Source organism: Electrona antarctica (assembly GCF_951216825.1).
Source record: "Electrona antarctica genome assembly, chromosome: 7".
Classification (NCBI taxonomy): Eukaryota; Metazoa; Chordata; class Actinopteri; order Myctophiformes; family Myctophidae; genus Electrona; species Electrona antarctica.
The window spans coordinates 18,317,068-18,450,291 of record NC_136812.1 but is presented as its reverse complement, the minus strand read 5'-3'; the positions used below and the strand labels follow the sequence as shown (position 1 = coordinate 18,450,291).

At 43.4% G+C, this 133,224-nt stretch overlaps 2 protein-coding genes across 3 annotated transcripts in view; one reads left to right on the top strand and one right to left on the bottom strand.

Annotated features, from left to right (window-relative positions):
* hcn2b (hyperpolarization activated cyclic nucleotide-gated potassium channel 2b) overlaps positions 1–33,496 on the top strand; it is a gene marked incomplete at its 3' end in the record, with an annotated part of 51,873 nt that extends 18,377 nt beyond the window's left edge. Inside the window, exons 5-8 of the mRNA XM_079506695.1 lie at positions 22,108–22,254; positions 22,657–22,897; positions 26,262–26,426; positions 32,487–33,496. Of these exons, the coding sequence (XP_079362821.1) occupies positions 22,108–22,254; positions 22,657–22,897; positions 26,262–26,426; positions 32,487–33,496 (1,563 nt within the window). The remainder of the gene's footprint in view (positions 1–22,107; positions 22,255–22,656; positions 22,898–26,261; positions 26,427–32,486) is intronic.
* An 11,150-nt stretch (positions 33,497–44,646) lies between these two features.
* On the bottom strand, positions 44,647–117,871 carry polrmt (polymerase (RNA) mitochondrial (DNA directed)). Of its 2 annotated transcripts, XM_079506694.1 has the most exons (22): positions 117,472–117,869; positions 115,734–115,832; positions 114,824–115,386; positions 113,915–114,172; positions 113,348–113,481; positions 105,350–105,536; positions 100,039–100,188; positions 98,642–98,815; positions 97,603–97,773; positions 96,710–96,949; positions 91,668–92,465; positions 90,913–91,035; positions 88,751–88,873; positions 82,817–82,996; positions 81,360–81,446; positions 78,807–78,920; positions 67,057–67,109; positions 61,824–61,922; positions 60,182–60,254; positions 58,531–58,622; positions 54,581–54,654; positions 44,647–46,714 (listed from the first exon to the last, which is right to left on the bottom strand). In XM_079506694.1, the coding sequence occupies exons 1-22, from the start codon at positions 117,602–117,604 to the stop codon at positions 46,665–46,667; spliced, it is 3,975 nt and encodes a 1,324-aa protein (XP_079362820.1). In that variant the 5' UTR covers positions 117,605–117,869; the 3' UTR covers positions 44,647–46,664. The 2 variants fall into 2 exon arrangements, with proteins under 2 accessions (XP_079362820.1, XP_079362819.1); XM_079506693.1 differs by having other exon boundaries at positions 113,915–115,386; positions 117,472–117,871.
* Positions 117,872–133,224: the final 15,353 nt, after the last annotated feature.

The following is a 133,224-nucleotide window of genomic DNA, read 5'->3' as shown; positions in this document are numbered from 1 at the left end:
TAAGGATGGTGTTATGACTGATCTAAATAATTACGTATTATGTAGAGCAGCATCTGTCTCTGCTGTCAGGAGACATCGTTAAAATTATTGGAACTTTATAGTTCCAATTAGAGAGAGACATACTAGCGTGTCCTATGAGTTTGCTTTATACTTTTCCTATGAGACTACATTTAATATACATGAATTCCATATCAAAATATTAAGTGTAGACCACATCCTTGCCATCTACAGTGATGCTAGTAGTGCTAAAACATTTAATAAAAAATCACACCTATGTGAAGTGAGGGGCGTTCTTCATCGTACATCATCAGGTCGTAAAATAGACACTTTGTGCCTATTTGCTCAGACACTATGACGTCAAATTCTCCATTCATTGTCAATGGGAATTTAATGTCTTGTTTAAGACGAAGTTTGTAGAGTGTAGACGGTAACTAAAAGCAAAAACATGGACCAGATACAGATGAGATGAGACAATTCATCTCCCCCCTGTTTTTGTTCTTAAAGCCTCCTGTGGATTTACTTACTGGCTGCCCTTTATGCCGTTCTGAGTCTTTATCAGAACCCCAGGTGTGATGCAGTGTGGACAGGTGTTGGAAATTAGCACTTGGGCTAGATGACCAATGCATCTGGTCTGTCTAATGTGATTGTGATGTCCATGTCAGATGAACATCAATCAATCAATCAATCAATCAACCAATCAATCAATCAATCAATCAATCAATCTGGCCACAAAGGATAAATTTATCATAAATGTACATTAAACAGTACCATTTGAACTGAAAAGCTCAACACTGTAAAAACGATCTCCACAAATGCTTAATCAACTTCCTCAAGGATGTCCGTGGCAGACAGTGTTCCAAGTAACCACAGACGCACGGACACAGCGCCACGCACCACCACACTTAACAGTATAACCACAGGCGCACGGACACAGCGCCACGCACCACCACACTTAACCACAGACGCACGGACACAGCGCCACGCACCACCACACTTAACAGTATAATCACAGACGCACGGACACAGCGCCACGCACCACCACACTTAACCACAGACGCACGGACACAGCGCCACGCACCACCACACTTAACCACAGACGCACGGACACAGCGCCACGCACCACCACACTTAACAGTATAATCACAGACGCACGGACACAGCGCCACGCACCACCACACTTAACCACAGACGCACGGACACAGCGCCACGCACCACCACACTTAACCACAGACGCACGGACACAGCACCACGCACCACCACACGGACACATCGCCACGCACCACCACACGGACACATCGCCACGCACCACCACACTTAACAGTATCATCTGTGACTGTGACTGATAGCCTCTTTTGATTTGATTTGATTTACTGCCTCAACAAGTCAGCCGAGCCACGTTATGAAGGATTAGTCTGAACTCTGAAGTGGTCATTTTTGTGCAACCAATATCCTAATAAATCTCAATGATGAATTATTGAGAAATTATATGCACGTAGGCTGCACAGAATGCACAAATTGTAATTTAGCTAATTCATCTATTTGTGTAACATATGGTTCGCCAGTGTGCCATTGTGTGGAATATATGGCCGGTTGTCCGGGTGGCCACTCATCCAGGTGACCAGTTGTCTGGGTGGCCACTCATCCAGGTGGCCAGTTGTCCGGGTGGCCACTCATCCAAGTGGCCAGTTGTCCGGGTGGCCACTCATCCAGGTGGCCAGTTGTCCGGGTGGCCACTCATCCAAGTGACCTGCAGTTGTCTGGGTGGCCAGTTGTCCGGGTGGCCACTCATCCAGGTGGCCGGTTGTCCGGGTGGCCACTCATCCAGGTGGCCGGTTGTCCGGGTGGCCACTCATCCAGGTGGCCGGTTGTCCGGGTGGCCACTCATCCAGATGGCCAGTTGTCCGGGTGGCCACTCATCCAGGTGGCCAGTTGTCTGGGTGCCCACTCATCCAGGTGACCAGTTGTCCGGGTGGCCACTCATCCAGGTGGCCAGTTGTCTGGGTGCCCACTCATCCAGGTGGCCAGTTGTCATGGGCTCAAACTGTCTGTAAAAGCAACTAACTCCGCCCCCTCTCCTGTAGCAGGCACACACACAGAGCAGCATGGCTGCAGTGCAGATCCGGAGCGTGTTGTCACGAAACGGATGACGTCATATCACCATCATATAAGGTGCAGAGAATAGAAGGGATCATTAATTTAGTACAGTAGTGTTAGTACATCAATTAGAAGTATAAGAAAGGAGGTATCTAAAGGTAGACCTTAAACTCAAACGTGACCAGCTCCGTTGAGGGATTAAGCCGTAAGGCTTCCCCAAATAGGAGTCTTCATAGACTTCTCTGACGGTTCCCTATACAAGTATAGGAGAATAGGAGTCTTCATAGACTTCTCTGACGGTTCCCTATACAAGTATAGGAGAATAGGAGTCTTCATAGACTTCTCTGACGGTTCCCTATACAAGTATAGGAGAATCTCGGTTATAGAGTGGAAAATAAACGAATCAAAAGAGGCAGCTAGGATTGTTCCCTGTAGTCTGTTAAAAGTATGATACCTGCAACTTAGCACTGACGCTAATGTTATGAAAACAATTAATCTATTTCTAAAATCTATGTAGTGTTTGTGTGATAGTTGAGTCTTTTTTCACTTTCTCCCCACTGTTTTGTGCCCAGTGATGCAGCACCGTCATAAAGCCCTTCCATTACTGACAATAGGGTATTGATGCTTTTGAAGTAAAAGACATGGGGTATACTTCTTCCATCACCAACTGGCAGATCAAAGCACTGAAGTCTACGGACTGGACTGCACAGTGAGGAACACTCCTCCTTTATAAGGACATGATGTCGTTGTAGCCGTGTGTCTCGTTAGCTTCCTTAGATCCTAGATGACGCACGTGGAGAGAGGTGCCTTATGTTATCTGTCACACACACACACACACACACACACACACACACACACACACACACACACACACACACACACACACACACACACACACACACACACACACACACTAATCAAGCTTTGTTGTTTGCAGAAGTATCTGGCTAATGTTGAGATCTACCAGGGTTTTGACTTTCTCAGTGTTTTTGGCTTCCACTCAACATGTATGTTTATCCTGTGATCTATCTCGGGCTTGGCTGTGCATCACTTTAAATGGACAATATTTGTTTATTATTAAAGTATATACATCTAATAATAATTTTCATGACATGCAATCCCTCAACTGGTCACTATACAGTTATGAAAGTAATTGTTTTCATCACTGTTAATCTATGCTTGACGGCCAGAAGTATAATATCATGAGCAGGCTCTTCTCAAAATAGGTCTCAAGTCAGTCTCATGTAAACAAACACCAATAGCCCCAAAAGCTCCCTGTAGCAGGCTACTGTATACTGTATATCAAATCAACAGCCGCTGTATTTTGAACAAGCTGATCGTAATCACTGCAAAGAGAGCATATCGAGAGCATATCGCAGAAGCCACTTTATGGTGCATCTGTTGCTGTAACAGTTGCGTGTAGAGATGCACCCTCTGTGGCATATGACTCACACAGTTATCACTTATCACCCACCCTGGGACTATCCTCAGCTTCACGCTCCACTTCCTCCATGATGTGAAGCAGTGAAATGATGAAGGATGGGCCATGAACTGTGTGTCCAGCCTAGGACAGAGCAGGACAGCTCACCCCACATCCTGCCCTGCTCTGGGGCTCAGTGGCTGTTTATAGCCAGGCACGCTAGCTTAGCTGTGCCTATCACAAAAAGATCCATATACATTCTAAATCGATGCAACACTACAAAAAATTGAAGAACAGTTTGCCATATGGCAAGATATAACTGATTGACTTCCAGTTTTAGATGTTTTCAGTCCCACCAGTGAGAGTGTTCATGGGGATCTAAGGATGGCAGTGTTGGCCCATTCAAACCACTTACTGTATAGGTCAGTAATGGACACCAGCAGTCCTTTAGCCTATAAGCCTTGTTTCATCATTCATTTCATCAGTAGTCTTGTCTCATCATTTCAACCATGGTCTATCTCTTATGCTAAATGCAGCCTGCAATAACTCTAAACTTTAGATAACAGTCTGGAGCTCAGGACTACCTACGCAGATCCACATAAAAAAGATTCTTTACACAAGATAGTCTAAGTGCCAGTGCCAGTGACAGCATGCAGTTATGTTGACACAGCACAGAGTAAACAGTTAGTGTGTCCTTTGTATGGAGAAAGAAATGTAATAATAGCTGCAGGACAGAAAACATCTTCCTGTCTGTATCCAAAGACGCCCGTCGCCAGCGGCAGATGCAGATTGTAACTGTGTACTGTGTGCTAGCCAAATGCGTCCGTTTTTCTTTTGCTTTATCAGAATGCACACAATGCGATGTGAGTCCTTGTGTGTTTAGCAGATTCATGGTGCTGTACGTGGAGTCTGATTGGAAACAAAAACACAGTACGGAACAAAGACAGCCAGATGATAATGATGCTACAACAGATGGAGAAGTACAGTGTTCCTCTCTGCTTTACGCACAAGCAGAAATCATATACTTATGTACAGTATGTGCGCACACGCATGCACTCTAATTGAAAATGATCATGGCCTTTAATTGCCTTGGGGTGATAATTCAATCTGTTTACTGTTATTATTTACTGTTAATTGTGTATCCGATGGTTTGCACTGGAGGAAGCTATTACGTTTCGGTATAGTACCAACTTTGAATATTAACACTTCTGTGAAAAAAGAAACCCAATAAACAAAAGTTTTCTTAAAAATAAATAAATAAACTAGAAAAAGTGCCCTTCCGGGCACAGGTCTCCACCAGGAGGATAGGAGTGTGTGTGATGTTTGGCAAGGATGTTTAGGAGGATGTTTTTTTTTGTTTTTGATGATTTGAGGCATTTTGTTCCAAAAATGTGTTTTGCAAAAATCAACCTGTTGGTGGCGCTATAACAGGCCAATGTGAAAAGGGTGGGATATATTCCTCAGCCTAGTAAGAGAAAGTGTGAAAGATCTCACGTAAATTGCATGCTGCGTTCATGATTTGAGGCTATTGTTCAAAACGGGGCAATCTTGCAAACTGTGAAAGCCAATTATAGCCAATTAGGATGGAATATGAAATATCGGACAGATCCAACTTGAGCACATGACCATAGAGATACTGTGTAACGATTTGTGAGATTTTTGGACAGAATGTGGAGGAGTAATATCAAAAAATGTGTTTTACAAAAGTCGGCCTCCTGGTGGCGCTATAAAAGGCAGATGCGGAAAATGCAGGTCAAAGGTTTGTCCTTGGCCTCTAGGGAGTGTGCATGCAACGTTTCACGCAGATCGGTGCAGTTGTAGGTCAAAAATGTGAAAAGCTGCCTCATGGTGGCGCTATAACTGGCCGTTCTGGAAAATGTGGGGCAGAGGTTCATCGTTGGCATCCAGGGAGTGTGTGTGCAAAGTTTGGCATCGGCCGGGTTAACGGTGCCGGAGATTAGCTGTACACAGACGGACGGAAGGACACACACACGGACGGACGGACACACACACGGACGGAGTGCAAAACATACTCTCTCCCCATGCCTTCGGCCTGGTGGAGACAATAAATAAAAGATCTTGGTAGAAATGAGTTAAATGGTATTATACAACAGGTCTAAAGCAATCTGATTGGTTGAAACAGCCGTCTAGCCATGCTTCAAATGAGCATGATGGAACACCTAATCAAAACAAAGAAATCACCTGTTCTGTTCTCCCAGAGCGCAGCAGACTCGGTGGCTAGGCTAGCTAGTTTCTTGGGACATTTGTGGTAATAGTGGCTATACATCTGTCATAAAAAAAATATGATTGTCTTAGCGATTATCTTAGTTTTAAGGGTAACTGTTGTATAATTGCAATATTACACTCGAGTGGTGTTCTGCGCTTCTTTTCAGAACTCGCCCTTCCTGCAGCATCGCAGGCATGCATTAATGACTTTAAACCACCCCTTCTCCCTTGATCGTTTTCAATCTTTTAAGGATGGCTGGATATGGAACAGCTGCGTGCCTGCGTCGCGCCGTCCTAGCCTACTGGAGGGAACCCCAAAAACAACAAACAGCCAGTACCCCGTTCAGAAATGGATTATATTATTAATTGTTATTTATTTGGTGGACTTACTACTTGGAAGAAGAGGATGAGAAGGAGAACGCAAAACCAAACAACGAGAGATATGTTGCATTGTCAAAAGAAGTCCTCGATAACTGAGAAATGTCTAGGAATGAAGTCAGTACAGCCAAGCCAACTACTTGGGCAATGAAAATAGCCAATCTACAAGTTCACACGGCACACAACAACGCGCAACGTGTTGTAAGATCAGTTATTTTGGCCACACGACACGGTTGTACAATGGAGCATATCTTGAATTCCTCCCACTGCACTGCTCAGAGCTCAGCTGTGTTGATGAGACAGAGCCTGAGGCTCAGAGCGCAGGGGACTATATAATGTCTCAGTCAAATGAACTCTTCTATTTACAGGCAAACAGACGTTGAAACATAACTTTTTATTTTGATAGTGAATTGCCCCACAATATGAATTCATTTTGATGTGTTTTTTTTTTGTTGGTAACTGTTGTATAATCGCAATATTACACTCGAGGGTGTGCTTTAACGTAATTATTTGCACTTCAGTGGTGCTTGCGCAACACAACTCGTTCCTGACCGCATCACTGTCGTGCCAATAATCACAGTAAAGCACGGCCCTCTCGTGTAATATTGCTTAAGTATTCTTCACACCGATCCACCGACCGATCGCTTTGAAAGTAGACTCTTGTAGAGTCGGGGGAAAGAAAACTGTTCCGTCCAGTCCATAGTTATGGGCATATGAGAGGTCTATCTATGGTGTCATGGCCATGGGTCTCATCTCCGAGCCATGGGGCTGGATAGTTGCTGCCCTGGCTGGCTACAACTTAGTATTTAAAAATTATAGTTTTATTGTAAAAACATGAAATTGAAGTTGTAGTTCACCCAAAAATGACTTACTTTCTATCACACAGCCCATGAAGCCTTGTTTGAGACTCCACCGGTCATCAATTTATTAGCCTCGGAAACCCAGACGTTTTTATTTCCAGGGAGAAATTTATTGGCTTAGGCTTAAAAAAAAAGATAGGCCTCTATAAATTCAACGCTTCATGAGGTGCGTAATTGACAGTAAAAAAAGGGCCATGCTGCATTCATTGCATCAAAACACTATGGACAAGCAGCCTGCATTCTACTGATGGCATCTTTTAGATGCATGTTTTCAGCCCCCTAGTGGATCTAAGGATGCCAATGTTGATCTGTTCTAAACACTTAGGTCATGATCTCTAGGGGTCCCTTCGCTAGCAGGGCTTTTAGACTGTGAGTCTTGTTTCATCATTCATTTCATCATGAGTCTTGTTTCATCATTTTGAACCACGGCGCTCTATACTGCTGACTGCAGTGTGCCATTTACCTTTAGATAACAGTCTGGAAGACAGACGGAACTGTCCCTACAGACCCCGGGGAAAAAAATTGTACAAGATGTAGCCTAAAAAACGCCATTGACAGAATGTGCTTATGTTGTCTACTAGTAGCAAGTTCATGTATGTACTGTATGATGGAATCTGATTGGAAATGCAAACAAAGACAGGCAATCATCCCACCCCTGGAGAATCTAATTTCAGGGACTAATATTAGCAAATTATGCTACAACAGATGGAGTAATAATACAGTGTTCCTACTTCCTCGCTGCTTTATGTACAAGCAGAAATTATACACTTATGCATGTGCACACGTGCGCACACTAATTGAAAACGGTAATGGCCCAGCCTTCCTGTATGTCTGCTAACTCAATAAATATTGTGCTGACAGTTGGATAAGTATTGGTTTGAAATGGGTAGACGTGTGAGTGTGCGAGCTTGCGTGGCTGCGTGTGTATTCCTGACATACAGTAGGCTACATTCTAGGACAAATTGTGGACATCAAACCAGTTGACTGCATGGGGATGTATGTCTAACTGGGAACAGAATTAGTTAAGGTTAGGTTTAGTTTTATAGTATGGCTGCTTGTGTACGATAAATGGTGCAATTATATAGTGCTTCTATCCAAAGTGCTTTACATGGATTGTGCATTACATTCACCCATTCACACACACATTCATATGCTGATGGTGGAGGAAACCATGCAAGGCACCAACCTGTACATTGGGAGCAATTAGCGGTTCAGCGTCTTGCTCAAGGAGCCCGGGATTGAACTGGGAACCTCACGGTGTGTGTGTGTGTGTGTGTGTGTGTGTGAGAGACATGCTCCCATGAGCATGCCACAGTTAAAACGAACAAGGCAGCTTCAGTGGCTTAGTGGCTTACTGTCCCATTGTCATCTCCTCTTTCACGCTGAGGTGACAGGTGCCTTCATCACTTTTCCGCCTACAATACCCTTCCCTACCTCCCGTCTCTCCCTCCCATTCTTGATCCGTCGATTGGTCCGTCCGTCCTCGAATGGCGGGTGATAGGTCATCTGCCAGAGGACACCGCACACGGACAGGGACCGTTAGGCATTATGTAACTGCACTCCTGCTTCTCCTCCCCCCATCGCTTCCTCTCCCTCAGGGGTGTTAAAGTCAACACTGGTAAATAGCTCAGGGAGGACAGGGACGTGACCCTGGGGGACGCCAGTGATCAACACTGATCCATCGGAGCTCCTCGGTCCCATCACACGTACGGTGACTTAATGAACCACTCTCTAACCTTAACCTGGACAGCCTCTTAATACACTTAACACAGCGATTCCCTCAGCCTGATTACCCCTGACGCTAACGCTGATAGCATTGGACGACCAAACCTTTTCCAAGGCCAACAGCAAATGTTCTCTTATAGCGAGAAGTACACCGCATACCTCAAAAGAAAGCTTCATTTGTCCACTCCAATTTTTTTCTTTTAATTGATTTTACCAGCTTCCATTCTGGAGATATTTACCTTTATGTAACACCTGCTTTTGTAGTAACGTACTCTTCTTGAACAGAAAGCCGAGCTAGGGGCCGTTTTATGTCACACGTTGACAGGCAGTTATAAAAATGAACACAGAAAATATCCTATACATACTATACATCGAATGAAAGCCATGAATGTCTACTTTTACGAGGAAAAAAGTACACATTGATCCCATCTACCCTTCGTCGGTAATTGACTTTTGTATGAGCTAAAGAATGAGCATAGGGACTGAGTGAACATATCGGGGCTACGTTACTACTGTTTTGTTTATTTTTTATGAAGATGATGATGATGACGTATAGGGTAGGCGCCAGGCGGGCAGATGGAACGATGCAAAGACGTGTTGTCATTATTTATCCATCTATGTAGGTGTCTGTCACTGTGTATCGTTCCAACTCGGCTCGCCGAGGGACGGTGGTGTTGCTGACTTGCTGTGCCCCTCCAGTAACACAACAGCGTGTATTTGCATTGTTCCATCTGACCGCGGCGATGATCATCATCATAAAATAATAACCGTCCCTCGGCGAACTCGGCGATACAATCCATGATAGTTTTCTTGTTTGTTCGAGTATGGAGAAGGAAAGGAGACCCGACTTTAGATCCGTGTCCATCATGGAGCCGGAACATGACATGTTCCGACAGACACTACACGAGACATAAGACGCCTCCCCTCCCCTGAAACAAACAGGAGCCCTCCCTCCCCTGAAACAAGCAGGAGGGAGGGAGGGGGGAGGGAGAAACAGGAGCAGATTGGCAGAGGTGGATACGAGCCGATTATGCAATGTGATTCTGTTGACTGGAGTACGCTCGCATGGGGGCAGCCATTGTGTGATAGAGACTAGTCTACATAATGCGCATTTGCGCCCCTCCCGTCCTGTTTTCAGGAAGGGAGGGGGAGAGGCTTTTTCTTTTCTTTTTTTTTCACATGACCGGAGGGTTGTGGGATTAATCAGGGCTGCTTGAGCTATTGTCCGGGTGTGTACAAAGTTTGAAAGTAATCAATAAAAACATGCGCTAAACGGCCATCTACGTGTCCCGCACCGGACCGTTGGGATTCGAACTACGGAGAAAACCGTTTCCTGCACGCTATGGGTTAATGCCCTCGAGACCTTACCTCTGAAACACTTCCTGAGGTAAAATAATACAAACTTGTGGTAATTTAATTTAAATTTCTCTTTCCATATAAGAGGTACCAAGAGATATATAGCTATAGCCGAGTTGCGAGACAGGCTGTCTGGGAATCAGAAGGTCCCCTAGCTGTTCTACCCCCTGAGCAAGACATCTCTGAACTGGAACCCGGATGCTGTATTAATACTAGTGCACACTGCTCCTAATAGTTATAGAAAAGGGTAAATGCAAGCTGCTTGCCATGCCTTTCAATGTAAAAGTTTGCAGTGCAAATAAGAGCAAGAAATAAGGACAAGAGACAAAAACACATCACGACTGAGAGTCTTTGTGTACTTGCCTGACTTCTAAACCAGGATGAAACGTCTTCCACGTCTTCACAATGAGTCACTATGTAAACAAAGCTAGTGTGATCTGACAGATTTAAAAGGGGAACAGTGCTGCAAATAAACCTTCACAAAACTCATACTCGAGACTAATATGAGAATAGCCATGCAAATAGGGTGGCTTCGTTATATTTGGAAGTTGAATTGAATATTATGTAAGTTTTAGTAGTTCAACCATTTCGTATGAAGTGTTGTGTGAAATAAATTTGCATCACTGTCTGAATCATTCTAGGCTATTTTCAAATACGTTTGTTCATGTGTGTGATTTACTACACATCTTCTTTCTCCCTGAGTCCACTTCAATGGACACACAATGTTCACTGTGTGCATGTTGTGTGTGTGTGTGTGTGTGTGTGTGTGTGTGTGTGTTTGTGTGTGTGTGTGTGTGTGTGTGTGTGTGTGAGAGTGATGTTGGCACGGCATGTGTGTGTGTGGACACAGGTGCTCACTTACAGGCATAATAACACGCACATGCGCACGCACACACACACACACACACACACACACACACACACACACACACACACACACACACACACACACACACACACACACACACACACACACACACACACACACACACACACAGAGAGAGATATACTGTAAATCTTGTCACATCCTGAGCCCTGACACTCAGTGACATGGCCCATTAATAGGAGGGCCAATTCAATTTGCCCCTCTCCCACATTGGCAGCTTAAGCCTTACACTGACAGCCATGCATCATGCGTGTACGGCACCGAGCAGCAACTTATATCCCATAAAAAGCCCCATGGCTGCCTCCACTCTCCCTCGCCTAAGTCCACATGCTGTGAGGAACAGATTGGATTTCAGAAATGTACCAAATCTGTTAGTTTTATAAATTATATAAACACTGTAGGGGGGTCTCACTGCAGCTTCTGTACTCTGTAAAATCGTGCCTTACACTTACAGGTCCATTTGATTACATTTGTACACTCCCAGTGAGTGTTACACGTGGATAAATTGAGAGAACATAAAACAACCACACACTCATACTAGCTTCAGTGCCAAAGTCTAATTTTATTACCTGAGTAAAAACAAAGGAGCCAACGCTGCCTTCCTCAGGGTACTACAAACAAGACTGAGACTAGAAGCATACAGGTGACCTTTCAGTCACATGTTGTTTCTACTCCCTCTCGTCCGCTAATAAAACAAGACTTTGGGGACTGAAGCTATGAGTGTGCGGCTACTTTGATCTTCTCTCGGTTCTCCACCCGCAGCCGACAACCTCAAAAGGTTTGGTTTGCGTTACACCTCTTTGAACAAATGGATGAATGAACACTTCTTTCTCTGTGGCTACGTGCCGCAATCATTTTCACTCTGGGTTTAGAATATACATTTTTGAGGGGCGCTAGCCCCTCCTATGTCCAGCTTTGAGGGTGCGTGTAAACACAAACATTGTCCTAACACAAACATTAAATGCCATTGATAATGAATGGCCAGTTTTGAGTGTTTGTGTAAACACAAACATTGCGTAAACACAAACATTGAAGACGAAGGTGAGGACGCAAATTCGAATTGGCCGGAATGAGATGATGTACAGTATACATATGTAATGTATTACATAGATATTACTGTACACAAGGGCTGTCATGGGGGGATTTGTCATCATGTATGTATTTTGTATGCCATTAAAAAGAGATGGATGAAATGGGGCATGATCCTGATTGTGTGTGTGTGTGTGTGTGTGTGTGTGTGTGTGTGTGTGTGTGTGTGTGTGTGTGTGTGTGTGCGTGCGTGCGTGCGTGGGTGCGTGCGTGCGTGCGTGTGTGTTAATGTAATGTGCTGTCAGACCAGAGCCCTAGCTAGCAGTGATTGAGTATGAGTCTATGCAGTGACAGTGGAGTTGACATTCACTGTGCCCATGGCCCTGTTCACTGTCAAACTGCAATGAGGATCACCACTGCTTTTAACTACTCCTTCTCTATCAGTGGTTCTCGAAGTAGGTTCTGGACGGGACCCCCAGGGGATCCTTGGAAGGGTTCCAGGGGGTCCCCATCTGAATGATTGATAGTTAGGAACAAACCAAATGGACCCATACCAGTCTGTAACTCTGGGTGTGTGCAAATCTGTACACGTCACTCTCAGTCAGTTAATCGGGGTCCGTGGCCTAAGAAACAAAGCGGGAGCGGGGAGCCTGCAGCAACTCACTTTTGAATGCTCCAAATAGTTATTAATTTGCAACAAACAGCTGATGATACTACATAACGTTTCGACCCTTAAGTCTTTTTCAATTCTGTGGCCTAATGCATACCGAACTGGGGGTCAACGTTTGAGAACCACTGCAATGACTACATAATGAGGTGCGGCAACAGAACAGTAACACATAGAATATTGGCCTTAGTGTAAATAGTCTCACGTGTGCAGGTGAGTCAAGGAAAGTGCAACATTTTAGTGATTTCTTCTCCTTGACGTTGCACTCTCTACTGTTAGCATAAACTCTCCCTGCGGCTGGATTAACTTGCTCACACATTCATCTTAAGAGCTCACAGCTGTGTGACTGAGGTGAATATGAGGGCATCTGAGCTCATTGACTTAAGTGACACAGTCACTACAGAGCAAAATGGAAAAGTCAATAAAATTCAGCATCTTCCCAGGGAGAGAAAGAAAGAGAGAGAGACTTCTCAGTTTAATTGAGATTGTTGCAAAGTGAATGTTACGATTACCCCCCTGATTGACTTAATGAGGTGGATCCACCCGTCACCACTACATCACTGTCTTCATTGTTATTGACGGAAGCATTTGTTAGGTTTGGATGTAGGTGGTCCTCTTTCCTAGTTCCCTTGGCCTTTTTCTTTTTGATGGGACGGAGTCATTGAATGTATAAAAACAGGTGGCCGGGACCTCTGTAAATGATCCGTAGCACCATGACTTGCAGTCTCCTGAGATGATAGAGGTGTTGCTATGCCTTCCTCACTAGCTTAGGTGGTGTGTACGTACATCCCATGTGTGAGACTGAGTTTCTGTGAGCGCCAAGGAATTTCAAAGGAATTTCTAAGTTTGACCCTCTCCTCTGCGGCACCGTCCATGTACAGTTGATGGGCGTGTGCTCTTTTCATTTTATTTATAATAATTGTCTTTTTGCGAAATGAAAAGAATAAGGATCTATAAAAAATCTAAAAAGTATTTAAAAAAAAAATAGTACGTGAAAAAACAATATCAATATCAGTCACCAGAACCAAGGACGGGTGTTTTCAATGAATCTATCATGGTTAAAAATGTCTGAAGTGGGTTTGTATGTATAGGTTTGTATAGGAAGGGGGTGGGGCAGCTAAAATCAATATCAAATATCTAAATAGTAAATACTGAATCAAACAACTTAAAAACGGCCTGGGGTGTTCACAAAAGCCTGAGTAGACGATAAAATTACCAAAAGTTTTTTGAAATCCCTTTAAACATGATTGATTGGCGTGCGACTTTACATGATCTACACACAGCACTAGAAATACTAACCGGGATCAAGGCATACACAGTGCTGCCTTGATCCCGCCTCTAGCTGCTGCTGATTGGCCAGGCCGTTTGGTGGCCGGAGCATCAAGTCTGCCTGAGAGTTCCCAGATGGGAGCAGGAGGGGGGGAACCCAGTGTACTCTCTGCTGCCCCATCTGGCGGAGACAGGTTATAGAAATACTGCCACTGCTGCATTTTGATGAAACCAATATGGCCACTGGTTTACTCGGCTCAAAGCCACTCATCATTAAACCAACTAGACCTGTGCCCGTCGGCCACAGGGCCTACTTGGGAACGATGCAAGTTGGGAACCTAGTATGCAATAGAACGCCAAAGTCCTGACGTCACTCGCTCATCCCCTGGTTGACGGAAGTAATTTCTCTATGGAGAATAACATGGGGTCATCTTAAAATCATCTCATATAAGCATTGAACAAAAATAAACGAAGTGTCTCTGCGAAATTGTCGGGGAGGCTCTGTGTCGTTTACGACCGTCAGTCACTCATATTTGATACCGTCTGTTTCTAGCGAAAATGTAACTCAATTCAGCAGCAGTAACATTAGCGTTTTCTCTCAGTCAGTTGATTCTTCATATTCATATGGGTGAAACGGCCCGGGATGACATGTTTATTTTTCAAACACAGTTCTTATATGAGGCGATCTAAAATCCTCCTATGGGGATTACAATGCAAATAAAAAGTACATGAACCCGTGGACTTGCGCCCTCTACCGATATTGACGTCAGACTTCGGTGCTCTATACCTGTTGTCATAGCACCCATTGTAACCATCTGTCTGTCTGCCTGTGTCTGAAGAGTGCAAACTGTGAAAAGTGGACTGGTTAAGTAATCAAAATAATGGCAGGTGTGTGGGGTTGCCATGGCAATCAATTGGCTGAGGCAGAGGCTGGGAATTCTACATTAGGTCCACTGGCAGAGCCTGACCAGAAGCTTTTGTGGCGGTTCTTGACAACCGTGAATCCGACTGACTCAAGGCTGTGCTTCAACACAAACATCAAAGCGGTCCTCCTATACGGAGCAGAACCATGGAGAACTACAGCTGCCACCATCAAGAAAGTGCAGGTCTTCATTAACAGCTGCCTGCGGAAGATCCTCCATATTCGATGGCCAGACACCATAAGTAACAATGAACTCTGGCAGAGAACAAACAGGTTTTTGTATAGGCCTATAGGATATTAGGATAAAATGCTGAAATAACCCCCCAAAACACTGCATGCATGTATGATATTCATGCACCGTGGTATTCAGTGCATGCGGACTGCGGATTAGGGAGAGATATTATAGTTCACACAAGCGTACGGAGGGGGGGGGGGGGGGGGGACTCATTTCTTGCCCATATGTCACCTTGCATTGTGACAACATTTAATTTCCTGGACAGTCCTTCCAATGATGGTGTCACCATGTAAATCTTGTGTGTTGCATGAAGCAGATGACATATAAGGAGATAACAGCACTCTGAATGATTAAAGAATAGACTATATGGAGCAGTCCCACTGTCCCTCATCTCTTTTTCATCTGACTGCTACAGTGCTACGTGGTTGAAGTAATGTGGCAAGCAGGACATTTGTAGTGGAGTTCTCAATTTCAGCCCGAACGCCATGGGAACCAATCGGTTTGGACCCACAATTTACACAACATTATAACAAAAAATCCTTGATTACTTGAGACAGTAGGTCTCCCTAAACATCTATCTAACAGCAGTTGATTCAGAACTCTTGGCTGGCTCTAAAGTGCTCTCTATGCCTAAACAAACATTGTAATATCCTCAAATCCCATAGACTTGGCTGCCTTTGACGTAATCTTCAAAAGCCAAGCATTGGAGGCGCTAGCGCCCCTTAAATAAAGGAATATAACTTTTTTCTTTTCTGAATGCATGGCCAGGGACCACCTACAATACCAGACCTATCACAAGTCAGAATAGGTCATGTCTCCCCCCTTCTCCGCTCCCTCCATTGGCTCCCGGTCGCTGCCCGCACAGAATACAAAACTCTGATGCTGGCATTCAAAGCAACCAAAGGTATGGCTCCGCCATATCTTGCAGGTATGATCGAACCCTACAAACCCTCCCGCGCACTCAGATCAGCCAACGCAGGAAAGCTGGAAGTACCCTCACTAAAAACGCCGGGACAACGCTCCACACGTCCCAAACTCTTCTCCCTTCTGGCTCCAAAACTCTGGAATGCACTTCCCATTACAATCAGAACTGCAACCTCACTCCCAATCTTCCGCCATAGTCTGAAAACCCACCTGTTCAGACTCCATCATGGCCCGTAGCACTTACCTTAGCCCCTTAGATAGCACTTTTGTAGACTTAGATAGCATTTTATACAGACTTATAGCATGTGATGTAGACAACACTAGAATTGCATTGTATGTAGTCATAGCACTTTTAGTAGTAGTTTATATGTATAGTTTCATTATATATAGATTCCACTGTTACGTTCTTAGCTTTCTTGAATACTACTTTTTATGTATGTGATGTATTGCCAACAAAGCGGGAGCGGGGAGCCTGCAGCAACTCACTTTTGAATGCTCCAAATAGTTATTAATTTGCAACAAACAGCTGATGATACTACATAACGTTTCGACCCTTAAGTCTTTTTCAATTCTGTGGCCTAATGCATACCGAACTGGGGGTCAACGTTTGAGAACCACTGCAATGACTACATAATGAGGTGCGGCAACAGAACAGTAACACATAGAATATTGGCCTTAGTGTAAATAGTCTCACGTGTGCAGGTGAGTCAAGGAAAGTGCAACATTTTAGTGATTTCTTCTCCTTGACGTTGCACTCTCTACTGTTAGCATAAACTCTCCCTGCGGCTGGATTAACTTGCTCACACATTCATCTTAAGAGCTCACAGCTGTGTGACTGAGGTGAATATGAGGGCATCTGAGCTCATTGACTTAAGTGACACAGTCACTACAGAGCAAAATGGAAAAGTCAATAAAATTCAGCATCTTCCCAGGGAGAGAAAGAAAGAGAGAGAGACTTCTCAGTTTAATTGAGATTGTTGCAAAGTGAATGTTACGATTACCCCCCTGATTGACTTAATGAGGTGGATCCACCCGTCACCACTACATCACTGTCTTCATTGTTATTGACGGAAGCATTTGTTAGGTTTGGATGTAGGTGGTCCTCTTTCCTAGTTCCCTTGGCCTTTTTCTTTTTGATGGGACGGAGTCATTGAATGTATAAAAACAGGTGGCCGGGACCTCTGTAAATGATCCGTAGCACCATGACTTGCAGTCTCCTGAGATGATAGAGGTGTTGCTATGCCTTCCTCACTAGCTTAGGTGGTGTGTACGTACATCCCATGTGTGAGACTGAGTTTCTGTGAGCGCCAAGGAATTTCAAAGGAATTTCTAAGTTTGACCCTCTCCTCTGCGGCACCGTCCATGTACAGTTGATGGGCGTGTGCTCTTTTCATTTTATTTATAATAATTGTCTTTTTGCGAAATGAAAAGAATAAGGATCTATAAAAAATCTAAAAAGTATTTAAAAAAAAAATAGTACGTGAAAAAACAATATCAATATCAGTCACCAGAACCAAGGACGGGTGTTTTCAATGAATCTATCATGGTTAAAAATGTCTGAAGTGGGTTTGTATGTATAGGTTTGTATAGGAAGGGGGTGGGGCAGCTAAAATCAATATCAAATATCTAAATAGTAAATACTGAATCAAACAACTTAAAAACGGCCTGGGGTGTTCACAAAAGCTGGAAGTACCCTCACTAAAAACGCCGGGACAACGCTCCACACGTCCCAAACTCTTCTCCCTTCTGGCTCCAAAACTCTGGAATGCACTTCCCATTACAATCAGAACTGCAACCTCACTCCCAATCTTCCGCCATAGTCTGAAAACCCACCTGTTCAGACTCCATCATGGCCCGTAGCACTTACCTTAGCCCCTTAGATAGCACTTTTGTAGACTTAGATAGCATTTTATACAGACTTATAGCATGTGATGTAGACAACACTAGAATTGCATTGTATGTAGTCATAGCACTTTTAGTAGTAGTTTATATGTATAGTTTCATTATATATAGATTCCACTGTTACGTTCTTAGCTTTCTTGAATACTACTTTTTATGTATGTGATGTATTGCCATGCTTTTTGTTCTTGCCTTATGTAAATCGCTCTGGATTAAGAGCGTCTGCTAAATGCCTAAATTGTAAATTGTCAGAGAGAGAAGGATGAGGCTGGCAGGCCACTGCGTCAAGCACCCAGAACTGGTGGGGAGAAAACTGACACTGTGGGAGCCTCATTATAGTTATATATAGCCAATCAAAGATCAATGACAAGTCACAATTAAAAAAGAAAGAAAGAAAGAAAGAAAGAAAGAAAGAAAGAAAGAAAGAATAGACCTACATAGAGACATTCTTTGCCACCATGCCAGTCATGAACCAAAACAGCCGTCAGCCACCCTGTTACAACCTTAGAGTATGAATAGAGACGGCACCCGGAGGAAACCCTGAGGCGAAATGGACATAGTGGCCGGATTTGTCATTGCAGCGCTGGTCCGTTGACTATCATTGCGCACGTTGATGTTATTGGGCCCATGACACGTGAACGCTGTTTCATACGTGATAGTCAACGGCAGCGCGTTCATGTTATTGGGGCAAATCCATCCCAGAATGCACTCTGTTCCTACCCGGAAGGAGGAGTGAAATCGCCTCATGCGCTTTTGAGCAACTTAATGCTAGTGGATGGGAGGAGAACTCTGGTGCCGTCTCTATTCATATATACTCTAAGGTTACAACTCACAATGAACCTCAGCAACCTGTTGAAAATTAACATTTGTAATTGATGGCTGTTATAAAGCCCACTGAGGGGACTCCATACAGCAACACATCTGTCTGTTGAAATAAATGAGAGGCGAGTTACACAACTGTTGCAAATCAATCATGGGGGCAACATAAACAAGGCCAATCAAAGATCAATGACAAGTCACAATTAAAAAAGAAAGAAAGAAAGAAAGAAAGAAAGAAAGAAAGAAAGAATTGGCCTACATAGAGACATTCTTTGCCACCATGCCAGTCATGAACCAATACAGCCGTCAGCCACCCTGTTACAACTCACAATGAAAAAAAACTAAAACTATAATAATTTAACTTGAGATGGCGTAAAATTAAAAGAAAATGACCCATAAGGGTCCATTTGGTTTAATTTTATGCTCTCAAGAGTTAAGATTTATAAGGGTACATTTTGTTACCAACTCTCAATCATTTGTTTAACTGGAGACCACCTGGAACCCCTCAAGGCTTGGTTGAGAGACACTGCATGGTTTAGGGCCAAAATACATTTCTGATCTTGTGCTTCATCATGACATATCCAGACCTCTCAGGTCATCTGGGAAAGGTCAGCTTTCTGTTGCCAAAATCACAACTAAATGTGGAGAATCAATATTTTGCTTTTATGCACTACATAATAGTGCAAACTCTCGAATAAACTTGTTTTTATTTTCTTTATTATATTCAATTGTCCTTTATTTTATTGTTTATTTTGCAGTCTTCATTTTGTCTGTCTTGCTGTCTTATGTTGTGTTGAAAGGTATACAATTAACTTATGGTATTTCCTTTCCTTGCCTACTGTATGTTGTATACACACACCCACACAGACCGGTGGATACGATCTTTTGGTATAATCAACCACACTAAATATTTTAGCTTCATCCTGATTTTCAGTTAAAACGATTGGATGGAATCACTTGAACAGTGGTCACACTTAAGGTCCAAAGACTAGCCAATCAAGTCAAGAGATACAACACTGAAAATGTTTTCCATAATCTCTCATCATCTTGACTGTGACAGTAGAGATGGTGGTGTGAGGCTTACGCCATCAGTACTTACGCCATCAGTACTTACGCAGTAAACGCTTTAAATCACATTGTAAATATTATGAATAGACATCCAACACTTGAGCTGCTGTTCAGTGTCAGCATTTCTCAACTGAGTCATGGTGGCTGTTCTGTGTACTTTGCTTGGATGCATTTACTGTACACAACTTATCTGCTACGGTGATCTGAAGATGAACAATTATTTATTCGAACCTTATCAAGGTGCAGAATAATAAGGGCGGAGTTCTTTGTTGTTGTATTGTGTGTGGTTTCATTGAGGGAGTATGGTACTTGAGAGGATTTCCCTTCAACCCTGTCACACTCTGACTTAGTGTGGAGGGTAGTATATTTGCAGAGCAAAAACTTCAAAATACTGGAAAAAGCGGCAGACAGAATCATCGATGCAAACAAGAAGTGGGGTTTATTCACCTTTGTCACATTCCAGGAAAATTCACCAAAAAATGACACAGTAAAACTAATTACAGCAGTGGCCAGATTGGCCCTGCTGCCATGGGTCTCTCCTCAACAGTACTCCCTTCACTGCAGTGCCAGGCAGTGGCGCAGGTCTCCCTTCTTAAATAGGCTAAGCCCCTCCCACTGAATGGAATCCTCAATTAACCAGTTAATTCCCCAAATGTCCAGAGACATTACAATTCATATACACATTTAAAGTGTCACATTATATTAACGAATTATCCACATAATAATATAAACATAATAATTAGAGTACCCAATTTTCCAATTTATATAAACCCACAGTTGGTAGGTCTGTTTATGAGCGAAAGACTACAGAGACACTGAAAGAAGGGTATGTATGTGGCAGTGGTGTAAAGTAACAAAGTACCTTTACTCAAGTACTGCACTAGAGTACATTGTGGTTATGGGTACTTTTACTTCAGTACAAAATGTGAGTCAGTCAGTCAGTCAGTCAGTCAGTCAGTCAGTCAGTCAGTCTGTCTGTCTGTCTGTCTGTCTGTCTGTCTGTCTGTCTGTCTGTCTGTCTGTCTGTCTGTCTGTCAGTCGTCTGTCTGTCTGTCAGTCAGTCAGTCAGTCAGTCAGTCAGTCAGTCAGTCAGTCAGTCAGTCAGTCAGTCAGTCAGTCAGTCAGTCTGTCTGTCTGTCTGTCTGTCTGTCTGTCTGTCTGTCTGTCTGTCTATGAGTGAAAGACTAACAGAGGGTCAGACAGAGTATCTTCCTTCTCCTCTGGATACTGTAGAGAGCATAACGAATCCTCCTGGGCTTTAGGAGAGATGTTGCTTTAACTTTATCACAATTCCCTTCCACTCGTCGGACACAATATAAATAAGTCACAAGAGATGCTCCTGTGACCTATTTATATCATGTCCGGGTGGATGGAGGAGGACAAGTCGTCTCACTCTCTTTAAGGCTCTCCAGAGATCCAGTTAGTCTGCAGATCTACAGGACATCATGGCCCGTAGGCGTAGCACTTACCCTAGCCCCTTAGATAGCATTTTATACAGACTTATAGCATGTTTACCATGGCCTTTATAGCCTACCTATGCACTATGTTCCCATGCACCTATGGAACTGCCTTTTGTTTTTGATATATTGTTCTGTTCTGACATTTTTTACATAATGCTTTTCCTTCCTTTTATTCTTGTATTACTCTCGATGTATGTTCTTATGCTCTGTGATGTGAAGCACTTTGGTTCGACCTCGGTCGTAAATGTGCTATACAAATAAAGTTTGATTTGATTTGATTTGATGTTACGTAGACAGCACTAGAATTGCATTTTATGTAGTCATAGCACTTTATAGTATACAGTATATGTACAGTACAGTATAGTATAGTATGTATAGTTTATATGTCTAGTTTCATTATATAGATATTCCACTGTTACGTTCTTATATAAGTGTATATTCGTACGTCTCTAAATGTTTTGATGAAAATGGTGGGCCCTATTGTAAACAAGTGTAATGCTTTATGGTGTTGTCCACTCAGAGTTAACAGTTTTTGTATTGAGTTGTACTTGAAATCAATCAATCAATCAAACCCTACGCTGTAGGCTGTCCTAAAGTGGGAACCTGTAGAGTGTAGGGCCTACAGATTCCCACCAAGTTTCATGAAACTCATCCATTCTTAATTTTGAACTTGACTGTAACCTTGACCTTTGCTTTTTGAGCCAACATTTAATCATCTATTTATTGCAGAATATGGCAGACTGATTACAATGCCCTGCCAGGATAATAACACACTTCTCTGGTGATGATCAAAGAAAGGGCTCACATTTATTTTTCACATGATTAATAAAAAGTCTTCTCGTTGTGGTCCCACCCCCTTCCATCTCCCAGTATAAACAAGTGGAGCAGTACATGTCCTTCCACAAATTGCCGGCTGACTTCCGACAGAAAATCCATGACTACTATGAGCACCGGTACCAGGGCAAGATGTTTGATGAGGAGAGCATTCTGGAAGAGCTTAATGAGCCTCTGAGAGAGGTAACCATGCAAACAAACACATGCACGCACACGTGTGTGTGCACGCACACACACACACACACACACACACACACACACACACACACACACACACACACACACACACACACACACACACACACACACACACACACACACACACACACACACACACACACACACACACACACACACACAATTCAATTCAATTCAATTCAAAGGGCTTTATTGGCATGAGAAAACATACGTTTACATTGCCAAAGCAGAAAGCACACACACACACACACACTCTTATTTTGACACCCAATATGTATGTAATGTATGTATCTATGGTACCTAGAAACTAGAAAGAATTTAAGATTCTTTTGGGACAAACGAAGGACACGTTTCAACAAATCACATTTTCACCCAATTGTCAATCAGGAAATTGTCAACTTCAACTGCCGTAAGCTGGTGGCGTCCATGCCCATGTTTGCCAACGCTGACCCCAACTTTGTGACGGCCATGCTGACCAAGCTGAGGTTCGAGGTGTTCCAGCCTGCAGATTACATCGTCAGGGAGGGCACCATCGGCAAGAAGATGTTCTTCATCCAGCATGGCGTGGTCACTGTGCTGACCAAAGGGAGTGTGGGAATGAAGCTGATGGATGGCTCTTATTTTGGAGGTAAGATGACACACATTGGTGTGTTGTTTTGTTTTCATGGACTATATTATGCTCACTGCCTGTCTGTATTTTTCTCGCAGTTTTTACGTCTCCAGGCGTAAAAACAGATGATGAATACAGTCAAATGCATCGTTATTTGAGCAATCAAATCGTTTTTCCCCCTAATGCAGACAAGAAAGGTAACTTGTACCTGAGTCATTTATTAACCAGGTACTTTTTTTTGTACTTCTGCTTGCGTAAGTTTTCTCAAATGGTAATTTTTACTTTCACTTGAGTACCTTTTTATGGTAGTAATTGTACTTTTACCTATAGTGGAAGAAAACAAACTCCGACTCCCAGAAGTGGGAGAGTTTTTTTTTCTTCTTTTTTTTCTCCATGGAAATGGAATGGTGGCAACAACAGCTAGAATAAAAGCCACCCTGAGTGCAATCTGGGAAGCCATCAGCAATTGTTTTTGTCTGTCTTGAGAGATTACCTTGAGTGAGACTTGGTTGTGTGGTCTCTCGCCTTTCAACCTCTCCTGTCCCACCTTTCCAAGCTGTTCTCCATCTGGGGACTATATTGCACTGCTGTTGCTGCTATTCACACATAAACACACATGACACATGCGTGCAGGTGCAGGTACACAGATATAGTACACAAACATGCATGCATGTGCGCCTGTGCGGGCAGTCACGCTTGCACGCGCACAATTTCACAATTTCAATTTCTGTATTTTACATTGTGAAAATGGTGCAAATGTATTTTCAAATGACATGATATGAAATTACCAATTGGAGTACTACAAACAGGATGCATGCCTTTAAAATAATATTTAAAAAGATTTCCATTTCGTCACTGACCCTTGTACTGCAGTTTCATAAACAGTAAGGTTTGGGTTAGAGTTAATATACATTAGGGATATGTTAGGGTGTGTGTGTGTGTGTGTCAGTATGTGCGTGCGTGCGTGCGTGCGTGCGTGCGTGCGTGCGTGCGTGCGTGCGTGCGTGCGTGCGTGCGTGCTATAGTCACAGTGGCTCAGTAACTTCAACATCCTGTGTCTCTGTACAGTCTAGTCACTAGACTGTACAGAGACTAATTTACATATTCATCGAGTACACACCTCTAGTCTCGATGAAGATGTAAATTAGATGTAAATGATGTAAATGACGCGCTGCTCTGTCTTGACGTGTGTGAGGATGAATGTCCGGTGTAGACTGGTCATCTTGCTGCAGTGGCTGTTCTTTTACTTCAGTGGTTCTCAGACATTTTCATGTCAAGGAACACCAACATTTATATGTACTGTATTTGGCCGCGGATCCCCATGTGAAAATAATTTGTGCCAGGGACCCCCAAAAGAAGATATGTGTCGATAAAAGGAATGATTCAAATTTGTCTGAATGTTTTGCAAAACAGATGATCTGCAAGCTGGTCTATTTTCGAATAGCTGATAAAATGGGGTTAAAGTCGTTAAACTGTAATTTTGCAGGGGACACCCGTAGCACACACATCATCATCATCATTTTTCGACCGCGGTCGAGATCATGGATTTCACAATGCCACGCCAGACTTCCCGGTCCTTCATTGCCATCCCCAGTTCCTGCTTACACACACTCAAGCACACACTCAAGGACCCCTGTGGGTCCCCAGACCCCTCTTTAGCTCCACTAGGTCTAGAATTCCACCTCCCTGTACTGTAACGTCTGCTTCCTAATCCTGTCTGCTCTGCTCGCTTCTGGACACGCCTGAGCTCTATGGAGATTGGAACAGACCCCCCCCCCACCACACACACACACACACACACACACACACTTCAGATGGAATCTCCCTGCACTCCACTCTACTCCCCACTGTCAGTGAATGTCAACCCCTCCGTAGGCAGGAAGCCAGCCAACGCCAGGGAGAGGGGACACGGTTGTCAGGACAACATCCCCAGCCCGGAGAAGTGATACAGAGGGAAAGCCAGAGGGAGAAGGCAAAGGGGAAGGGGGGGACAAGTGAATGTAATGAAGCATAGCTGTATATCTTAGAATATGAATGAATGTGCTCCCCTCACCCAGCTGTCTCTGCTGCAGCTATGTGTGCTGGAGGCAAACCTGAGGAGTTACTGTCCACAGGACAGGTCATTCTGACTGTATATGCCACAAAAAACGACACAGTCAGGCTTTAAAAAGCTCAATATTTAAATGTTTGTTTCTGTGGATTGTATGGTCTGTGAATTACATTTAATCTAAATCTGTATTAATTTATGCCTTGAAAGGTTCTATATTGATGCATAACTCTGTATGTTATGCTCTGCTTCTGGGGGGGGGGGGGGGGGTTATGATCTCAGATACTGTGTCAGGTGTGTGAAGGTTATCTGTAGTATCAGAGGAGCAGTCACACCACTAAACTGAATGCAATATCATTGCAATTAATGGTAAATGCATGGTTCATCTTGAACCGAAGTGTCTAACTCAACTGTTTTACATTGAAACGGTGGGACTAATCTGGCAGGTATCCGTCAGGTATGCATATCTGCACAGCTAGATTAATTATTATATTGTTTATAGCAAACAAACTCCTATACATGCAGAAGGAGAATAGACTGGAGCAGCACGGACATTTAGAGCCTTTTATTAGGTGCTAAAGTATACAAAAGACTAACGTTTCGACCTTACGGTCTTCATCAGAGTCATGACTCCGTGCTGCTCCAGTCTATTCTCCTTCTGCAACTCCAGGCCTTGTACCTGTGAAGCACCGGATCAGCCGCTTTAGGCTTGAGGTGCGTTGGTAGACTCCCTTTGTTCAAACTCCTATACATGTTCTGAAATGTATTCTTGTATTTCATTTTACATTTTCTCTAGTCTGTCAGCTGTTTTTCAGTTGATGATTCAAGTAAATGATCCTGTATATCATGCTGTCTATTTTGTACTACTTGCGGTTTGTCAGGGAGTGTATACTGTATACTGTAATCCTATAATGTGTATAATGTTGGAGTGCAGTGTAATGGAGCAGGGCTCATGCAATATAAGAACACAGTGGTGCAAAGCAAAACAAAAACACACTTCCATTTCATAATGAAAACTAGCATAATAAAGAATATAAAAAGCATGACTTGCAAGACTACGGGCAACGTTGACCAATTCTGTTGACCAATATTGTCGTACAGTCTCCCCCCCCTTTCTCTACTTTCCGCATTGCAGTTTAACTATATGTGTATTGTTATAATGACACACACGCAAACACACACACACACACACACACGCACACACACACACACACACACACACACACACACACACACACACACACACACACACACACACACACACACACACACACACACGCACACACACCCCGGCTGTAACATAATAAATTGTTACATTTTTCTTTCCGTTTCCAGAGATCTGTCTGTTGACTCGAGGCAGAAGGACGGCCAGTGTGCGATCGGACACCTACTGTCGTCTCTACTCTCTGTCTGTGGACAACTTCAACGAGGTGCTGGAGGAGTACCCCATGATGAGGAGGGCCTTCGAGACAGTCGCCATCGACCGCTTGGACAGGATAGGTAAGACCACAGTTCATTTACTAGAACTTTGATAGTGAACAGTACTGCAATATCAACCAGTGGTCTTTGAGAGGGTTCCAGGTGGTCCCCAGCTAAATGATGGAGGGTTGGTAACCAAAGGACTTTAACTCTTGAGAGTGTAAGAGTGTTTACACTCTCAAGAGTTAAATAATTAAACATCTGCATTGCTTAATTAATTTACAAGTCTACACAATTAGAGAATGTAGAATTGTTATTTTTTTATCGTTTGCCTGTTATCTCTCCTATGGTACCACATCAATACAGCATGGAATTGTGGACAAAATGTCATCCAACAATAACAAAATGGTCTGAGAGGTTAAATCTCATCAAATGGTGGTTCATGGCTCAAATGCTGAATAAATAATGGACCTTGATTTGAAAATGGTGTACAGAAATGGACTGGGACGGCCCAATTCTCCAATATGGCCGGTGGCTATTTTTGTTTTTGCGCTCGGCCATGGCCCCAGACTACAGTCTGGGGCCATGGCCACTGAGCGTTAATGATGATGATTGATCACCTTCTGAGGAAAACACTGAGTAACTCTCCTTGGGTTGGTTGGACCAATGGATTAACACACACAGAGTGCTCTGTCTAACAACTTCTTTCCTGAGAGTTGTTTACCTGCACCTCATATCGTCTACAAGACTATGACTCTACGTCAACTGTTTTGTCTTGATGAAGACTGATTCAGATCTAAACATGTTGGCGTTGTATTAAATAAAGGCTGTTAACTTTGAGTGCCCGGATCTCCCATTTCTTATCACTTGTACATCAGCTCTTTTCAAATATCCACGTGTGTGCTGCTCATGTGGCCTATAGGCACTTCTTTTGGGCTTGTTGTAGACCTGGCCGCTTGTTTCTCTTGCAAAAAATCTGCCAACACTGTCCATCATAACACTCCTATCTAACCCTAACCCAGGTCACAACAACCCAGCTGCTCACATTGTCCTGTCACATGATCACACTTCACATGTTTACAAAAGACTGATGCACCCGCCAGGCCGCCACCTGCCAGCTGTTGCCATAGCAGCCTGGATTCCACCCATGAGCAGGCTTCAGTCATACATCCAGTGGGAAAGTAGAGACCCATTCATACTTCGTCTCTCGGTGCCGTGCGCAGAGAATACCAGATGTACAAGTTGTTCAGCAGATGTTGCTACTGTACATGGCAGCAACAACCCAAAAATGGGTTCCCGTCCTTAATGGGTTAACTAACTAACTAGCTGGCAGATAATGCAGCTTGATCAAAGAGCACCAATCAATGCCAGGGGAATAGACAGCATAGTCAAAAGGCCAAAAAAACAAAAGTGTGCAAATGAAGATTAGCTCACATCACATTAGCAATGCAATGTTTTGTTCTTTGAAACAAAGAGTGTCATTGACTAACAAGGCATACACAGTGCTGCCTTTGAACCCGCCTCTAGCTGCCGCTGATTGGCCAGGCCGTTTGGTGGCCGGAGCATCAAGTCTGCCTGAGAGTTCCCAGATGGGAGCAGGAGGGGGGAACTCAGTGTACTCTCTGCTGCCCCATCTGGCGGAGTCAGGTTACCCCATACCCCCCCCCCCCCCCCATTTCAATATTAAGTTGTTTATATTTAATTAGACGTTTTCGTAAAAAAAGAATCTGTGATTCGTTCAGGACTAAAACCCTGGTCTGGTATTTTGCTAAGCCTCTATGATAAGGGCTGCTAATCTAGGATGAGTAACACATCATGATTAGTGAACTCAATTCTGGCCTGTGTTCCTCTCCTTCTCAGAGGAACAGGATCATAAATGTGCCCCTTCCTTTATTGATTATTCGTGAAACTGAATCCACTTAGAGGATGAGATTGTCTTGTCACGTATTCCTATTGGAACATTGGGTGATGATTCACCTCCATTTTGATCCTGGTCCTCCCTGGCGACCCTTCTTGCTCCATGCCAGCCAACACCCATCTCACTTAGGTCTTCCTTGGCTGTCTGTCTCCAATGCTCTCCATGTCTTCTTTGGCCTCCCTCTCTCTTCCTCTTTCTGCCCTCTGGCATCCAGTCCATGCATTGCCACACTTGCCGGTCTCTCTCTTGGCGCTTGGCAGTCGGAGATACAGTACGTGCCCAGCCATTCTCCTGTCGGAGACAATGTCAGACAGTAGTGCTACCCCTGCCCTTCTTATCACCTCCTCATTGGCGATGTGGACTCTCCATGAGGTCCTCAAGTAGTTGCCTCAACCTGAGGCATCGTCGGTGGAAGACATCCAACTTGTTGGTGATTGGCGTTGGTTGGCTTGTGCTCGATCTTAGTCCTATATTCTCATTTCTTAATGAGAATATAAAAAATATGTGAACACAAATGCTGCAAATTATACTAGTATACACTCTACACTGGTGTATTGAGAGAGCTAAAGGAACTGATTAGCAGGCCCTTTACTAATTGTGCACAGTAGGTAAACATCAAATAAATGATTAAAGTAGCATGCAAAACAGACTTTCATGTGGAACAGTTGCAGCAAATAACCCACTGAATAAAGCCACTTTAGTGGGGAACTGGGGATGAATGGCTTCTAATAAGTAACCCACTGAATAAAGGCACTTCATACAGTGGGGATGAATGGCTTCTAATAATATTGTTTGTCACTTGAGGACAGATTTAGCTTGCTTTGTTAAATTTAGCATGACCTGACAAAGATGCATGCCTTGAAATCCTCGAAAGACTGACAATAGACAGATTGTAAAATATGGATGGAAGGTCTGCAAAAACAAGTTAAACATATATTTATAATCTTCAATCTTCATTGACCTAAAATGAAACTGAAATCGCTTTGTAAATATGAAAAGATTGCATAATAATCGGGTTTAGGGTTTAGTTCTCTATTATTTCACAGGAGAGAGCTGATCATAAAAGCATGCGGAAATGTTATAAGATCAATCCCTCTCTTTTCCTGCCAAGTAAGAATTTAAATAAATGAATCACTACTTAACCCTGGTGTCCCAATTTTGGACATGTCATTATAAAACAAATTTCAAAGAATTTCTAAAGAAAAATAAATGGCTGCAGTGTGACACATGCTGAGCTTGCAGATCTCATATTTCAGAAATAATTTTGAGAATGTTTGTTAAGTGGTTATAACTTATAACTACTATACATGGCGGCGGGCATGAATTGAAGACGTTTTGGAAGCTGTTAAGATTTGAGTGATGGACTCATGATCTCTGCCGCTGCTGCCATGAGCTCCGTGAAAGAAGCAATTTCAGCTGCAAATTGGTTTCTCCTCCAGCGCCAACGCATGCCCACCAACAAGAACACACACACACACACACGCACACGCACACGCACACGCACACACACACACACACACACACACACACACACACACACACACACACACACACACACACACACACACACACACACACACACACACACCAAACAGTCACCCTCCCAGGAAACAGATATCCCATGGCCTGCACAGATGTGACTCTGCAGAATCACTGGCTGCCTATATAGTATCTCCACACGTGATCAGCGGAGGAGATGGTCTCTGTATAAATTATTCTCTCGTCTTCCCCCTACCCTCTCCCGTCTACACCCTACCCTCTCCCGTTCTCTACCCAACCCCATGCCTGTATACCCCCTACCCTCTCCCGTTCTCTACCCACCCCATGCCTGTATACCCCCTACCCTCTCCCGTTCTCTACCCACCCCATGCCTGTATACACCCTACCCTCTCCCGTTCTCTACCCACCCCATGCCATGTATACACCCTAATACCCTCTCCCGTTCTCTACCCAACCCCATGCCTGTATACCCCCTACCCTCTCCCGTTCTCTACCCAACCCCATGCCTGTATACCCCCTACCCTCTCCCGTTCTCTACCCCACCCCATGCCTGTATACACCCTAATACCCTCTCCCGTTCTCTACCCACCCCATGCCATGTATACACCCTAATACCCTCTCCCGTTCTCTACCCAACCCCATGCCTGTATACCCCCTACCCTCTCCCGTTCTCTACCCAACCCCATGCCTGTATACCCCCTACCCTCTCCCGTTCTCTACCCAACCCCATGCCTGTATACCCCCTACCCTCTCCCGTTCTCTACCCCCCCATGCCTGTATACCCCCTACCCTCTCCCGTTCTCTACCCCACCCCATGCCTGTATACACCCTACACTCTCTCGTTCTCTACCCCACCCCATGCCTGTATACCCCCTACCCTCTCCCGTTCTCTACCCAACCCCATGCCTGTATACATTGTATGTCTATCCTTTCAGCCCCCCCCCCCCCCCTCCCCCCGCCAAGTCTCTGTCTCATCTCTCTCCATTTTCTTTCCCTTATGCTATTTCTCTCCCTCTCTCTAGGGAATGGGTCATCATGACATATAGGTCATTGCATGCATTAATTTACCCCTCAAGATTCAGTGAGGTTAAAGGGATGTCAAACTCAAATACACAGTGGGCCGACCTAAAAACATTGGTACAAGTCGAGGGCCGGACTGGCTCAATGTTTATGCAAAACGTATTGAAATGATTGCACATATTGAACCTAACACAGCCTACAGTATATTATTGCACTACCTTTAATCATTAAATGAATTAAGTAAAACCTAAATAAAATCAGTTGCAATATTTCAAGTGAAAACATTTTTCAACAGGCAAACAGCAAAAAAATAAATGTCCTTCAAAAATCAAATAGCCCATGTTGATTGACCTCAGAATAATACATAGTTAGTCATGTAATTCCCTATAATTTGATATGACTAACACAATGGCTTTTCTCACGACAATGTCATTAATGTGTCAAGTCCAAGTTGTAATCGATTCTCAGCATTGATTTAATATAATCTTGTATACGAATGAACGATAGATACAGTAGAGAATAGACATGCATACAGTACATGTGTAGTACACTCTGAGTGTACAAAAGAAACCAAATGGACCCGTTCCATGTAGAGAGCTTGGAGTGCAAAGGGCTTAAATGTGACAGCTTTGGCTAAAATTACGTTTATAAATATGATCATTATCATTTTGACTTACTTAAAATAAAGGTTGAAAACCGAAAGGCATAAGAAGCACCATAGGGAGCACCGTATGACAGGGGAAGACAACATTTTAAATATTAAAACAAATATCAAATAATATACATATACAGTACAGTATACTGTAGCTTTATATCAAATTGCAGACACAGTCAGATAACAGATACCTGGTAAGAGGATATAGATGGAACATAACTTTGATTATCAAGTTAACTGAGTTCCAGCTATCTCTTATCCTCTTATGTTTCACTGATCTACGTATCTCCAGCCGGGGAGTCAATTGAGTGGAATTGATGGAGTGTTATTTAACAGCATCATAAGGCTTTATATAACCATTGGGAGCTTTGTAACGCTGTTCTGAATAAATACTGACTGGGAATTAACTTTGAACTATATTGGCCGTCTGCACTTGGACTGCCTGGGATTTGCATGTTGTATGAGCTATGAACAGGTATATTAAAAAAACAATAGTCAAAGTGCACTAAGAGTTTATCGAGTATTAAAGGTAGGGTAAGACAAGTTATATTATTTTCTCCAGCTTTGAAATCAGAAAATGCATTTTCAGGTCGAGAGAGAGAACTAACAGGACAAATATTAACAAGTGAAATTGGAATTGATGACAAAAAGAAAGGAGCAAACAAAATTAGAACTGGAACACCCACCTGTAAATGTATTTTCTGTTTATTAAAGAGCTGGAGAGATGGGGAGTCCCCCGTTTACTGCACCATAGCAATTATCACTCCGAACAGAATGCTTTAACCTTTCAACAAATAGTTGTAACCCAAAAATATCACTTGACCTACGTTTAACAGTATATTAGGTATAATTACAATTACAGTCAAAGTGTAACATAAACATATCTTAGTGGATGAATATGAAGTCAATACACAGTGGATAGTGAGAAATACTGTATTCATTCAAGTATTCCAAAGTACACAGTATCCCACACAGGCAACAGATAAACACAAACCATTCTCTCCTGTCATGTAATAGAACATCCCTCCGTTGTCTTTGTTCTCTACAGGCAAGAAGAACTCCATCCTGATGCACAAGGTGCAGCATGACCTCAACTCGGGCATTTTCAACAACCGGGAGAACGAGATGATCCAGGAGATCGTGAAATACGACCGTGAGATGGTCCAGCAGGTGGACGTCCCGCGGCAGCGCTCCATGTCCATGTCCATGGCCCCCTCCTCGGCGCATGCAGGGGGAATGTTTGCTTCTCCGGGGTCTTCCTCCCAGATCCACAGCTCAGCGATTGCCACCCTGCAGCAGGCCGTTGCAATGAGCTTCTGCTCCCCAATGACGGCACCCTTGGTTGGGCTCGGGAAACTGCAGTCACCCAGGATGCCAAGACGGTTCCAGATTATACCAAATGTATCCAGCCCAGTCCCGGCCTCTCCGCTCCAATCCCAGCAGCCCCTGCAGCCTCAGCTCCACGGTGCTGCTGCCTTTGCTTCCGTCCTGTCCAGTCCCCCGACCCACAGCCCACTGGCAGTGGGAGGACGGTCATTCCGGTATGGATCCAGTGCTCTCGGGGAACCCACCTCGACCTCCCAGCTATCTTTAGTACATCAACATTTTGGTAGCCCTGCATACAGGCCCAACACACATAAAAGCAGCACCCATTCTTTAAACATGGCCAGTCTGAGCCAGGACGCCAGGGCGTTGTCAGCTTCTCAGCCCTCGTTGCCCCACGATGGGGCCTGGCCAGTAATCCCCAGTCCGCCCCAGTCCACCAGAATCTCCTCCGCCTCTATTGGACCCCCTCAAATCCCGCCAGGCCCCCCGGGCTTCCGGGGTATTATACCACACAGGGTGATGTTGCCCCACCAGATGTCTGTGGGAGCCTTTCCGGTAGCATCTCTGCCGAGTTGTGTGCAGGGGTTGGGGGCCGGCACAGGGCTTGCCGTGGGGGCCATGGGGACAGCTCTGGTCGACTCGGAATCAGGACGGCCCAAGAAGAACTCCATTGTCAGCCTGCCTGAAACAGACCACATCAAAATCAGATCCAGGCTTTCTTCAAACTTGTGACCCTATTTTACCTCTTTTATAAGTGGGAGTCAATCAAGGGGATATCCGTTTGGCTGGAGGCACTTTTGTGAGGTTTGCTTTTCCCTCCTACAGTTCGTACAGTAGACCTCTTAATCCACACCAGGCTGACGCTGGCTAGATGAATGTATGAACACTGTGTGAGTGGTAGAAAGGAGAAAGTAAGGCTGAGACTGTGTTGTGATGAACTGAGATTATGAAGGTGGTATGGGGATTTCACTGGGATGTTTCTACTCTAGTAGCAGACGTACTGACAGTAGTAAAATAGCATCTACCCACATCAGCCTCCTTTATTTACTGCATTACACTGATACCATAGGCATTACCAACAGCATATGAGCAGCTATATCTGTGTTTAGCACTTATCTCCCTCATCTGCTAATCTGAACAATGCACACCTGGCGTAAAATGGGACTAAAAGAAAATCAGGGACCCACTTCAGATGACAAATGAAGTTGGCACTACTTGGATATCATATCTACAGTACCACCTTTTTGTCAAAACAGTGTAAAATAACATCAGTGCAAAGTAATAATCCATCTGTTTCTTGGCCCACTGTTTCAGATCACTTGCCTATCGTCAAATCAATGCATAAAAAAACTAAAACGGGAAATGCTGTGTTTTGTTTCTCTTTCCTTGTTTCTTGAAGGAACCTGTTTGAAACTCACTAATTCTCACCACTTCTGTCTTTGTGTCTCAGAGGCCTGTGCATAGCTCTAAAATTCATCTTCTAATGACATCGTTGGCAGAGATTTGTTGTTAATTCAACTACAGACGTTCTCTTCAAGTTTGCTTGAGATGTAGGCCTACTGTAGGTCGTAAAATTGAACTCCAAACCTAGCAGTCAGACATATTATGTAATCATTTTCAGAATCAAGATAAATTAATTGTTTTTACATTGCTTGTCTTGAGTGATATCCAACATTCTCTTAAAATATTTATCCACGATACATCAACATTGCAGAGTCACTGCCAATCAAGTACGAGAACATTCATATCAGTTAATATGCTAAATAGGGTCATCAAAATGTAAATCCAATCTTTGTTCCCAAATCTCTCACTCATACTGCAACACAGTTTAGGCGGAGTGCCTGTATGCAGAGATGGATTTATGAAGCCGATAATACTTCTGCAGAGCTCAAATCTACAGTGCTGTAGGTTCCTCGTTATGCTCAGAAGCCAAAGACAGCGGTGGCATTATGGAGGAACTATTTCACAGCGGAGCAATTGATGCTGCAATAGGAGTTCACCCGACGCAACTGATTTGTGTCGCAAAGCATTAGGGAAGGGCGTGTTCTCACCTGATCCTAGCATCCTAGCCACCCAAGCTCTCTAATGCCTCGACCATTGCCGGGAAATGAGTGTGGAAATTGGAATCCCCCTGGTCTCTTTGACACTTTTGTTATTCTCTTTCCACTGAAGTTCATTATATGCTATAATAATGAGTCCCTCTTTGCATTTTCTTTTCATGTCAGTTCCATTTAGATTCAGTGTTGTTCACCTTGAGAGTTGTGAGATCAGATGGCACAACATCGAAGGTTTAGAGGGGATGCCAGATTTCTGTTTGTTTTGTATTTCCTTTCATGCCAAAATGATTAGATGCCCCGTGGAACCTGTTTAGGAACTCCACACCGATGACGATTGACATCATCCACCGGCCATTATCATGAAGATTAAAACATAAATAAAACAACAGTGACACTTGGTGGTGAAAAAAACGCTATTTCCGTGCTCGGACCCAGCCAGCCAACCAGGGACACACATTGCTGGGCAATGGAGTGGCTGCACCACTCAAAAACAGACAGGGCTCAGACAGATTTCTCCAGGCCCAGTCATTAGGCATGTTCTGTATCCGCCACCGGTACCTGGTTTAACAAGGTTTGAATACCTACCTGTCTGGCAGTGTCTTTATTAGAGGCTTAATGTCAATGGGCATTTGGGAAATCCAGCTCTCATTCTGTTAAACTATGTTACAATCAGGTCATTTATTGGCATGGAATAATTGTGGGCTCGCTCCAGCGAGTACACACAGTTCTCTACACAGCCACTTTTTGGGCATCCAACTACTTCCACATACTAGAAATCTAGTTCAAACTTCAATATGTTCAGCTTTATGCAGTTATTTATGCTTATTTTTATTTTTACAAATGTTTATTTTGTAAAATCAGCGGACTGACCTCATGCTTCCTTCTATGCATGAGGAGTCCAAGCCGCTACTTTTCACCTGACAGGGGGGAGTTTCCCCGGCCGGACGTAGCGCGTGGAAGGAACACGTTATTCCGACCAGTTCCTTTCCCCTCCATCAGGCGCCAGGGAGAGGTAGTTTAGAGACCATGATTACTGCATGTTTTTTGTGAGGGCACCTACCCTAGGGGACACGGGGAAAACATGCAAATCCACACAGAAAGGCCCTTTCGCCAACCCCGCCTCAGGTATGGGCACTGATGAGCATCTGCATGATCTTGATAAGAGATAAGAGTTGTGAATATGAATGGTGTGTATAATAATCCAATATCATGGTGATGACATGATACTGACATGATGCTGACTATATGATACTTACATAATACTGACTATGATACTGACATAATACTGACTATGATAATGACATAATACTGACATGGGGAGGGGGGGTAAGAGTCAGAGGTACGTTGCGTGGTCTGCTCGCACACAAGTAGGCCATTCATGGCCAACTTGTGTGAATGTGTGCAAAGCGCAAGTTGGCAGGTCGACAGAGTGCATTTCTAGTTTCCTCTGGCATTGGTGTGTGAATGTGTGTGAATGGGTGAATGTAATGCACAATTTCTGTAAAGCGCCTTGGATAAAGGCGCTATATAAATGCATCATTTACCATGATACTGACATAATTACTGACATGATACTGACCATTATACTGGCATGACACTGACGTGGTCAGTGTCATGTCAGTATCATGTCACATGGCCTGACATTCCTGTGACAAGGCTGGTAACTGACAGGACCTGTGACAGATGACAGTGCTGTGAGAGGGGCCTGATGTGACAGGGCCTGACCCAGGTCCGTGATGACACCGCTATCATTCAATGCTGTGAGAGGGGCCTGATGTGACAGGGCCTGACCCAGGTCCGTGATGACAGCGCTATCATTCAATGCTGTGAGAGGGGCCTGTTGTGACAGGGCCTGACATCCATATACAACTCTACTTATAAATGTAACAGGCTTTATTCTCTCTCTGGGAAGATCATTAGATAATCATTAGATAATAAACAGTCCAGTTTAAAAATATGATTTTGGAAAGCGATGATATGTTTTCTAAATTCTATGAAGCAACACAATTCACAAAAGCTTGTATTTTAATTGGACGTGTGTGGAGGGCTGTAAGGGACCTGAATATTGGATAATAGGGGGAACTGGCCAGAAAAAGGTTGAGAAACACAAACACTGTTGTAGGGGAAGCAGTTAGTTATAGTTTTTCAAATAGTCAGCAGTCCAGGGAGTGTGTGTGTGCGCGCTCGCACGCGTGCGTGCGTGCGTGTGTGTGCGTGCGCGTGTGTGTGTGTACTTACAATAGAGAGAATCTGAGAAGGGCACATGCCCAAACACGTGCACAGCACACGCATACTGTATTTTTCTAAAGTCATAGCTTAGTCTTTGCCTGAATTTAGAGCCAATTGTAGAGCTCTAGCCAAACTGGAGCTCTAGGGAATGCTTTGAGCATAAGTTAAATAAATCCGAGAAGGTCACACGCCAAAACACATGCACGCATATTATATTTTCCACATGCTTTTTCTAAAGACAGTTAGCACAGTTTAGAGCCAAACTGGGGCTCTGGAGAACGTTTTGAGCACATGTGACAGTCTGTCTAGAGGACAGTGACATACAGTGCTATGTAGGCTTACTACGCACTTTGTGCCATATAGTAATGGGGAAGAAAGACCCATACATACTGTAGTCGGCATAGTTGCGGTAATTAAGTCTGAAAAAGTATTTACACTTAGGCATACCGTATTTGTAGCTAGTAGCTACTAGAAATACATTGAGCAACACTCGACAGGTATTCAGATTATTGGTAGTGGAGGTAAAGAGAGGCTCTGTAATTTCTGTAATTCACACTTTGTCTATGACAGTATAACGTACAGGTCAGGAAGGTGCAGTGTACTGTATAATGATGTGGGCATCAGGGGGATCTCAGGCTTATGAAGCTAGTCTGTGAGGTCAGTCGTCTATGACATATGACTCCATTATCACGCTAATACCGTGATCTGACCGCCATTTACTTACTAAACAAACGGTATGTGAAAAACAAATGCATGGAGATACTTCCTTGGCCTACTGGCAGCTTGCACAAGAAATGTGTCGGTCCAGCACTTCGTGAGATCAGCACAAAATATTTTCAGCAAGCTATACAGTCGTGCATTAAATAAATTAGTATTAATGACGCCAGGGAAATCAAATCAAAATCAAATCAAACTTTATTTGTATAGCACATTTACATCGACCGAGGTCGAACCATTTGATTTGATTTGATTTGAAATTAGTAATAATGACGCCAGGGAAAGACAGGCCACTGCTGTTGCTTGGAAATGAGAGTGGCTCTGCAAGTTGTCACACTGTGCCACGCTTTACAGAAGTATCTTAGTAACTCCAAACTAAACAGAATCAAAGGCTCACCTGAATCTTCAGCGCTGTTGTTTTCATGGTAGTCAGAGGTTCCATGTCAAAAAGGCTTGTCTTAGAGTTCACTGCTGAAAGTAAACAAGGAAGAAGTTGTGATGATTACCTTCTGTCCAAGGGCTGTTCTTTGGAACCAAGAAAGATTTAGAAATGTCTTTGAAATAAGGTTGGACTTTGAATATATGGGTGTGCCATACCCATACCTGGGTTTCTTTGTTGGCCAACATCAGTGTTTTGTACTGGAAGGAGCAGAGAAGGGGGAGACATGTGAGAATTTTGGCTGGTTGAAGACCAAGTGTGCTGTGGCATTCTGGATCAATTGGAGGGGCTTAAGTGCACATGCTGGAAGGCCAGTAAGGAGAGAGTTACAATAGTCAAGTTTTGATATGACTGATGTCTGGATAAGGAGCTGGGCTGACTCCTGGGTGAGAAAGGGTCTAATCTTTCAAATGTTATAATAATAATAATAATAATAATAATGGGCCATTCATTCATACATTGGGAGGTGAAGCGGCAAACGTCCTAACTTCCCACATTCACACAAGGCAAGGTGGGGATCAATGTCTTGCCCAAGGACACGTCGACAGGAGGAGCCAGGATTCGAACCGCCGACCCACGGATTGGACGACCTGCTCTACCTCTTGAGCCACAGCCGCCGTTTATAGAGTGTAAACCTACAGGATCGAGTGACCGCTGTAATGTGTGCTTTGACTGACTGTGCAGGACAACACCCACCAAGGTTCTTGGCTGTTGGAACCGAGGTCACCAGGGCGTTGTCTATGAAAATAGTTAGCTCCTGCGTGGAGCAGGACTTAGCTGGGAAGAAGAGAAGCTCAGTCTTGTCTGCAGCTTGAGGTGGTGAGAAGACATCCACAGCTAGTCCTTCCCTCCCTATTAAGCAAACAATAGTCACAGCATTGAATGAATATTTGATCCTCACATATTATTTATTCTGCCCAACTCCCTGTTTTATTTATTATTATGACTTAGAATTTGCCCACTTTTGTTTTCTGACTGACCGTCGGAGAAATAGAATCAAAGGGAATTCATAATGCAATGAAGCACTGATCACAATAGCAGCAGCATCCATTTTCACCACTAACTCTCTACTGACACTGGCCAATGAGTCTGAATACTGAGCTCAGAAACAGAAACAAACCACTCTCACTTGAAGCAAATTGCCTGTAAATGGAGGCCAGTCTGAAGTAATCAAAATCTTACTTTTTCCATTCTTTGTGTGCACAGCAAAAAAAGAATAAATGGAAAAGCAAGATCTCATAATGCTAACTCCATTGTGATTTATATTCAATTCAATTCAATTTTATTAAAGTGTCAAATCACAACAAGTTGTCTCAAGACACTTTACAAACCAACAAAGATCCACCCAGAGCAAGCAATATTGCGACAATGGTAACGAAAAACTCCCCTTTAGGAAGAAAGTCAGGCAGAACCTGACTCTAGGGTGGGCGGCCAGCTGCCTCGACCGTGTCGGAGGAGTGGGGGGGGGAAATAGGAGGAAAGAATAGAAGATAGATAGACAGGGAAAGAGATACAGTAGAGATACAGGCAAATACAAGTAGTAGCAATAACAATAATAATGAATGAATGCACAATCTTTCTGTAGAAGCCATTTAACTGTTTTTTGTATGTAATTATTATGATTGTCATCAATGTCACCCTACTTTGTATAATTGTCTCCACCAGGCCGAAGGCATGGGGAGAGAGTATGTTTTGCACTCCGTCCGTGTGTGTGTGTGTCCGTCCGTCCGTGTGTGTGTGTGTCCGTCCGTCCGTCCTTCCTTCCGTCCGTCTGTGTACAGCTAATCTCCGGCACCGTTAACCCGGTCGATGCCAAACTTTGCACACACACTCCCTGGATGCCAACGATGAACCTCTGCCCCGCATTTTCCAGAACGGCCTGTTATAGCGCCACCATGAGGCAGCTTTTCACATGTTTTACCTAAAACTGCACCGATCTGCGTGAAACGTTGCATGCACACTCCCTAGAGGCCAAGGACAAACCTTTGACCTGCATTTTCCGCATCTACCTTTTATAGCGCCACCAGGAGGCCGACTTTTGTAAAACACATTTTTTGATATTACTCCTCCAGATTCTGTCCAAAAATCTCACAAATCGTTACACAGTATCTCTATGGTCATGTGCTCAAGTCGGATCTGTCCGATATTTCATATTCCATCATAATTGGCTATAATTGGCTTTCACAGTTTGCAAGATTGCCCCGTTTTGAACAAAAGCCTCAAATCATGAACGCAGCATGCAATTTACGTGAAATCTTTCACACATTTTCTTACTGGGCTGAGGAATATATCCCACCCTTTTCACATTGGCCTGTTATAGCGCCACCAACAGGTTGATTTTTGCTAAACACATTTTTGGAACAAAATGCCTCAAATCATCCATTTGCCATCAAAGGCAAACATGTTTATATTACTCCTAAACATCTCACACAGTCCTATCCTCCTGGTGGAGACCTGTGCCCAGAAGGGCACTTTTTCTAGTTCCTCCCTCTTTTCAGTCTTCAGTTCCAAATTTGCATTTCCACTTTGGAATGGAAACAAGCCTGTGTTTATCTAGCATCAGTATTATAATGACTCAAATATTAAATAAGTTGCATATCAGCGCCCCCACCACCTCAGGACATTGTGGTACTGCAGCTAAAACAGCTTGAGAAGCAAAAAGGAAATGCCATGTACTGGTTATATCAGAGTTAGATCAAACCATTAGAAATACGTTTGAGGGACATAGACAATATGATATTAAATATTAAACTGTTTTAAAATTCATGTTACAGCTGCTTTAAATTTTGTTTTGCACTCCCAGTCCACTGTAAAAATGTATTTACTATGTTTTGCTACTTCAAGCTGTATCCTGCAAGTGCAGCTGACGGCATCATACTGTCAGTCAATCTTCAGGAGTATACCAAGTGTATGCTATAGTCTCTGATCCACCTGTCAGTTACTGTTACCTTGATCAGTCAGAATCAAGGTCATATCAAGGAGACTCACAGCTTGCTCTCTCTCTCACACACACACACACACACACACACACACACACACACACCCCCCCCCCCCCCCCCCACACACACACACACACACACACACACACCCCTCTTCCCGTGCTATACGTGCACCTCACTTCAACCCATCAGTCCCCTTCCTTCCTCCTCTACTCTGCCGAAGGAGAGCCTCATTCCCTCCCTCCCGCCTGTACCGTGTTCTCCGAACATCACCACCTCACCCCCAGGGGTGCCGAGTGGTGGCCCCTCATCATCACCGGTGCAGGGCTGCTGAGTGGTGGCCCCTCATCACGCCACAGGACAGGAGATAGGCATGGGGAGAGCCCCGGAGCCTGCTGGCAGGGAAATCAAAGAGCTCTCAGAGAGAGCGAGTGGCCTACTTATCAAAGAGTGACTAACCAGCAACTGGCCTGCATGGCAGATATGGATGGAGTAACACTTGCAAGTTGTGCACTTTCCGGTGGTCCTATACATTATAGGATGAGGAGAGGGTTTGCTAAAAGCCCCACACTGGTGGTCCTATACATTATAGGATGAGGAGAGGGTTTGCTAAAAGCCCCACACTGGTGGTCCTATACATTATAGGATGAGGAGAGGGTTTGCTAAAAGCCCCACACTGGTGGTCCTATACATTATAGGATGAGGAGAGGGTTTGCTAAAAGCCCCACACTAGTGGTCCTATACATTATAGGATGAGGTGAGGGTTTGCTAAAAGCCCCACACTGCCGCCTGTAATCAAAGTGATAATATGTCATGTATCTGTATCATGAGTCTGTATGTATACTTACTGTATACATCGGTCCTGCAACGGTGGTCTGTTATCATTCAGTCATGTTATGAACCATCTACTCTACAGGACATGTCATGGCCTCGTGTACAGTAGATATCGCAGTTGTCATTGTGAGCACATATCTCCACTATGAATCATCAAATATTATATTTCAATATTGTTCAATTAAAATAACCAGATGTATAATTCTGGAATTCATCTCCGGGGATGAGACAATGAGATAATCAGCTAACAGCCCAGTTAAAGAAAGATGGGGGTTGAAGTCGTGTGAATGAATGAGCTTTGCCTTAGTCCAACTCAGATCTCCTAATATCTATAATTGTCTATAATGTATAGACCTAATATATATTATTGTCTATAATGCAATTCTTCAGTAAGTGACCATGCCCTCATCAAATAGCTGTACTGCTAGCACCTGTCTCTAATAGTGCTAAGAATCTCATAATGGAAGCTCTCCGACTATTGACTACAGTAACTGTTCCATTACTATAGATCCATTATACTGTAGGCATTGTTAGACAGAGACAAGTTCATCTAACCATTATAGCAACAGCAATATGCCAGTTGCCTATGAACCAAGGGCATCTGCAATGTCCTGTTTAGTGTTTAAACCCTCAAACTTAAGTCAAGTTTATCTATGCCCTTGACAGCACCACTGCCACCCAATCACATGTTACTGTCAATACTCTCCAGCCATTACAACAGGTTTATATTGTAATACGGTACTTCCACATTGAGACAGAAACATATAACACCACTTCTTGTGTAGACATTCAGGGCTTTATTGATCGAGTCACTTACCATCCATCTAATCCATGGATCCAGGCTTGACCACTCGCTGGTGCTCACCGCAGGTCATTAAGTGCGGCAGTGTTCCGAGTCCGACAGCCATGCATCCCCAGCCTAAGTTGTGAAAGGTAAAATAATGTGTTAAAGTGTCTGAGATCCTGAGAGCACTTTATACCAGAGCCATGATGAGAGAGCTCCGTCCTTGAGCCCCGGGACAGGAACAGATGAGACCTGCATGGGAACACTGACACGGCATGCGCTGCTTCCCTTTCAACCTGGCGTCCACATTTTGGTGGATGCCAAATATCTCACAGAGATATAACTTAAAGGACCACTTTTCAACTTCTCTTCCTATAATTGGTCCTAACTAATGTTCATGATAAAATACCACAATTTTTTCCTACTCAGTCTGTGTCTCATAGGAGGGCTGTCGGCAATTCAGAAACCCGTCCACCAGTGACATCATCGATGGTGAATCCAAGCTAATAGAAACGGCAGGCTTTCTTTTCCTGAAAAGTTGCAATGCAAAAGTTGAAGCCATCATTCTCACGATAATAAAAATCTAAATATATTTTAAAACAAATCTTGTTTAAAAAAAAATCTGCCTAATGATGATGTCACTGGTGGACGGGTGTCCGAACTGCCCAAAGCCCTCCTATGAGACACAGACTGAGTAGGAAAAAATGGTGGTGTTTTATCATGAACATTAGTGAGGACCAATTATATGAAGAGATGTTGAAAAGTGGTGAAGTGGTCCTTTAAGTTAGTGCCCTATACTTGATCATACTACAGCGTCACACAAAAGATTACACTTGTGCCCCCGATTGAACCTGAATAGCTGTCGCCTGACTAGCAAACCTGCCTTGTCTGGAAGATGTTTGTGACCATGAACTGCTTTGTACATCGACTATATTGGAGTGGGTTTTATTTTTATTTTATATATATATATATATATATTTATTTTTTATTTATTTTTGTTTTGAATGTTCTTTGGTTGTCTTGATTTGGAATTTGTGTGTTTAAGGTTTTTTTGTATTTGTTACTCTGTTTGTATTTCTCAATTTACTTCTATATTTGTAAAAAACAAAAAATGAATAAACAGAACATTAAAAAAAAAAAAAAAAAGTTAGTGCCCTACTTCATACTACAGTGTCACACAAAAGCATCAAAAGTAGCAGATCCACATGCGAGCTCAAAACTCCTTTTGAGCTTGTAGATCCGCTTCTTATGCTATATTTGGAATTTGAATCCGGAAGAGTATGTTTTGGATGCAATGCACTGTGAGGTTGTACATGGGACATTTTCATCATGTGATACTGTCATACGACAAAGTACAAATAAAATATGACTCAAGACACTCACATCAACCTTAATAAACGATTGGGATTGGTCATGTAAAATGGATTTCATGGTCTAATGCAGGGGTTCTCAACGTTTTTGGCCGGGGACCCCCGGAAATGCTTTGGCAATGTCTCGGGACCCCCCCCCCCCCCCCGAAATTGACTGCTACAATAACCTTAAACCATTTAGCTATTGAAAAATAGCAGATCTACAAGCTCATAGCGCGCCACCGAGTGGCGCGCTACGAGCTTGTAGGTCTGCTATTTTTGAAAAATCGTGAAAATATATATATATATTTTTTTGAAAATAATTTGGGGACCCCCTAAAATATTTTGGCGACCCCCCCGAGGGGTCGCGACCCACGGGTTGAGAACCCCTGGTCTAATGGTGTAATATGAAGAGGCTGGAGAGATGCATGTACATGAGTCAAGTCAATATTTTTAGGGGTCAATATAGAGATTGAGAGAAAGCCGTTTTACTGAACACTGAAATGAAACCACTCCATTCATTCTAACCAGCAAGAAGCATAAAGATAAAAACCAAGTATTGTAAATTTCACAAATGCATAATGTTAAAATGGAGCATCTATGTCCTAATTTGAACCCAACAGCCAATTGCAGACCAACATTTTAATTAGCAGAATGGGTAAAAAGCAGAAAGACACTTTTGCAACATTTGTTTATCATCATGGCCAGCGTTGCTTGGCTCCAGCCTAAATGTGCTTTTGGCCATCTGAACACCTTTTGCCTGAAACGGAGGTTTCCGGGCATAGTGATCAGATAGCATGTCTGCTATTTTTACTACTAGATGTGGGCGCTCGCCCAGAAACGGAAGATATGAGTTGATTAGTGGAGCCTTCAAACCCCTGCGTGGCCCGTTACAAACGGAGTCCTTCATCATCATTTCACAATGCTCAGTATAATTGAATTATGGAGATATAATTAAAAACAAAGACAGGCCCTTCCAGTTATATTTGAAACATGCAGAGAACATCAAGTACCCGTGATAGACCATTAAATTAAGCAGAAGACAGTCTTTAAGAAAAAACATTTACTTCAGAACAATCAGTACCAAGTACTTGGTACAAGCTACAAAAGGGAGTCCAACAGTACAGAATGTAACCATCTGCTTAAGTTTCTCTGTTCATTCTCTAATCACTCTTCTCCACAATTTATTATCATCTCTCCTCTTGAAGTAATCACTGAAAGTCTCATGGGGTGATTCCAGTCCGAGTTGAAATGTCTGAATGTGTCATCATGTTGGTGTTGGGTGGGTTATTATGGAGATCCTCCTCCAGTTGGCAAGGGGATAAATCATATCTGGTGTGGTTGGCTAAGCTAAAAGAGACTGGGCTGGTTCAATTGGCCCCCTGCAGAGTCTTCTCAACCACTGATGTGCACGCACACACACACACGGAAAAAAATACCACGCTTATTGCAGGCAACTGCACTCTCCAAATGGAAAGATCAGTTTGAACTCAGTTCTATTAAAGTGGTGAAAGAGAGCACACAATCTGCATGACACACACACACACACACACACACACACATATATATATATATATAAAAACAGGAACAAGACAGTCAACACTCTACAGTGGTAAGAAAGTGGGGTCCAGAGACTCTCAGGGATCCTTGAGGGGCTTCCAAATGGACCTTTACAGCTTACAGGTCCTCAAAGTTAATGTGTGTGTGTGTGTGTGTGTGTGTGTGTGTGTGTGTGTGTCCTTGAAATTAAAACGGTTTGAGCACCACTGGTCTAAGCCTCTGCTCTGACTCAGTGGTTCTCAACCTTTTCGGACTGCAACCCCTCAAAATAATCATATTGGAACTGGGGACCCCCACCCCGACAACCACCTGGAATTGTAGAAGTTGAGGCACAGATAAATATGAAAATAACTGATCCACATGCTCACAACACCTTGCATTGCGAGCTTGTAGACCAGTTATGTTCAATTATTTTGCCTGAATTGCCTCTTTCCTATATTATTTATAAATTCGGTTTCATTGATTGATTGATTGATTGAAGAATTTATTAACAGTTTGCAGAATTACAGTACATTTCAAGCACAAACTCAATACAAAGGCTCATTATGTTTGACCAGTTTTTATAGTATAGTTTGTTGATTACTTGCTGATTCCTTTTCCTTAAAATATCACTTTACTGTCACCAGGGACCCCCCCCCCCCCCCCACACACACACCCCCCAAAAAAATCACGTGTGTGTGTGGGGGGGTGTGCTCTAACTGGTGTCCACTACTGACAGATGAAAGCTCGTCTTTCACACCGAAGGTCTTCAGTCCATCCTTCCCTCCACCCACCAGTCAGGCAGAGTTAGTGTGAGTGAATGACCCCACTAGCTTCTGCAGGAGGCTTGGACCAGCCTGCGTCCCAGCGGGCAGCCAGGGTGGGGCTGGATCAATGTGCTGATGTCTAAGGGAGACAAGGCCGGCCCAGACCACGGGCCTCGCCGCCTCCCACAGCTGCAGTCTGTCAATCGTACTCATTTCCGTCCAATGGGTCGCCCCCCCAGGATGCTCTCAGTTGAAGAAATATTTGGATTCCTTCACCTGCTGGAGATCAAAATCACCTGGAGGGACGTAAGAATGATGGGAGGAGAGAGAGAGAGAGAGGGGGGGGTTAGGTTAGTGCTCATCAATGTATTCATTCAGGACACAACATGACAGGTATGTTATCATCCGCTGAAAAAAAAATAGAAATTAAAATAGAAACATATGCTGCTTGGATGTAAACCTTTGTGCAGTATGTCTGAAACGATTTTAAAAACATAAAAAAATAGTGAAACCAGACGATCTACAAGCTCACAATGCATCACATCATGACATATTGTGAGATTGTAAATCTGCTATTTTCTTTTTTTTTGTGATGACACCAGGAGGGGGTTCCCCAAATTATTTTTGGGGGTCCCCAGATGATTATTAAAGTGCAACATTGTTTTCTGACTCAACAGGACAATAAAGAGATGTTTTCCCTTGGTTTTGCAGATGGGTTCCCAGATTGACAGTAAACAAACCAACATACTGTAGGTTTTTACATTTCTAAAGGGCTTTTTAATACCAAATTGGCCAAATGATTGACCAAATTATTACGTAAGAAATATTGTGAAAATAGCCAAACTACAAATGCCTCGCACTGTGGGGTGTCAGCTTTGTTTTAATCTGTGGAACTGAGTCAAACTAAAGTGTAATGCCTACAATTCCAAGTGGGATCCAGATCCCCGATTCAAATATGATTTTTTTAGGGGTGTCGCGACCTGAACAGTATATTACTTGAACATAAAAAAAACATAAAAAGGTTGAAATATGAAGCTACGCAGTTTCTGACAGCAACGAATGGGAACATACGGTGGGTAGGGACGGGAGGTGTGAGCACTTATCTAGGGACTAGGTGTCACTTCATGGATGGAACAGGAGCAGACATGAAGCAGCCGTCTATGTATGTATGTACGCCACGTTCGAGGCATGACAACATGACTTTGACTCTTCCGAGCAGCGAGGTCAACTGTACTGTATGGTAGTTTTTTCCCAGACATGAGAGGCTGCAGGGTAAGGTCGCCAAGGGAGAGTCTGTGGGTCTGGTTTCAATCGCCCTCAGCTTAAAGGGGAAGTTCACTCCCCCAAAATTACGTTTCTTCAATCCATGAAGCCTTGAATTTTTGTTGTCGTCGCATTCCTAATCCAATATTCCAATATTCGATAGGAGGCCAAGCTTAAAAAGGGTTCGCAACGCAGAAATGTGTCCCAACCCATTGTTTGGGAAACACTATAATGTACATCCTTCTCAAGACCAGACAAAAAAATTAAATAATAATAATACAGATTTAAAAATGGACAAGAGATGAGGAGGAGAATGGAGAAGGCAGACAATAATAAAGAGGAGATGTAGTATAAGCAGAAGAAGAGAAAAGGAGCAAGACAAATGCACTCAGTGACATGCTCCTCCCATGCCACAGTATGTATAAGTATAGGGCTAAACTTTGACCGTATACTGATTTCAAATGAGCACATGACCATAGAGATACTGTGTAACGATTTGTGAGATTTTTGGACAGAATTTGGAGGAGTAATATCAAAAAATGTGTTTTACAAAGTCGGCCTCCTGGTGGCGCTATAAAAGGCAGATGCGGAAAATGCAGGTCAAAGGTTTGTCCTTGGCCTCTAGGGAGTGTGCATGCAACGTTTCACGCAGATCGGTGCAGTTGTAGGTAAAGAATGTGAAAAGCTGCCTCATGGTGGCGCTATAACAGGCCGTTCTGGAAAATGCGGGGCAGAGGTTCATCGTTGGCATCCAGGGAGTGTGTGTGCAAAGTTTGGCATCGACCGAGTTAACGGTGCCGGAGATTAGCTGGTAACGGACGGACGGAAGGACGGACGGACGGACGGACGGACACACACACACACACACACACACACACGGACGGAGTGCAAAACATACTCTCTCCCCATGCCTTCGGCCTGGTGGAGACAATAAAAATAAATAAATAGCAGTATAGCACTCCTGCAGACAGTGACACCGCCAATTACAATACGGCCATTCCACTGGGCACGGGCGTAACAAAGAATGACAATTAAGGGGTCAAGTCATGCGTTACATGACTCAATAGAAAGAGTCCTCTTGCACACCTACTTACATGGACCGGCACGTAAGAACAAAATCGACACGGAAAGAGTAAAAGGTTATATTGAATACCTAGAACATTTGGGTTCTATATTCAATATGCCAAATTTAGCAAACACTAAATTACTCAAATTACTCAAATCCTGAACGCAGCGAACATTTACGTGAAATCTTTCATGGACTTTCGTACTAGGCTGAGGAATATATCCCACCATTTTCACATTGGCCTGTTATAGCGCCACCAGGAGGCCACAACCTGACATGTTACCACATAATTGACCGAAATAAACTAAACTAAACTATTACCGGCTTCCTTCCCCTTCTGACAGTTAGTGGAGCAGATTAAGTCAATATATCATAAGAATCGTTCACTTGATCATACAAGCACCAAAATTGGCACACAAGTGCTTCGGAACCTACTCTCTCAGAAAAGTACGTTGTCCACTTGAAAAAACAAAATGGACACCATTTTTCAAGATGGCCGCCATTCGAGGTGGTTTTAAACAGTGTTTGAGTTATATTGAGCTATAAAATCCTATTGTGATGGCCTATACATCAAAATATATGTTTCTGAGTATGAGAAATCCAATTCTGCATTTAGAACATCAAAATTTTTTAATATTATGATGATACAATGGGAATTAAACGATAAAGTGGGGCAGATTAAGTCCATATTCCATAATAATCCTTCATGTGGTGGTACAAGCACCAGATTTGGCACAATTGATGTCCAGGATGTACTTTCTAGGAAAAGTATGTTTTCCATCTGAAAATCCAAGATGGCCGACCAGTTTTCAAGATGGCCACCTCGTCAAATTAATAAGTAGAACTTTAGTGAACAGAAATGTGTGATCCACACATTGATCCAAACATCAAAATGAATGTATTCTGATGGTGTCAATTTAATTCCAATATGGCCGCCAGTTTTCAAGATGGGGGCTATTACGCAACTCCAAATTTGCATTTTCGGAAGCTGTCTGATCACAGATATTGTTGAAGGGCAACATCACCATTCATTGAAATTCTGTGATCAAGCTCTATTGGTTTGTAATTTTGTATATAAGAGTGATGTCAAAGCACAACCAGGACACACTGGTGACATCACTGCTGTGAGACTCCGCATGGGGTTCAGTGTCGGCTTGTAACGTAGCTGTAGTTGTGGTTTACTAACTGTTGTAGTCGTATACTCACTGTAGTTTGTAGTATACTTTAGTGTCCTAAATGCTATCTAATAAGCCCCTGTATACTGTATATCTCAAATAGATGTTTAGTTAGTTGTAGCATTGTAGTTGATAGCCGCACCTGAATTGACAGGATGTGTCAGCGTGGGAGAGCTGAGACAAGGGTAACAGGGATTCAGTTACCTGGATGGTGTACAGATCGCACAGGACTTGCACTGGATGAATGGTCGGGCTAGGTGTAGGGCACCAGATGCTTGAACCTAGATGCATCCCATATTTCAATGTGCTTTGATGTTTTGTACGGTTGGGTGGTAAAAGGATATATCCCTCGGCCTTTAACACAAGATGTTCCGCTACTAAAACTGATTGGAGGAAGTGTCAAACAGATACGAAAGAGGAGTTGAAGTCTCCCCGTATTTCAGGCAATACACCTGTTGCCCATCATGTTAGACTCATCCAGATTGGATGATGGAGGTGGCAGTGAGGATACATTGAGGCAAAACAGTACAAAGTATCACCAAAATTGTCGGGCAAATGTTTAGCAACTGAAACTCCAGTGTTCCACTAAGAGAGCAGCTGAAATTCAGAATGATCCTGGTGAAGGACACGCAAAAATGCAAAGAGTGCAGTGCAGCGGATGTGATCCCCCCCCCCCCCCCCCCCCATCGAAGCCCTGTATGACGATCGTTGTGTCAGCAAAGCTTGTCGTGGAATTATGAGGGACCCAAGCCATCCCAACCGCAGACTGTTTGAGATGCTACCACATGGAAAACGTTTTCGCAGTCTCGAAGCCACTGGAAATAGACTGCAAATAAGCTTCTTTCCCCAAACAATCAGATACATGAACGAACTGATAAGAACCAGGGGCGAGTTTACCTAACTTTGCTACTACAGGGAAACATGTACATATGTTACTATTTTTCTAGCACTCTATTTTTCTAGCACTCTTCCCTTTGTTTTGCTGTGCTTGCTGTGTTTTTTGTTGTTTGAATATTATGCTATCTATGCCGCTGCATTGTCATTGTAAGGAAGCCAAAGAAAAATAAGTTTTACTCTTATATACCTGTACATAAGATGTAACAATAAAGTCCAACCTTGAACCTTGATCTACGTTCAAGCATCTGGTGACCTACACCTAGCCCGACCGTTCATCCAGTGCCATTTAAGTCCTGTGCGATCTGTACACCATCCAGGTAACTGAAGCCCCCTTACCCTTGTCTCAGCTCTCCCACACTGGCACATCTTGTCAATTCAGGTGCGGCTATCTAACTACAATACTACAACTAACTAAACTTCTAGTGGAGATATATACAGGGGCTAATTAGCATTTAGGACACTAAAGTATACAACAAACTACAGTGAGTACACTACAACAGTTATTAAACCACAACTACAGCTACGCTACAAGCCGACACTGAACCCCATGCAGAGTCTCACAGCAGTGATGTCACCAGTGTGTCCTGGTTGTGCTTTGACATCACTCTTATATACAAAATTACAAACCAATAGAGCTTGATCACAGCATTTCAATGCATGATCAACGAATGATGTTGCCCTTCAACAATATCTATGATCATACAGCTTCCGAAAACGCTAATTTTGAGTCACGTAATAACTGCATCTTGCAAACTTGCGGCCATATTGGAATTCAATTCCAACACCATTAAGTTCTTACAGTCAGAATACTTTCATTTTGATTGGATCATTAACACATTTCTTGCATTTGACGAGGCGGCCATCTTGAATACTGGCAGCCATCTTGGATTTTCAGCTGGATAAGGTGCTTTTCATAGAAATACATCCTAAACATCATGTGTGCCAAATTTGGTGCTTGTACCACCAAGTGAAAGATTCTTATGGAATATTGACTTATCATCATAATATTCAATAATTTTGATTTGCTAAATGCAGAATTGGATTTCTCATACTCAGAAACATACATTTTGATGTATAGGCCATCACAATAAGATTATTCAATCAAACTATAGTTCAAACACTGTTTAAAACCATTTTGAAAGGCGGCCATCTTGAGAAATGGTGGCCATTTTGTTTTTTCAAGTGGACAACGTACTTTTCTGAGAGAGTAGGTTCTGAAGCACTTGTGTGCCAAATTTGGTGCTTGTATGATCAAGTGAACGATCGTTTCAGTAATCTGCTCCACTAAGTTGAAAACAGCTTTACAAAGTAGTATACAGTACATATATACAGTACTGCTCTCTATTGCTGTGCTGTGGTGCTCCACAGGCACAGCAGTGGTGTATTACAGGTGATGCATTGAGTTATTGGTTGTCTAACTGTGCTTCTCGCCTCACTGACAGCTCAATACAGCAAGAGGAACTGCAACTGACTGCAGCATTGCTGGACGCCAGACAGCAGGAGACATTAAATAACTCTTGTTTACCCCCCCTTGATCGACTCTTTTTCCCTTCACCCTCCAGTTCATCCAATGTCTTTTCAGCCCTCTCTTTTGTATTCTATCTCTTTGTTTGCGCTCCCTTTGCGTTTCCATTGTCACATTCTGTGGTTTCACAAATAACAGTAGTTTAACTGTTAGGTTGATACACGCGGCGGTGAACATTAGTTCTCCTACAGTGCAGAGTAAACCTGTGCCAGTAGGAGAAGGAAGGGAACAAACAGGTCTGAGGGCAGCCAGAAGTGTAGTAAGCATTGGGCAGCTCAGTCAGTGGCCCCAAACAATTGAGCTCTTGCTCAAGTTGCCCCGCCAAGAATTGTGTGCCTGACATTTTGCCCACCCTAAATGTACATCCTCCCCAGTGGCTCAGGAGGTAGAGTGGCCTGTAGCACCAGAAACCAGGTTCCCAGTTGGAACCCTGGCCCTTCCTGGCTTAGTGCAGAAGTGTCTTTGAGCAAAAGACATTGAACTGCTCCAAATGCTCCCCCGGCACTAGCTGTTGTTCCTAATAGTTAGGATGGCATGGCCAGATACCCCAACAACAACTAAAAGGGGACACATTTATTATTATTAGGATACGGTGTTCATTTATATAAAGATAACTTTATTTCCCTTTTTGTGCAGTCTGTTGTTTTTTATTTCTTTATTGCACATCTGCCCCCCTTTGCCAAACCTGTTAGACTTTTGTATTGTTCTTAATTGAACTTTTAATCTGTTTTAAATCAATTGACCTCATACAGGAAAGGATTCCAAATAAGCCAGCTGGCTTCTTCCTTTCCTTTCATTGTATTTTTGTTTTTTGATATGTATTGTCTATCTTTTGTACTACATGCTAAATAAATAAACCTAAAAACCTAAAAACTCTGTAGGGGAGGACAACAGAGACACCAGGGAAGCATAGGCAGAGATGGAATATATGGTAGTGCGTGCATTCCTAACTTGCATCGTTCTTGACTTGAGTAGTCCGAGTAGACGGTGCCTTTAGTAGTTCTTACAATCCCTCAATGCATTCGTCAGGAAATCCATTTTTAAGTGTCAGGCCGTGTTATGGGTACTTGGGAAGGAAGCCATTTTCACTTTGTTCATAATATGCCGCATTTGCAAATTAGTGTCCGACTGCAAATGAATGCAATCACAGGAAAGTCTGATGTTTCATAACACATACAGTATTTGTGAAAAATGGAATAACATCACAAACCTCCTACTTTAAAACAGAGAATAATTTGACATTTAGCCATCAGAATGTCAGAGGTGATAAATACTAGTGTTTTAATCTTCATTCAGTGAAATGATGCTGGAGATGTACCGTAAGTACATGCCAAGTACAGTCAGTAACATCATGTAAACATCCACACCCACCCACATACAGTAAACACACAATCATGCACACAAACAAACAAGTAACACAATTCTGCAGTCCAAACTACTGTCAGCCCTATAAGCTGATTATCCAAAGGACGGACACAATTAACAATGGTCAATTTACAATGCCCAGACGCCAGCGACAAAACATCCGGTAAACTGTGCAGATTGAGATTGAGCGAGAGTGTCTAATGCAGCGGCAAAGCCAACGTTCACCTGACAGGCAGGCAGATGCCGCCGCCTCTACCTCTGCTGCCACAGCAACAGCTGACAGAGGACAACAACAACAGACATGGACTCCATTGACAGTAACACAGGATGACAGGGAAGTGTCTATTACGGTATTTATAAATGGGCTGGGCTTGGCTCAAGGGCTCTCAGGTACACAAGAGGATGCCTCTCAGTCAGGAGGACACACCTTGAAAGTAACTTTTCATCTTGCATGGCCAGTGTTTGTGCGTGTTCGGTCCAAAGTTCAGGATGATCTCTCGGGGCAACAGTTGCAGCATGGTGTCACACCGTTGTTTCTCTGACAGTGCTTCCAGACCATTCACGATGAATGACTGACAGCTGCAATTAGCCACTATCAAAGCCATCTAAGACCGGCTCCGTTTTGTGGTCCAATTACAAAAACACTGAGCAATTAGAGCACTGGGGTTCACAAAAGGGGTCTCTATGCAGTCAACCACTTAAAAAGCATCAGTGCTAGTCGAGTCCTAACGCTGAACTCACAACAGACCTTTAGGACAGACAAGTTCAAAGTGCCTCTTCCCAATTATATGGAAAAAACAATGGACAAGTAACTGCACTTTATTCTCAGAGAGGCCAGGCTATGCCTCAGGAGACATGGCTGTAGACTGACCTGTCGCTGGCACTTTGGCCAACACCTGCATCAGCCTCCTGTACGCCACGTACTTGTTGTTCTTCATCTCAGACCTGCGGCAAAGAAGAGAGAACCGTTTTAGTTTTATCTTGGAAAACGACATGCTGGAGTTTTGTTAACCCATTTAGACCATAGGACATGTGGAGCCGTCCTAGCTAATCCAACCCATGGATTGCGAGGACGTGTAGTACAGGGTTTCTCAACCCGTGGGTCGCGACCCCTCGGGGGGTCGCCAAATTATTTTCGGGGGTCCCCAAATTATTTTCAAAAAAAAAAAAAAAAAAAAAAAGATTTATTTTTAAATTTTATTTTCACGATTTTTCAAAAATAGCAGACCTACAAGCTAAGCTCATAGCGCGCCACTCGGTGGCGCGCTATGAGCTTGTAGATCTGCTATTTTTCAATAGCTAAATTATAACAATGCTTAAAACACCAAAAGGGGTTCCCGCCCAAAATGGTTTAAGGTTATTGTAGCAGTCAATTTATATTGGGGGTCGGGAGGGGGCGGGGCGGGGGTCCCGAGACATTGCCAAAGCATTTCCGGGGGTCCCCGGCCAAAAACGTTGAGAACCCCTGGTGTAGTACACACATCCTAGCGCATTATCATTGATATCAAACGAAATAAATATATTCAGATTTTCTTTTTTTTGGGGTTGGCCTCTCCTTGCTGTTCGCGCTGCCGTTCACTTCCCTGTTTACCGCTCAGAAAGAAAGGCTCGTATCTCCTAATCTAGGAAGCTCTCCGTGGTTTTGACCAGATGGATATACTAAGCTCTTCATTTCTGACTTCAACATGCCTCTCATTTAAAATATGAAGGCGAGGGATTATCGAGTGACTTTATCGTAATCATAGCGAGGTAAGCAAGCAACATTATTTCTCCCGGTTTTTGTACGGAACGGAAGGGGGGGGGGGGGGGGCTTTCAGAGTAAAAGCTGCCATATCTGCACGGCACCCCGAGCTGCTATTTTGAAAGAAATCCCGGCGCTGATTGTGTTTAATGGCGACACTGAAGCCAGCTTGTGTGATATTGAGTGTACTATTCTATTGTTATTTATGTGATAACATATACTTTATGTCATGCTATGTTATGATATTACTGTAGCGGCGACTACACAGCTGGTATAGGCCAATCTTTTGGTCGGTCTGTGACTGTGTCCAAAATGTTGAAGCGCTGCCACAATACAAACTCAATGATTGTCCTGATTGACTGACAGGGCATAACATAGCATTTTTAACATAAATCTAAATGTATTAAAAGGCATGCAGGACTTCCTCATAATTTGTGTGTTTTTGTTTTAAAGGTAATGTTGTGTGGTCTATCTATACTGTATGTACATCCTAACTCACACATGCAACCATAGTCTCTACTAGGCTATCTGAAAGCTGGACACAATTTATCGTGAATTAATTTTCTTGTTTGTGCTGTACTGTGTAAGAGGAACAGAGAGCGAGAGAGGGAAAGAGAGAATTGAGGAAGGTAAGTAGAAGTGTGTATGTGTGGCGGGCAGGGGGGTTACTATGCAAGTATAGGATATATATACTGTACTGTAGGTGTCCAATTATCAAACGGAGAGAAATAAGATATTGAATCAACCCGAGGTCAGTGAGAAGGATGAGATGCACACACACACACACACACACACACACACACACACACACACACACACACACACACACACACACACACACACACACACACACACACACACACACACACACACACACACACACACACACACACACACACACACACACACACACACACACACACACACAGAATATAAATAAACTAAGCAAACGTGGGGGACAACAAAAGTGTGAAAGCCTTTAGCAGCCAAACCCTCCGGCCAAGACTGTTTGACAGCACTGTTAAAAGCATTAACTCTTCTCGACTGTGCTGGCATGTTGTCCAGGGGGACCAGGTTTTTGTCCATACCATAACAGACTGTAATAGTCTCAACCAGGACACAAACATCTCACAGCTTATACACAAAGGGACAGAATGACAGCGGCTGTAAACAGCTGCAGCAGATGATTTAAAACCCTACTACTACGCTACAGCTACTGTATGGTTACGAGCAAGTTAGCAACGCACCCCAGAGTGCATTTCATAGGTCTGTGACTTCACAGGACCCGATGCAAAGAAAGACTCATTCATATTATCAAAGTTGACTTTTTCATTGTGCATTTTACAGCATGTTCTACTCCCTCCTTTTTGCCTTTAGTGCACCGTTATCATCGTTGCATGCATGCAAAATGCATTCCAGGAGAAAACCTACATTCAAACGCCTTATTAATCCCACAGTGAGGGTTAGCCAACATTTAGTTAGTTAGTTATTCAAGTATAATTGGTATCATTTTAATTACATTGGAGAAATGTGTGAAATCTAAAAATAAAAACAGCGGAGGAACAATGGTCTTTTTCTTATACGTATGAGCAGAAAGCGAAGCATTTTCTGCTTTCCTGGCGTTGTGCCCTGTTGCCTAACTTGGAGCAAGAGAGGACTACCCAACTACTACATCATACAGTACTGTACACGTGTCTTAGGCATCTAAATTTAACTCTCAATAGTGCTAGTGTAGATCATTTCTTCAGCATAATACACTGTTGCATTACCACATTTGCATTCAAATCCCTGCATGCACACTTTTGGTAGAAGTTTGCCAGTCGAGCAATTAATACACCAGCCATTTACGATGATACAGATTCTAAAGTTCTGCTGCTGTACACAATGTGTCACTGTTGCATTGTACTGTACATACAGTAAGTATCAATTTTTTGTATTGTACTGTACATTTCTACAACATATTGTAATCAAGTTGCATGAGCCCAGGGCGGGGAAACATTCATGGTGGCAATCCACATTTACATTATGTGTGGAAAATGCAACCCAATTTCAAAGAGGGCCTTGTGGTACCAGATCAATCAGGCTTTGAAATGAAATACAGATGAATTAGGCTTTTATTTGGATACAGACAGAGATGCCTCGTCACGCATGGTATCATCAAGGCAGCCCTATTATATCCTTTCTTCTGCTCATCATGAGCACAGCCAGGTACTGTAGATTAAAACACTGTAAATCTAAAGTATAGTAGGGCTCTTGGTATGTACTGTATGTGTGCATGTGTGTCTCCGTATATTGAAGCTGTGCATGTGTGTACATGTACTGTATGTATACAGTAAAATACTCAGTTTGAATGCATCCATTCGTAGCTAAAGGGATCCTTAAAGGAGTAGTTCGACCAAAAAATGACTTAATTTCAATCAATTACACCACCCACAGAGCCTTGAATTCATGGAGATTTGTTTTGTTTTTGTGACATTCCTTCGGTCTTCGGTCAATAGGAGACTCAGGAGACTCTTCCGTCATCAAAAGATTGGCTTAGCAATGCGACAAAAACTAAAAAACTCTCCAGGAATTCAAGATTACATTGGGTAATGGGTAATTGATAGAAAATAAGAAATGTTTTGGGTAAATTTTACATTCTCACAGTTAACACATTGAGAGCCCACGCAAAACTGCCCAAAATCACTTTCACCTAGAAAATCCATTCACATTTTTTATAATTCAGCCGACTGTGGAGACACATGCTGGAACTTTTTACTTTGAAATGTTTTATAGTTTCTGAGTTATTCAATTTAAACGCCAAATGCATTCTCAATGGCAAAAACACAAACTTTGGCACCACGTGTTAAAAAAAAAGAAAAAAAAAAGTGTTTTGATTTCTCTGATTTTTTTTAATACAAAAATAAATAAAATAAAAACAAAATAAAAATATATAAATATTTTTTTTTTTCCAAAGACACCCACAGACGTCTTGGGCTATGCACGTGCGGTAATACCCAGGACGTCCACAGACGTTTTGGGCACAAAATGTGTTAAAATAACAGGAGGATTTGTGTGAATACACACGTATATAGACTCACAGAATCCCATGGCAGTATTTGTGCAGCAGGAAGTTGGACAGGTCTTGAAGGATCGGTTCGCTGTGCAAGGCCACAAACTGCTCCCGACAGACCTGACCCGAGAGCACAGAGAAAGGAGGGGAGAAATGAGTCAGGTTGTCCTAAAAAACAATCAAGCAAGCCGTTCCCCAGATTCTTCTGCCCGACACTCTAATAGCAGCCTTTGGACCAGGCTCAAAGACGCACCGTGGCAGAGAGATTGAGGGAAGAGAGCGAGGGAGAGCATCACTCCTTGCCCAAAGCAAGTTGGTTTGAACAAGGAGCATCACTCCTTGCCCAAACCAACCAAATGAATAGTCTCCCCGTAGCATAGTGACGGAACACACAGCTCTGTGTAGATCCATTACTAGGCTGGCCATTTGTCTTTTCTACACTGTGTGAGTGGGAGTTCATAAACTAGACCAGGGGTTCTCAACGTTTTTGGCCGGGGACCCCCGGAAATGCTTTGGCAACGTCTCGGGACCCCCGCCCCGCCCTCTCCCGACCCCCAATATAAATTGACTGCTACAATAACCTTAAACCATTTTGGGCGGAAACCCCTTTGTGTTTTAACCATTGTTATAATTTAGCTATTTAAAAATAGCAGATCTACAAGCTCATAGCGCTTGTAGGTCTGCTATTTTTGAAAAATCGTGTTTTTTTTTTTTTTTTAATCTTTTTTTTTTTTTTTTTTTTAATAATTTGGGGACCCCCTAAAATAATTTGGCGACCCCCCGAGGGGTCGCGACCCACGGGTTGAGAACCCCTGAACTAGACTACCGCTGGAAAGTGTTTATTTTTCCCTTAGTCCTGTATGTTATGAGAAGTGTCAGTAAAGTAAACCAAAAGCCATAATCTCTTCTCCCGTTCTACTGGCTATAATCAATGGAGAAACTGAAAGTAGAGAAGAGAAGGAGGATGGAAAGGAGGGTGGGATGACACCGTTCATTCTATCTACCGGCCCGGGGGGTAATTTACACCTGCTGGAAGAATGGCTTAGCTGGTGCTGATATAAAGAGCTGTGTCATATGCTTTGGTGTCGACTAAGATGTTTTATGCCCCGTCGCTGTCTCCATGTTCAATTGCCTGTGTAATGAGCGGGACGCACGTTCACACTTCAGGAGACAGAATGCGAGAGAAAAAGTGATAGCTGGTTATAACTCCTCTGAGATCGGATGGGGACATTATACTCATGGCTGTGGAGCTATAGATACACGGACATAAAAAGAAAGACAGAAGAAAGGGGGGGGTTATGGTAATTTGGGCCATTTTTATGGGTCTGGGCTTGAAAACCAGGGAGGGGCAGACAGACTCATTTATACAACAGAATAGGCACTGCGTGGTGCAGACATATGGTGCTGCCTGCTGCCAGCAGCATGTAGACTTATGGAGGAGGAACGAGCACTTCTCCTGCATCACTTAGCAGATGCTAAGGCCTTGGGGAAGGATTCCACTGCTATGAGACTACTCATAACTGTTTGAGGCATGGCAACAATTTAGCTTGAAAAGTTAAAATATTTTGTAACTTTAATTTAAAACCATTGCCCCAAATGCAAAAAAACCCCAATGCTTAGATCCTCAATGGTGTCAGGAGAATGGACCAGAACTAGAAGGAAAAGGGGTTGCTTGATACCTTGTTCATGATGTCCACCGAGGGAGCATGGGTCCAGAAACAATCATGGACTGAGACGAATGTCAGGCCGGCACTAGAGAGGAAAGGAAGGGAGAAGAGAGGAGAGGACCAAAGAGAGAGATACAGTACATTAAATACCAACAGACAGCTATAATCCAGGCAGCAATTTTCTGAAGCCATAGCAGATCACTGACCACCCAGTGTGTGCCTATAGAGCGATCAATCAAGTGGCCAGTTATGTGATGTGAACTAAAATTGGTACAGAACATGCAATTACTGCAAGTATTCATACATGCAATTACTTGCATGTGCGAATACAATGCATTTGGGGGTTTTTAGCTACAGGAGACACAGGGCGGGGTCTGCTGAGAAGTCTTCTGAAGAATGAATCAGTATTGATTGACGTTTTTATTGACAAAATGTGCATACTACATATCAAAAGGATAAAACAAAACTTGAAAGCTTATTTCCATGGTGGTCCTTTTAGGGTAAATGTGAGTGTAAACTGAATGAGTGTGTGTGTGTGTAAACTGAATGTGTGTGTGTGTGTGTGTGTGTGTGTGTCTAAACTGAATGTGTGTGTGTGTGTGTGTGTCTCTGTCTGTGTACTGCTATTTTTGCAAGAACCAAATGTCCTTATAAGGATAGCAAGATAATACAAATTTTATTTAGGACCTGTGTTTATGGCTAGGAGTAGAGTTTGGTTAAGGATACGTGTAAGGTTATACAATAAAAAGGATTTCTACACTCTCTTCAGTAGTTTCTCAGAGAAATGGATGCGTTCCGGCACATCCATCTTCCTCAGCGTTTCAGACTGAGTCACATTTTAAGAGACTAGTAATAACAGGCATGTAGTGGTGATGGTTAAAGGACCACTTTGTGCGTTAGCATCTTTGTACACAGTAAAGGACCACTTCACCACTTTTCAACCTATCTTCATATAATTGGTCCTCACGAATGTTCATGATAAAATACCACATTTGTCTGTATCTCATAGGAGGGCTGTGGGCAGTTCAGACGGAGTAGGAAAAAAAAATATTATTTTATCATGAACATTAGTGAGGAACAATTATATGAAGATAAGTTGAAAAGTGGTGAAGTGGTCCTTTAAGGCAGGGGTTCTCAACCCGTGGGTCACGACCCTTTGGGGGGTTGCCAAATTATGTTGGAGGGTCCCCAATTTATTTAAAAATAAAAAAATTGCAACTCAATGGCTGGAAAATGGAAATTAAGAGTTTACATAGTACATGCATAAACTTTCCTTAATGATTATATCTGGTTTCAGTATTATTAAGGTTATTTTTGCAGTCAGTTTGTATTTGGGGCAGGGGTCACGAGACATTAAATAATCTGCATATCAGCACCCTCACCACCTCAGGACATTGTGGTACTGCAGCTAAAACTGCTTTCAAAGTCCAGAAAGAAATGACAAGGACTGGTTATATCAGAGTGGTGATTGAGGCTCAAACCATTAGAAATAACTTTGAGGGACATAGACAATATGATATTAAATATTAAAAAGCAGTTTTAAAATGCATGTTATTTGCGCTTTAAGGAATGAATAGTCACTGGAAATTATGTCCTTTGTGTAGCAGTACAAAACTGTGTGTACAACAGTATGTTGTCTGGTGGGGGTGCATACCTGTAGCAATGGAGAGCAGTCAGCATCATGTGTGCAGAGTCTAGAGAGTGAATGAAGTTAGGAGGGAAGGCATTCTTCTGTTTTACCGTGTCTGGTAGCCTGAGATGTTAAGAGAATGAGAGTGTGAGGTTACACAGACACACAAACAGCAGTACTCCGGTTGTAAACCTGTCTACTTTGTCCATATTTTTTTCTTTGATGTTCACAACTATTTCTACTGTCTAGTCTACACCTTTGTTTATAGAACCTTCTAAATCACAGCGGCACCAACTAATGTATCTAGATGTACAATAAATGAACAATACATTTCCAACATGACAGAGTCTAACAACAGTGCAGTGTGGTCTATGACAGGGGGTTGACACTAAGGTCTCAGAGGCACTTGCCTGTTGGACAAGTATAGGTCATGTTCTACTTGCCCAAAGGTCAGACCCACTTGCCCGGATAGTAAATTATGATAGGTAAAATTTGAATTGTATATTTTTTCTACTTAACTTTATGCCAAATATCGCAAAAGCTATACAAGACATCTTGTGTTCCGTTTATAGCGAACTAGAGACAGTTGCTTCCCACTATTGCTGCACGATTCTTGCTCAAATGTGGATCTTGATTTTCCCCCACAAGAATTGAGATCACGATTCTCACACAATTCTAATTTTTTCCATGAAAATATTTATTGTCTTTAGTCTGTAGTTGCTGAACATTACTACATTCAAAATGTGGCACCTGGAGCCAATTACTGTGGCTTTAAACAAACAATATCTTGACTTAAACCTATCTTAAAGTCTCTCTCTTGTAGCAAAAACATACAATGAGATCTCATAGGTGTCTGAATCTAGATCGCAATCTTTCTTAGATTAATTGTGCAGCACAATTCCCCACTCATACACAGACACACTTGCCCGTCGGGCAACTTGAAAGCAACCTCCACTTGCCCGAACATTTTATTGACTTGCCACGGTCAGACGGGCAACCGTTAGTGTCAATCCCTTCCCATCAGTAATCTATAATGCCAAATGCCAATACTCAATACTATTATGTCAGTTGTCTCTATATCTAATGCAGGAAGTTACTTCCTTGGCCTACTGGCAGTGTGCACAAGACATTTGGAGTGGATCAGTGCAGAGGTTTGGGAGATTAGCCCCAGACAGACAGACTTATAGACCCATTTCTAGACTACAGAGCCACTCTGTGAAAAGAGTGAGAATACAATTTCTGCAATGCGGACACAGTAGCCGCAGCCTTTTGGTGTTGACAAAACTAGCAGTGAGAAAACACCTTTCTAATACTAAGTCTACATACAGTATACCGGTATTTCCAGAGACGTTGCAGCATGGAATTTATGTTTTATTTTTGCGGCTTCAGCCTTTATTTTACATTTGTATAGAGGGACAGACAGTAGGCTGACAGGAAATGGGGAGAGAGATGGGGGAGTGACATGCAGTAAAGGCCGTCGGGATCTGGAGTCGAACCCGCGGAACACTGCCAGACTGGATTACCAGCCAAGGTGCCTGGACCGCTGAGCCACGGCCCAGGCCAGCATGGAACATTTATAATGTCCTCTACCTCTAGCATTGTGTTTATTTGACATTATCATAGTAGGTCCAAAGGATTTAAGGCACCAAGCCAGATTAATTCCTTAATCCTTATTCCTTACCATTCCTTATTCCTTACCATTTTAGATGCTGAGCTTAACTTTCAAAAGCACATCCCTAACATCTCCAAGACTGCCTTTTATTATTTAAGGAACATCTAAAGTTAGATGCTTCCTGTCATAATCAGATTCTGAAAAGCCGGTTCGTGCTTAATGCACTCTTTGCTAGACTGACAAAGCAGGTGTTACATAAAGTCGCTTGTTCAGAATTCTGCTGCCAGAGTTTTAACTAAAACATTTGAACACATAATTTGTATCTGCTCTTCATTGGCTCACTGACTTTAAATAGCTTTTTATCGTTTTTATCTGTGATAGCTCCTTCGTATGTTTCTGACATGCTCACTGCATATGCACCGACCACAACCCTCATCATCAGATAAAGGTCTGCTCAATAAAACCAGAATAAAGTCTAAATCAGGTTGGTGTTTACAGTCAGGAATTCTATACAGCAATGTTCTTTCTTTTTTTTGTTTTCAGAAAGGGAGGTGCATGATCACTAGTATTCATCATGCACCCCCCTTCTGCCATGTCCCTTTAAACAAATGTTTTATATTTAGTACATGTAAAGCTAGTGAAACATCTCACTCCTGTACATCTGGCTGTATGAGAAAAGAATGTCTAGGGATTGCAATAGCCGTTTCTAAATCTGCAGGATTTAAGGCTGCAGTCAACTTCTAGTATAAATGATGTTTGGCGAGGTATTAAGAACAAAATGACTTGGTTGTGGAGCCAACGCATTCCTTTGCCAAAGTCTCTTTCGGCAATTCTTGCACCTCCACAACAAAACTAGACAAAATCACCGCAGATGACAACAATGAGAACTGCGTGTGACTGGGGCGGCGGTGGCTCAGTCGTAGAGCTTCCGGATGGTAACCGCAAGGTCGCCAGTTCGAACCCGGGCTCCCCCAGAGTTAGTGTCGAAGTGTCCTTGAGCAAGACACTGAACCCCTAATTGCTCCTGATGTGCTGGTTGGTACCTTGCATGGTTTCTGCCGCCATCGGTGTATGAATGTGTGTGTGAATGGGTGAATGTAATGCACAATCTATGTAAAGCGCCTTGGATAAAGGCGCTATATAAATGCACCATTTACCATTTACTGGTCTGAAATACATATTCCATACTGAATAGGTAAAAAGCAAAGTTCTTTGTTTACCCAGGGTAAGTGGACTAAGCTCGAGATGCTTGTTTACAGCCACGCCCTGCTCATAGAACATGTCATGGTTGGGTTTCAATGCCTTGCTCAAGGGCACTTCAGCTGTGGTAATTTTAACGTGCCGGTCCGGGGATTCGAACTGGCGACCTTCCGGTATCAAGACCGCTCCGCAAACCGTTCGGCCACCGCTGCCTCAGTGAGGTCTTAAAGGTGAGGTCTTAAAGGGGAATATATGATAAATGACATCACGTTGGTGCACGTTTTGGCCTGCAGTGTACACCAGCGTGATGTCACTGATTACATGACCCCAAATTCTAGACCTCCAGTTCTAAGCTAAACAGAAGGCGGGGACGTTTTTGTATTATTTCCAACAACAACTGTAAGTTATATTAATGACATAGTTCAATGTTGAAAATGAGTGGTATTCCCCTTTAACTAACATTCAGTGTTCAAAGAACCACCACATAGAGTAGGCTAAAACTATTTTGTCCACATAAGACTCATTTGGTTTCGGCTTGCAACTTGAAATAACTCTCTCTAGTCTATAGGGTATAGGGTATAGAGCGTTGCAGTCACGCCCCCTTTCATGACGAGGCCAGGCCCAGGAAATGAATCCCAATGCATTTTTCCCATAGACATTTCAAAACGTATTTATTTAAAGACCTTTTAAGCGTCGTATGAAGCCAACTCGAGTCGTGACAAATCATGACAACAAACACAATATTTTGGACCAAACAAATGTTTACAAAGAAGAAAAACAACCAAAAAAGTGTTGTAACCTGTCGTTTTGTTCTACTTTCTAATTCTTTGTTTGGCCCAAAACATTGTGTTTATTGTCATGATTTGTCATGACAAGAGTTGGCTTTGTCCGCGGCGTAAACGTCTTTAAATAAATACTTTCTGTAAAGTCTATGAGGAAAATTAACAGGGATTTATTTTCCGGGTCTCACATTGTCTCACATTGTCTCCTACTGCAATCACAGTAAAGGACATTACATCTTTGAAGTGGATAGGGGGAGAGAAGGAGGGTTGTTCTAGGATCTTTAATTACAGAAAGTACATTCAAAGAGGTTTTATTTGAAACTCACTCATAAAAGTACGAAACTCACTCATAAAAGTACGGTGTGTGCAGTGAAATGTTGGTGTGACATGATGCCCCACAGACCAACAATAAACAATTCTGAATGTTCCTGTGCGTTCCTGTCAGTATGTATGTAAAGTATCAGAAACCATAAACAGTGTGTTGTTTGTCTAACACCGCCAGCCTATAAAACGCTGACAGTTTCTCTGTCTACAAAATCCACTTTCCCACCATGATAATCTCTCTCTCTCTCTCTCTCCCTCAACTCTCTCATCCCTGTTCTCTCTTGCCCTCCTCTTGCTTCCCCCATTTCTCTTCTTCACCCAACTCCACCGGCATCAATGCTAATGGCAGCTGTGCTCCCCATGAATAACAAAACAGCAGGCGAAAATGCTGTCAGTCTTTCTAATCATCCGAGTCACCATTTCCTTCCTCATTTCTCTCTCAATCAACATCTCCCATCCTCCTGTCCTCCATCAATTTCCTTTACACAGATCTCCAGATGGCCTGCTCACCACCACTCCGTCAAACTCCTGTTCTATTCCTGCTATTTTCTCTGTATAATGTTTTTGCCCACGCTGGTCTATCTGTTCATCATTCTGTCTGTCTGTTAGCAGGCCGGGTACCTTGAGCAGTTATGAACAGATTTTCACAACTTGGTGGAAATAAGGTTGGTCCTGGGCTCTCAAGGAAGAACTCTTTCACATTTCACAACGATTGGCCAAAAAGATTGGCATGGACTGTCACAAAAATGCACACAACATCTCTGTGCTTTACTACAGTAAGCTTATTTTCTAGTTACCAGTGAAAGAACACAGATGACAAGATGAACAAGATAATATACAGTAGTTAGATAAACAAGTAAGAAGCGAACGCAGCTCGTAAATTGCAATAACAATTAGAATAAATTAGAATAAAAAGTTCTCTTTTTTTAAAGATTTTTTTTAGTGTGTGTATGTGTGAGTGCGTGTGTGTTTTTTTTTGTTTTAAGTTTTCTTTAAGTTTTTTTTGTACGTTTTTTCTTTTTAAGTTTTTTTTAAGTTAAGTTTGTGTGTGTGTGTGTGTGTGTGTGTGTTTTTTTTTTTTTTTGTGTGATACAGCTGCGCCCTCTGGTGGCGGGTGGGTGGTGTTACAGTGTGACACACAGACAGACAGACAGACAGACAAGCTCATTTGTTACATGTTTGCTAAAATGTGGACCACGTGAGGAAGGCGTGGTGATCGAAGTGGGGGAGTGGTCAGTACAGTAGTAGCAAGGTATCCATAAGGTTGATCATTTGTCTCAAATTATAAATACATTTACGTAACACCCCCGAATGAGAGAAGGAGTAGAAAGAAACTTACGCTGTGGCATCACTGGACATCATTACGGTGAGGTGTTGAAGGTCATTCTTCACCTGGGAGGAGGGGATCAAAGAACAATGGAACAATTAATCACATCTCAAAAAATAATTATGGTGCTACCGTGCTAAAGTTGAAACAGGAAAGATATGATAAACAGATTGTGATTTTAGAGATCCAGTATCAATATAAATGTTTCTTTGTCTAAAACCGTATTATCAGAGCTCTTGCAATCGCTTAAAATGATAAACGACAGCTAAATATAGCTTTAAATGTCGTGCAAATGGCTTCTGCTGCTTGGAAACCTTCTACACAGCTCGCAATCAGTGGAGCGAGATGAAATGCAACTTTCAGACCTTGATGACTGCTAAATGACATGTCATATAATTTTCCCTTAAAGAGACTCATTCCACCGAGTGCAAAGTAGACCGCACAGAGAGCACACAACCGCATGATAACGTTTCACCAGTTGGCTATACAGTAGGGTCTGTAGGGTCATAATTTATACATTTTTATTTCATCCTTTAAATTAACCTACAGTTTGTGCTGATGCCTCACTGATGACACTCCAGGGTGAAAGATATTATTTTAATGACTAATATTTACATCACTGACTATCGTTTATGTGAGCCACATTCTCATTCTCAACTTCACAGTTGCATACTCATGCTGTAGTATCCTTGCTGCCCCTAAAAGCCATGACCAACATTTCATGATACTCTGATACAGTGTTCTCAATGTACGGTAGTACTTCTCCCATGAGCTCAAGTAAATAAACGTCCATCTTAGAAATACAAAAAGCGTCTCAAACAGATTTCCTCGACAGTCAGTTGCCATCAGGAGTTTGTATCTTTGAGTGAAGCAGTGCACGTGTGCTAGAGAGAATAGACTTAATTAGGCCCCAGCATGTCCAATCATTTTCACATGGACTCACAAAGGAAGGATCAGTATAATTAATCCTAAAAGTCAGCGGACACATTTGTGTTTCCTAAATGCACAAGAAACAGACATGGTGAAATAACATTATCTCTTTTTTGCACATGTGAACGACACACTGGAACTCATTGCTGGGGCAATTCGTCATGAAAAAAAGTAATAATTAAAATGGCCCCCTTTTTGGATCTCTGCTGTGTACAGTATCTTTAGCGTAGCAATGAAAGCAGCGTTTTCTAACGGAGAGATAAGCCTCAGCGTCCCCAACTTTAGAGCAGGGGTCTTCAACATAGGGCAAAAAGACCAAACCAAGAACAGAGCGAGCAAGTATTGAGGCTTTAAGTGGTTAAATAATGTCTGAAAAACATGAAGAACAGTGATGAAAGCGTGGTCAAACAGGTCTAAGCCATCTAAATATATGATCTGCAACACAAATCAATCTATCCACCCATCCATCCATCCATCCATCCATCCATCCATCTATAAAAGCATCAAGTCTCTGTACGTGTGTATGTACGTCTGTAATCCACGTCAAACTTGGCATTCCCTGTGGTGGGGTGGAACGCGTTTCCACCCCACCACAGGGAATGCAGTGCCCGGCCTTGAGTCGGTGGGAGTGGGGGTCCCTGCTTCATCTCCCTCTCAGCTAAGGGGTCCATTGGCCTGAAAAACCTTGAAGACCCCAGCTGTGTGTATGGCAGCTCCATCTATCTATCTGGGGCAGGGCTGTCTCCTTACCATTGATTAAAAGCTGCCACACTGGCGCTATGCCAGGGTGAGGTGTCCAGGCTACTATCAAGAGCGATAGGCCAGCACTATCGCTCCTCTGTGCTTTTCTGCTCCTCATCCAAGTCAACTCATAACATTAGCCTGTTTGCCTTGTATCTGTTTAGGCCTGTCACAATCATTATATAATCGTCTAATCGAAAATTCCGGTTGAAAACCACTGCACTATAGTTCAAACGCTGATGGATGATTATAATGTGTTTTTTGTTTGTGTGCGGAAATGATTCAGCATTTCACTGCCATCATATCTATAGTAATTAGACCACTTTCATATTTTTCTCAGCATGAAGTCTGTATGAAGTGATGTTGCAAGGCTTTCAATTTAATGCAATCTCGGGACCCATGGCGTGGTCTCCAATATGAGTCCCCAGGAAGTTCTATACATGCCAAGCAGTGTTTTAAATTGTGTTTGATCTCACCGTATATGGTTATATAATTATGGTTACATTCATGTATCTACTGTATGAATTCACTAAGTGATCTGTCTGTCTGGACATAACATGGGCACTGTACAACTCTGACCTCTTCTCTGTTTGGAACCCCATACAAGATGTGTATTCAAAATGTTTCAAAAAACATTATTCATTATTCACATCATTTTTCTTTTGAAAATAAGAGATCATCTACAATCTCACAACCTGCCACAACACGCTGTGAGCTTGTATATCGGCTATATTCAAATTGCAGATGTATATGTTGTTAAACTCATCTTGATGTATGTGTGCAAGTGTGTGTGTGCTAATCTCCGGCACTGTTAACGCGGTCGATGCCAAATTTTGCACACACACTCCCTGGATGCCAACGATGAACCTCTGCCCCAATTTTCAGAACAGCCTGTTATAGCGCCACCAGGAGGCAAATCGTTACATACTATCGCTATAGTCATTTGTTCAAGATGGATCTGTCCGATATTTCATATTCCATCCTAATTGGCTTTCAAAGTTTGCAGGATTGGCCCTTTTGAAACAAAAAGCCTCAAACGCAGCATGCAATTTACGTGAAATCTTTCACAGACTTTCCTACTACTAGGCTTTTCACATTACCACCCTTTTCACATTGGCCTGTTATAGTGCCACCATAGTGCCACAAACAGGTGGATTTTTGCAAAACACATTTTTGGAACAAAATGCCTCAAATCATCCAATTGCCATCAAGGGTGTAAGAAGAAATGGCACCCTTTTCACATTGGCCTATTATAGTGCCACCAGGAGGCCACAACCTGACCTGGCCTGGTGGAGACCTGTGTCCCGAGGGGCACTTTATCTAGTTTTGGTCTTGTTTTTGTACACCTGGCCGCTTTGTTCCTCTTGCAAAATCTGGCAACACCGCTCTAGTAGCTCCTGTCCTGAGCCACTACCACTCTCACAGCAGTGACTCATCCAAACACAAAAGAACAACAAAATAACTATCATTAATTTGGACTTCAAGGTCATTCCAACCTTCTAATAATTATTTTGCATTATGTACTTCTATCTCTGTGGGATGACAAACATAGAGGATGTGAATTCCCCTCCCCAGACTTCTACAGATGTTACTGTGCCCTCATGCGTTTGTCAATGTTGACACATTTGGCTTAAAATAAGTGACCATGCCACATGAGCACTTCAAACCTATAGCTGTATCGGCTATTTGAAAATAGCAGATAGGCTATTTTCAAAAAAACAACTTCTGTACGGAAACAGCTACAAAATGAGGCAAATTTGTATTATTTATTTTGCTATATTTAGTAATAGGCCAAGATATTTGTCATATCTGCCCTGTGCTGCTGTGCAATGTTTGATTACGAAACCTAAATGGCAAACAAAAACGTATACAGTATGTATTCATATGTTCAACGCCAAAACAAATTCAATCGTCAACTTAAATTACATTTGTAATTGTGACAGTCCTAGGCAGATTGAAGGTCAGTAACGTATGACACAAACATGATAATTGATGATAACATGATATTCTATGATAAGATAGAAGCACAACGAGGTACAGTAAAGCTCATACAATCCATCAGTGACATGAAGAGGCTGGACGGGGACGCCCATGCATCACTCATCTCTCCTTCAACTCCCATTTCATGTCTTGTCAACAAATAGATGATGACGGTAGAGGAAAAGCAATAATGTAAGTGGCAAGGATGAAAGAAATGCAGGTTTACGCACCAACCCCCAAGTTATAATTTACATAGTCAGTCACGCACCAAAAATAGCCGATCTACAAGCTCTAAGGTGTTGCGCTGTGGCGGGTTGTAAGCTTGTAGATTGGCAATTTTCGGGGTGCACAAAACCCGCACGGAAGTTAAGTATAAATCAGGCATAAGGAGCTGCCTACCAGAGTGTAAAGGGGGTCACCACACTACAATGTAACCACATTCATCATCATAAATCTCCACCAGATGTGCAAGCGGGGTCGTCCTGACCTATGAGTTATAATGAGCAAGTCCTTGGCCAGCTCGGTTGTGTGTCCATGGAGGGAAGAGCCCCTGTGGAGAGAATCACCTAGACAATGACTGTACAGAGGGCGGTGGAGATGAAAACAGCCATCAGTAACCATGAAAAAAGTAGCCATGACACCCAAGAAGGGAATCCCCATTCATCACAGGGTGGCTAATAACACACCACTCGTCTGGGCCTGTTGAAGAGCAGCCTGCTGCGCCCAGTACCCCCCCCCCCCCCCCCCCCCCCCCGTTCCTCTGATGATCTGGGTCACCTAGTCCTGTTTCTAGCCACTCTTCCCCTGGCGACAGACACAGACATTTCTCTCCAACACTATGGTAAATGGATTCACACGCACGCACACCTTACTCACGCACACCTTACACTAACACACTTCCCCTGACCTTTTCCAGACTTTGCTTTTGCCCAAACTTTCCTTTTTTGTCTTTTTTTGTCCTCTCTGGGATTTTTTTGAATTCAAGACTCATTTATTATTTCACCTAAAATGACACAAGATTTTGTAAGATCAGCATGGTACCCCCGCCCCCCGGGATACATGCTCACTTCTGTTCTAAAGCGCTGGGGGGGATTGATGTGTGTGTGCATGTACACGTGCGTCAAAGTCTCAGTTAGAACCACCTCATTCTGAAGATACTGCAAGAGCAAAGTAGGCCAATACACAAATGAAGAATTCCATCTACATAGTACAGTAGCAAGACCGTAAAATTAAGTAGAAAGAAGACTTGTTCAAATAAAAACATGGGTTTGAAATAAATTATGCTCTAGAAAAAACAAAAAACAGTTGCTTTGCTATCTAGAATACGTGGATGTCTGATCATTTTACTCACAGTGCATGCAATGAGTTCGCAACAGTCATGTGCTTCAACCAATTATTGAATTTGACAGTAATAAAGTGGTCTGGTCTCTGGAACACAGAGGTTGTTGCAGGCTGCATGCACCTTCTGAGAACAGATCAGCACAGAAAAAGTCTGTATCTAGCAAATCATTAGCTGCGCTGTAGGTCAGTGCCCCTTCAAACAGCGTGACTTTTACTTTAATCTGGTTTGGTGTGTTTACACTTTACACCTCATTGTGCTGGGAAATCGTCAATTAAAACCGAGACCCAAGGTCACCGAAACCACTCCCTTCACACAGCAGGGGAAGTAAAGAGGAGACTACTTTATAATCCCACAAATCCATCTCTTTGCCTCCCCTCCATGTCATCCAGAAGGAGAGAGATTTCACTGCAATTTGCCCAGGAGAGGGTGAGGGGGGAATTAAACAAATAACTAATCTGAGCCCGAGAAAAAGTGACCTCTGATCTGATAAGTATCTTCAAATCCTGTTAGGCAGCCTCACTGATCCATGTTCACGCTCCTCCACTCTGCCTCCCCAGCCGGCTGCAGCTACATCACTTTTTAGCAGCCAGGGAATATTATATACATACATATACATGTACATAAATGTAGGAAAATCCACCATGTGCAAGTAAGCGCCACACAGCTCACACACACCTGCAGTTCTCGCTTATTTACTTTACTTGCTGTTCTTGGTGCTTCATCTCCTCTGTCTTGCTACTGTGATTACCGACAACCCCCAGTCACACACAGCAGCCAGGGATTTATGAGCCAGCGGGGTGGACTGGGAGATAGAATCGAAAACTCTGATTTATAGTTAGTCGTGCACCCGTGTCACAATAGCCGATCTACAAGCTCACAGCATGTTGCAGCACTCCGGTGGAACAACGTATAAACTAGATAAAGTGCCCCTTGGGGCACAGGTCTCCACCAGGCCAGGTCAGGTTGTGGCCTCCTGGTGGAGACCTGTGCCCTCTCCACCAGGCCAGGTCAGGTCAGGTTGTGGCCTCCTGGTGGCGCTATAACCTCGGGGGACAGGTCTCCACCAGGCCAGGTCAGGTTGTGGCCTCCTGGTGGAGACCTGTGCCCCTCGGGGGACAGGTCTCCACCAGGCCAGGTCAGGTTGTGGCCTCCTGGTGGAGACCTGTGCCCCTCGGGGGACAGGTCTCCACCAGGCCAGGTCAGGTTGTGGCCTCCTGGTGGAGACCTGTGCCCCTCGGGGCACAGGTCTCCACCAGGCCAGGTCAGGTTGTGGCCTCCTGGTGGAGACCTGTGCCCCTCGGGGCACAGGTCTCCACCAGGCCAGGTCAGGTTGTGGCCTCCTGGTGGAGACCTGTGCCCCTCGGGGCACAGGTCTCCACCAGGTCAGGTTGTGGCCTCCTGGTGGAGACCTGTGCCCCTCGGGGCACAGGTCTCCACCAGGTCAGGTTGTGGCCTCCTGGTGGAGACCTGTGCCCCTCGGGGCACAGGTCTCCACCAGGCCAGGTCAGGTTGTGGCCTCCTGGTGGAGACCTGTGCCCCTTGGGGCACAGGTCTCCACCAGGCCAGGGCAGGTTGTGGCCTCCTGGTGGAGACCTGTGCTCTGTGCCCCTCGGGGCACAGGTCTCCACCAGGCCAGGTCAGGTTGTGGCCTCCTGGTGGCACTATAATAGGCCAATGTGAAAAGGGTGCCATTTCTTCTTACGCCTTGGATGGCAATTGGATGATTTGAGGCATTTTGTTCCAAAAATGTGTTTTGCAAAGATCCACCTGTTGGTGGCGCTATAACAGGCCAATGTAAAAAGGGTGGGATATATTACTCAGCCTAGTAGGATTTTTGGACAGAATCCGGAGGAGTAATATAAAAAAAATGTGTTTACAAAAGTCCGCCTCCTGGTGGCGCTATAACAGGCCGTTCTGGAAAATTTGGGGCAGAGGTTCATCGTTGCCATCCAGGGAGTGTGCGTGCAAATTTTGGCATCGACCGGGTTAACCGGTGCCAGAGATTAGCTGGTAACGGACGGACGGACACATGGACGGAGTGCAAAACATACTCTCTCCCCATGCCTTCGACCTGGTGGAGACAATCAGGCATAATCCATCTACACGGGGCAGTGAGGGCACCAGTCAGTGACCTTCCTGAATATCTGAGATTTTATCATTGGTTTTGTCCATGGCTGCAACTAGATTAGAGAAATATTCTGGAGGATGAGACAGGCTGTCCACTAAATGTAAGCATAACATGATGGATAAGCTACAGTTCATAGAAGGATTTTCAGTAAGGCTGTATATAAGGTAGTTTTTTATAATGCATCGTAAGCGCATTGATAATGCATTATAATAATGCACTTATGAGGATTCATAACACTCATCATAAATGTTTATAATTATGCATAACAACTTTTAACGTGTTAATATGCTGTTCCGCTGAACTTAAAGGTATATTCAGTGATTTCACTTAATTCAAATTGTTTTGTTGTGATAATCCTCCCTACTATAGAGTGTGCTGACCCTATAAGGAGTTCCTCCCTGTCCCCAGTTAACCCCTGGGGGTCAAAAAACCTTATGTTTCGTTTTTGGCTAGGTGGCACAGCCTTCATCCAATCAGAATAGAGAGGGGCCTTCCGCCAATCATGATCGAGCGGGGGCGGGCCTTGGTGTGTGTGTGCTGTTGGCCTGTCGCGTGTCCCCCCACTGTAGTGCATGCATGTGCACATCTTGTTACCAGGGGCGGACCGAGGGGTTTTCAAAATCACCGAAATCATCTCTATCTTATCTCAATTTCATTTATTCATTCACTCATACCTCCATACATTAATTTGTTTTAAACACTGACTGGTTGATTCCTGGCGGAAGTGTGCAGGAGCTCCATGCTAATGAGCTGCCTCTGCTCAATGCATGTTTGAAGAGAACAGCACGAAGACCACAGACAGAGCATTTAGAAAATGGCGTACAGAACAATGCAGCCCTCCAGTCCAGAGAGGCCGGCAGTGCAGCTCATGTGGCGCCAGCGCGCCCTCCTATATGGACACCAAGAATAGAGACGCACCCTCAGGAGGAGAGGCCCACCATCTGCCACCCTCTCTCCCCAATACCCCTGCTTATGAGATGAGGGGACTCTCCTCCCCGCAACGCATCCCTCGGCTCCGTGTCATGCTGAAAGAGCAGGCTGTACGCTGGCCATTCTGACAGACCTGCTTGTGTCTGCCCTCAGCAACGTTCATTTCTATTTATTTTGTGTACACGCACGTACACAAACACACGCACACAGAAATGTGTGTGGAGACGTGCCGGAACACAGAAACGTTATCGGAAAGACACGCTGCCTGTCTGTGTAGTGCTGCAGATCCTGAGGCGATGCTGCCTCTAGCTCCATTACAGTCAGACCACTCAGTGCTATCACGATACACCATCAGAGGTGCACTCGTCTCCTACACTAAAACCCTATCGACCACTCACTCCACTTGGACAGGCCCTGCTAGGACATTCCATCCACATGGTGAGGAAAGGGCCGGTTAGAGAAACCCTGGGTACCAGTTGACTGAAAACACTGTGTACATAAAACTGAACCCTGATGTTTTTACAGGGAACAGCCAGAGTAATACGTGTTAGAGAGAGAGAGAGAGAGAGAGAGAGAGAGAGAGAGAGAGAGAGAGAGAGAGAGAGAGAGAGAGAGAGAGAGAGAGAGAGAGAGAGAGAGAGAGAGAGAGAGAGAGAGAGAGAGAGAGAGAGAGAGAGAGAGAGAGAGAGAGAGAGAGAGAGAGAGAGAGAGACAGAGAGACAGAGAGAGATAGAGGAGGGAGGACAGGATGACATGGATGAAGTGGACAAGCAATGATGCGTGTTGTACAAAGTTAATATGATTGTGAACAAAAGATCCCCCAAAAAGATGAGTAGAGAAGTAATTGATAACAGCACTAAAGACTAAGAGACAGACAGAGGGCAGCAGACAGACGTGAAGGAAAGAGAGAAAGAGAAAAGAGTAAGAGTAAGTAGATATTCTCAGCATGGTCTAAAAATAACCAGCAGGGGGTGAAAGAGAGACAGTGGGCAGGAGTGTTCACACTTTAAATCCTGAGGCGTTTCGCGGTATGAGCCTTCAGGCCTTGACCCGACATCTTGAGGCCGGCAACAGAATTAACCTACAAGATGTACTGTAAGGCAGGGGTTCTCAACGTTTTTGGCCGGGGACCCCCGGAAAGGCTTTGGCAATGTCTCGGGACCCCCGCCCCGCCCCCCTCCCGACCCCCAATATAAATTGACTGCTACAATAACCTTAAACCATTTTGGGCGGGAACCCCTTTTGGTGTTTTAAGCATTGTTATAATTTAGCTATTTAAAAATAGCAGATCTACAAGCTCATAGCGCGCCACCGAGTGGCGCGCTACGAGCTTGTAGGTCTGCTATTTATTAAAAATCGTGAAAAACAAATTAAAAAACAAAATGTTTTTTTTCTTTTTTTTTTGAAAATAATTTGGGGACCCCCTAAAATAATTTGGCGACCCCCCGAGGGGTCGCGACCCACGGGTTGAGAACCCCTGCTGTATGGCATGTTCCTCAGCTGACATCTACTGCACCATGACATGTATTCTACCTGTACAGTATGTTTGTCTCCCAAGTGGAAATGCTTGTGCACCTGACATACGTCCAAGGATGAAACCAATTTAGTGGAGAGACTACGCAATGACACTAGCTACGTGCAAGCCACACAACTACCGTGATTTATGCCGAACTTCATTTGAATTCTCATAAAAGTCTAATAAAATACAACAGGCAGGAAATCATGCTGTGAAATGATGAAGCCAATGATTCTGCAGTCAGGGAATGCTGCAGGGAAATACCAATGTTAGGATGGGCCGAATCTCAACATATACGCTGTCACATCCCGAGTGTTCATTTAAATCAAATGTGGACAAATTATGGAGGTGTATGTGTGTGTGTGCGTGTGTGTGTGAGAGAGTCACACTGGTGTGCGTGCCGTGAAACAAGATGTACCTTGGGATTTTGTGACAACCACACATTATTACTGCAATATATATTAATTCATTTTTGCGCCTTCGGCACAAAAAGTTTGATGGAGTTTAGAGTATGGCCAGAGAAACGGCTTTCAGATGTCTAGAACGTGTTGAGACGGCAAGAGCAGGCAAAGCACAGGAATAAATAGAACCTTAGAACAGAAAGGTCACCCAATAATGTGCCGAATACAAGGAAATGGGAAAAGGCCTTTAATCCATTGAGACCTGGAACGCATCCATGTCACGTTAGCGTTTAACCACATTAACCATTAACCCATTTTGGGGCGGGAACCCCTTTTGGTGTTTTAAACATTGTTATAATTTAGCTATTGAAAAATAGCAGATCTACAAGCTCATAGCGCGCCACCGAGTGGCGCGCTATGAACTTGTAGGTCTGCTATTTTTGAAAAATCGTTAAAATGTGCCTCAAATCTTTCCGAAAATTGTCATGATTTAGAAAACTATTTTTTTTAAATTTCGACGTCAGGCCTGAATGGGTTAATTGGCTAAGCCTTCCGTCTTTTTCTGACTGATTACGCAAAGAGCTGATTCCAAGGCATTCAGCAGAACGCAACTAAGACAACAAGCAGGTCATTAACTTCACTTCTGACATGTGACATTTATTGTAACGGCATCTGCAGTAACTGTTAACCTACAGAAATAACACCTGCTTACAGTACATTTCCCCCCCTTGAAAAGGCCAATGTTTGATTACGTATGAAGTCAGGGGAAAGCTATGCGGCACAATGAACTATAAACAGTGAAGGATCGGTGTCAAACTATTTAATTCTACGTCTCACAGATCAGAAACACCTCGTTTGCTGGTACACCCTCGGATGAAACCAGGATTTCAACACACAGTAGGCTCTCATGACTTCAACACACAGTACTAGGCTCTCATGACTTCAACCAAACCCTCACCCCTCATGTGTGTTCTGATAGTTTCAATGTACAGATTATAGATTTTTGGGATATTCTACCTTTTAGGTTCTTGGTTTACCTAAAGTACCTAAATTACTATTTCTATGCATTTGATGTATTACCTTGTGTTTTAATTGTCTCCACCAGGCCGAAGGCATGGGGAGAGAGTATGTTTTGCACTCTGTCCGCTTGTCCGTGTGTGTGTGTCCGTCCGTCTGTTACCAGCTAATCCCCGGCACCGTTAACCCGGTCGATGCCAAACTTTGCACATACACTGCCTAGATGACAACGATGAACCTCTGCCCAAATCTTTTCCAGAACGGCATATTATAGCGCCACCAGAAGGCAGACTTTTGGAAAACTATTTTTTGGATATTATCCTCCATATTTTGTCCCGCAAATCGTTACACAGTATCTCTATAGTGCTCAAGACAGTTCTGTCCGATATTTCCTATTCCATCCTGATTGGCTAACATTGTCTTTCAAAATTTGCAGGATTTTGAACAAAAAGCCTCAAATCATGAACGCAGCGTGCAATTTACACAGACGTCCCTACTAGGCTGAGGAATATATCCCACCCTTTTCACATTGGCCTGTTATAGCATCACCAACAGGTGGATTTTTGGAACAAAATGCCTCAAATCATCCAATTGCCATCCAAGGCGTAAGAAGAAATGGCACCCTTTTCACATTGGTTTATTATAGCGCCACCGGGAGGCCACAACCTGACTTGCCCTGGTGGAGACTTGTGCCCCGAGGGGCACTTTTTCTAGTTGCTTACTGTGAGTCGCTAAATGCCTCAATTGTAAATTGTTGATTATCCTCTTACCACTTACTTTTACGACGCGTTTACGATGGTAGGGCTGGATGACGGGCAGCCCTAAAGGGGTCACCCACTCGACGGTACTGCCTGTCTTGGAGATTAGCCTTGCGCTGTCTGTCAACCAGTCCTGCAACACAGGGAAGACAACACCGGTTGAGAGTCAAGGAATGCACTCAGAGCAGACAAAGTTGTTCTGCTGTGAACAATTTGATTAATCAAGCTGTAGTGTAAAGAGTGCTCGGAACAACAAGTAGGATGTTCCAACTTTCTCTCCAATGCCTAGAGATACATGATGTATTCAACCATCCTGTTCCTATATTTAACCTGTTCCGCTATTCTACAGGAAACAGATGGTGCAGGCTTAGGGTGGAACAGGTGAAGAGCTGTTGCCTACACAGAAAATCAACAGTGTTGTCTGCATGAGCAAAGTCTCTGACGCACTTCATCTGGGAGGCATATTAGTGTCCCAGTGGCATTCATGTGCATGCACCTGCGCTCGCGCACACGCGCACACACACACACACACACACACACACGCACACACACACACACCTGTAAGAAAGTACAGAAGCCTGGAGGTAGCAGCTTGACCCAGAATCGTTTTCTACGCTCCATTTGACCATACCTCCACTTGTTTTCCCTTAGAGGGGAAACTAACCCCTAGGCCACGTTCACGCTCATTTTGTGAGTTTGCTGCCATCTAAAGGTTAAAAATCCTCAAAAGGGCGAGGGTGAGCATAGTACACGATGTAAGCCCCACAGCTGCAGCTAATAAACTGAATTGACTATTGTCAATTTGGTAACATTTGGGAGCCTATAGGCCTATAGTTATCTTTAATACTGTAGATCCTTTTCATGGTAGACATTTTGATAGGTAAACACAGCTGAAGGTATAATAACATGAATTGTGGATGCTTTTCATTTACTGGAGAATAGGTGTTAGGTACAGTATAGTCAGTCGGTCACACACGTGTGACTGCCATTCACTTCCATTCTAAGCGAACAAACGAGGGGAGCTTCTGGCGGTGAAGCAAAATCCCGTCGGGTGTCGTCACAAGGAGTGATGTTTAGGCCACTCACGTTCAGTCACACGCGTGACCGCACCCTTACTCTGTGGCGGCATGGGTAGCTCCTGAACATTTAACTTCACGCTTGCACACAGAAACGGCCAAATGGAACATGCCTGCATTAAACGTTATTACCTTCAGCTGCATTTGCCCAACAAAAATAACTGCGTGAATGAAGCAAGAAATAAAACGAGCATTAAAGTGAAAATAATGTACTGGGGCATGGATTAATCTGACTGATTGACAGACCTAACAGAGGGAAGTGCAGAGTCAATTTAAATGAATAAAGATAATTTGACAGTGTGGTAAATGTACAGTACAAAGAAGAGAGGAATGCCAAGATGATAAATGTGGGAGTACATCACCTACTCATCTCTCACTCACCCCCACAATTTCTAGCAGGACATGACCCATTTTAAAGTCACATACACACACACACACACACACACACACACACTCTCACACACGCACGCACGCCAAGGTAGAGGGGGAGCGGGGCTGTCCCAATAAATTCCCCAGAGACATGACATGAGCACTGTGTGTGTGTGCGGGGAGGGTCTTCTATCAACCCAGACCACTCTCTTCCTGTGGAGATAATGTATGATTCTCCCCACAGGTGCACATCCTGACAAATCACACCCACACATGGATTCCATGTGATGGAGCTGCCAGGGAAATGGTAAACTAGTCATTAATAAAAATGAGGAAAAATACAATATAAAATCATGAGTGCTAATTTAACTCTATGGTGTACAAATGGATAAATGAACACTGGAGATGTTACTGTTTTTAAATTACACACCCTATATATTTGTTATTGGGTCAGCATTGGGCTCTTGAGACAATATGGAGTACTCTGTAAACAAAGCAGTAGCCTTTGGATTGGATTATTTTATCCAAATAAGTGTGCGTCATTATGTCATGTAAGCAGTTGTGCTGCATCAGATTGTTGCTGAATGGGATTTGGGTGTACTCAGCCTTTATGATGGTACATTTAGAATGTGTATGTCTATATCTGTAGAGATGTCAACCAATGGGCAGGATCTTTGTACAGCAACAGAACACGGTAAAATGCTCATTGTTAATGTATCGATTTGTAACCAGGATCAGGATGTAATCATATAACTCTAGGTTTTACAATATTGAAGAATATAGAAGAGAAGCTCAGTAAATTATATTATATGTGCACCTGCACTTTAGCTTCAGAGTAGTTTAGTTGAGTTAGCTTTTTATAGTTACACCCTACATGTACAAAAGAGACATTATTTTGTTCTGGTTTATCATTATCGCAGTAGCAGCAATAATAATAATAATAATAATAATGTATGCAACAGTAAGGAAAAGAGAAGGACTAATCAAAAGAATAGTATTAAGACAGTTTGTCCATTTGTCCCAGTGCTAAAAGTGCTTGAAGGTTCCTGCTCCTAAACTATAAACATCTAAAGGCAAATAGTATATATTAGTGTTAAATGAGCGGACATCACAGTATGCTCTCCCACCTGGATCTCTCTGGACCCTTGGAACATCTCCTTTAGGCCACTGAACACCTGCTGCACCAGGTAAAAGGACGCTTCCCACACGTTCTCCTGAAAGAGTAGAACAAAACGGTACCAGCATATTATAATGGGCATTAGGGAGGACTGTTAGACACCAGCTATACTGAGAACATTACACACATACCACATTGAAATGTGAATCTAATTTTCATTTTTGTCCTATTTTATACTGAAAACGTCTTATTTTTAATATCCTAATTTAGATTGTTCAACAACCTATGCATCACACTGAACTGCTCGCTTGGTGGTTAAAAACACGGAACACTGTGATGAATGCCATTGCATTCATGCAAGGAGGAGGTAAGCGGGCGATAGACCTCGGCACCGATATTTCATCTAGAGTCTGCCGGGACTTGCTGACTGTATGCGCTATATCATGTGCCTCTGAAACAATGCAGGGAGAACCCTGTATAGAGGAGACCCTATTCAAAACGCCATCCCATCATCATCCTAGACTGATGCCGTGCTAAAAATAAAAAAAACGGAGAGCTGGGAGAGTCGCTTCCCGAGCTCAACCCAACCTAGCTAGCTACCGACTACCAACCAGTGGTGGAAAGTAACTAAGTACATTTACTTAAGTAGAATTTTGAGGTATTTGTACTTTATTGCGTATTTCCAATTTCCAATATCTTTACTTCTACTGCACTACATCTCGGAGGCAAATATTGTACTTTCAATCCACTATAATTATTTGAAAACTTTAGTTACTTGTTACTTTGTAGATTTTGATTATTATTACAAAACATACATTAAATACTTCAGCCCTGTTGTTTGAAAATACCCGCTCTACTAGCTCGACGCATTGTGAGCTTGTAGATCTGCTATTTACAATTTGATTTTATACATTTTAAAACTTGTGAAATTGGACATTCTGCATAATGAGTTTGGTACTTTAAGTACACTGGAGCGTTGGGCACTGGCCTACTTGGAACGATGCAAGTTGGAAATTAATGCCCCACCCAGTTATTATGTCTGTCCATTTAATGCCCATATATGGAGTTCTTTGTCAGGCATGCGCAAATATGGAGTCTATGCAGATGTCAGGCCGGCTCCATATATAGAGATATAGGGGTGATCAGGTCCAGAGCCCAGGCAGAGGCTTTTGTGCTGGTCCTGTACAACGGTTAACCGGCTATTCGACGGCCTCGACACTGGGCACTGCACTCCCTGTGGGGGTGTGGAACGCGTGTGTCAAATTGTAAGTCAATGGGGCATTACAGACATATGTACACACAGAGACTTGGTGCAATTATAGATTTTGATGCCGATACTTTTGTACTTTCACTCAAGTGTTCCGGACTTTTACTTGTAACGGAGTAGTTCTACATTATTGCAGTATTGATACTTTTACTTAAGTAAAAACAACTGAGTACTTTTTCCACCACTGCTACCGTACCAACCTTGGGGAAGTTGTCTATCTGCTGCAGTCTCTTCTCGATCTGAAGTCTCCCCCCGTAGCGCGTGACCCCATACACCATCGTCATCACCGTCTGCTTCACCACCTTCCTGCTGATGAAGCCCTCCAGGACCTTGGCGATCTTCACTCCCTGCTCTGCGTCCCGCGCTCGGAACTCCTCCACCTGACCACATCGCGAAAACCAAATTTACAATTTAGGTATTTGGTAGACGCTGTTATTCCAGATTGATTTACAGTAAGCAAGAACAGCACATGGTAATACACACAATACATAAAAATAGTCATCAAGAATCACAAGGAAGCTAAGAACCTAACATCCGTCTAACAGTGGAATATCTATATAATGAAACTACGTATAAACTATAGAGTGCTATGTCTACACAATCTAAATTACATACTGTGAGTTGAGCCTTTGCATACGCCTGTAAGGTCGTCGAGGCTAGGGCAAGTGATATGGCAAGTGCTACAAACCAAACCACACAGAGGGCAAATGTGTTCATTTTGATGTAGTTTTAGTCATAGTCTTTTGAACTAAAATGACTTTTACATCATGAAGAGGGGCCACATTTTGACCGACCGACACGCATCAAACTCTCACCACACGTACTACATACATACTTACATAGTATACAAAATGTTGTAAAACTGCTTCAAAGTTCAAAATGCCCCCTTTGGTTGTTATTTCGAGATGCAATGCTCCTATAAAATATGCAGTGATCAATACTCATCCCTTATACAATCCTATCTTATTAGCGGCAGCAGGCTAAGTGGGCATAAGTTTGTCCCCCAGAGTAAACCACCATATTGAATTCATCTGGACAGAAAAGGCCGCTTATTGTGCAAGCCTGATATCATCTATTAGCGAACAACAGCTCCAACCCCCTGAGGTACCAATACAGGACAGTGAGATACAGATTCACTATTAACTTCAAGCTGTTTCTGTTTAAATATAAAGCAGAAGCAGATTTGCAGGCCTTTGATGGAACCGACGTGTCCTTGTGGATGTGTTCCCTTCTGGAACCTGCTCTGTTTAGTCTTTAGATGTGCCAGATTAAAGTGGACATTTTATGCTGTTTTCCCCAAAAAATAAATTGTATATATTAATTATTGTATACATTAAAAAAAAACACACAGATGATGAACATTTTTTTCAGCTGCAAAGATAAATGACCTCTTCAGGCTGCTGCGGCAGCTGTAATTTTAATGAAGGCTTTTTTTCAAGCTTATCCAAACAAAGTAAAGCTTTTCCCGCAGTGTACCGGACTGTGGTAAAACTTCACTGTGCCTTCATTGAATATTCTGTGAGGGAAATGCCCATATACTGTGTGTATATACAGTATATATATATATATATATATATATATATATATATATATATATATATATATATATATATATATATGATGATGATAATACGGGACCTTTAACCCATTTAGGACTGAGGCTGATTCAAAAAAATCTTCTAAATCCTAAAGGTTTTCTGAAAAACCTAATTCACCCCCCTCCCTATCTAAGTGTTGGACAGTATTAACACTTTGATTGCTACAAGATCTCGGCAGGCCTATTTGGATGTTGCTACCGTTTAACATTGCACAAAGGCCTTGTTCGGGGGCCCACAGCAAAATGTTCTCTTATAGCGAGAATCACACGCATACATCAAAAGAAAGCTGAACTTGTCCACTTCAATTTAAAAAATACATTTTGATTTTACCATGTTCCATTCTGGAGATATTGACCTTTTTGCAACACCTGCATTTGCCTGGAAGTGGTTATCTTGAACAGCGAGCAGAGTTATGGATGGTTTAAAGTCAGAGACATTGACAGGCAGATATAAAATTGAACCCAATAAATATCCTATACATCCTATACACCGAATGAAAGCCCTGAATGTGTACTTTTACGAGGAAAACAGTAAACATTGATCCCATCTACAGTTAGACAGTAATTGGTTATTGAATGGTGGAAGAGCGCATCACTGCTTGCCTGGCTGACATCTCACAGTGGATGTCCTCCAACCACCTCAAGCTGAACCCAGACAAGACTGAGCTTCTCTGCTTCCCAGCTAAGTCCTGCCTGATGCGGGAGCTAACTATTTCCGTAGACAACGCCCTGGTAACGTCTGTCCCAACAGCCAGGAACCTTGGTGTTGTCCTGGACAGTCAGCTCTCGTTCAAAACTCACATCACAGCTGTCACTCGATCCTGTAGGTTCACACTCTATAACATACGACGAATTAGACCGTTCCTCACCCAGGAATCATCCCAGCTCCTAATCCAGACAACAGTCCTGTCAAAACTTGACTATTGTAACTCTCTCCTTACTGGCCTACCGGCATGTGCACTGAAGCCTCTCCAACTGATCCAAAATGCCGCAGCTCGCTTGGTCTTCAACCAGCCAAAATTCTCACATGTCTCCCCCCTGCTCCGCTCCCTGCACTGGCTCCCGGTCGCTGCCCGCACAGAATACAAAACTCTGATGTTGGCATTTAAAGCAACCAAAGGTATGGCTCCCCCATATCTTGCCAGCATGATTGAACCCTACAAACCCTCCCGTGCACTCAGATCAGCCAACGCAGGGAAGCTGGAAGTACCCTCACTAAAAATGCCGGGACAACGCTCCACACGTCCCAAACTCTTCTCCCTTCTGGCCCCAAAACTGTGGAATGCACTTCCCGTTGCAATCAGAACTGCAGCATCACTCCCGATCTTCCGCCGTAGTCTGAAAACCCACCTTTTCAGACTCCATCATGGCCCATAGCACTTACCCTACCCCCCTTAGACAGCACTTCTTAGACTTATATAGCATTTGAAACAGACTTATAGCATGTCATGTAGACAGCACAATAAGTGCATTGTATGTAGTCATAGCACTTCATAGTATATATGTACAGCATAGTATAGCATATATGTATAGTTTATATGTATAGTGTCATTATATAGATATGTTCTAGTTATAGTTTATATGTATAGTGTCATTATATAGATGTGTTCTAGTCACGTTCTTAGCTTACGCATGTTTCGCGATAAATGCATTTTACATATGTGATGTATTCCCATGCTTTTTGTTCTTGCTTAATGTAAGTCGCTCTGGATTAAGAGCGTCTGCTAAATGCCTAAATTGTAAATTGAATGCAGCTTGTGCCCACCAGATAACTTCAGAGAAGACATGGACGTGAACTCCTCAATATTCACAAAATAAGGCCTATAGCGACATATAAATACTATATACCGTATGAAACAGAAGACTCTCTGCTTTCATAAGGAAAAAAATTCTACTGTAATAATAAAAAAATCACACCCCTGTGAAGTGAGCAGTGCAACTCTACTTCTCTACTTATTCACTACAGCTCGCTATATACGGACTGAGGCAGAAAGTCATGTAAACCTTTTATTTACAGTTTGGTCTGTAAACTTCTACTGTAATAATAAAAATCACACCCCTGTGAAGTGAGCGTTGCAACTGTTCTGTACTTATTCACTACAGCTCGCTATATACGGACTGAGACAGAAAGTCATGTAAACCTTTTATTTACAGTTTGGTCTGTAAACTTCTACTGTAATAATAAAAATCACACCCCTGTGAAGTGAGCGGTGCAACTGTTCTCTACAGTTGCACCGCGCAACTGTAGAGAACAGTTGCACAGTTGCATCATTCTTTAGATGATGATGATGATGTTTGCCTCGCCTCGCTCACTGCTTTCATTGTCTTGATCGCAGTAACATTGGGGGGGGGGGGGGGGGGGGGGGGGGGTCATGGGCACATTGGGCAGCAAAAGTCTTGATCGTACGGCTATAAAAAGTCCCATTCCACCGTTCGGTTCAGAACTATAGTATAACGGTGAGACGCGTTGTCATCATCAGCTGATTTTGTTTTTCAAGCTAGTATAGGGGAACATGCCTGGGCATGCATCTTGGGGGCGATGGAGAAAAAAAAAAACCTTCACCGGGAGTGTAGCAGAGAGGTGCTAAGCCCGGCTGTGATGTCGACGAAAAGGAAAAAATGACTTCCACAGATTACAACACCACGGTTTAGGACGCGGAAAAGTTCGTTATACATTACACCCGGGTCGATTACGTCCCCGACGCGTTCATTGCGGTCTTATCACTACAATTATAATGAATAAAAAAGCGTTACAATCACACGTCCGAGCGATCTCCGATTATGACGGCTCTGCATGGCGATACGTGATCCCCCAACGGTAGACTGTCTGTTGTCATGGCGGCCCCTCTCGATACTGTAGTTCGTTTGTTAGTTCGTAGTATTGTAGGCTCGGGGATCGTTTGGTCGCTACAGTATGAAGAAGGAAACATGCATCTGTCCATGTGTGTTGCAGACGTTATGCATTGCAATGCGATCCGGTGCATATGTGTTTAGGCAGCGTTCCGTTCATCATGTTTTTTTCCGAGAGACAGAGCCAGGACAGAGAGACAGCCCCCATCTCGCAAGGCCCTCCTCCTGCAGGAGAAACAGGAGGGGAGGGGGGAATAGAGTATTATAGTGTTGGGTGAAGCCAATAGGTGGAGGAAAGCCTGGTGAAGCGAGGTTAGGTGAAATTTGATTCTTTTCACACACCGACTAGATCGGTATGGGCGCATCCATTTTACACTGGCTTCTACACGTAAAGCGGCCCGCCCTCCTGTTTTCAGGAGGGGAGGGTTTTTTTTTTTTTTTTTCTGATCACGTGAGCGGGACTAAGCAGCAATGACAGGGGGATGGTTCTTCATTGTCCGGGTGGGTAAAAAGATGAATGAAAGTATGCTATAAAAAAGTGATTAGAACGTATGGATACGTGGTTCGCACCGGACGTTTGATTAATTGATAACGTATTGATACGCGATTAGCGTTCGCTGTGTTAAGATGTTGATATTGATTTTGTATTCATCCCCCACAATTATCTGTATTTGGCCGCGGACCCCGATCTGAAAATATGTTTTTCCAGGGACCCCCCAGAAGCAAAGATTTGAGTTAAAAATGTTCGCTCTGAAAGAATATATATTCAAAGATTTGCTCTACATTTTCAAGATTAAAAAACACCAAATTGGGTTCCTGTCCTGAATGGGTTAAAGTCTCCCCCCTTAGCGCACACGGATGCAAGACAGGAAAACAATTCCAGATCCCACCATGGGGATCCGAGGAGTCTTGAATATTAAAGAATGAGTCAATGCCACATGGCATGAAATATAAAACAACCACAGCTCAAATGTGCAGTAAAGCAGAAGTACACGAGAAGCGGATGTAGGCCAGGGGAAGGCAAGACCATGAAATGCCACAATGTTTGTGTGTGTGCGTGCAGGGCTTGACATTAACGTTTTGAGGCACTTGTCCTTCGGACAAGTACAATTCCCATTCACTCGTCCGGGCAAAAAAGTAACTTGTTCTGGAGCACGGATCAACTAAGTGTCTGTTAAGTAAAATATCGCCAGTTTTCCACGAGGAAAAGCTAGACTGAAAATATGAAAACTTCCTTTGGGAACAGTCGATGTTTGGGAAGCACAAACGTAGGCACACAATTGACAGGTGTATTGCGATTAGTGTGGGGTAATTGATCACACCACCTATTTTGTGTGCCCCATAAATTTGTGCTTCCTAAAGGAAGTTTTGATATGTTCAGTCCTGCACTCATTCCGGGCCCCTCGCCGGAGAGAATGTCGTCCGTGTGCAGCTTGTGGAAAAGTTTAGATATTTTACTAAATGTACACTTTCTGCCAGAACTTTCAAATAGAGATAGTCTCCAAAACGACTCCAAGTCTTAGGAATGGCAGACAACAATATTGGAAAGGTGATTATTAGGAAAGCCAGACAATAATGTCAGAAAATATTGTGTGTGTGTGTGTGTGTGTGTGTGTGTGTGTGTGTGTGTGTGTGTGTGTGTGTGTGTGTGTGTGTGTGCGTGTGGTGTGTGGGGAGGGGGACCGACCTGTTGAGCGACTCCACTGTACACGTCCTGGGGAAAGTCACATGGCATGAGGTTGACCGAGTTGGCAGCACCGACGTCTCTGCCCAGTGCTGCATAGTGCTGCATACCATTACATGAACCGTCCTAAAGGACAGAGTGCATGATGAGATGGAGGGGTAATGCTGCGTTCACACGGGCAGATGCAAAGATTTACAATTTACCATTCACTTTCAATGGAAACCAGCGACATATGAAGATGCAAAGATGCATCTGACGTTTGTAGCTGCTGCAAAAGCTACAAAACTACAAAGTGAAGGTGAGCTGGGTTCAACTTCCAGATGCAAAGCTACAAAGCTACAACTGTAGCTGCAATGACGCACGCCAATACGGACCCACGCTTGATGACGTCACGACAGTGTGCGCAACTGATTTTACAAAGTGACAAATTTGTCATTTCTGAGCCACGGTTGGCTGCATTTTAAACTGCCTCCCTGTCTGTCATGCTGTCTGCTGCAGTGCTGTCCGTGATGATGTCGCTCGGCCCTCAATGTGCCCGACTGGGAGTATAAGGGGGCGTGGTTTTTACGCATACACATGCTTGTTTTCCTCCTAGAGCCACGGAGGCAGAAGGTCTTCTAAAAATCCGAGTGGTTAGGAAAACAAAAAACAGAGACCTGCTAAATGTCAGCTGCACCGGTGCGACTAATTAACCTTTAAAACGTTTAGTAGCACTTCATAAGAAAGTGCTGCTAAAAGAAATTTGAAGCCAATACATTTACGTACAACCGGACGCTAGACTAGGTAGGGATAATACGAGAGGTTGCAGCATAATTAGGTTTACAATAAACGTCAATTCATAAACACTGGAAACCCATATATGTACATAAAACAAGTCATAAATAATATTGTTAAAGCCAGGTTATGGATCGACATGTAAACAATAGAAATGTGATTTTCAAATTAGTTGTAAAAGCTAATTTATACTTGTTTGCACAACACTTTTTCCAGGTGAAAATACTGTACCTGGTGGACAAGTAAAAGGGCTTAGTAATAGAATCACAAGGGGATCAGCAGCAGCGCAACACTACTTTTGGTCAATCATCTTATTCAGTAAAAGGGATACACCTGTGGAATGCCCTACCAACTGAAATAAAAAGACAAACTGATCTCAAAATATTTAATGATAATAAAAAACACTGGTTGAAGTCGGGCCAGAGGTGCGGACACTAATATGTTAAGCACATTTTAAAATGTTGAATTGTCATTCGGGAGTGTTATTGCTTTTGTACTTTACATTAGAGCTTCCCGCATGTCTTTTTTTTCAAATGAATGTTTTTAGTAGGTAGATATTTGGATCGGCTATAAGCCCCATATACAGTACAATGCAACGGTTTCATGTTTTTACACATTGTTCTTTTGTATTCCCTGTTAAATAAATGTATAAATAAAATAAATAAGGTAAGTGGGAGGAGATACATAAAATATACTATAGTACCTGGTGGACAGGTAAGTGGGAGGAGATACATAAAATATAGTACCTGGTGGACAGGTAAGTGGGAGGAGATGCATAAAATATAGTACCTGGTGGACAGGTAAGTGGGAGGAGATACTTAAAATATAGTACCTGGTGGACAGGTAAGTGGGAGGAGATACTTAAAATACAGTACCTGGTGGACAGGTAAGAGGGAGGAGATACTTAAAATACAGTACCTGGTGGACAGGTAAGTGGGAGGAGATACTTAAAATACAGTACCTGGTGGACAGGTAAGTGGGAGGAGATACTTAAAATATAGTACCTGGTGGACAGGTAAGTGGGAGGAGATACATAAAATACAGTACCTGGTGGACAGGTAAGTGGGAGGAGATACATAAAATACAGTACCTGGTGGACAGGTAAGTGGGAGGAGATACATAAAATACAGTACCTGGTGGACAGGTAAGTGGGAGGAGATACTTAAAATACAGTACCTGGTGGACAGGTAAGTGGGAGGAGATACTTAAAATACAGTACCTGGTGGACAGGTAAGTGGGAGGAGATACTTAAAATATAGTACCTGGTGGACAGGTAAGTGGGAGGAGATACATAAAATACAGTACCTGGTGGACAGGTAAGTGGGAGGAGATACATAAAATACAGTACCTGGTGGACAGGTAAGTGGGAGGAGATACATAAAATACAGTACCTGGTGGACAGGTAAGTGGGAGATAAACTGCGTTGGATCAGGGGATCTCAGAACGTTGGCGATCTCCATGCAGCAGCCCAGGGCCTGCCATGGCTCATCTGCATCCATCCACCACTTCTTACCCTGTGGCACAAAAACACAAAACACCAGCATGAGACAAATGATGCTTATCCTGCATACAAACACCAGTAGGAGACATACTTTCCTGCAAAGGAGGGGAAAAACCAAGCCAAAGAGCTTATGTTAGGATACTAATCTGTCCTCTCTCACTGTAAGAGATGATTGTGCTGTTTCATAAAGTCAAGGTACAAGGTATTATTACCAGGCTTAACAATAACTAGAAAGATGCAATCATGCAGAATTGCGAGTGTGGTTGCCTATAGGAATGTTGTTCAATTAGAAGTGTTGAGTTGGGTATGTCACCGTATACTGTCCAATTAGATGAGGGCAAAGCGCACAAATGCCTTGGGAAGAGTTCCGAATTGCTAGCCAATCAGAGGGGAGAATAGAGCGTTATTGCACGATTTAAACATTTTTAAACGATTAAAAAATGTTAAACGTTTTCACCGATTTCACCAATTTAAGCACTGGAGTGCAATAACAATAGTCTGCTTGCCTATAAACAACCACACTAATAATAGTAATACTTCATCACCACCACCACCAAAGGCAGGCAGATGTACTATGTTTATCATTGATATCATGGTTCAAAATATAACCGCTGTCAATAGACAGGTTAAAAGAGGCAGACTAACATTGAGAGGGTTGTCAGCGGAGTCCAGTATGTCGTCAATAATAGAGTTGGCGTACTCCAGCCTGCCCTGCAGGGAACTCTTCTTCTTCAGCCCCGTCAGATTGACCAGGTGGATCTTCAACCAGTCCAGGCCCTTCGGTCCCAGGGGTTTACCCTCAGCGAATACAAGGAGGGCCCGCGTCACATCGCTCCCCAGGTGGTTGAAGTGGGGTGGACAGGGGTAGGTGCGTCCCCGGAAGTCCATGCTGTGTGGGAACCAGAACACCTTATCTCTCATGTGGTTGGCGATGGAGAGTTTGTAGAGGGCGTCCATGCGCAAGCTGTGCATCTCACTGCACTTTTTCTTGGCATAAATCGCCTCCCTCTTCCAGTGAGCCTTCTCGGCGGCGGTGTATGCAGGATCGTCGTAGCGGATGTGCGGGATTTTTGGAGCCTCCAGCGGTGGGGGAGCAATGTCTAGCTTCTCGCTGCCCCTGTCGTTGAATATGGAGATTATAATATCCAGCAGGGGCTTGTTGACCCTCCAGGCACAGTTGCCCAGCTGGTTGATGGAGTCGAGGACGGCGTGAAGGTTCTCATTCTCACACTTCTCCAACAGCAACTCGTGCTGGATGGCCCCGACCCAGCGGATTCGCATCAGCGGGGTCGGTGACAACAGGTAAGCCCCAAACTTGGAGGAGGTCCAGGGCAGGGGAGGGCACAGCATGGGCATCACGTAGGAGTCAAAGGTCAGCGAGGTGGACTCCACGGCCCGCTGGTGCATCTGGGCCAGGATGGGGTGGGGTTTGATGAAGCCAATCTGGTGGGTGGGAAAAAAAAAGAAACCCCACAATAATCATGAAATCGGATTAGCGAAAGAGAGACAGAGAGTGAGTAGGCATACTGAGCATGTCTCTTTAAATAAAGATGAATGACACAATTATACAGTAATGAAAGAGGCATCCGTATTTTGCTTTGACAGCAAAAAAGGTTAATCATGACTCCGGGTGTGCGGCGTACGGCTGATTTAGTTCCTGACTGATTGCAGGGTAATTATGATGATGTAAGTAGAGGAGCTTACAAGCACAGATGTCTGTTCCATGGCAGCTTTAATTATGGCTGACACAGAAAAGACAAACGTCTTACACGACTACTGCCTATAAGTCTCACGGTCCTTAACCACAATCTTATGTAACATCAGGAGCCCTCCGTATCATGTTCTACCCTCATCCATCAACCTCACAGAACATTTCAACATGGCTCGTATGAGTCATACTGTCATGCTGGGCTGTAAAATCATTAGGATGCACACACCCCCTGACGGGCTGACCTCGCTTATCCACCGCACACAAATGACACACAGCAGGGGAACGAGGGGGAGAGTGGAAAGGAAGATGGAGAGAAACAACAGAGCAAGTTATAGGGCGAGAAAGAGAGTTCAGAGGCGGACTTTGACTCATAAAGTGTGCTCTCCTGTCAAAGCCCATTAAGTCCACATGGTGGATCCGGCCCTCTCTAGGAATAGACTACAGAGCCTCCCCAGGGCTGAACAGTGGTCTCCTCCTTGCCTGTTCTTAAGGCACTAAATCAGCCAGCCAATTAAGGAGGGGCACTAAAAGGGATTAACCTGGAACCTATTCATCTTACTCAATGTGCTCTCACACATAGGAGGAAAATGGCTTTATAATACATAAATGCAGAGGCATTGTACTTTATTGCTGTTTTGATTCAGAATGGCAATGCTCTGACAGGAAATGTACTGTTCCTCATGCCATGTTTTGGCCGAACTCTTTGCAATAATAATTGTTGCAGTGATTTTTGGTCATTTCTGAGCCACGGTTGGCTGCATTTTGAACCGCCTCCCTGTCTGTGCAGTGCTGTCCGTGATGATGTCGCTCGGCCATCAATGTGCTCGACTATAAGGGTTTTATACATACACATGCCTCAGCTTGTTTTCCTCCTACAGCCACGGAGGCAGAGTAGGTCTTCTGAAGAATCCGAGTGGTTAAAAAACAGAGACCTGCTAAATGTCAGCTACACCGGTGCAACTAATTAAAAAGTTTAGTAGCACTTGATAATGATTAAAGATAGTGACTAAAAAGCGATTAACCTGGAACCTATTTATTACTTCATTACTCAATGTGCTCTCACATTGGAGGAAAATGGCTATATACAGTATACAGTAATGAACACAAGAATGGATAGGAGACTAGTGCCGAGTTATGCAAGAAAGGCTTTACAAGACAGCAATGTAGCGCTGAATGACAGACCGACCTGTCAAGTGAAGGTTATCTATGACAAGATTATTTTCCCCCGATAGCAGGACTTTTGGGATTCCTCTACAACTTCGACACTTGCACCAAGCCTTCAAAATTAGATTTTCTTTTAAGTTGTAAAGATGAGTTTGACCCATTCAGATATGGCTGCCCCAAAAGTAGTATGGACTGTGTTGCATAGAGTAGAGTACAACAATTGTTCTAATATAAGGGTCTGTGAACAGCACAGCCCTCGATCAATTCTGATTAATTTTGTATCTTTTTCAATGCTTCAATGAAGGCTATCTCCCTGAAGATCTTATTAAAACTGGACCACTTCACCACTTAGATCTCTGCAAAAATAATATTTTTGTTTTTTTAGTCTGGGTTAAACCCCAAGATACAGTACCCGTTAGGATATCAAAGGAGTTCATATCTTATGTGACCGTGATCTGAATGCCATATCTATTGGAATCATTGCAGAATGGGAAATAAAAAATGTCCCATCCCGTTGCGGGATATGGATAAATGGCCACTGTATTTTGACCGTCTGTAAATGGCTGCATCCTGTACTTCATGTAAATTCTTGCAGCCCGAGCCCTGAGGGCATCTGATCAAAGATGTGTGCATTAGGCTAACCAGCCTGGCCGCCAGTTGATCACAGCTTCAGCGCAACAACAGAGCGGTAGCGGAGAGCAGGCAGCAGGTACACGACCACAGAGCGGTAGCTGAGAGCAGGCAGCAGGTACACGACCATTGCGCGGTAGCTGAGAGCAGGCAGCAGGTACACGACCATTGCGCGGTAGCTGAGAGCAGGCAGCAGGTACACGACCATTGCGCACACAGCGGGGACGGACCAAACCTCAATCATGGGGCGGGGGAACATAATATCTAGAGAAACCGCCCTTTCCCTTCAGCCGCCTGTGATTGGAATACTTAAACTTTTAATTTAACAATACTTTAAATATTCTTAATGGACACCACACCAAGCAGCAGCATCGAGCAGGAACATTGGTTGCAACCACAACTATCAAAATACACAAAACAATTTAGGCTCTTTTCCAGAGTGACTTACGTGGTGCAAAGTCAGATTGAGTCCCATGAATCCCCACACACACACACTAGGGCATTAACGAGTTGAGATTTTTCCAAGTCGACTTGTCAGACAGTAAAGTCGAAGTTGAGTCGATGCATCGTTTTATGACGGGGGGGACTTTAACAGGGGGCGGGTGGAGGTGCGCGCACTCAAATAGGGAGCATGTCAAACAAAGCACTGCGCACACAGTGGCCTCTCCAATATGGCACAGTGTATGTATCATCTATATGGCAAAGCGCTGATTATCAAAACATAAAAATGTAATAGTAAATACTAAACAGTGCAGGCACACACGCAAGTGTGCGCGACGCACACTTGCGTGTGTGCCTGCACTGTTTGAGTACAGAGACCGGAAAAGAGAACACAACAGGAGAGGGGGCATAATTGGCACACAGCGCAGCAGCAGCGCAGCGGCCCGAGAACACAATACAAAATATAGCATTAGTACAGCAGCCAGACCTTCAGAACACAATATAGAAGACATACGTCTATATATTAACATTACAGCAGCCAGCAGCAGTTTGGCACATCATCAGAATACAATCTTCCACGTTCACGACGTGAACCTTCTTCTCCTCCTCCTCCTCCTCCTCCTCCTCCTCCTCCTCCTCCTCCTCCTCGATAATGTTCTCATGTTAGTTTGTTACTTCTTTTCTGAGCCGTGCAAATAAACAACAACGTGCACTGACCGGAGACGGAGAGATTCATGCATTCCGCACGTAAAGCTAAGCCAGAAACAGGACAGTCATTGCGTCAGCACGGATGTAGCCTCGGAAACCCAGACGTTTTATTTCCAGCACGGAGGTGGGGGGGATATAGTTTGGGGATAAAGTTTGCGCGCTTCTATCTGTTAATGCAATGCAAACTAATAGTCGAGTGCACTCCGATGCCGGTGCGTTATGCAAAGGGAGGAATGACTTCTGTCCGTGACAATAATCAATCCTACAGTTTGAATTCTGTACACACGCACACATAGAGCAAAAAATATAATATGGGTAAAACTATTGAAAAAAAATATATATATATATTTTCTCCTAATCTGAATCGACTTGTGTTAATGAAATCGATGCATCGATTTTTTTAATGAATGCCACACACACACACACACACACACACACACACACACACACACACACACACACACACACACACACACACACACACACACACACACACACACACACACACACACACACACACACACACACACACACACACACACACACACACACACACACACACACACACACACACACACGGAAGCCTATAGAGCGTCGCAGTCCCGCCTCCTACCCTGGACCAGGAAATGAAACCCAATGCATTATTCTCATAGACATTTCTTAAAGTATTTATTTAAAGACGGTTACGCCGCGGACAAAGCCAACTCGAGTCGTGACAACTCATGACAACACAAACAATATTTTGGACCAAACAAATAATTACAAAGAAGAAAAACAACAAAAAAAGTGTTGTAACCTGCCGTTTTTTTCTTCTTTCTAATTATTTGTTTGGTCCAAAATATTGTTTGTGTTGTCATGAGTTGTCACGACTCGAGTTGGCTTTGTCCGCGGCGTAACCGTCTTTAAATAAATACTTTAAGAAATGTCTATGAGAATAATGCATTGGGTTTCATTTCCTGGTCCAGGGTAGGAGGCGGGACTGCGACGCTCTATAGACCTGGGTAAGACCAAGTACAGCCTGCCCTGTACCTACCTGTTTAATGCTGCGGTAGGTGTACATGTGGTAGAGGATGGGTATGAGCTTCCCGTCATGGCCTGGGTTCAGAATGTTGCCGTTCATCTTGAGGTTCTTGACCATCAGGTCCAACAGGTAGATGCCCAACTCCAAGGTGACGATGTACGGCCACGGGGTCAGGTTCCCGCTGAGCGTAGGACCTGAACTGTGCTTCATCTCCAGCTGACACCAATGCTCCCTGGGCAAGACGTCATGCACCTAGAAGGAGAGGAAAGGATTTTCAACTTGGTACTTGGCGATACACTGCAAAATCCTGATTTGAGCTGTGAGAGTGTGGTTCTATTTTTTTACACGCGGGTCCTGTTTTGGGTTCCATCTTGGATGCTAAAGTATTAGCGTTAATGCTAGCGAGCTAAAATGAGGCCAATACGCCAATGTTCCAATCACGATCACCGGATAATCACAAATGACCTCGGAACATCTGTGATTTGTTCAAAACCACGGACAGCGCCGTAGTTTCAGAGAAAAGAGCGTGAAAAGGCCGCAGCTAATACAGAAGCTAATGGCTATGGAGAAAGAGAAGCAGTGCTGGTGAGGCCTTAGCAAGCCTCTGTAGCAACCGGAGCGATTCCATAAAATGAAATACAGCGAGGTTTTCTTATAGTGATATCAAACGCCTTAAGACGAGCCTACTCGTTAATTAATTTGTTAGGACGAGTATAACGGTCAATAGCAACAAATTTGTCAACAGAGATAACGGGTAAGACGATGCTCGCTTTCTTTTTTTTAAGATTTGGTGGCATGCAAGAGAGTGGGAGAGAGACAAGGAACAGGATGAGAAGCTGATACAAGAGATAAGAGCGTTCATGTTCATGCTTTTTTAAGTTAAAAAAACATTTTAAAAGGTCTACCTTCGTATCTTTAGCGAGCAAGCCTGTGTAATCACTGTAGACGGTGCCCAGTTTCTCAACCAACTTATTGTGGTACTTGTGTCGGACGGTGTATTTGTTGTAGATCTGGAGGCCCAGATCAGAGGCAACAAACGTCAGCGACTCTCCAATGGCAGGAAGTTTGGCCAGACTCTGGAAAAGGACAAGATATCAAAAGGTGAAGGCCCTATTCCGAAATTTCCATCATACGAGTTCCTGCGATGACGTGCATTTTCTTGCTTCTTTTTTTAATTGAACCCATTTTGATTTCTGCATTTTTTGTGCTAAAAACTGATTGACTAATATAATGTCTCTGTGTGCAAGGGCTAGATACAAAGGCATAACTGAAAAAGAACATAAATCAATACATTTAGGAATAAATAACAATTCCCTTAAATTGTTTAGTGCAGCCTCAATTTAGCAAAGTAACACATTTAACACAATGTTGGCCTTGGAAGTGTATACACGTCTTTAGGGCTTTTTTTTATTGATATAAAACAAAAAATTAAAAATCTTTTTTTTCTTTCTGCACCGTATTTTTTTACGCATGCACGCAAAACACCGCCAGTAGGTAGTTGCCACTACCTGTGGAAATGTGGAATTGCAGCACTTTCATGGAGGTGGACGGACGTTCATGACGTTACGTGCGTAAGCCCGGACCTCAAAATAGAGGTCTGGGGCTAGGCTAAACTTCCGCTCGCACTAGCCATTGAGTTATAATTATATTTCTGGCAGTCTTCCGGGTGCATCAAAACGCCACTGAGCAACTTCCACTGAAATAAATAGCTTGGGCTCCGGTTCGGTCTCTATCCTTTATAGCTCTATGCTCTACATGCGTCTACGCATAAACGTTTGGTTGCAAGGAGTTGCATCGCGACCCATTGGTGTGGTTTGGGCTTAAAAGAACTATCATCACATGATAAATTACATGATATCTGTAGATACCCAATTGTACATTATAGACTACTCTCTAGTTACATTGCTGTGTAGATCATTACCTGTATCAGGTGGACAGTATTACCTGTATCATGATGTCAACGTATTCCCAGTCGTCCAGCACACAGAGGTAGGGGTAGATTTTGGGCACCTTGTGGTCCTTGGAGTTGATGTTGTTGAAGAGGAACATCTTCCTCTCCCTCAGCACCTGGAGGAGCTCCTTACGCCACTGAGTCCGCTGCTCTGCCAATATCGCCCTCTGATAAAGGCAAAACAAATAAAGTAGTAGTATACAATTGTATACTTTATCATAAATACAGTAGGCATTCATCTTGGCTTCACATGCATGGAGCAAAACAATGAACAAGAGTCCCTTTGTGCAGTAAATGTCCTGACGCAAAACTGAGACAGTGGACACATACTTTTCATTTGTACACAAATCACTACTATGTGCCTGTGCATTGTATTTGTTGCTATCAGGCCTGTTTGGCCCAGATACCAGGAGATAACAGCGGGGAGACCAGAAGATCCATCTGGGAGGAGCAGAACTAGGCCACAGACTGATTCATTCTCAAATCAACAGAGGGAAGAGACAACACTGTCTGCACACAGCATCTCAGGCCAGTGGATTGGTATGTAGGTATGTAGGAGTGTGTGTGTGTGTGTGTGTGTGTGTGTGTGTGTGTGTGTGTGTGTGTGTGTGTGTGTGTGTGTGTGTGTGTGTGTGTGTGTGTGTGTGTGCGCGTGTGTGTGGGGGCATGGGTGTGTGTGGGCATGGGTGTGAAAGCACGTGTCCTTTCTGTGTGAAGGCTGTCTCTCGGTTTGACACCACCTCCCAGTCTGTCTGATAGAGAGCAGATCTCCAGCTTGGCTTGGGGATTAGAAGAGGTGACTCTGCATTCTATCCAGGGCTTCTGCAAAGCATTATCATTCGGGCTAGGCCGTCTGCAAATGTTTCCTGGCCACAGGGGGAACTTGAGCCATCTCCCTACCGCACGCCCAGTGTCTCCCATAGCCTATCTGCATCAGCAGGGGAACCAGGCTAGAACTGTAAATGCCACAGAGTTGGCGAGAGGAGGCACCATGGGAATATAATGTTCCCGTCACTGAACCCTGCTTGGCCTCAATGTTTCAAAATTTAAAAAAGAGAGACAGAGGAGGCTCGGACGGTTAGCTCAACCGTCTGGGCACCTAGGCTGCTGAGCCTAGGTGAGTCTGACGGCGTGCCACAGGTTCGACTCCCGATCCCGACGGCCTTTGCCGCGTGTCTTCCCCCCCCATCTCTCTCCCCATTTCCTGTCAGTCTACTTTCAACCTATCAATAAACCAAATAAGCCAAAAGAAAAAAGAGACAGAGGAACTACACTCATCGGAGCTAATGGATGCACGTTGACAACAAAAGAACTGTTCTGTTCTGCCATGTAGGGTTATATTAAATGCTGTTTCCATTTCACAATATTATAGAGGCATGCGATTGTTTACCATCTTGGCCATGTCTTCGGTGACAGGCTTATGGGCCTCCACTGAGTCAATGGTGATGGTGCAGGCCTGTTCTATGCTGAGCTGTTGGCTAAAGCGCTCCTGGAGATCCTTCTGGGTGAAGGCCAGTTTGGGGTACCTGTGGTCGATCCTCTGAAACACAAAGAAAAGGAAATACAGGATTTATCGTCTCAATCCAAACAGTCACAAGTTCATATACTTTAGGAGATCTGAGCTCTACATTGCTTTTACAAAGGGCTGTGTGTGTGGGGGGGTGGACGACTCTGTAAGTAAAAACAAAGATTGTGCACTTAGGCTTGTCAGGGGAGCTAAGCAGAGGGTGAGGCAGAGACAGGCTGATTGTCGAGCAGAGATCGTAGAGAAAGTGGAGAGCAAGTGGCAAATGATTTCCTAATAAAAGGTGGAACAGCAGGGAAGCTCATTGACCAAACAGCATTATTGGCATGATAGTGCCCCACTGGTCAAGTTGTAAATTGAAGTTTACATTAGGACTTTGGTTGGGAAGGTCTAGCCTAGACAATGATGTCATTACCGCTAGTACTAAAGGAGAAAGTGTTAAGTGTTCAAGCTATAGATGAGGAAAATTGTGATATAGTCCAAAATAATAATAACACCCAAATAAAAACTACTCTTAAATAAAAAATCACACCCGTGTGAACTGAGTGGTGCAACTCCCCCCCTTACACCCCCCCCCCCCCCCCCCCCATAGGTTAACACGAGTCACATAGGTGTCACATAGGTGAACACGGACATTGCTGTTCCTTGGAGTGGTTGCACCACTCAAAAATTACCAGTAAATACAATGTGCCAATAGTTTAACATTGACAATTCTACATTCATTCCAGGACACTGTGATCCAAAGTGACTTATCTTACATAAACAGATGGGAAAATGGTTCAGGACAGGACAGTGAGGACACGTCTGTAGTGGGAATTAAAATGGGATCGTTCTGCTACGGGACAGTCAGCTCTAACCTAGTTGTCTAACAACAACAACAGCTTCTCTTCATATATTTTTGGTGACCAGTGTCCACAGTGGAGAGAAGGAAAAGGTCTGCACACCGTCTTAAATTATTGAAATATCCATTTAGCGGCTAAATAAATAAATAAATACCTTTGGGCCTGCTGTCCAGCCTTGGTCAGGTGTACTGAACAGCGTATACAGAGTCAGGTATAAAAAGGTTATAGTGGGCAGAGCTCACATCAGTCATTGAATGAAAGACACCCGGGAGGAGACAACGTCCCAATTTGGATTTGGAACAGACCACACATCAGACAATCAGTCTGTGTCAGAGTAAGCAGATCTGTACATAAGCCATTATTGTTCCTATAGCCATCAGGAAAAGATATTGACACACATACCCACATCAATTGTCCATGCCCCATACCAAATACCTGTCCACACATTCAGACAATGTATCAAATTCAAAATATAATCTAAGCTCCCTGAACTATACAGAAAATCTACACAGTCAGCTATATATAGAATAAAAGACAAAATACAATATTAAAAAAGACGAGGCAAGTTACAAGAATGGTTCGTTTAGACCATGAGGGGCCTTTGTATTGAGATAATGAATGTAAAACATTTGTCTTAGGCGGTGCCCCTGATTGCCTCCTCTTGGGAGCTTTTTTCCAACTTTCCGATGCCTACGTAACGAAATTAACTAATAACGTGGCCTGCCTTTTTTAAATGCATGGCTACGGGATTTCGCTCATCCACGTTCATTCGCGGCTCATATTAGAGCGATGCTCGCTGATGCGGATGCGAAAGGGTCTGTCGGTATTACCTACGTACCCAAAGCCACAGGGGCATTTAATAAGGTACACCACAGGGTCCACAGTGGGCCATTAGCCACTGTAGGTTTAAATATGAATCCTAATTCTACTGTATTGATTTCACAGCACATTATGATTTGAAAACAAAAGTTATTTAAACTTGGTAAATATGGAGAAGTATTAAACATAAATAATAATGATAATAATAATAATATAGCACCTTTTTAAACAATATTATAACAATTTAAAATCACATAATCATAATCAACAACAATTGTGGCAATAGAAAATAACACAACAACCGTATTAACGTATCAGTGGGAATAAAAGCGGCAAGTTCTGCTGCTAGGGGGTTAAAAAGGCCTTTTTAGCTTTGATTTGATTTGATTTAAATGTGAGGGAACTAGCAAGCCTGAGGTCCAGTGGGAGGCTAGCCTGATTGTCAGACTTTGAGCCTCCTGGGCACTCAGTGGAGTGGGCGGGGTCTATGGGCTGGAAACCAGGCTAGTGGGAGTATGCATACCCAGCTGCTGTTCACCTCATCTAATAATCTTTCCTTATTAACTTACATACATCACAATACATTTGAAGTTAAGTGATGCATACTTTGAGCTTTTTACATGAAAACATGTCATGCGAGGACACATTGTAACATGCCTAGTTTGCCTACCTAGTGTGTACTTATACACACCTATAACAAACACACAAGCTGCACTTGCTCTGAGAGGTCCAAGCACAGCTATCAGCAGATAAGAACAATTAGAGCACTAGTAAGCAGGGCATGTGGGAAATCCAATGCTGACAAATTTATGGCCCTAATTAACGGCCAGTCGATATGCAAATGTTCTTGCATCACATTTGCCCAAGCCTAATTAAAAAGAAATACGTTTCAGGCACAAAGAAGGCATGGCTGGCAGCTGTAGTAATTACCAACCCATTGAAGCTGGCAGTACATGGCAGGGTTCTCTTTGTCCAGACAGAGTTTAAGAAGCTGAGCAGCTACTAGTCATTGCAGACATATGCTCCTTGGACCCGCGCGGAACAGAGTTTGAAGACTCCCGTCTTGTCACGTATGTCCTCTCTTTGCCCTTGGTTTCCTCTCTCTCTCCACTGTACTATCAGTCCTATCTGAATATATTGTCTGTGCACACATGAGTGGGCCCCATACTCAATGCTACCATCTATAATGCATGTGCATCTTCATGTTGTCCTAAATCCAGTCATTTAATAGCGTATATAGTAAATGTTGGCCAGGTAAGCCATGGACATATTATTATTATTACTTACTTAATAATGCGCCAGCAGAGTGCGCAAGTACTGTGGTCGGCTGGATCAAATGTGGTATGCATGGTATGCGTGGTTATAATTGGCTGTTGATGGTGACGTAATTAAGATACATTTCAATGTTGGGTGGGTAAAAGGTAAAGTATGTATGTATGCATGCATGTATGTCGGTAAGAATGGTGGTCCCTTATTGGCTGTTGACGGTGACGTAAGGTACGCTTCAAGGTAGGTATATATATTTTATAGAGGGGCTGATCGTAAGTTCGTAGAGGTCGGCAGTACTTGTGCGCTCTGCTTGCGCACAAGTAGGCCATGTTTGACCACCACAGCCCCAGACAAACATGGTTCATTTGAGTCAAAGGATCCAACATGGAGACAGAATGTCTAGCGCCTTCTCCATAGTGGTAATATTTGTTCTGTTGTGAGGATTACATTCAAATATGAAGCACTGCCACTGAAATGCAGCAACAAAGTCAATGGGTTTGACACTAAGCCTGCAACAGACCGCGCTTCTCCTCCTAGCCTCTTTTACTACTTCAAATAGAGAATGAATTAATGCCGTGGACTGGGGAGGCCAACAATGTGGCTGTTCAAGAGGCTCAGAAATACAATGTTGCCGTGACTTTCACTTGTTTCTCCAGTGCAGGGTAGACTACATTATTAGCTTGTGATGAAAATAAGTGAAAGGCTAACAGACGAGTCAGAAACGTAGTACATATCAATAGAACATAAGAATCACATACGAAATCAAATGAAAATACCATCAGACAGAGTATAGTACAACAATATTCAAATGAGTCTGTGTGGCTGTGTGCTAAAGTGAGTGAACGTTCCCAGGAGCCTGGGCAGCTAAACCCCAATTTATATGTTGTTATACGCTGTTGCACACTGAAAACTGTCAGACAGAAAGTCAGTCAGCCACTCACAAAGTAATCATAAGCAGACTACAATAACGAAATCTCTCATCTGCCCTGTTTTACATCTGTTTACCAATTTGACAAAGTTTGTTAGGAAGGTAAAAAAAATAATACCTTCAAGGTTAAATACATACATGGCTAGTTTTTTTCTCACTTTATCTGTATACATTTGATTCATCTTTATGTGAAAACAAAAATTCAATAAAAAGTTATTAAAAAAAACATACATGGCCTGCCTGTTAATGGAACACTTGCGCACACAGATCATCAAGACACATCAGATGGAAAAATGAGATCAAAATAATTATGGTGTGAGCATGACAGAAAATGATCCCAGTGCACAAAAAGCTGTGAATGCGTCATTGTCATCCCATGTGATCCTCACACATCATGTGAGGATCACATGGGATGGGGAGAACAGGAGAGGGGAGGAAGTGACACATTTGAGAAGACTGGAAAGTGGAAACATAGCAGCCATGGTTCATTTCACTATAAATATTCCAGTACCTACCTGACTGTGAAGGAACGACAATAAAATCTTCATGCTGGTGTCTACGGACAGCTTTCTCAACTCTCGTGTGCACAGTGCCCTCTTGAAGAGCAAGCTTAACTTATTCATCTCTATTTATAGACATACATTAACAATTCCCAAAAAAAAAAGCCCTATTCCCTAAGCCAACTCAGGACTCTACATATTTAGCATAACTACACATGCTTTCTGAAAAGCATTACATTATAACACACTGTACTGAGTGTGTCGGCCCTATCCTTTGAAAAAATGCTGATTATTGTATATCACCCGGTTTAATGTAAGAGTACTGTTCGTGGCCTGGGCCATGGCTCAGTGGTCCAGGCACCTTGGCTGGTAATCCAGTCTGGCAGTGTGCCGCGGGTTCGACTCCCGATCCCGACGGCCTTTACTGCATGTCTTCCCCCCATCGCTCTCCCCATTTCCTGTCAGCCTACTGTCTGTCCCTCCATAAAAAATATAAAATAAAGGCGAAAGCCACAAAAAAAAAACATAAAAAAAAAAAAAAGAGTACTGTTCGCAGCCAACCCGATATAGCAGACAAAAACTTATAAATAGAAGACATATAAACTATGGCCTTTTGGATTAAGCCAAAGACCATAGATAAAGGAGCCTGAAATTGACATCCAACATGGGAAATAGATGGTCAGTTCCCGGGTTTCTGGGGACCAGTCTAGTATTAAAACCAATGAACGAATCACAGCAGCAGACTACTGTATGGCATAGTAGGGTTAGCTGAGCTTAGAGTCTACACTACTGGCCAACAGTGGTACAGCATGTGGTACCTTGGTGTAGAAGTCACGGACGAGCGGTAAGGAGCAGGTGGCGATGCTGGCGCTGACGTTGGGCTGGTAGTCGGGCTGGACTCTGTGAATGGCCTTCAGCACCATGTCTCTCTCGTCTCGGTGGAACACACCCTGGCTGAGCAGATCGTCCACAGACAAGCTGTCCTCCTCCATCCTGCTCAGACACCTGGACACACAGACACACGAGGTGTCAGACGGACAGCTTGGGCACACACAGTAATCATGTTCTTATTTATCCTCCGAGAAGCCTTTGGAGAAGCCTTTGCCGCCAAACGAGATGTTTGGCGGCAAAGGCCACAGCCAATCACAGTTCAGTCCATCAATGTGTATTTACACTCCAATCAAATAAGAACAAATGCCAAGAAGAACTTTCTTGGCATTTGTTCTTATTTGATTGGAGTGCCATTTGGGTGGCGATTAACATGTTGGGGCAAATCAGATTAGTGTAAATAGTAAATACACATTGATGGACTGAACTGTGATTGGCTGTGGCAATAGATAAATATGAGATTCACATGTACTTGGAGGTTGGCAAAGCAGCATACGGACTAGTCCATATATGTGGATTTGTGCTTTTATATTTTAGGGAGATCTGCTCTTCTGACCGACATCCCACTCAGGGCATCACGCCCTCGGGTCCGCGGTGATAAGTACTAAAGATTGAAGTCGGTCGGTCCCATATAGGAATATCATATATTATATTTTGGACAACCACATCTCTGTATATATATATATATATATGCTTACGGTACATATATCGGTCGGATAAAATGTGTTTAGGGTTTAGTTCCTCTTTAAAGAGTGAAATAAACTGACCACTTACAGTATGTGCATTTATTCAGAGGTAAGTCTCTGTGCTTGATATTAGGACCAAACGGATCGAACCAGAAACTCGGCAGTCGGCACCACAAATGAGTTCACTCATTAATTTTAATAATAGTTCATTTGAATAGCAAATGACACTCATTACGATGGAACAGAATTTAGAGTCTGTTCTTCATAGTGAGGTTAGAGCTCACAGCCCTCTGACCTCAGTGTGTCTTCTTCATGTGGGGGGCCTGGGGCTAAAGTAGTCATATCAATTACCGGGACTCCATTTAGACTGGCTTTGAAACAAAAGGATGCTCTCTGCAAGATCATTGTGCATGGCCTCCCGAGCCTGATTGACAGCAGCAGAATAGCAATATGGGTATTTGCATTGACGATCTGTTCCACCAGACACTCAGGATGTATGAGGTGGTTCCAGCGACAGATGGGCAATGGGCACAGGCGAGATCAGTCAAATGATAATTCAAGTGGAATCACCTGGAGAAAGCATAGGTCTCCATGGCTAGGCTGGTTTAATGTTGTAGATAGTGCTAACGTACATATATGGACTATAAATTAGTTTGAAATAACATAATTTCACAATTCATTTTGATGTAAAACCCATCACATGTTCTAATCTATGATTTAAATGCCAAGGAGGGGTTTATTAAACACACAATAATACTAATAGGAATATTATAACAAAATGTAAGGAAATAAGAAAACAAGATAGCAGCAACAGGGACATATGCAATTGGTAAAGGGCATAATGGCGAGGTAATCATTGAATAAACGTCAAATGTAATTATCCGCATTAAATCAGTATGTGCAAAAATAACCATGCGGTAAAAAAAGCAGAAAAAAACACATGCCTTGTAGTTATTTACAGATGAATGCAATGCTTGTGCCCTCATCCTTGTGTACATTGTAACAGATTGGTATTTTAGCACACTGTGTAATAAAAAGGTACGATACTACGATTATTGATACATAGTAGGTTTGAAGAATGGGAAATATAGTTATACAGACAATCAGTGAATATAGTAAATGCTTATGAATATAAATCACTTCAGATTGAAAGGATTACATAACCTCATTTTAAGAATGAAGGAAATACCGTAGCACCGCTACCCAGTGCGGGTAGGTACTTGTCCCATTCCCCTACATCTGCTTAAATCGAGTAATTGTCTCCACCAGGCCGAAGGCATGGGTAGAGAGTATGTTTTGCACTCCGTCCGTGTGTGTGTGTCCGTGTGTGTGTCCGTCCTTCCGTCCGTCTGTTACCAGCTAATCTCCGGCACCGTTAACCCGGTCGATGCCAAACTTTGCACACACACTCCCTGGTTGCCAACGATGAACCTCTGCCCCACATTTTCCAGAACGGCCTGTTATAGCGCCACCATGAGGCATCTTTTCAAATGTTTTACCTAAAACTGCACCGATCTGCGTGAAACATTGCATGCACACTCCCTAGAGGCCAAGGACAAACCGTTGACCTGCATTTTCCGCATCTGCCATCAGGAGGCCGATTTTGGTAAAACACATTTTTTGATATTACTCCTCCAGATTCTGTCCAAAAATCTCACAAATCGTTACACACTATCTCTATGGGCATGTGCTCAAGTCGGATCTGTCCGATATTTCATATTCCATCCTAATTGGCTATAATTAGCTTTCACAGTTTGCAAGATTGCCCCGTTTTGAACAAAAGCCTCAAATCATGAACGCAGCATGCAATTTACATGAAATCTTTCACACATTTTCTTACTAGGCTGAGGAATATATCCCACCCTTTTCACATTGGCCTGTTATAGCGCCACCAACAGGTTGATTTTTGCAAAACACATTTTTGGAACAAAATGCCTCAAAAACATGTTTATATTAATCCTAAACATTTTGCCAAACATCTCACACAGTCCTATCCTCCTGGTGGAGACCTGTGCCCAGAAGGGCACTTTTTCTAGTTCATTATTATTTGCCAATTGTTTTTTGCATGCCACATGTTGATTATTTATTCCATTAACTGTTTAATGATTAACCGTTTAATGGTCAAGCAATGGCGTGCTGTCCTTGACTCCTTATAACATGTATGCCTTAAAGTGAGACCCTTCATAAGCACTGGTAACTAAGGGAGCATGGTGAGTCCATGTGATAGCACTGCTCTCTGTAGGTCAACTGCAGAACTGTACAGCCATTTATTATCAACTGCCCTTTACACATGATTAAACGGCCAATAAGGAAATCCTTGCATCCCTCACTTGATGCTATCTGGACGATTTACATGTACAGTACAACATAATGAATGAGACACTACAGATGTTATCACGTTGACTCCTAAACATTGGCTATCTTTAGAAGTGCTCAAATCTCAAATTTGACCTTTTAAATGCATTCCTTGGCTTCTCTTGTAATGGTAAAATGTGCAATTTCAGTTCGAGCAAATGAGAGCGTGCCTTGAACAAAGACAGGATTAGGTTGGGTGCTGGCAGTTAGGTCCAGAGGAACAAAGGGGTCAGAGAAGTTGGAAGATGGCGCCTAATCAGTGCAGTGAGTGCTATGGTGCAGCCCGGCAGGACACTAAGCACTGGTGAAGAGAGCACTCAACAGGGATGAACAGAATCAGCAGTGAGAAAAGACTCAACTCTCTGTCTGACTGTCTGTAATAAATAGTATGCGTGCGTGCGTGGCTGCACGCATGCGTGCAATTAATAGGCATTAAAGCACTAAAAAACACATACTTTCACTTTGGCGTACAACAAATCATGATTTTAGACGTTTCTGGAAGCTTTGGTAACAACATTTTCACCCAAACAAGCCAGTGTGAAAGTGGTTTAAGGAACAAAAGGCAAGTATATGAATCAAGAGTAATAACAAACAAACAGGGAGAGAAACAAACAGGGAGAGAAGACAGAAAGGAGTTATGGTAAGGAACACAGAGGGAGGACATGTACTGCTTGGCATCAGAGACCCCGCAAGTGAACACCACCACAAAACAACAATGTCATAAGCATCAGCTTACGATTATGGATGAACCAGCTGGCTACCTGCCAGCTACTCCTGCTGCTATGACACTTGTCCTGCTATTAGCCCATGCAGCATATAGGATGACACTACTGAGGACCAGGAATGAGGTGTCTGTCTGTCTGTCTGTCTGTCTGTCTGTCTGTCTGTGTGTGTAAGCATATAAATAATGAAAAACAAACTGAAAAGTGGCATTTTACAGCACAGTAATGTCAGGAGAACAGGAAATACAGTATCAATCCTAATCAATCATTCTGATGGACTTTGGCACAGTCCTGCAGATTCCATTGGCTCGCATCAAGCAGGGAGACTCATTATGATGAATGCAGTCCTCCTCCCCTTGAGCTGTGAACTACTTTGAGCTGTCTGAAGAGCTCACAATGCATCACAGTGCTACAAAGTTGTGAGTTTGTAGATCGACCATTTTCGTTGCACACAATGAAGTACAGTAACCCTAATCTCGTTTTGTATGAAGTTGAGGACATACTAATTAACATGATTATTATCAGTGGGGATCTCAGTTCTTCCTGAACTATATTGGACTCGACTACAGACCACGTTTCATGTTGCCTCAAGATTTAGTTCAGCCTCTACCAGCCCCAAGGGAGTGAAGAGAAGCATGACACTCCCACAACAACTAGAGGATACGGTATGTAAACCCGGTCTAACACTAACGGCACTAATATTTGCAGACACAAGACAAATAACAATTTACCTGATACAGGTTATGATAGAATAAAAAGATATTAGGCTTTTAGATCATCAGGCAGAGGCTCTGAGAAAGTCACTACTGCTAAAGGTGTGCAATGGCAGGAATATACAGTGGAAAGCAATCCAGAGGAACACGTACTTAGATATAACTAGAAAAAGTGCCCTTCCGGGCACAGGTCTCCACCAGGAGGGTAGGAGTGTGTGTGATGTTTGGCAAAATGTTTAGGAGGATGTTTTTTTTTGCAACAATTTTCTTCATTTTGTTGAGGAAATGCAGAGCCAGATCACTCATAGCATCTCTGAGGATAGAATTCTGGATGAGCAGGATATGTGCAGCATTTTGTACAAAACGGGCCACTCCTGAAAACAATCAGTGTACAATCTGAGAAATCCAACAGACTCGTCTTGATCACATGACTACAGAGATCATGTGTACTGATTGCCATTTCTTCATACGCCTTTGATGGCAATTGGATGATTTGAGGCATTTTGTTCCAAAAATGTGTTTTGCAAAAATCAACCTGTTGGTGGCGCTATAACAGGCCAATGTGAAAAGGGTGGGATATATTCCTCAGCCTAGTAAGAAAAAGTGTGAAAGATTTCACGTAAATTGCATGCTGCGTTCATGATTTGAGGCTGTTGTTCAAAACGGGGCAATCTTGCAAACTGTGAAAGCCAATTATAGCCAATTAGGATGGAATATGAAATATCGGACAGATCCGACTTGAGCACATGACCATAGAGATACTGTGTAACGATTTGTGAGATTTTTGGACAGAATCTGGAGGAGTAATATCAAAAATTGTGTTTTACAAAAGTCGGCCTCCTGGTGGCGCTATAAAAGGCAGATGCGGAAAATGCAGGTCAAAGGTTTGTCCTTGGCCTCTAGGGAGTGTGCATGCAACGTTTCACGCAGATCGGTGCAGTTGTAGGTAATAAATGTGAAAAGCTGCCTCATGGTGGCGCTATAACTGGCCGTTCTGGAAAATGTGGGGCAGAGGTTCATCGTTGGCATCCAGGGAGTGTGTGTGCAAAGTTTGGCATCGGCCGGGTTAACGGTGCCGGAGATTAGCTGTACACAGACGGACGGAAGGAAGGACGGACACACGGACGGACGGACGGACGGACGGAGTGCAAAACATACTCTCTCCCCATGCCTTCGGCCTGGTGGAGACAATTATTTGAGTCATAGGGTGCCAATTTTAAATATGAATACTCTTTCCCACTACAAACCTTAAGTGACCGTAGCTTCTTCTGAAGTGCTCCTGAAGTGCTCCTAAACACACAATCAGTGACAAATCGATGCAACAACCCAACTCAACTCAATAAATGCAACAAATCATTGGTGATTTGTCAGGTTAGCCTGGTTCAGGCACTGCAGGGCTGTCAACATGTCGATGAAGATAAAGGCTGAATGAATGCAGTTTAAAGGAATTTGTGCTCGACCAATGATCCAGGAAAACCGTTGTCCACGCAAATATAATGGTAAATATGCCCAGCTTCTCGCTACTGTGGTTCTGCAAATTTAAAATCAGGACTGTAATCTTGCAAAAACATGCAAGATCCCAACGATCGCATCAGCATGTCTCCACAGCTTCAACAATTTCAAGTGGCCTTGAGAAAAGCAAGAACACGAAAAGACAGCCCTGTGCAGATATGGAGCAGTGACAACTGGAAAACAGTTTGTTCCACTATGTTGCCAAGGAGACAAACATCAGCCATGTAGGAAGTAAGGAGCCTGTTGTCAACTTGTCAGGAAGGTTGACTATATATTATCTGGAAGAATGACTCCCCCCTCCCCAGCCACTCATTTCAATAAAGGTTGCTCAGCCATCGCATACTGTACGTCCCTATAGGGACACCCTACTTATCGCATACGTCCCTAGGGACACCCTACTTAAAGGTATTTGTCAAGTCACTGAGGTCAAAACGGCATGCACTTTACTGTCCTATAAGACTTACAGTATAAGTGTTCACATCACAAATCACCTCCACAAGCCAGCATGTGTCGATTCCATGAACTGTTGAGGTCGATTACAGTAGCAGATTTGGCCACAGGTCCGGTCCTGGGGGCTTGGGCTGAACTAGTAGCTGTAGTCTCACGACAGGAGGAATTATTCCAACAGCAGCATTTTCACTCTTCATTGTTTAGTTCAACTCGATAAATGTAATAGGCCTACTCAGCATACGTACGTACGTATGCCTGTGTGCGATCCACTTGTGTTTTGGGACTATTCCTGTACTCAGAACAGCACCAGTGATTACTCACTGGGTTGAATTGTGCTGCCTTTTACACTCTACGTTCCCCTTCAGAAGATCATTCTTGCCATGCTGTTTGTTTTTATGATTAATTATAATCCCAATGGTGGCCGACTCACAGTCTCTAAGGCTACCACACACACACTGCAGGATCTTACCTGTAATTGACTGATTAGCAATTCAAATACAACGGTTTTGCTTTAGGTCCCCATTTATGCTTTTTATTATTTCTGGGAAGTGGGAACCCGATCTATAGTACTGTATATTGTAAAATTGTCTGTGTTAAGCGAGAGAGCGTGCAAATGGAACCAGGTGGACTCATAAGAGTTCATTAGGTTCCATTTGTACACTCTAGGAGTCACAGACCTGTAAGGGTACATTTGGTTTCTAACCATCAATAATTTACCTGGGGACCCCCTGGAACCCACTCAAGGACTCTGGGCCCCATGTTGAGAAGCACTGGGTTAGGCCACTGTAGGCCATTTACAGTACATACATCTTATAGTAGTCATTACATCATAATGGGTTAAAAGGTGTTCATTTTAGTCAATAGTGCCACCTGCTGGTACTGATCAGTATTGCAGAACATGTCACCAAAACATAGGCAAAAGATGTGTTTCTGTGAGCATGCCAACCCCCAAAATAATCATATTTGAACTGGGGACCACCCCCACCCTGATAAGCACTAGGAATGTAGGAGTTTTTCCGTTATTTGACAATTTGGCCAATGTTAGACTAGTTTGTATAATATAGTTTGCTGATTACTTTTGATGCAGTTACAGTAATGGACTTTTTATTTTCTTTCTTTCTTTGAGGGGCGCTAGCCCCTCCTATGCCCACCATTCCGGGTTTGTGTAAATACAAACATTGGCTTGTGATTGGCTGATCACCCCATAGCGATGATTTGAGCAAAGTACATATAGAAGATAAAAGTGAGGGCAGAAAAGTGAAGATGCCAAAAGTGATTGGCCGGAATGACTTTTGTGATGATGTATGTATGATGATGTATGATAAGAGCGCCCCTCACTTCACACAAGTGTGATTTTTTTAGGCATTAAAAAGGTCTTAAAAGTCCTTAAATTGTCACTTAACTGTCATCTGGGACATGTGGGGACCACCCTGGGGGTCCCAAGTCACAGGTATGAAAACCACCATCACCAAATTATTTTATTAGCCTACCTGCTGATGACTTGTGGGGAGCAGCTGGGGTTGCGGCCCATGCACTCCAAAGCAGCACAGTAGGATCCCGCGTCAGGCTTCAAACCAGCTTCTTCTAGACGGATAAACACGCGGGCGATCTGATTTAATGCGCCCTACAGAAAAGACAGACAGAAAGTAAAGATAGAAATTGATTGATTAAATACTTTATTAGACTGAAGATGCAAACAGCACGAGTACTTGGTCTAAAACAAAAAAGTCCTAGTGGGCTTGTTTCCATTGAGGTCCTATGTATTCGATTCATAACAAACATAACAAAAATCACACCAAAAATCTATATCACAAATAAAAACAGATAAGAGAGAGATATCATATGTTCAGTTTTATTAGAGGTGCTTTTATTTCATTAAACATGAACACCGATTATTCAAGATTTTTCAAAAACGTTCAAAAATATGAGCTCATATATCTGCTAATTTTGGATTTGATGTGCCGTAATATTGCATCCTTGGCAGTCAATTAATAAACAAAGCCAGACGTTTAAGGGGATAGCGCCCCTCAAAAATAACCACATACAGCTAATCTTACCTTTTTGGCCCATACTCTCATCATGATGTTATGGATCTCTGTGTTGAGATGTTGGCGTTTCTTGCTTCTGTGCAGGCTCTGCAGGAAGCGATGGGCGTGCTCCACCTGTCCATTAAACACACACGTCTCCAGATAGGAGAGGCAGCTCAGCAGGATGTACCTATTCTGCTGACTGTCCCCCTTGGGGTCCTCTGGGTTCGTAGAGGATGCTGTCAGATGACTAAGCTGTGCATTGACCTTCCTCACAAGCTCCTCTACCTCGGCCAGCTCCTTGGGGTCAGTGAGAGACTGGCCCCTTTCCCGTCCACTAGAGCCCTTCCCCTGCGATTCAAGCTCCTCTACCTCGGCCAGCTCCTTGGGGTCAGTGAGAGACTGGCTCTTGCCCCGTCCACTAGAGCCCTTCCCCTGCGATTCAGTCATTTTCGACTTACTTGATCTTTGAGAATCAGACTGTCCTGATTTAGGGATGGCCTTAGGAGGTGAAGAAGATGTTGCTGAATGTGGGGATACAGGAGGTGGAGAAGGTGCAGCTGAATGTTGGGAAGCCGAGGCCTTACGAGGTGGAGCTGCTGTTGAATGTGGGGATGCAGAGGCCTTAGGAGGTGGAGCTGCTGTTGAATGTGGGGATGCAGAGGCCTTAGGAGGTGATGCTGATGCCGGAGAAGCAGAGGACACAGAGGTGGATATGGTTTTGAGCGATGTACCAGGGGTCTTCAGGCGACCTTTGCTATGTTTAGACTTTGATGGCGGTTTGTCCTCAACATTCTTTAGTTTCTGAAGTTTCTGCTCTGTTTTCTTTTTCTCCTGTTTCAGTTTTTCCGCCCAAGGGACTCTTTTAGGGCCTTTTCCAGATGTAAGCCCTCGTGCAGATGAAGGGGTTTGGAGAAATTGTACCTTTGCATCCTCTACCTCGGCCAGCTCCTTGGGGTCAGTGAGAGACTGGCTCTTGCCCTGTCCACTAGAGCCCTTCCCTTTACGTTTAGAGGCCTTAGGAGGTGAAGAAGATGTTGCTGAATGTGGGGATACAGGAGGTGGAGAAGGTGCTGCTGAATGTTGGGAAGCCGAGGCCTTACGAGGTGGAGCTGCTGTTGAATGTGGGGATGCAGAGGCCTTAGGAGGTGGAGCTGCTGTTGAATGTGGGGATGCAGAGGCCTTAGGAGGTGATGCTGATGCCGGAGAAGCAGAGGACACAGAGGTGGATATGGTTTTGAGCGATGTACCAGGGGTCTTCAGGCGACCTTTGCTATGTTTAGACTTTGATGGCGGTTTGTCCTCAACATTCTTTAGTTTCTGAAGTTTCTGCTCTGTTTTCTTTTTCTCCTGTTTCAGTTTTTCCGCCCAAGGGACTCTTTTAGGGCCTTTTCCAGATGTAAGCCCTTGTGCAGATGAAGGGGTTTGGAGAAATTGTACCTTTGCATGTTGGACATCTAGAATGCCATCGGATTGGAGCTGCTGTATCCTTGCCTCAAGCACTAAGTGAAATGAACAGAAATGGCATCTACGGTAAGCAAAACAAATTATTTTACAGCAATATGATGTCACAGGGGCCTAACAAGATTACATAGAATAAAATATTTCTCCGGAATAAAGTAGTAATAAAGTGGGCAATTACTAGTCTAGTTACCTCTGGCAACCACACCAATAAAACACAGAAAGAATGCCAGTATACTATGATGATAAGACATTGCAGACATTTTGCCTGTTGAGGTGTAGCAGAAAAGCATCTTAATTGTTGGAGACTTGATTAGACTCTTTGCCAAGATAGTTGGGATTAAGGAAAAGACAACTATATATTTCGTTAAACAATTGGGCAACATACCTTCAAAAAGCTGAGACTGTTCAAATATGCGTTTCTTCCCTTCCACTGTCTTTGGGAATAATGGTGAAAAATGTCTTCGTTGTAAACACCAGGGAGTTTCTGAAAGAAAGTAGGTAAAGTTTAGTTGTGCCTGCCCTGACTTAAGGGCTGTGCACACCAAGCACTATGACTAACTATAACTACAGTATGTCGATCACCACTGCCATTTGTGGTGTGGAAGATTGTTATAACATATAGTGTGTGAGTATAGAGTGTATATATTAGTGCTTATGTGGAATTGTGGATGGCCCATATTATCAAATCACAGCTACCTACATTGCTTATTTCTATCAAAATGTGAAAGATGAAGAATTTGGGAAACTAGAGCGGTGCCCATTGGAGCCTCTACAGCGGTGCCCATTGGGCACTGACCTACTTGGAACGATGCAAGTTGGAAATGGATGCCCCACCCAGATATTATGACTGTGCCACTTTTATGCCCATATATGGAGTTCTTTGTCAGGCATGCCCAAATATGGAGTCTATGCAGACATCAGAACAGGCCAGCTCCATTATGTTCACAGAGAAGATTGTGTGCACATCTCAATGCCTATATTCAGGCCAGGTGCTGGATGTCAGGCATTAAGGCAAACATCAAAGAAGAGGAAGAACATCCGCACACCAGTTTGTAGAGCTCCGAGACTTACTTTATTTAATGACAACGAATATGCAACATTTCGACCGTCTAGGTCTTCATCAGGCAAAACATAAATAAATAAATGACCTAGACGGTCGAAACGTTGCATATTCGTAAATAAAGTAAGTCTCGGAGCTCTACAAACTGGTGTGCGGATGTTCTTCCTCTCCTTTGATGTTCAGCTACATATATGGACACTGGGCAGGGGCCCTGTCCAGAGCCCGGGCAGAGGCCTTTTGGGGCGGTTGTGGACAACCGTGGGTCCGTCCGACTTGACACCGGGCACTGCACTCCCTGTGGGGGTGTGGAACGGTGTGTCGAATTTGAAGTCGGTGGGGCGAACGGTTCTCGAGTTAGGTGGATTACAGACGTACACACACATGCACAGAGACTTGGTGCATTTATAGATAGATACTATAGTCTTTAGTAATGTTACGTATACAATAGATTTGTAGAATACAATATATTTTGACATTTGCTACAAAACCTGTGGATAGCAAGTCGATCATTATGGGCATAAACAAAAAGTGTTTGGTGTGCCCACTCTTCCTGCCCCCTACCTAGCCCTGGTCCAGTGCGTCAGCGAGTCTCGTCAGCGAGTCTCTCTCTGACTCTGACTCGCTGACGCACTGGACCAGGCTACCCCCTACCATTCAAATGTTATTGTTGCCCCAGTATGCTCTACAACAATTAAATGAAATGATTACTATATTTACCCAGGGTATCTGGGCTAAGCTCAAGAACTTGTTTCCAGCCAGGCCCTGCTCATAGAACACATTTCATCGTAGTGGTTCAATGCCTTGTTCAAGGGCACTTCAGCGGTGGTAATTTTAACGTGTCGGCCCGCTGATTCGAACTGGCGACCTTCCGGTATCAAGACCGCTCCGCTATCCGTTCGGCCACCGCTGCAGTGAACCAACAATTTTAACCCATTGGAATTAGACTAGCAGTGCACATGTCCTGGCCTACCTATAGATTCTAGGAGACAACTAGCTCTGGTCCATAGCTCTAATGCCTAGAGCTATGACCTGAGCTAGGAGACTGTGGGACTGACGTTATTACCTGATATGCGCCTTACAACGTTGTTCCGGGTCGTTAGACAGTGGTCCACTCGAAGTCCACGAAGCCCACATCTTTCGAATAAACTGCAGCGATTCAAACTCTTTGAAAAGGCACAGATTCTGAGAAGTGACATGTTGACATATTAACCGCGTTAACTTCTCTCGTATCACTTGTAGGCTGCCATTTTGAAAAAGACCACGCTAATCGAACACGACGTTATGAGTTTGTTTGTCAGCCGTGGTTACAAGATCACAGAATAATGGATTGTATCATCATTGCATTTCAGTCTACTACTTATTTTTTATTTTACGGCAGCTGGCATCCTCAGACTGAGTCATAGACAGCGCAGTGTTTAGAATAACCTAGCCATGGTTCACATGACGCTCGTACTTGATAATCATACATGACAGTCATGTTTTCAGGGCTAAGAATAACCCTTTATGGGCTTCAGTTGACTGGATCTGGTATGTCACGTCACGAATCGCTGATGATATGGCCCATGTCATATCCATATGGAGTTCTGCAGCATGGTCTGGTCCAGAGCGTAGACGGTCCAATTATGGAGTGGAGATTGATGTCAGACATGCACATTGCACATTATATTATGTCGGTCTGTCGGATATCTCCTCGGAGTTGGAGTTATATTCAGTGGGCACTACTGGGCAGTGGGCACTGTCTGGAGTGAAAGCGTTATTCTTAATATAGGCTACTTATTTGGACTCCGGATAGCGAGCATTTACATAGGATACAATAATTTTCTTAAGTATGTCTTATTATTTTTATTGCAAAGCAAACGCTGACTCATTTGGAACAATACTTGAATTGACCTGTAGGTGGCAGTCTCACCACAGGCAACAAGATATTTACAAAAGTCAAGTTAGAGGTCAAATGTAGGATGTCTTGTGTTGTATTTAATAGCGTATTTAACTTCACATGTCAAAAGACTGGTTTTGAAACTCCATATTAGTTGTGGCGAAAAATAACCATTGAATTGTCATAACGCTGTTTATTAATGTGAAGCAGCTGAAGCTGGTGGTACTGTAGCCCAGGGGTTCTCAACCTGGGGGTCGCGACCCCTGGGGGGGGGGGGGGGGGGGGGGGGCGGAATCCCCAGATTATTATTATTTTATTTTTTTGCAACTGAATGGCTGGAAAATGGAAATTAAGAGTTTACATATAGTACACATAGTACATGCATAAACTTTCCTTAATGATTTTATCTGGCTTCAGTATTGATTTATGATTGATTTATTTTCTCAATTATTAAGATTATTGTATTTTTATATTGGGGGTGGGGAGGAGGGGCGGGGCTCGCGAGACATGGGCAAAGCATTTCCGGGGGTCCCCACTCCCAGCCAAAAACGTGGCTGGGGACGGATGAACCCCCACGAGGGCCCCTGGGCCGGTAATCATTGCAGGGCCCCCATAGCGGGCGTGAGTGCGACATTTAATGCTTTTCAGTGTTTTTATCACCCTTTTGACCTAAATTTAACAAAATAAATGGCCAATGAAGAGCCCCAGGAGCCCATTTCATGGTGTCAAACCTAGTTAGTACCTGACGGTCCAATTTCCCTGAAGGGCCCCTGAGAGCCAAGGGCCCCTGGGCCACGGCCCCACTGGCCCAATGGCTAATTTGTCCCTGCTGGGGACGTGAGAACCCCTGCCGTAGGCCATAGGGTGCTGCATTGCTGCGTTGCTTATTTATATGGTCATGGCTCTTTAGCCAACTGGTAACGTATGCGCCTTACTGATACGAGGTCCTGCGTTCGCCTCCCGGCCGAGGCTACAGTACTGCTAACTTAAACTATACTTTGTTGAGCGTCACTCAGGGCCAGTGATGGAAAGTAAGTAGTACATTTACTCACATACTGTACTTAAGTACAACAATGTTGAGGTATTTCTTTTACTTTATTGGAGTATTTCCAATTTCCAGTACTTTTACTTCTACTCCACTACATCTCAGAGGCAAATATTGTAATTTTACTTCATGCACTACAATTATTTGAAAACATTAGTTACTAGTCACTTTGTAGATTTTGATTATTATTACATAACATACATTAACCACTTCAGCCCTATAGGCCCCTATAAATCACATCTGGTATTTTGAAAAGATAATACATTTGAAAAGCTTAAATGGCACATTCTGCACAATTAGTACTTTTACTTTTGGGACTTTAAGTACATTTTGAAGCCAATACTTTTGCACTTTTACTAAAGGTTGAATTCCAGACTTTTAATTGGAGTATTTCTATATTACAGTATTGCTACTTTTCGTTAAGTAAAAACTTTGAGTACCTTTTCCACCACTGCTCTCTAGTCTAAACTATTCTCAGAAGATCTCTCTTCTGAGCTGTGTTGGCAAAGTGTTCGAGGGAATCCTGAAGGACCAACTTAGCTATACTTAATTCACAGCATGGGTTTATGAAGAACAGATCTACTGTGTCAGCTTTATTGCACATTCTGCAAAGCTGGCATGATGCTGTTGATGCAAAACCTAAATTTGATGTGCATGTCACATACATTGACTTCACTCGTGCGTTTGACACAATCAATCTGAAAATGCTTGGAGTATCAAAGAACATCTGGCTAACAGTGAGCAGCATTCTGGAGGATAGGATGCAAACAGTCAAATGGGGAAACCATCTTTCTAAGCCGCATGCAGTTTTAGCTGGTGTCCCTCAAGGTGGGGTTTTATCCCCTCTCCTGTTTGTTCTCTGCATGAACTTTCTTGATCATTACAACTAGTGTCGAGCCAATAAAATATGCAGATGATTTGACTCTTAGCGAACATCTCATGCGCTCCCTGCTGGGACAGATGCAAGCAGCTGTTGATGCAGTTACAGCCAGATGTGTTGACCCAGGTATATGTGACCTTTATCAGACCAGTGCTGGAATATGCTTCACCTGTCTGGGCCGGCCTCCCAAAACACTTGATACAGGAACTGGAATGTCTGCAGAGAAGGTGCTGCCGCATCATTGGGATACCAACTAACTCCTTCCCCACTCTGGAGGGGAGGAGAGAGGAGGCCACTCTAAGGGAATTCAATCGACTACTGAGAGAAGGGACCAGTCCAATGATCCAGAGCCTGTCTACAAATACAAGTCGCTACACACTACGAAATGGGAGGACACTCACACAACCTGTGAATCACACAAAAAGGCACCAGATGTCGTTCGTCCCGAGGGCGTACAAGCTTTACCAGAATAGAAACATTTTTAGCGTTGTTTGATAGTTGATTATTTGTTTTTTGTTTGTATTTTATTTTAATAGAGCGGTCCTCTTGTGTCTCAAAATGTAAGAAACATCATAATTCATATTGTTATGCAATGATGTTTTTCAAATAAACTTGAACTTGATTACCTTCGCTGACTGTAGCCGATCTACAAGCTCACAACACATCTCAACGACGCACTGTGAGCTTATAGACCGGCCATTTTCTGGGGAAGTTTTCCCCAGAATATAGGGATGCTGGAGTTGAATTGGTTAATGTTGTTTGTCCTTTTCCAGATCAGGGCCCACTTAAAAAACTCAAAAACGTTCACGTCCCACCCGTCTGACCACCACTTACAGTAAGAGATGCAAGTGGTCAGATGGTTGGGCCGCACGCATTTTCAGAGCACATTTGGGCAATTATTTGGGTGCCCACATGCAATACCCTGGCGGCCCACTAGTGGTCCCCGGTCCCACAGGTTGAGAATCCTGGGCCTAATACGACATGTTGCTTCCTTTCAAAGTATCTTTCATTGCACATGTCCCAACAGTTCAAACAATTTAAATCACATCAACTGTGACTCAGCTCCAAATTGGGAGGAAAGCAGAATTCATCTCAGTCACATCCTGTATGCTCTCTGGCCCCCAGCAGTGTCAGGTTCCCCTTGTCATGCGTCCATAAAGCATTCTTAAACACTTTAGCAGCTCCTTTGTGTCTTGGCAGGCTGGAGGTTAACACAAGCACTACTTGAAACACACACGCACGCACGCACACGTGCACGCGCACACGCACACATACACACACACACACACACACACACACAGATGGGGGGGCATGAAGGGAAATGAGGTCCAGGCAGTACATCTTTTCTCAATGGAGGCCGTGGCTGAGAGCACAGCAGTGGGTGTCTGCTGCTGAGCTGTAGGTGAGGATCAGGAGGTGTTTGTTGCCACGGTTCACGAGCGGGGCCCCTCGACAGGCCCGTTTGATGTGGCCGGCCCCTGTCGGCGGCTGGCTCTTTGCAGTGGTGTGACAGTCATTGCCGGGTGAGTGACTGTCAATGCCTGGTCCAACAAAAGAGGAGAAGACAGGCATTCATGGGGCCTGATAATGGCCAGGCAGGGACAAGGCTGCCATTCTCACACACTTTGATCATGTGAACTCCTCTGCACACCTTTGTAGAAGCTCCCTATTTGTTTAACAGATGGAGAGAGGGCCTCACCTGCATGGCCAGGGAAACTTGACGGAGAGATACTTTTTCGCAAGATGCTTGCTTTGGGAAATGCGTTTAGTACGCGGGCGGGCAGGCGTGTGTGTGTGATGTGTGTGATGTGCGTGCCTGCGTGCCTGCCTGCCTGCGTGCCTGCCTGCGTGCGTGCCTGCCTGCCTGCCTGCCTGCCTGCCTGCCTGCCTGCATGCGTGCATGCGTGCACGCGTGCGTGCGTGCGTGCGTGCATGTATGTGTCTGCAGCTTCTTTTACATGGAACTAATGACCTGTCCCCTGTGAGGGAAAAAAGGACAACTTCTGCTTATGTCAGCTCCTCACGGGACACTAATTACATTAGAAAGTAGTAATATTTGGACACGACACTGGAAATGTAGTGCATTGGAGAAGTGTGCTGTAGGTAGGGGACCGTATTAACAAGTCATACAAATAAAACAAGTAAAAATCATAATGTTTCTGCACATTAAACTGTATCAAGTATAGTCTCAATGAGAGCAGATGTGGCGCAGCCAGGGGTAACGTTCCTGCCCATCACCGTGAAAGGCTTGGGTTCAAATCCTTCACGGTTCCTCCAGTTTGGCCGGGTGCTCCAATGAACACAATTGGCCGTGTTTGCAGATGGGAAGCCCGTTGGGGAAGAGCGATCTGCCGATCTCTGTCGCTGCGCTATAGGGACTCCTACAGCTTGTCCAGGGTGCCAGTTCAGTGGTGGGAGCAGAACTGGAAAGATAGTGTGTGCCTCTATATGCGCTACACGCCCTATATGTGTAAGGTGAAAAGAAGCGGCTGGCTATGTCACATGTTTGTAGGAAGACACCCTGTCCAAGAGCAACAGCACAGGTCAGCACTGACTAAATGGGGGAATTGGAAATTGGCACAACGACTGAATATGGAGAAGGGGAACAAATGGAAAAAAAGATAATGGAAGAAGAAATATGAAGGAAAAAATATATATCAGTTATTGGTTATGACATAAATTTATGTGCATAATAACCATGCATTAAACTGAATCAAGATGTATCAATGAAATTACCTCAGATGATTCTTCAACGGCCTTGTACTCTAATCTAGTTCACTGTGACTCATACTCCTAAGGTTTACCACACACACTTTAAGATGGTTTCAATTAGTGAGCCATTTAAGAACATTTCTTAAGATTTGTCATGCTTCTATTTACAAGAGGTTTCTTAATGGAATAATTTGACTGGCTCATGTAGCATTCTGCCTATAATGATACTGGGTCAATCTCAACACCCCCACCAAGCTACTGTATTTGCAGATCTTAATGCAATGTTTTTCACACTTTCATCATCTTTCTGTGTACGATAAAAGACTAAATCTCCATTTTCATAACTAAATACTAATGGGGTAATAAATCTGTATGAATTAATCTTGAATCTTTGTTCTGAAATAGGACTGAATAATCCTGACTCACTCTGACCTTCTGTTCTTATCGGTTCCTATCTTGTTAATGTTGTTATCATCTATCCATATCCATTCCTCTTGTATCCATGTTCAGATCAGTGAAGTATACAGCCACGTTATCTCACCTGACAGATGGCTGTTTCCTTTCTTTCTTTTGCCTGGTGGTTCAGTCAGTTACTACACAGACTATATGCTCCTTGAAGCCACAGACCAGGAGTTAGACTCCAACTCCTGTCTCATGTCTCTCCTGAGAGGTTTCCTGTCTCTCTACACTCTCTTATCTAAGAAATAAAACACAAAAAGCCTGGATGAAAAACAAAACAAAAAGCCAACCCGGACATACGGTATTGCTCGTTGGCTGCTGGATTTCTGCAGGGATGATTCTGAGGGAATCATTACAGATCAGCATTGGTTCTCTCAGAACTATACGTGCTGCCATCAGATAGTCGACCCACTTATCACAGCGCCGCCGACAATAGACAATGGTCACGAAGCAGGATATGCAAATGGTCATGTCCTGACTGGGGCTGAGTAGTGATGGTGGTCTGCTGAGTTCCTCAACCAGCCCAGGATGTTTGTTCAATCAACCACAGCGGGCAGCTCAAAGATATCAGGAACACCTGCATTGGGTTTAAACCAACAAAACAGGAAGTGTTGGACATGTTGAAAGGATAAATTGCATAATCGCTGAAATTATAATAATTTACAGCCAGTGAACAATATGAATGAGATAATTTCCTGTAACTGAAGGTTACAGTGGTGTGGCATATATCTGGAAACGGTTAGAAATTTCAAAGATGCATTTTTCTACCCATCTGATGTTAGGTAACAAAGTACCAGAATGTCTGTATAGTTAAAGCATATGGTCATGGGTGACGAACTGAAAGAGGACTAGGCTACAGAAAAAGCAGGAAAAAGAAAGGGTAGGATAGAGAGGGACAAATAAATTGTGTTAGAGAATGAGAGCTAGAGGGAGGGAGTGAGAGAGAGAGAGAGAGAGAGAGAGAGAGAGAGAGAGAGAGAGAGAAAGAGAAACAGAGTTAGCAGGCAGCAAAACAATTAATAATAGGGAGCTATTACGGAGGGCTAGTCAGTGCTAAGAGGGAGATCAAGTTTCAGACCCTTTTGAAGACTTTGATGCTACAAAACAGGCCTCATTATAGAGATATTATCTCTATTCATACACTTACAGAGTCGCTTGGATCCCTGCTGGGAAAGATTAGGTTCCTTCGCTTGAGAACATCCTCCTCGGGTGCTTGGTCATCAGAGTGGTGTTCTTGGCTCTGGACACACCCACTCGCCCAGCACAGCTTAGCAGGGCTCAGCTCTGTTCATCTAAAACACAATGCAGCCAGGGCCAAACCGGAGCCACATAGACCAGGGTTTCTCAAAGTGGGTTCCGTGGCGCAAGTCCAGGGGTGCCGCAGAATACTTTGATCAAAATTGGAATTCATCAATATCACTTCAGTTTAACCACTTTTCGTCTGTGGCATTCTCTCCTCACCAAAAATAGCAGATCTATACAATCTCACAATCACAAATGTCCCAGAATAGGGATGCTGGGGTTAAATGTCAAGTGTGAAGTTATTTTCAATCTGTCGTAATGGAAACTACTATTCTCTCAAGTTGTCCTCCGGACACGTAGGCCTATTAGGGGGGATGATATACATATGTACGTGCCGTAATAAGACATGCATGTAATAAGGTTCTATAAGGTAACAGCTAGTGTAATTCAGGGGTGCCTTGGATGGAAAACATTATTTACAGCCTGGGGTGACCTGAGACCAAAAGGTTTGAGAACCACTGATCTAGACCCAGGGTGGACATATAGACCAACCAGGGAGCAGACAAACATGTCCATGGCAGAAAGGCATTATGGGCTGGCTAGCTGGCTGGGCTAGCTATAAGCAGTGATGCTTGTTGTCGTGAAACAATCACAATGAAATTCAAGCAAGTCCGAATTCCTCAACCGGAGAGAGCTGTTTTACCAATGGGCCTCGATCTCCACCTGCTTTGAATTTAGAAGTCAAGCCGTGGTTTGGGGCTTTGTTTTACATGATGATTATCAGGCTGGCACACAAGTGCACAAGAGGCTCTGTGTATTTGAAGGATGTAATGTTATGTGTGCTACCATGTTTCTTTGATTTTCAACTTAAAGTGGTTCATTTATATCAGGGTTGATAACTGTATACCGTATACAAATTCACAAATAAACAATAATAAATAGAGCAAATACTGTAGACTATTTACTAATCCCCCAGTGAGTCTTAAAACCTTAAATGTTGCATATTAGCAGCAAGTCAATATCAAAGACATATAGTAAGGCAGTGTAAAGATTAACAGGATATTATACTTGGAGACAATGTATTGCATTATGCTTGTTGTATCTAGAATACCACTGACTCCATTGCCCAAACGTTTGCTTCTAGGATGCCACAAAGCAATCTGCTGCCACATCTGACATTCACATGAAAGCCTAATCTTTGTTCTTGACCTCCCGGGCAATCTGACTTAAGTAAGAACTTATACAGTACATAGCATGATTGTATGATTTTAATTATGGGCAATTATCGAAGAGGAAGGGCAACTGGAACTTCCTGGGGAGCTCTATCGCTTTTTCAGTCATTCTCGCGTGCGTGCGTGCGTGCGTGCGTGTGCACGCACGTGCACGTGGAAAAAATAACTCACATTTTTTACTTAAGTAAAAGTATCAATACTGCAATGTAGAAATAGCCCTAGGTCCTACTCTGTTACAACTTACAAGTAAAAGTCCGGAATAAAAAATGTACTTGAGTAAAAATGTCGGAGGAAGCCAATTTCCACAAGCATCACTGAAGTGCCAATAATCAAGCGTAATATTACGATTACACAACAGTTGCCATTAAAAATGTCAACTCAATTTCATTGTAACTACGATATTCAGTAGAAATTATTTTTTAATGCCAAATTTAGCCACTATGACCACAAATGTCCCATGTAAACTGCCAACCTAGCCTCTCAGCTGGCTCTGCTCAGTCTCATCAGCACAGCTGATTTTTATGCTAATTTGAAGCACGAGTTGAAGAACAAAAAAACAAACAATTTGATTGGTTCGCGCTATACGCTGTGTCATTGCAGCTATACAGTTATAGATTTGTATCTTTACATCTGGAAGTTGAACCCAGCTCGATCAACTTCAATTTGTATCTTTGTATCTTTTGCAGCAGCTACAAACGTCGGATTTGCGCTGTAGCTTCACATCACTGACTTTCATTGAAACTTAATAGACTGTATCTTTTCATTTACCCGTCTGAACAGACCATAATAGGAATTGCTTGGCCACTTACAATTCTCACAAGATCAAGGAGATTTATTGTCATTCCATACATGCCTATACAGAATGAAATTTGACAGTTCACGTCTCTCTATCTTGGGTGCACCCTTCAAACATGAATCTTCCATCAACATTAAATTCAATTAAGTTTTGTTCTGTTCCAGTTAAATCACAAACATAGGACAATTACAATTTAAAAACATCCGCCCTTTACAATCAGTAAGTATTTTAGCACTCAGTCATGGTTCCCATGCAGTTCCAGGAATAAAAAGGTAAGGTTTCAGTATGTAAATGGTAAATGGTAAATGGTGCATTTATATAGCGCCTTTATCCAAGGCGCTTTACATAGATTGTGATAGATGTGATAGATATGTGTTAGCAGGGTTCAGAGTTCCAAGGAATAAACCATCTACGTAGATGTCAGTGTATGTGTTAATTTCCAGGTTGGTTTCAAAAGCGGTATAGTATGAGAGTTAGTCCAGTACTAATAATGTAATTTGACCTCAAACTAATTGCAAAAAAAACAAACTCAGCTGATTTTGTATCTTCAATATATCCTGAATAACAGAAACAAAGTTGCCTGGAATTGTCTGAGGGGAAGTTTAGAAATTGGCCTGTACAAGTGTACAGTATGGCCACCATAGACATCCTAAATAAGGCAAATATGTTCTAGATTTCCTTTTGCTTTAAGTAGCATGTGACATGTCAAACTAGGGGGTTTTCATGATGCTGAATCCATTCCAAGCATTCGTTTTGCATAAAAACACTCATTGGGCTAAATCTGGCAATTTTTCCTTCCCCTCAGACAATTCCAGGCAACTTTGTTTCTGTTATTCAGGATATATTGAAGATACAAAATCAGCTGAGTTTGGTTTTTTGCAATTAGTTTGAGGTTGATCCTGTATTTTCCATAAATTTCCTGTACTAGCAAAATAATTGCCGGCAGTTCGTTATTATACACCAAGCTGCAATTATTTTTAATCAATCACGGCATTCATGAAAATTTTCAATGTGGTTTTAAACTTGGCCATATACGGAAACAGCCCTCTTAAAAGTTCTTAACAACCTAATTTTAACTATTGACTCTGGCAGTCGCGCCACTTTGGTTCTGCTAGAACTCTCAGCTGCTTTCGATACTGTTGAGTCGACCACAGAATCCTGCTATCACGGCTCGAAGATCAGGTTGGCCTTTCCGGTACTGCCCTAGCCTGGTTCAGGTCCTATCTGACAGATAGGACCTTCTCTGTCCAGTTCGGTGAATTGTCCTCATCCGCACTCCGCAGCCCCTCTCACCTGTGGGGTCCCTCTGGGCTATATTCTGTTTTTATTATATATGTTGCCTCGGCTCTCGGATCCATCCTCTCCAAACACGACATCTCCTTCCATTGTTACACTGACGACGTCCAAAGGTACAGTACATGCCACTTACATCTAACAGTATAATAACTCTTTCCAGCCCGATCTTGCATAGATGACATTACAATCTGGATGGACGCAAATTTCCTACATCCCAACGATAACAAAACTGAAATCATCATATTTGGATATCACCCCACCTCTCCTGTCAACACACTGGGCTCTCTCACTTCCAACATCCACACCAGTGCAAAAAACCTTGGCGTTATCTTTGACAGTCATTTCAAATTTGACAAACAAATCAGCTCTGCTGTCAAAACCAGCTTTTTTCATTTACGGCTACTCGCTAAAATAAAACCATATATCCCCCTCAAACAATTTGAAACAGTGATCCATGCTTTTATTTCTTCAAGGCTGGACTATTGCAATGCCCTATTACTATGGCAGTGACCAATCCTCACTCCTCACATCCTCAGAAACGCTGCTGCTCGCCTTCTCACAGATACCAAACGATTTGACCACATTACACCAGTCCTGAACTCCTAGCCTCAATCCACTCAAACATATATATGGCAGAACTTAAACAGCACCATAACCAACCCATGGCTGTGAGGTCGGCTGACCAGTCACTGCTGACTGTGCCAACTGCCAACAACCTTAACTCTCAAAACAAGGGGTGAGCGCGCTTTTGCAGTGGTGGCCCCAGAGCTGTGGAATAGTCTGCCCCACACATTAGATCTGCTCACTCCATCAAAACCCTAAAACTCACCTTTTGTCTTTGGCTTTTAATAACATCTGATCTTAAATGTTATAGTACGTATTTGAAGGATAAACCCCGAGATGCATCTATATATGTATGTGTGTGTGTGTGCGTATGTGTGTGTGTGCGTATGTGTGTGTGTGCGTATGTGCGTGCGTGCGTGCGTGCGTGCGTGCGTGCGTGCGTGCGTGCGTGCGTTTTTACCTGTGCGCTTTGGTCAACTAAGGTTGTGTAAATGTGCTATACAAATAAAGGTGGATTTGATTTGATTTGATATTGGAAAAACAAGCAAACAAACATGCAAACATACAGTATATACATCCATTGGACCGTGATGAAGGCTCTTGAGCCGAAACGTGTTGGCCATTTTTTAACTTTGCTTAGCTAAATGCCATGACTACATACAATAGAGGCTTTTTAAAACTCAACTGAGCGGAGCTCCTTGGAATCTTTCTTAAGTTCACCTGTTTTCTCACACTTGGACGTCAGCCTACTACTACAAACATGTTTACCTACTATAAGCCTCACCTGTTTTCACTCTCTGATAACCGCGAACCACGCAGCGCTTCCTCTTTTCTCTATTCAACGTAAACATACAATTTGGAAATACAAAGATCAAAATAGGACAATTACAACTTACAAACATCCGCCCTTTACAATAGGTAAGTGTTTTAGCACTCAGTCACGGTTCCCAGTTCCAGGAATAAAAACGTAAGGTTTCAGTATACGTGTTAGGGTTCAGAGTTCCAAGGAATAAACCATCCAGGTAGATGTCAGTGTATTTGTCAAAGTTCCAGGTGCAGGTTCCAAAACGGTAAGTATCAGAGTTACAAGTTCCAGTGTGTGTGTGTGTGTGCGTGCGTGCGTGCGTGCGTGCGTGCGTGCGTGCGTGCGTGCAATTGCATGTGTGTGTGTGTGTGTGTGTGTGTGTGTGTGTGTGTGTGAGGAAATTGGGTTTACTGCAGAGTGCAGTAGAATAATATTTTATAGAGTATGTATTTTAATACTCGCTGTCGATCAATCTCCTGGTGGGGAGGCTCGCCTATTGGAAAGTTCAACTTGAAAAAGAAAAACTTGACCTTGGCTTGTCTTCAGACAGGGTCCGAAAAATCCAATCAGTATCATAGTATCTATTGTCTGTTCTCTATTGAGTTTTTAGCATGAAATATGCATTTTCATTAACTTTTTAAATGATAGTAGATAGTAGATTTTGGCCCACGACAATCTCCAACGAGGACCTCTACAGGAGAACAGGCCTGACCCCACTGTCGGGTGTCATCAAGTTCAGAAGGTGGACGTGGATTGGACATGTCTGCAGAATGGACCCAAGTGCCATCCCAAGGGTAGCAATGAGATGGACTTACTTACTTACTTACTTACTTACCACCTGGGAAAAGAAAGAGAGGCAGGCCCAAAGAGACCTGGAGAAGATCAGTGGAGAGAGAAATGAAGGAGTTGGGGTGGACCTGGGGCCAACTGCAACATTGGGCAGAAGACAGACAGCATTGGCGTTCGTTGGTGAAGACCTTATGTGCTACCTAGCACGAAGAGGATTAAGTAAGTAAGTAAGATAGTAGATATAGTCATATAGTTTACACTTACATGTTTAATTCTGCATCACTCAGTGGTTAGGGTTTAGACAGGATTACTAAAACATAGCAACTTCACATTTAGTTCACATCTAACTTTCTGTGTCTTTATCTTGATATGTTAATGTAATCCACATACATCCATAATCCATAATCCACGTGCGTGTGGTGCCTGTGGGTGTGTGGGTGCGTTCCTCTGGCATGCAGGCCAGAGGAACACAACACAAGGAAGGTAGATAGATAGGAATGTCCACAAGACTGTGTGAATGGAATTGACATAAATCTCTAAATACACAACATAGCCTAAATGATTTGAGTCATAAAAAAAAATGTTTGTTGCACAATGCAAGCTGTGGTCTTGTAAATATTTCATCACCTCTGATTAAAATGAAAGATTTTCATAGGATTCAAATTTGCAGCAAAGGCAGCTGGGACTTGTTCTGGGACTGTATCAGACACTGAGGAATATTGTTTTCCATTACGGTGCTGCTGATAGAGAGAGCCGGAGCACCCTAAATCAATTACTGGACCAAGCCTGCGAACACTCAGCTGTCCTGAAAACTATTTACCTCTTTTTGAAGATGGGGAAACAGCTTTATACAAATGCTAACAAAAAACACATTCACAATGTTTCTCTCACTCTCTATCTCTTTCTGTCTGTCTCTCTCTCTTTCACACACACATACGGTGATACAAACGCATGCACGCACACACAGATGTAGGTACACACGCACACACACGCAGGAGCTCGCACGTACGTTCACACAGTTCACACGCTCGCACACGCACTCACGTGCATGCACAAACACACAATCTGCAACAGTGATGTGGCGGCCGTCTGATAATCAGAATCAGGTCACCGGTTGGCCTACAGCCCGCCCATGTTTACATGTCAAAGTATCCTTGGAAGTGTATACTTATATTATTATATTATAACCCCTAACAACAGCTCAGCTGCCCTCTGAAAGCTCATCATGACCATCTGAGCAGCCCTCAACTGGGTGAATTTACCCCATGGGATTAAAGGAGTATAGTTCATCCCAAAAAACGCCATTCATCTTGTCCCTAACACAAACATTAAATGCCATTAACAATAAAGAGAATTTTATGTTTGACTTGACACCGTTTGTTTTACATCACCATTACATCACCTAATCATAGCAACATGAGACTTTAATATATTAGCGCCCCTCATTTCACACAGTGTGATTTTTATTTATTTTTTGGCCTTTTTGCCTTTAGACAGGAAACGGGGAGAGAGATGGGGGGAAGACACACAGCAAAGTTTGTCGGGATCGGGACTCGAACCCGCGACACACTGTCATGCTGGATTTGCAGCCAAGGTGCCTGGACCGCTAAGGCGCCCAGGCCAACTCATTCATTTTTGAGCAGTGCAGCTGCTCCAATGCACAGCTTGTCTGTCTGTCTGTCTGTCTGTCTGTCTGTCTGTCTGTCTGTCCATCTGAGCACAGAATGTCCGTTTGAGCACAAAATGTCCGTGACGTCATGTTGTTGACATCATCAGACGTCATCATTGTGATCGCACCACTCACTTGATTCACATGAGGGTGATCTTTCTACAATTACCAACTAGATAAAGTGTAGATCCGGTCGGTTAGGGAGGAGAACCACTTTATTGCTGCCAGCGATGCCTAATTCAGCAAGGGTGTCCAGCCAGGTGCAGCTGGTGGTGATACCGGAGTGATACCGGTCTGTAGTTCTTGACGTCTGAGGGGTCAAGAGTTGTTTTTTATTTGGGGGGGGGGGGGAGCTGGGGAGTGACACGCGGCAAAGGCCACCGGGATCGGGAGTCAAACCCGCGGCACGCCGTCAGGCTGGCTCATCAGCCTAGGTGCCCGGACTTATATGGCTATAATAGGATGCAGAGGAGGAAGTATGGAGGAGACGCCTCTGCATGGTTTAATTGGGGGTGAAAGAAAGACTGTGAGTTTACGTGTTCACTGTAGAGGGGCTTTGATGAGCCGCCCCTGCAGGGTCCCATAGCCGGGACATATACCAGCAGGTACACAGGCATGGAGCTGGGAGTTTAGAGAGAGAGAGACACAGATAGAGAGACAGAGAGAGAGACAGAGAGAGAGAGAGATGAGACTGGTCGTTTTCTCACTGTTCTTTTTACGATGGCAGGGTTAAAAAACCCACCCAAACTGGGAAAGCATCGAGAAGGTGTTGTAGATTTTTGCCTTAGCTATTCAAAAATAGCAGCTATACAAGCTCACAGCGTGGCACGAAGGACATTTAAAAAACAATCTTGAAAAGTTTGAGAACTATACTGATTTAGAATGCATTTGTAGAATCGTCCTCAGGTTTTAATGGGTTATGGGTGTTGGGGGGGGGGGGGGGGGGTCAGAGGGTCTCTCTGAACAGTTAACAAGCTAAAGAGTGTGAAGTGACTGTCGCCCCTGACTCCCTGTTCACGCACCCCTCACAGACACTTCCAGCCGCCGGGTGATACACACATAGTTCAAACAGAGACCCTTTTAACCACTTAAACCCATATACTTTGGTTGACCGGAGTCCCTCAGGGTGCTGTGACAGTGGCGTGTCTGTTTTCACTCTACATTATTATCTTCGCTGAAAATAGCTGATCTTCTGCAAGCTCACGTTACGACGCATTTGTGAGCTTGTAGATCGGCAATTCTTTCTGCGAAGGTTTCCCCTTTTGGTGTTTTAAGCATTATGTTCTAATTTAGCTATTGAAAAATAGCAGATCTACAAGCTCATAGCTTGTAGATCGAGCTTGTAGATCTGCTATTTTTGAATAATCGTGAAAATGTGGTGCAAATCTTTGAATATATTATATTATTTCAGAGCGAACGTTTTTAACTCAAATCGTTGCTTCTGGGAGGTC

Coding starts and splice junctions, on each gene's coding strand:
- polrmt (XM_079506693.1), bottom strand. CDS start 117,604: ATGTCACTTCTCAGAATCTGTGCCTTTTCAAAGAGTTTGAATCGCTGC. Junction 115,387..115,733: donor ACAGTCTCAGCTTTTTGAAG/GTATGTTGCCCA, acceptor CATTTCACTTAG/TGCTTGAGGCAAGGATACAG. Junction 97,774..98,641: donor ACGTTGACATCATGATACAG/GTAATACTGTCC, acceptor GTCCTTTTCCAG/AGTCTGGCCAAACTTCCTGC.